The sequence below is a fragment of the Pongo abelii genome, chromosome 16 (genome assembly GCF_028885655.2).
Source record: "Pongo abelii isolate AG06213 chromosome 16, NHGRI_mPonAbe1-v2.0_pri, whole genome shotgun sequence".
NCBI classification, from domain to species: Eukaryota; Metazoa; Chordata; class Mammalia; order Primates; family Hominidae; genus Pongo; species Pongo abelii.
The window spans coordinates 20,473,382-20,617,560 of record NC_072001.2 but is presented as its reverse complement, the minus strand read 5'-3'; the positions used below and the strand labels follow the sequence as shown (position 1 = coordinate 20,617,560).

Here is a 144,179-nt window from a genome sequence, read left to right as displayed (position 1 = left end):
ACTCCGGAGGCTGAGGCAGGAGAATGGCGTGAACCCGGGAGGCGGAGCTTGCAGTGAGCCGAGATCGCGCCACTGCACTCCAGCCTGGGCAACAAAGCGAGACTCCATCTCAAAAAAAAAAAAAAAAAAGAATTGTCTGAAATTCATCTTCAGTGAGTCCATGGCATGTTTTGGAATTTACTCACTTGTTTGCCTCAGGAACAGTAGCTGTTCAGATTTGTTCTGTCTTTGATTTTGGAAATGAGGTTACCGTGCTCTGTAGTGTCGGGAAGATGACATGGCATAAGTAGGCAAACGGCTAGGCATTTTCTCAGCAGTAAATTACCAGTGCCCTTACTTGCCATGATACCCACAACAGGCAGAGGCAGTTTCCTGAGGCAATCCAGTCCACAAAGAACTGTACGTTTGGGGAAAACATATCTTCAAATATATATGTTAAAATCTAAAATATTGGTTAGTATGTATTACTTTTGTCGATATTTAAACATTCCCTATGCATAAAGACCTAGTTAAAGAGATGCAGGCTTTTGGCATGTTAAGTAACTCCTTGATGAGAAATCACACTACGAATAATAAATATGACTTAATAAAAATTAAAAATAATGAGATTAGTTACTATTGAACTATTCTTGCTTAGAATGCCCCTGAATTTCAGTCATAGAAGTTCACTTGTACCTGGGTAAGTTACAAGTTCTTATTTGTGCTGGTTTCTGTTCCATTGGCAATTAAAATTTTGGTAAGTTGAATAAAAGATCTTTCTAAAAAGGGAGTTCTTTTTTTTTTTTCTTTTTTGGGGGGGACGGAGTCTTGCTGTGTCACCCAGGCTCGAGTGCAGTGGCGCCATCTCGGCTCACCGCAAGCTCCTCCTCCCGGGTTCACGCCATTCTCCTGCCTCAGCCTCCCGAGTAGCTGGGACTACCGGCGCCCGCCACCACGCCCGGCTCATTTTTTTTTGTAATTTTAGTAGAAACGGGGTTTCACCGTGTTAGCCAGGATGGTCTCCATCTCCTGACCTCATGATCCGCTCTCCTCAGCCTCCCAAAGTGCTGGGATTACAGGCATGAGCCACCGCGCCCGGCCAAAAGGGAGTTCTTATATTGGCAATGTATCATGATTAAAGTTATCCTCCCTCTTTCTCTCCCTCCCACATATGTATTTTCGTGGAAGTATATGTACATGTGATTTGTGCCATTTGTGTGTGTGTAGGTAAATGAAAGTGGCATTGAGAAAATCTCACATTAAGAAAAATTTGAGATAGTACAATTCTTATGCATCATATGTTGCATAATGTTTGACTATTAAGAAATTTGCATCACACGTCTACTTATTTCATTAAACATGTTACAGGCAATTAATTTACTTATACCCTCCATTTCCTTTTTTCCCCTCTCTGGTTCTCCTGCTGCAGGGTCATTATACATTCCTACTCACAAAATGTCCTTGTTTTTTCCCTTACTCCTGTCATTGATCTTCTGAATCTTTCCGGTGAACTTAGCATGGATGTTTTGATAGAAAGCTCTGGCATTAACTCTGGAGTTGTTTTGCAAGGAAGGTTGTTCGCTTTTTCACCATTTTTTTTTTCAGGTCCTTGAAGTGTTTTCACATAGATATTTCACAAGGGCCATTTCAGAATTGAGAACATTTGGCGTGCACTCTTCCTCTTTTGGTCCCAGAGTTATTATGAGTCCTACTTGAAATTATGTTTGCTCCCCTGTTTCAATTGTAATATTGCACTTACTCATTAGTTTTTAGTTTGAACTCTCCTGGGAGGTCTAACGTAGAGTTTGGACAAGGACACAGATTCATAATAAACCTACCCAGTCAATTTGGTATAAAGGCTTAGAAGGTGGAACTGGCCACATTTTGAATTGGAGGTAAGGATCAGGAATGGTAATGGAGAGACATACAGGATTTTCTTATGGGAACAAGAAACAACCTCTGGACAGTATTAGAGCCCAGAGAGTGACAAGCCTCTTCTAACTTCAATATTCTATGTACAAATTCACGAGACTTTTTTTTTTTTGAGATGGAGTCTCACTCAGTATCCCAGGCCGGAGTGCAATGGTGCGATCTCGGCTCACTGCAAGCTGCACCTCCCGGGTTCATGCCATTCTCCTGCCTCAGCCTCGCGAGTAGCTGGGACTACAGGTGCCTGCCACACCGGACTAATTTGTGTATTTTTAGTAGAGACTGGATTTCACTGTGTTAGCCAGGATGGTCTCCCATCTCCTGACCTCGTGATCCGCCCGCCTCGGCCTCCCAAAGTGCTGGGATTACAGGCGTGAGCCACCGCGCCCAGTGGAGACTTTTAATTGCCAGACTGCATTGCATAAACCAAAGGCCAACAGAGAGGTGAAGTTTCAAATTACTGGCACAACAAGAGCCGAGATCAGAAAGCTCCAACTTAATGCAAACAGCAACAAGAAATCCGACAGAAATGACTTCTGTATCTGCTCAACTTAACATAACATGACATATTGTCAAGCGCATTTGGCTTTTTAGGTAGAATTGTCTAAAAAGGTTTAACTGCTTTAGAAAATATAAATGTGAAGATTTGTGGTATTCGGGTTTATATATAAGATATTTCTACATTTAAAAGAGACAGAGTGGAAAAGCTTGGTATAAGATTTGTAAAATATGTTTGTAATAATGCTAATGGAAGAGGTGAGAGTTGGGTGGGGTGGGGTGTAGATGGGAACATGGTTTGGGCATTGGGGAAAGGGAAGTCATGCTGTGAATGAAATAGTGAGGCATGTTATTAAAGTGTGTTTTATGTCTCAATTGAAATGTTATAGAGAGAAATTTAAAATAGATCATGATGGGTTTTGAATCTGACTTCTAATTTTAAAATGTTATGAGCTTTGTCGCTTTTCTATTTCATACACATTTCTTTATGGGTTTCACTTAGACTGCATGAAATTGCAGATGCCAATTGCCTTTTAACAAAATTAAATTCACATATATGTATAATTTGCATGTATATATTCATGGAATTTTTTATTCTACACATGATATATTATTTTAAAATGGTTTATCAATGACATAACGTATAATTTTTCTATACTTTCTGTTTCTGGTTTGGATTTTTTCTGGCAACACTAATTTTCACCTACCTATACTCATTGATAGTATAAAATTGTACAAGTGCATATTTTACCATGATTACATTTGAATAGATGACTGGAGGTACATCTATGATGACTAATACTTTCTAAACACATATGTACTTCTTATATATCTGTGTAAATGATTGTAAGAGGAAGGGGAAAATAGAGATGTATCATTATGTATACCGTCTTAAAGCACATTCAACTGCTCTCATGTTTGGAGAATTTTGAATGTGATGAATGTTTCTCTTTCACCGCTAACAGGTTGTATGTGTGAGCCAGATTTTATTGCAAGTGTTTGAAGGACTATTGCAAATATCGGATATTGCCAGACAGTTGGTAAAAAGCAAATTGAGTCTATTGAGAAATTAATTTACCAGCTGAAAGAAGTACATTTGCCTTAGAGTCATCAGATATTCTACCCACCAGACTCATCTCCAAGATAGCATCCCTAATGAGCTTCCTAAACCAACTAAACATAAGCAGGAAGCATCAGTCATCAAAAGTGACTATTTTCAGCCAATCAGCTGACTGCACAAACTGCATGGCATTGAGGAAAGGAAGAACATTCTGAAAGTTTTTTTCTTTTTTCATTCTGCCCTCACTTTGTTGGTTTCTCAGTTTTACGGATGCAATGTCATGCGCAGAACCCTGTAAATGAGCATAGTTCATTCAAGTATATAAAGTGCTTTCATGTATTATTATTCAGTGGAATAAAATGAATTTTAACAGGCTTAAGTGATTTTCCTGAAGGCACACAATTAATGTGTGGCTGGAATTCAAAATCGTGTCTTTTCCTCTGTTCTGATTGTTCTATAAATAGGGGTGTAGTGATTGATTTTCTACCCACCATGACAGGGAATAGGTTCAAAACTTAAAACCCTGTTCGTTTCATAATTAGGTAGACTCAGATGACAGGATCAAGGTAGGGAGGGGAGCCAGTCATTTTTACTCCCATATGGGTTTGCTCCTTCAAAGACAGGATTGGGGTAGCAGTGTCAGTTCCTACAGGTTATAACGATCTTAATGATAAAGTTAACTAACCATAACTGAATATTCATAATGTGCTAGCACTTTTCATAATGTATCCCAAATAATACTCACAAAACCTTCCAAATAAATATTGCCTTTTTGTTGTCTTTGTTCTATTTTGTTTGAGACAGGGTCTCACTGCTGCCCAGGCTTTAGTGCAGTGATACAATCGTGGTTCACTGCAGTGTCAAACTCCTGGGCTTAAGGAATCCTCCTACCTCAGCCTCCCAAGAAGCTGAGACTACAGGCATGCACCACCACTCCCAGCTGCAAATAAATATTCTTATCCCATTGTACTGATGCAGAAAAACGTATGGCCCGGAGAAGTAATGTTAAGTTTATTGGGGGATTTAACTTGTAAAAAATTATTTTATCGAACCGTAATGTAAACTGTGGACCCTGGGTGATAGTGATGTGTCAGTGTAGGTTCATCGATTATAACAAATGCATCATTCTGGTGCAGGATGTTGACAGTGGGGGAAGCTGTGTGTGTAAGGGGAGTAGGGAGTTTATGGGAACTCTTCTACTTTCCACTCAATTTTGCTGTGAGCCTAAAACTACTCTAAAAAAATTAAGTTTATTAATCAAGAAAAAAATTCTTATATTTTATGAATATATGGGACAGCTATTCATGTATGTGGTAAAAATGAGATTTGTTACAGTACTCAGCAGGAGTGTGTCTAATACGACTGATATTCATGTGTCACTTATAAAAACTGGCTTCATTATCAATCTATAGATTCATTTCATTTGTGTATGTTCGCTTAAGGGCGCACACATGGAAACCCTTTGGTGTTATTAGAGGTCTGTTGGGAGGGCTCCTTTTTGGTGGAAGCTATGTCTATTTCTCAAAAGTGATTTAAGAGTAAGATGTGAAATAGCACTTGCCCCCGAGGATGGAGCCAACAGAGCATAGGGGATTTATTTGATGCTATCTCTGAGAGACTGGAGAGAGGAATATAAAGAGCTTATCCCTTAAGAAAGAATAGGGGAGGACTTCCTTACCTGATATCTCAGATCATGAAGCTACAGTTCTCTCCCTGCTTTAGGGAAAAATAATAATAACAGACTTTTTGCAAAAATCAATTACTGAACACATTCCTATATTCTAGATTTATAATGAAGCATTTTTGTACATATTCATTAAAAAGAGTAATTAGAACATTTTTCTCTGGTTTATAGTAACTAGGATGGCAACACATATATCTTGGAAGTATTTTGTGGTATGATTCTTCAACATAAAATTATTCTTAAAAACTTCTTAGAAGTCTCCAGGTGCTCAGGAATAAGGTCATTTTAAATCATTCCTTATTGACCATAAGAAAAATAATTAGGCAAGACCACAAAACTAAATATTTAGACTGTTTCTCCTGTTTCCTGATTTTCAGGTTATTTTTTATCCCAATTTTATTTTGCTGTATAGTCATACATTTCATCTTTGAAATAAAGTATATAATAATCACTTTTTTTTCTTTTTTTTTTTTTGAGACGGAGTCTTGCTCTGTCACCCAGGCTGGAGTGCAGTGGCACGATCTCGGCTCACTGTAAGCTCCGCCTCCCAGGTTCACACCATTCTCCTGCCTCAGCCTCCCCAGTAGCTGGGACTACAGGCACCTGCCACCATGTCCCGCTAATTTTTTTTTTTTTTTTTTCAGTAGAGACGGGGTTTCACCGTGTTAGCCAGGTTGGCCTTGATCTCCTGACCTTGTGATTTTCAAAGCTGTTCGAGGGCATTTATCAGGCTTTTAACTCTAGGTACTCTTTCCCACAGTGTGAAGGCCAAGAGAAGGGATCCAGGGCTCTCTTCCCTGGCCCCAGGATGGGAATTCAGGGGGAAAAGTTCACCTACTCTTATCCCACAAAAGAAAACTTATTCATCAGTTGTCAAGCTAAGGAGCTTCAGAGTCCATAAACAGGGAAATTGCTAAGAGCTTATCAGTAGCGTCTACCCCTCATTCCACCTGGGGTCGCATGGAGAATGATGGTGGGGGCACCGATCTTGTCCTACTTCAAGTGAAAAGCAGGGGTGTGGGGGGGTTTCATTGTGAAGGGCTCCTTTGTTAAAATTCCTTCCAATTCCAGGAAAAACATGCACTCCAAAGCCATTATCTCTTTTACTTCTTACTAGGGGACTTCCAGGAAAGAGACAGAGAGAGGAGAAAGAAGAGGGCAAAACAGCTGCAGTGAATTTGGTCACCTCTCCAATTGCTTTTCTTGTTGCAGAATATTTCACATCCCAGGATTTTCCTTCTTGACCTCTGGACTGTTGATACACCCAAGATCTTAATATGCTTTCAATCACAGGTTAAAGACATCAAGTGCCAGAGCGGTTGGGCCTAGGAGTTCCAGACCGGCCTAGACAACATGGTGAAACCCAGTCACATTTTTTTTTTTTAAGGGGGAGATTTGCTTTTGTTGCCCAGGCTGGAGTGCAGTGGCGAGGTATCCGCTCCGGGACCTCTGCCTCCCGGGTTTGGGTGGCTCTCCTGCCACAGCCTCCCGAATGGCTGGGATTGCAGTGTAAGCCACCATGCCTGACTAATTCCCTAACTGTGCAACTACAAGGTCACTAAACAAATAAACTCAAGTCACAAAACATATTTTTCCTTAAATGGTAAAAAATAATATAATGTATGTTTCAATTAAATAAGTATCTTTGTTTCTCTATAATATGCTTCCCCCTGCACAGATCTGCCCCCTCGCCCCACATAATGCTTGAAAGATAACTCTTGGTTCAGTACTCAATCCTTTAAATGTTAATCCGACTGGGCCAGTGCACCTAAATAATTAATAATGTCCTCCTAAACCCCATGAGTCTATCTAATTCCTTAAAAATCCCGCTACAGGATTGCAGGTGTGAGCCACCGCGCCCAGCCCACTTTATTAATCAGAGAGGAATAGATGGGCCTGGCGTGGTGGCTCACCCTTGTGATCCAGGGACTTTGGATGGCGGAGCGCGGCGGATCGCTTGAGCCTAGGAGATCCAGACAGGCCTGGGCAACATGGTGAAACTCGGTCTCTTTTTTTTTTTTTTTTTTTTTTTGAGGCGGAGTTTAGCTCTTGTTGCCCAGGCTGGAGTGCAGTGGTGCAGTCTTGGCTCCCCGCCACCTCCACCTCTTGGGTTTGGGTGGTTCTTCTGCCTCAACCTCCCTAATGGCTGAGATTGCAGGTGTGAGCCACCATGCCCGGCTAATTTTTGTTTTTCTTTTTCTTTTTCTTTTTTTTTTTTTTTTGGTACACACAGGGTTTCTCCCTGTTGGTCAGGCTGGTCTCAAACTCAGGACCTCAGGTTATCCGCCCGCCTTGGCTTCCGGGGCTGCTGGGATTGCAGGCGTGAGCCAGCGTGCAAGGCCCAACTGATTAATCAGAAAGGAATAGAGCGGCCTGGCTGGTGGCTCACGCTTGTGATCCCAGGACGTCGGACGGCGGATTGCGGGGGATCACTTGAGCCTAGGAGTTCTACACCGGCCTGGGCAACATGGTGAAATCCGGTCTCTCTTCTTTTTTTTTTTTTTTTTTTTTGGTACAGACAGGGTTTCTCCATGTTCATCAGGCTGGTCTCAAACTCCCGACCTCAGGTTATCCGCCCGCCTCCTCGGCCTCCAGGGGTGCTGGGATTGCAGGCGTGCGCCAGCGCGCCCAGCCCAGTTTATTAATCAGAAAGGAATAGATCGGCCTGGCATGGTGGCTCAGGCTTGTGATCCCAGGAATTTGGATGGCTGAGCGCGGCGGATCGCTTGAGCCTAGGAGTTCCATACTTGCCTGGGCAACATGGTGAAACCCGGTCACTTTTTGTTTGTTTTGAGGCGGAGATTCGCTCTTGTTGCCCAGGCTGGAGTGCAGTGGTGAGGTCTTGGCTCAACCGGCCTCCGCCTCCCGGGTTTGGGTGGTTCTCCTGACACAGCCCCCCGAGTGGCTGGGATTGCACGCCTAAGCCACCATGCCCAGCTCATTTTGTTTTTTGTTTGTTTGTTTTTGTTGTTGTTGTTGGAGATGGGGTTTCTCCATGTTCATAAGGCTGGTCTCAAACTCCCGACCTCAGGTTATCCACCCACCTTGGGCATCCGGAGGTGCTGGGATTGCAGGCTTGAGCCAGCGCCCAAGGCCCAATTTATAAATCAGAAAGGAATAGTGCGGGGAATCCCTTGAGCCTAGGAGTTCCAGACAGGCCGGGGCAACATGGTGAAACCCGGTCCCTTTTGTTTTTTTGAGGCAGTTTCACTCTTGTTGCCCGGTTGGAGTGCAGTGGTGCGGTCTCAGCTCCCGGCGGCCTCCGCCTCTTGGGTTTGGATCGTTTTCCTGCCTCAGCCTCCGGAGCGGCTGGGATTGCAGGCGTGAGCCACCATGCCTGGCTAATTTTTTTTTTTTTTTTTGTACAGACGCGGTTTCTCCCTTCCTCAGGGTAGTCTCAAACTCCTGACCTCAGGTTAACCGCCTGCTTCGGCCTCCCGGGGTGCTGGGATTGCAGGTGTGAGCCACCATGCCCAGCTTTTTATTTTTTTTCTTTTTTGGTAGAGACGGGTTTCTCCATGTGGGTCAGGCTGGTCTCAAACTCCCGACCTCAGGTGATCTGCCCGCCTCGGCCTCCCAGGGTGCTGGGATTGCAGGAGTGAGGCACCGCGCCAGGCCCAATTTATTAATCAGAAAGGAACAGATGCGCCTGGTGTGGCGGCTCACCCTTGTGATTCCCAGGACTTCAGATGGCCCAGCGTGGCCGATCGCTTGAGCCTAGGAGTTCCAGGCCGGCTGGGGCAACATGCTGAAACCCAGTCTCTCTCTTTTTTTTTTTTTTTTTTTTTTTTGAGGGGGAGTTTCGCTCTTGTTGCCCAGGCTACAGTGCAGTGGCAGGGTCTGGCTCCCAGCAGCCTCGGCCTCCCAGGTTTGAGTGGTTCTCCTGCCTCAGCCTCTGGAGTGGCTGGGATTGCAGGCGTGAGCCACCATGCCCTGCTAATTTTGTATTTTGTATTATTATTTTTTTTTTTTGGTAGAGATGGAGTTTCTCCATGTTGGTCAGGCTGGCCTCAATCTGACCTCAGGTTATCCGCCGGCCTCGGCCTCCCGGGGTGCTAGGATCGCAGGCGTGAACCACCGCGCCGGGCCCAATTTTTAATCAGACAGGAATAGATCGGCCTGGCGTCATGGCTCACGCTTGTGATCCCAGGACTTTGGACGGCTGAGCATGGCAAATCGCTTGAGCCTAGGAGATCCAGACCCGCCTGGGCAACATGGTGAAACCTGGTTTTGTTCGTTTTTGTTTTGTTTTGTTTTTGAGGCGGAGTTTCCCTCTTGTTGCCCAGGCTGGAGAGCAGTGGCCTGATCTGGGTTCCCTGGGCCTCCGCCTCCCGGGCGAAGGGTGATTCTCCTGCTTCAGCCTCCTGAGTGGCTGGGATTGCAGGTGTGAACCACCATGCCTGGCTTTTTTATTTATTTATTTATTTTGGTTGAGATGGGGTTTCTCCATGTTAGTGGGGCTGGTTTCCAGCTCCTAACCTCGGGTGATCCGCCGGCCTTGGCCTTCCGGGGTGTTGCGATGGCAGGCGTGCGGCACTGCGCCTGGCCCGAAACCCAGACCCTTAACGGAAAAACAAAACAAAAATCACAAAGATTAGCCAGGCCTGGTGGACCCCGCAGGTAGTCCCAGCCACTCTGAAGGCTGATGGAGGAGGATTGCTTGAGCCGGAGAGGGGTGGGGGTGGAGGTGGCAGTGAGCCATCATGGCGCTGCTGCAGTCCAAACTGGGCAATAGAGCGGCACCGTGTCTCAGGAAAAGGGAAAGGAAAATAATAATAAAGAAAAAGAAAGTATACAAAATTGCTAAATCCAGGAACAGCTTCACAATATATTGAGAGAAATAGAGGCAAAGGTTAGCAGACACCAATGCTCACTTAGTGGAACTGCAGGTGTCCCCAAACAGAAGGCTGCTAGTTTTCCAAAAGAAATATATTATTGACAAAAAAAAAGTTGGTTTGCTACAATATACAAATAGCTAAACTTTATATAGCCACGACCCTCTTGTAGCACTGCTCTAAGCCTTTTCCTGCTCTGAAATAGCTACTATTGTTACCTTCATTGTAGAGAAAACAGATGCCAGAGGTTGTTGTGGAAGGACCACGAAAACTGACTAGGAAATTGACTTCTAAGTTTAGGACTTAAAGGTTCTTCCTGCTCTGCTCCTTACATTGCTACATTTTAGTTAACATACCTATTAAAATACTGGTCCTTTCTATATTTGGAGGGACTCGTCCTGCAGTTTGAAGTTTTTTCTTAGGCTAAGCATTTGGTCAGAAGATCATCTGCGTTTTATGTCAGTTTAAGTTTAGACATTGTTCAGTAAGGAATGTAAATATGAGCAAACAGTTATCTGATTAAATAGAAAACCTAGAAGAAAAATCACCTATGAGGAAGTCAAGAAAATGTGAACTCTGGATTTGTGGCTATTTTCAGAATACTAATTTTTTGGTATTTAATGGCATTGTGAATATATTTATTTTTAAAAATTCCTTGTCTTCTACAGATACATATAAGGTAATTAAAAAATGATATGATGTACGGATTTTACTTCAAAATAATTCAGAAGAAGAAGGACTGTATATAAATGAAGTGGGAATATAAATGAAACAAAACTGGCTGTGGCCAGGTGTGGTGACTCATGCCTGTAATCCCAGCACTTTGGGAGACGGAGGCAGGTGGATCACTTGAGGTCAGGAGTTCAAGACCAGCCTGGCCAACGTGGTGAAACATCATCTCTACTAAAAATACAACAGTTAGCCGGATGTGGTGCCGGGTGCCTGTAATCCCAGCTACTCGGGAGGCTGAGGCAGGAGAATAACTTGAACCTGGGAGGCAGAATTTGCAGTGAGCCAAGATCACGCCACTGCACTCCAGCCTGGGCAACCATAGCAAAATCCCACCTTTAAAAACAAACAAACAACACAAAAAATAACAAAAACAAAAAAACTGTCCATGCCATGAATGAAAAATTGTTGATGATGTGTATCTGTAGGGCAGTTATATTATTTTTCTCAACATTTTTTACGTCTGAAACTTTTTATTGAACACATGCACATGTCCCTTGTAACTGGGGCTGCTTCCCCATTATTCTCTCAGTAGCCCTTCTGATTTTCACTTCATCTTCATTCTTAGAGACTCTGGATTTTTTTTTTTTTTTTTTGGCAAGTTCAAATATGTCTTTGCAAGGACTATGCAGTATGTCTACCTACTCAGCCATATTATCAGAAACAGAAAAAGTGTCTAGATTCTTGTCTTGTCCTGTTAAGATTTTTTAAATTCCAAGAACAGTCACCTTCTACCAGACACTCTGATGTTGGAAGACAAAGCATATTTTGTAAGTGGCATGATTTCTGGGCTCAAATTTAGAACAAAGCCACAGATTTCAACAACCCAAAAATAACTTACTGTGACTCACCAAATTTAGAAAGATGGAAATTATTTAAAGAAAGAAAACCTTAATTTACTATGTGACCTCTAAGTATCTGGGCTGAAAATTGTAAAGGTAGAAAGGTAAATCAAAAGATATAGAGACTGTAATCATGCACTTAATGAAGTGCTAAATCAAAGTATTTTTGGCATACGTGGAAGAGTTTAATTTTATCACATTTTTTACTGGTACTATAGCTATTTGCAAGTACATATAAAACTACAGTGTTACATATAAACTACAAAAAAAACTTTTTAAAAAAATTTTATTATTATACTGTAAGTTTTAGGGTACATGTGCACAATGTGCAGGTTAGTTACATATGTATACATGAACCATGTTGGTGGGCTGCACCCATTAACTTGTTATTTACATTAGGCATATCTCCTCAGGCTATCTCTCCCCCCTCCCCCCACCCCGCAACAGGCCCCAGTGTGTGATGTTCCCCTTCATGTGTCCATGTGTTCTCATTGTTCAATTCCCACCTATGAGTGAGAACATGCGGCGTTTGGTTTTTCGTCCTTGCGATAGTTTGCTGAGAATAATGGTTTCCAGTTTCATCCATGTCCCTACAAAGGACATGAACTCATCCTTTTTATGGCTGCATAGTATCCCATGGTATATATGTGCCACATTTTCTTAATCCAGTCTATCATTGTTAGACATTTGGTTTGGTTCCAAGTCTTTGCTATTGTGAATAGTGCCGCAATAAACATACGTGTGCATGTGTCTTTATAGCAGCATGATTTATAGTCCTTTGGGTATATACCCAGTAATGGGATGGCTGGGTCACATGGTATTTCTAGTTCTAGATCCCTGAGGAATCACCACACTGACTTCCACAATGGTTGAACTAGTTTACAGTCCCAAGAACAGTGTAAAAGTGTTCCTATTTCTCCACATCCTCTCCAGCACCTGTTGTTTCCTGACTTTTTAATGATCACCATTCTAACTGGTGTGAGATGGTATCTCATTGAGGTTTTGATTTGCATTTCTCTGATGGCCAGTGATGGTGAGCATTTTTTCATGTGTTTTTTGACTGCATAAATGTCTTCTTCTGAGAAGTGTCTGTTCATATCCTTCACTCACTTTTTGATGGGGTTGTTTGTTTTTTTCTTGTAAATTTGTTTGAGTTCATTGTAGATTCTGGATATTAGCCCTTTGTCAGATGAGTAGGTTGTGAAAATTTTCTCCCATTTTGTCAAAAATCAACTTTTTAAGAAATGAGACTAATCTAGCAACTTTATTTAAAAGTTTATCTTAAGGAAATAATTAAGGATGGCTGTACAAAAGGATTTAGCCATGACATCAGAATGTTCTCCCTGGCAAATCAATGGAAATTATTAAATGTGCAAAAGGGAACTGTTGGAATAAATTGTAATACCTTCATATGATCATATGATCATATATCATAACCTTTTAAAATGATATTGAAGAGCTGCATAAATTGACTTAAACACATCTTCGCAACACATCACTGAATAGTAGAAATTTGGGCCAGCAAAGAACATAGAGTTGGTCCAATTTCTACAAAAAAAAAGAAGACTCTAATAGCATGACAGCAGGGAAGAGGGAATATGTCAACGTATGTGTGTATATGTATATATATGCATAGCAAGTATGAACTTGAAAGGATATATGTCAAATTGTTTACAGTGATTACCCCAGAGAGGTAAATAACTTTGGCCTTTGGTGTTCTATATTCCACATATTCTGAATTTTCTTTTTTTATTTAAATAGAGATGGGATCTTAGCCAGGAGCAGTGGCTCACCCCTGTAATCCCAGTACTTCGGGAGGCTGAAGAGGGCAGATTGCTTGAGGCAGGAGTTGGAGACCAATCTGGCCAACACGGCAAAACTCTGTTTCTACTAAAACTACAAAAATTAGCCAGGTGCAGTGGCTCATGCCCGTAACCCCAGGTACTTGGGAGGCTGAGACATGAGAATTGCTTGAACCAGGGGGTGGAGGTTGCAGTGAGCCGAGATCACACCACTGCACTCCAGCCTGGGCAACAGACCAAGACTCTGTCAAAAAACAAAATGAAACAAAATGAAACAACAACAACAAAACAGTAATAAAGAGAAAACCTCATGGACAGAAGCAATGTCTCATGCCTGTAATCCCAGTGCTTTGGGAGGCCAAGATGGGAGAATCGCTTGAGGCCAGGAGTTCAAGACCAGCATAGGCAACATAGCAAGACCTTTTCTCTACAAAAAAATTAAAAATTAGCCAGGCATAGTAGTGCATGCTTATACTCCCAGCTACCTGGGAGGCTGAGGCGGGAGGATCACTTGAGTCTGAGAGTTGGAGGTTGCAGTGATCTGTGATCATACCACTGGGAAGCCACGACCCCATCCCTGCCTCCTTCCTATGTCCAATGCTAGCAATAAATAAGTTTCCCAGCCACAAATAATTATTAGAACCTCCTTCCCAAGTGCCAGCTCCAACCTCTGCTAGGTAGGACACAGGGGCAGCCCTACCCTCTGGAATATACAAAATGTTACAGACACAATATGTACACTGGGGAAGGGGGGTCACCCCAGCAGCCCGTGCCCTCACCTGATCCACAGTTAGCCCCACTGTCCTACCTCAGCTACTTCTCTGAATAAGAAGATTGGAGCCCCCACTGAGGGAAAAGTTGCTATGGTGAGAGTAAGGAGACCACGAGGCCTCCTCCAAACAAACCAACTCCACCAGCCTCTGGCTCTTAAATAACAATCATCATCATCCAGAAATTTAAGGACTCAGCCCTGGTCAAGGTGGCAAAGGGTCTGTTTGTCTTTCCCCATTAGACAGAAGTCTTGTCTTGCTACCCTAATTGTAAAGGAGTGACTGGGAAGGGGTGGTAGGGACATGGTGGTGGTGGAGACTCCAGCCCCACTTCTCCAGGATTTGCTGATAGGGGCCTGCTTTTAATGTTTATTTTCATTCCATGACTTTTTTTTTTTTTTTTTTGAGACGGAGTCTCGCTCTGTTGCCCAGGCTGGAGTGCAGTGGTGCAATCTCGGCTCACTGCAAGCTCTGCCTCCCAGGTTCATGCCATTCTCCTGCCTCAGCCTCCCATGTAGCTGGAACTACAGGCACCCACCACCACGCCCGGCTAATTTTTTTTCTTTTTTTTTGTATTTTTAGTAGAGATGGGGCTTCACCATGTTAGCCAGGATGATCTCAATTTCCCGACCTCATGATCTGCCCGCCTTGGCCTCCCAGAGTGCTAGGATTACAGGCATGAGCCACAGCGCCTGGCCCCCATAACTTTTTTTTTAAATCGCATAACTTCTTTTTCATAACTTTTTTTTGTAACTTTTCATAAAACTTTTTTCTACTTTTTTGCCACAAGTTTTTTTGCCACAACTTTTTTACATTTTTTATCCTGTAACTTTTCCACCCCATAACTTTTTTATCCCATAACTTTTTTATTTTGTGTTCTTTTAATAAACACTTGCATAGTTACATTACAATTTTGTAAAAATGAAACAGATTATCTCATGCCAAGCATGCCCAGCATTTGCACAGTATCAATACCTTCAATACTATAGTTTTCAAGACATGCAAAATAAAATTTTAAGGCAAAAACAGCACTTTGCAACAACTTAATAATTTATTACATTACAGTAGCATCACACCAGCAGTCAATAATGCCACGTGAGGCAAAAGTCTTTCAGTATTTCCATTATACATTCTGTTTACAAGAATTCATAAATTGGAAAAATTCATTCCAAGAAAACTTGGCAAATAAAGCTTTGGACTAGAATTGGCATTTCTTTCTCTAGTTTTCCTTCCCACTGTTTCTTTCTTTTATACTACAGTATTCATATTTTAAAATGTTTTAACTTATTTCAGAACATTAAGATAACAGTTACATTTTTTAATAGTTACATTGTTTTAAAATGACTCTTTAAGGTAAAGTTTTAGAGAAACTATATTATGGATAGGGCAGATTTACATTTTCAAATTTTCTAAAAATCAGCTTTGGTATTAGAACTGATTTTTGTTCATTTCTGGAAAACGTATCAGATTTAATCCAATACTTTAAAAATGATTATTATATTTGCAATCTTTAAATAGGTGTTTTGATTCTTCCTACAGAAATTAAAATGTATTCAGTGGAACTCACATTTTAAAATTCTGTTTCTGATGAACTCTAACCTTCCAATGTTGCCTTCTAAGCAAATTGAAAGCTGCCTTATACTGAATGAGGAAGAGCACAAATACTCAGCTGAATGTGGTATCACAAAAGACTGCATACACTTTGAAGAAAGACTTAAGTTATTGTCATACGATTTCCATTGTTTTTAGCTTTTTCTTAAATGTATGACAAATACCTACACAAAGAGTGCTATTTCAGTTAATATAGTAAATTTATTTTCCAGACTGACGTTTAGCTTAAATATGCCAGTGTGTGATTTAATCCATAAGCACCTGATGAACACATTATTGTCAGATTGGTTACAGATGCTAAACACTATCTGAAGGTCATTCCTAGTCATTGACATTTATCAGGGTAAAAGTGAAGTGATTTCAATGATAAAAGTACCTTTGAAATACTTTATCAATGTATTAGATAAACCCAGTTTCAGAATGATAAAGAAAAAACATTAGACCAAATAATGTGGCTAATTAACAGTGGTCAAATTTCTAGCCTGAGGGTTTAAAATGGACTTAAAGTAACTGTCTTTAAACTGAGCCCAAAGAATGCAAAAGCGGCAAGTTCAGAAAATAAAAGGCAAGAACAGGACATTAAGTCCTGTCATGAGGATGCCAAATGCTAAAAATGGAGATGGCCTAGTAACTAGAAATCCCCACCCCAGGGAGCACATATACATATCTCCCTACATCCTAATAATATGATGTGTTTTGAAACACAGACATTAGAACTTCATGAAGTTTGAACTGTTGAGTCTTTCCCAAGCATCATCAAGTTATGATTTAGGCAATGTATGACTGAAATTCATTCATTCATCATGCATAGGCACAATCACATAAATACTGCACAAAATATGTCCCTAACTGAAACCAAGAGGTACAAAAACATATTTCACTCTTCGTAGTTTGTGAAGAAATATAACTCTGTGATTGTGTAGACGCATTTCCTAATACACTGACATTCACAAGTAGTAGATTGCACTGCAGTTTGTAAACATTTTAAATTGCATAAACTTCTCCTTGATTTTCAAATATAGAATAATACTGTTTACTAAAACTCCTTTTTGTTTCAACTAAGTACTCTCACATATATTAGTTTGTAATAATGTTTATTATTATTTTTTAAAGTGTTTTCCATTCCTTCTTTCTTATATCCATTAAGTCCAAATGAGCTCTCATTTTATTTCAATGGAAAAGAGAATGGAAAAGAGGGGAAGGTAACTTGGATAAAGTATGAGCACTTACTACCATATGTATTCTAGTTCTGTAGTTTTCAAACTTCAGGGAGAATCTCAAGGATTATTAAAGCACAGATAGCTGTCCCTCTTTTGCACTTTCTGATTCAGGAGGTGTGGGGCTGGCCCAGGAATTTGCATGTCTAACAAGTTCCCACGTGTTGCTGATGCTGAGGGTCTAAGGACTACGATGTGAGCATCAGTGGTTTAGTGGATATCTACCTAATGAATACATGTTGTATTTCCTTTAGCACCTGTGATTATAGAGGAAACATCTTTCAACTGGAAGATGTCATTAAACAGAGGATAAGAGATCAGGTCAGTAAGAATTAAATTTAAATTAATTGAAATATCACTGAAATGTTTAGAAATAATATGACAGGCCAGGCACAGTGGCTCATGCCTGTAACCCCAGCATTTTGGGAGGTCAAGGCAGATGGATCAGTTGAGGTCAGGAGTTCAAGACAAGCCTGTCCAAGATGGTAAAACTCCCTCTCTACTAAAAATAAAAAAATTAGCTGGGCATGGTGGTGCACACCTGTAGCCCCAGCTACTCGGGAGGCTGAGGCAGGGGAATTGCTTGAACTCGGGAGATGGAGGTTGCAGTGAGCTGAGATGCACCACTGCACTCCAGCCTGGGCAACAGAGCGAGACTCCATCTCAACATAAATAAGTAAATCAGTAAAGTAAAAATAAAAAATAAAGGGAAGATGGGACAGCTTTTTGTACTTCACGTCCTGAAAATGGGCTGATTTCCCTCAAGAGGCAGCAATTTAAGCTCTCTAGCCTACATGGGATACATACAGGAGAAAAAAGAAGAAAAAGAAAAGAAATATAAATATAAATAAATGAAAATAACACTTCTCTCTGATTATAAAGGAAATCACATTTTTTTCTAATAATTTGGAGGACAAAATATAAAGAAAAATCTTTAATTTTGCCACTCAAAACATTCCAGTTCGTTGCTTTTTACACTTTTTATGCATATAAACATTTTAAAAAGTAGAATCATAACATATGGTCTTTTGTCAATTCCTATATTTTAAGCATGTTTCTATGGCAGAAATTTATCTTGGCATCACCATTTTTAATAGCTGGATGTATTTTTTTTTTTTTTTGACACAGAGTCTAACTGTGTCACCCATGCTGAAGTGCAGTGGTGCCATCTTGGCTCACTGGAAGCTCCTCCTCCCAGGTTCATGCCATTCTCCTGCCTCAGCCTCCCGAGTAGCTGGGACTACAGGTGCCCATCACCACGCCTGGCTAATTTTTTGTCTTTTATTAGTAGAGACGGGGTTTCACCTGTTAGCCAGGATTGTCTCAATCTCCTAACCTCATGATCTGCCCACCTTGGCCTCCCAAAGTGCTGGGATTACAGGCGTGAGGCCCCACACCCAGCCTGTAGCTGGATGTATGTTAAGAGAATAGTTGCCACCCAGAGGTGAATTTCCTGGTATAAACATTTTAATGGACTCGAGTGAGGATTTTTACACTGAATTCATAGAAGTAGAATTCCTAGAGGAAAATAATATAAAACTGTTTTAGGATTTTTAAAAGAAATTTTCCAATTATCCTGTAGAAAAATTGGTTCAGTTTATGCTCCCACCAGCAAGGACAGAGCTCCAGGTTCCCTCTTCCATTTGTCATCTTTGCAGATCTTTAAGCAGAAAATCTCATTGTTTTCATTACATTTCTTTGATTTCTAGTGCTTTTGAATCTTTTTCATTTGCTCATTGGCCATTTTTATTCTTGTGGGAAGTGCTGGTTTCTCCATTGCCCATTTTCTGCTGGAAATCATTTTTTTTTCTGAGTAATTTTAAAGATTTCCTTATAGGCTAAGGATACAAACCTTTTACCTGTCAATGAGGTTACAAAGACCTTCTCCCAGTAAGTAATTTGTCATTTCACTTTATTTATTTTTTGCTAGCAAAGCACCAAAGTCAAATTTCACTTATTTTTTATCCTGCTGAATGAACGTATTTTAACAGTGATTTTAGTGGAAACAGGAGCAGGACAGAATGCAATACCTAGATCACACTCTGTCACCCCAACTGGAATACAGTGGCATGATCATAGCTACTGCAGCCTCAAACTCCTGGGCTCAAGCGATTTTCCCACCTCAGCCTCCCAAGTAGCTCTAGGCCTACAGGTGCGTGCCGCCATGCCCAGCTAATTTTTAAATTTTTTTGTAGAGAAGTGAATTTGCTATGCTGCCCAGGCTGGTCTTGAACTCCTGACTTACCCCACCTTGGCTTGCCAATATGCTGGGAGTAGAGGCGTGAACTACTGCTCCCGGCCAAGAGCTTACTTGTGTTTGCTAGCGAGGTTCTTGGTATCTTTTTATATTTGAGGCTTTCGTGCTAGTGCTGAAGTATTACACTCACCATCTGAGGTTTACAGGACTTTTGTTTTAATATTCAATAGAGGGAACTGTTTAGTTTTGCACCTTTGCAAGTATACAAAATGTGCCTACCAGGACTTTGCTTTATATCCATTGAAAAGCAAGAAGTAACACAGTAAAAGTATGCCTGGCTACAGGCTGTGGAAGAATGGAGTATTCTGGTTTAATTCTATTAACTTGGAAGGATGAAGGTGAAAAAAATTCAAAACTTTAATTTCCTGTTGAATGCAATTTGAAAATATAGCCAATGACTCCACTTTTCTTCTCTAGTAAGTTTGGACATTCAGATGTACGTTGTCTTTTATCATAGAATTCCTAGTGTGCCTGAGTCTTATAATGTGAAGATCCTTTTCTAAAACTTTAGATGTAAGAGGCTAGAAATGATATTGGATGAGATCAGGCTGGATGAGAACTGATACCTGTAAATATATTTTTTAGATGAAATCTCTGATTGCCACGCGTTTTCTTATTGAACTCATAAAAATAAAACACACTGGCTGGAGGGTGGAAATAGGAAGGAGATATATGTCTTTTAATTGCATGTCATTGTTTCATATTGAGACAGAACATATAGTATCCCTGGCTTTGGACCTATAGAAGGAAACACATTTTTCTACCTGCTGTATGGCAGAGGTTCCTGAACACCTGGACAGCTTATTGCAGCACGGATTGCTGGGCCGTACTCCAGAGTTTCTGATTCATCAGGTCTAGGGTGGGGCCTGAGAATTTACATTTATAAGAAGTTCCCAGGTGCTCCTGGTCCAGAGACTATATGTTTGAGAGCCACTCTTACATACTAACTGTAAATTGTAGAACTCTATAAAAAAGCTTAGTTTGGTCTGAGATAAGAAGCACACAGGTAATGGAGCAAATCATGAAAAAGTCAACGCTTGATCCCAGGTAACAAGCAATACACAGTGACATAACACAATTCTTGGTTTTCATGATTGCAAGTCATAGCCAAGTATCTAGTGAGAAATTCAGTTTCATTTTCAGGGCTTAGAGGCCAGGTGATTCTAGAAAAATAGGATTTAGTGATTAACCTCTTGAGAGTGGGAGTTATTTATGTCCTTTTTCTCTCCCCCATCACTTAGGATTTAGCCTTACTTTAGAAGGGTCCTGTATTTGCTTTAACCTTGTAAAGAACTTTGAGTGCTTATTAAATGGAAAGCTTTGTGTGTGTGTGTGTGTGTGTGTGTGTGTGTGTGTGTACGTATATATTTAGAGACAGAGTCTCATTCTGTAACCCAGGCTGAAGTGCAGTGGCATGATTTTGGCTCACTGCAACCTCTGCCTCACAGGTTCAAGGGATTCTCCTGCCTCAGCCTCCCAAGTAGCTGGCATTACAGGCACCTGCCACCATGCCCAGCTACTTTTGTATTTTTAGTAGAGACAGGGTTTCATCATGTTGGCCAGTCTGGTCTTGAACTCCTGAATTCGGGTGATCCACCCACCCCAGCCTCCCAAAGTGCTGGGATTACAGGCATGAGCCATCACGCCGGGATCAAAAGCTTTGTGTTTTTAAAGATATTAGACATGTTTCTTGTTTTTTGTTTTTTTTTTAACTTAACCCTAATGTAGGAGAATAAGAGAAAGTTTTTCCAAAAAAGAGAAAACATTGTGATTACTTTATCTTATTGGAATGTTGGATACTAAAGTCTGCTTTATCAATCCTCAAGCACACTATAAAATTTCCATTTTAATAGGATTTGTACCTCAACTGAGGTAATAAAGTTTTAAAGTTTTTCAAGTGAAAGTCAGCCCCGCCCCTCTCCTGGAGTGGATGGGGACAGCAGTTGCATGGGCAGCTTTCCTTGTGACAACACAGGTCCTTCATGACATGCTGCTGTCTGGCCACAACTCCTTTTCCTTTCATCTTTCTCATTGGCCAATGGGCTTCAAGCATTAAGGCCACGCCCCTATTCTGCATTCTAGTGCAGCCCTGGTTACGCCTCCTCTGGCTCAGTCACACAGTGACGTAGAGGTGACTGGAGGTGTATAGTTGTCCTCACCTGGATCGTGCTGATGTGGCCCCAACCCCACCTCCCTGACCATCCCCACCTCCCTACCCACCCCCTCCCCCCTACCCACCCCCACCTCCCTACCCACCCCCACCTCCCTACCCACCCCCACCTCCCTACCCACCCCCACCTCCCTACACACCCCCACCTCCCTACACACCCCCACCTCCCTACACACCCCCACCTCCCTACACACCCCCACTCATCTACCCATCCCCACCGCCCTACCCACCCCCACCCCCCCTACCCACCCCCACCCCCCCTACCCACCCCCAACCCCCTACCCATCCCCACCCCCCTACCCACCCCCACCTCCCTACCCACCCCCACCTCCCTACCCAACCCACGATGTCCAAAGAAACCCGACAGAACAAATTGGCCGAGGCTAAGGAAAAGGTAAACGCACAAGCACCCCAACCCAAGCTGAGGCCCCCTCTGACAGCTGAGCTGATGCCAGTCTGTGACACTCCCGAGGCACACCGGGCTGGGCCCCCCCAGTACCTCTGGGATCCCCACACCAAAATCTTGTCAGTCAGCCCAACCCCCACATGAGTCCTGCCCCTGCCCTGCCCGGCACCCCAGGGTGACTTTAAGCAGGTGACTCCCAGGGCTTCCAACTCCATACTCTGCCCTTACCTCCTGCTACCCCAAACCCGACCTCCCTGGGCTCTTTGGGCTCACATCTCCAAGGACCTGGGTGCCCCAGAACCTGCCCTCACCAGTTGCCACAGGGTGACTTTGGGGATGTGACTCCTGGGGCTCCTTGCTCCTTACTTGGCCCTCACCTCCTGCCGCCCCAAGCCTGACCTCCCGGGGCTCTTTGGGGTCACATCTCCAAGGACCTAAGTCCCAATTTTTGACCCCCCTCCCCAGTCTCAAAGTGGCAACTTGGGCATTGCGCTCATATGTCCCCCCCCCCGCCACTCCACCAAGGAGTGGAATGTAGTGATGTCACAGTCCCTCTACAAACTGTCATTACTACCACGAGACCGGCCTTTGGTCTTAGGACCCAGTCCCCTAAGTGTTCTTGCCCACTTCTGTTTCCTCTGGTTGCAGCACAGGTTTCCAGCTGGAAGGGGAATGGGGACCGTGGGACCTAGAAGAGAGAGTTTTCAGGCTGCCTGACTTCCTTACCACAGACGTTGACAGGGTGAAAAGCCTACACCTCCCCCATGAGCTCCACATGTTGACAGTGTCTCTGGGTGGCAATGGGAGAACGGGTTGGGTTGGGTTTTCTCCCAGGCTTCTACTCTCCAGAGAGACTTTAACATTTTTTCTGAGTTCTGCACCTCAGATTTGAATTCTCCATTGTTCTGGGACCAGAGTGCCCCTCAGTCACTGGTTTCTGGAGTGAGATCTGCTTATCTTCTGTGGAACAGATCTTGGGAAACTGGACTTGACAGCTTGAGTCTTCCTCATCTCATCTCAACCTGGGGTACTTTGAGTGCCACAGGATAAATATGGGGCATCTTTCTGAAGCATCAGTTTCCCTTGATTCTATTGAGAGATGAAACATTAATGTACTTAGGGATGAAAGTCACATAGATTTATAAGAGTATACAAGACTTCTCTCTGAAATGAGGCTTGGGTTGTCCTCTTTCTGCTAAATTCCCGGATTTAACAGAAAGGCTGCCTTCTGCCATGAGGATACATTGATGTAAAGGTTTGAGAGGTACTGGTGTACTTCTTAACACTAACAGACGTGTGAGGGTGAATAACTCTAAACCACAGAGTGTACAGTTCCTGCCTGCTTAATATTTGCTTTTCTACCTCTGCCTCTGGTTTTGGTCCCTGGCAGCTGCTGATTTGTGGCAAAATCCCAGAGCTCAGGGTCAGAAAACTGAGTTTAAGTTCCATTACTGCCTTTTTTTTCAGCCATGGTATCAATCTCTCTGAGTCACTAAGTGATTGTGACAACATTTCCTACAGTTGGTGGCATTAAATCAGATGGGCTATAAGAGTATTTAGTATAAACTGTAAAGCAGGATGTGACTGTAGGATCTTGTAGTTCTCATGAGTATCACTGCTCTTCCTTTCCACAGTTGAGAGACCATCATGCCCAGACCAGCCCTAGTGTTGGTGCAGGAGCAAGCGACGCCAAAAAGAAGAAAATAAATAATGGCACTAACCCTGAGACAACCACTTCTGATGGTTGCCACTCACCTGAGGATGTGAGTCTTGGCTGGCCAGGCTCCTTGGGGACAGAGGGCCCAAGGGGTGGTGGAGGGTAATTGTTAAGATTGTGGAAGAACTGCCAGGTACTGGTTAAGAGTTCTGGGTTTGAATCCTACCTCTCCATCTCCTAGGGATATGATTTAGGGCAAATAGCTTGAGCTCTTTGGGCCTCTCTTTTCACATCTGTAAAACAGGAGTGGTATTGTTTTACTTGTATTTGTGAAGTTTAAATGAGATTTATCATTGTGTTTTTATGTTAATCCCTAGTCCAGGGCCTGCTGTAAACTCTCCTTCTTGGGCTTGCATTTCCTGAGGTAGAGTTAGAGAGTATCAGAGGTTTCTGTTAGCTCTGAGAGCCCGACAGTTAAAGGCCCACTAGAATGGAAACCTCGGGGCCAAGGGCTCCTCTCTGCCTTTTCTGACCTCTATCCCTGCTGTGAGGAGCTGTCCCTGGCCCGTATGTGCTCAACGTTTGCTGAATGAATGCACCTTTCTAAATCACAAGCTGGCAGAAGGGTGGGCTTTTCTCACACTCCATCTCCGAAGGTTTCTGTTACTGTCTTTTCAAGAGAATCTAGTTTCAGACTTTGAGTTCCGTGGCTGTGGGCAAAAACCAACAAAGACCCAAATCCTTCTTCTTTGGGAGTTGAGGAGAGTTGACCAGTTCGTGTTCCCATTGGGTCTGAGAACTTTGCCCTTAAAATCCATTCCTGACCCCTGCCGACCGCTTCCTGGCCTGAGGAATAGAGTCGAGGGGGCCACCCTCAGTCACCTTCCTTTGACTCTCCCCACAGAAACAACAGAACCAAGCTCAGCTGAAAGAAGTAACATGGTTTCTTTCTTTGCTCATGACATGACTGCTGGGTTTGGGGGGCACTCAGATGTAGAGGCCCCAGTCTCATCTCGCCTACTCCCAGCCTGGGGAGGAAGGCTCACCTCCCAGATTCCACCCCAACCCCACAGGGTCCCTGATAACCTGGTCCCATGGGTGGGCCTGTCCTGGGGCAGGGGGCCATTCTGGGGGCATGTCTCTTGCTGTGGATCTCTGCCTCCCCCTAGTAGGAGCTCTTTCTTCCTCTTCCTATAGGAAAAGAAGGCGAGCCATCAACACCAGCAAGCCCTAAGGAGGCAGCTAGAGGTGAGTGGAGGGGGTGAAGTTCCCTCCTGTCCTCTGGATGAGGTTTCTTTGCTTCTCTTTCAGCACTTGCTTGTCTTTTCTCCCAAAGGCCCAGGATCATACCGTAGAAATCCTTATGTGTCAGAAAATTGAACTGGAGACAGTGCTCTATTACAGCCAGGATGCTGCCGGGAAATTTGAAGGTGGGAATCTGGGCACCCCATCATCCCTCAACCTCGCACTTTCACAGGCCTTTGGGGGAGTCCTTTGGGCCGCATCTCAACCTCTCTCATTCCAGGAGAGTCCCATTATCTGGCAGACCACCTGCATCATTCCTGGCACTTTGAAGGAGAGTTACAGCCGGCTCTCTCCTCTGTGTCCATACAGCACAAGAAGGCAGACAGGGTGAGTCCAATCACCTGCACGGTCCCATGGGAGCCCAGCTTTGCAGATAGAGGAATGAGCCTAAAGGTCCCTTCTGCAGGATGCAGTGTCCTGCCCAGAAGACAGCATGGGCCATTTCTTGCTGCTTTTGTGTGTGGTTGTTAGAGGCAGGTTAGGGCTGAGTCAGCTGCTGTGGGTGAGTTGTGGGGTGCTGTGGGGAGCAAGCACTGGACACAGAGCTCCAAGGCCAAGTGCCCACCCTGCCCATACTTGGCTGCACCCTTGGTCAAATCCTAGGTGGGTGTTAGGGTACTTGTACCATGAAAGTACAGAAGAGTATCTTTAGTATGTTACCATTTGTGTAGAGAGAGGGAACACACATACGTGTGTGTGTATGTATTATGGTAATATACATAAAACATGTTTGTAAGGATTCGTAAAAACTCAGGAGATAGGAACAGTGTTGGGGGGAGATATTTCCCTTCTGTACCTTCTGAGGTTTGGACTATGCCAATGTACCGTTCTTTCAAAAATGAACAAAGGATTAATTTCCTTCTCCTTATCTGTGTCCCTACCCCCAGCAAAAGAATGGGCTTAGAGAATCAGATATACCTGGGTGTTGAAATCCCAGCTCTAAGTGATCTTAGGCAGCACTTAACCTTTAATACCCCATGTTTTTCATCTACACAATAGAGACAATAATGGTAACCATCTCCTATGGAGGTTGTGAGGATTAAATGGGATTGTTAGCATAGTGCCTGGTGAAGCACTCAATAAAGGTTCCAACAGTGGTAGTAATAAGAGTAATAGCAATAGCAATATTATCTCATCTCTCTGGGCCCCTGTTAGCCAGCTATCAATTCAATCTCTTTCCGTGTCCCTTCCACCCTTACTGAGTTCTTTGAAAAACAAGTGAGAGCCAGGTGCGGTGGTGCATGCCTGTAATCCCAGTTACTTAGGAGGCTGAGGCAGAAGAATCACTTGAACCCAGGAGGCAGAGGTTGCGATGAGGTGAGATCGCGCCTGTGCACTCCAGCATGGGCAACAAGAGAGAAACTCCATCTCAAAAAAAAAAAAAAAAGAAAGAAAGAAAGGAAAACAAATGAGACCATGGGCTTGGAAATGTCTTGAGAACATGTCGGGTGTGATTGAGAGGGAGCAAGAGTTACTGTGGAGTAGTCACTGTAGCTGTCATTACTGGTTGGCCAGCTGCTCCTCTGCCTGCTCTATCCTGACTTGACCTTTCTCTATTTGCAGTACATCGAGGAGTTAACAAATGAGAGGGACACCATGAGTCTGGAGCTGTATAGGAACATGTAGGATGGGGGAAGTTGGGATGGGAGGTCTGGGAGCCCTTAGTGGGGGTGGTGTGCTGGGAGGTGGGGGGTACAGGTGAGCATGGTGAGTGGCTCATACAGGTTTTCATGTGTGTGCAGGGAAGCTCTAGTGCCGCCTGTGCCACTGACTCATGGGGTAGCCTCAGGCAACTCATGTCCTCTCTCTGGCCTGCCACCTGGGACTTTTAATTCCTGGGGTCCCTTCCAGTGCCATGATTCTGTGGTTGTGGGGTGAGGGTAGAGGGTCGATCACCAAAGCGGTCCTTTCTGTTCTTCATTCATTCCTTTCTCTACTGCCTCTGGCTATAGCATAACCAATGAGGAGCTGAAGGAGAAAAATGCCAAACTACAAGAAAAACTTTGACTCGTAGAATCTGAAAAGTCTGAGATCCAGCTCCACACCAAGGGGCTAAAGAGGAAGCTGGAGAAGGACAAAATCCTGCTGCCACAGGTGAGAGACTGCAGCCTCAGGGTTGTGGGAGCCCCATCCAGCTGGGACCATGGTCTAGGGATCATGCAGTTTATGGGGAGGGTCCAGCCAAGAGTTGGAAAATTTGGGTCCTTGTTCTGGTCCCACCATAGAATCCTCTAGAGTGTGCTAAAAATCTACAAAGTGGGGACCTGTCTGGGAAATCAGAACCTCAGGGTTAGGGCTTAAAATTTATTTTTAAAGAATCATAGATGAAAACTGTTATTTTATAGATTACATTTATATAGCTAGCTTATGAGTCTATTTCCTTTTCAGGTTCAAACCAACACTTTGCAGGAGGAGAAGATGTGGAGGCAGGAGGAGAAGCTACAGGATCAGAAGGAGAAGATACAGAAGAAGGAGGGGAAGCTACAGGATCAGGAGGAGAAGATACGGAAGCAGGAGGAAAAGATGCAGAGACAGGAGAGAAGCTGTGGGCACAGGAAAAGGAGCTGCGGGAGCAGCAGGAGCAGATGTGGGAGCAGGAAAAGGAGCTGCAGGATCAGGAAAAGAAGACGAAGGAGCAGGAGCAGCAGATGAGGGAGCAGGAGAAGAAGATGTGGGAGCAGGCAGAGAAGATTTGGGAGCAGGAGGAGAAGATGTGGAGACAGGAGGAGAGGCTGTGGCAGCAGGAGAAGCAGATGTGGGAGGAGGAGGAGAAGATGTGGGAGCAGGAGAAGAAGATGTGGAGACAGGAGGAGAAGCTGCAGAAGCAGGAGAAGGAGGTGCATGAGCTGGAGGAGCAGATGCGGAAGCAGGAGGTGCAGATGCGGAAGCAGGAGGTGCAGATGCGGAAGCAGGAGGAGCAGATGAGGAAGCAGGAGGAGCAGATGAGGAAGCAGGAGGAGCAGATGCGGAAGCAGGAGGAGCAGATGAGGAAGCAGGAGGTGCAGCTGTGGAAGCAGTAGAAGGAGCTGCGTGAGCTGGAGAAGCAGATGCGGAAGCAGGAGGAGCAGATGAGGAAGCAGGAGGAGCAGATGCAGAAGCAGGAGGAGCAGGCATGGAAGCAGGAAGAGCAGAGGCCCAAGCTGGAGGAGCAGATGCGGAAGAAGGAGGAGAAGATTTGGAAGCAGGAGGAGCAGATGCAGAAGCAGGAGGAGCAGATGAGGAAGCAGGAGGAGCAGATGCGGAAGCAGGAGAAGGAGCTGCGTGAGCTGGAGAAGCAGATGTGGAAGAAGGAGAAGCAGATGGGAGAGGTGGAGGAGCAGATGTGGAAGCAGGAGGAGCAGATGCACGAGCTGGAGGAGCAGATGCGGGAGCAGGATGAGAGGCTGCGATTGAAGGAGGAGAGGCTGTGGGATCAGGATGAGAAGATGCTCGAGGAGGAGGAGGAGATATGGATACAGGAGGAAAGGCTTCGGGAGCAGGAAAAGGAGCTGCGGGAGAAGGAAGAGGAGATGCAGAAGCAGGAGAAGATGTGGGGGCAGGAGGAGAAGATGCGGGAGGAGAAGAAGATGCGGGGGCAGGAGGAGAAGATGTGGGAGAAGGAGAGGATGGGAGAGCAGGAGGAGAAGATGCGGGAGAAGGAGAGGATGGGAGAGCAGGAGGAGAAGATGCAGGAGGAGCGGTGCTCAGAGCCCTGCCTCCCTCCCTCCAAAGACCTTTCTGATAGGAGCCACCCTGGCAGCGTGGAGCCTGCACGAGAGGCCGGGAAGGGTTATTCCCATGACAACTGCACTGCACAGCAGATCATGCAGCTGCTTGGTGGAAGGAAGAATGCCCAGGAGCGCCCAGTCTTAGGCAGCACCTCCTGCATCCCATTCTTCTACCGAGGAGATAAGAAAAAGATGAAGATCATCAGTATCTAAAAGCCGGCACTGTCAACAAGGCCTACAGAAGTGTAAGCCGCCGTGGAACTTTGTGAATATAGTCTGAGAACAAACTTGAAAAAAAGAAAAAAAAAAGAAAATTTATTCTAAATTGTGGCAAAATACTCACCTGGCATGGTCGCCCACACTTGTAATCGCAGCACTTTGGGAGGCCTAGGCGGGTGGATCACCTTAAGTCAGGAGTTCAAGACCAGCCTGGCCAACATGATGAAACCCCGTTAAAAAAGTTAGCTGGGCATGGTTGCACACACCTGTAATCCCGGCTACATGGGAGGCTGAGGTTGCAGTGAGTCTACATCACACCACTGCACTCCAGTCTGGGTGACAGAGTGAGACTACACCTCAAAAAAAAAAAAAAAGTTTCTACCTGAGGACTATAATATCTATGTACGTTTCTATTGTTTTTTTTCTTGGTCTTTCTCATTTAGTCCTGTGTTGTCTTGTCTTATGGCATGCCTAGTAAACTTTTATCTGCCTCCAGAGAGTAGTGACTTTGACTTTATGGCACACAATTGGAGTAAGAGCAGACCGCCTTCATCTGGTTTGGGACTAAGCTAGTTCAAAGCAGGTTTTAGGTTTCATGACATCTGGTCTATGTTTTATTCATTTGGACTCCTAGGGGTGGCCCTTCCAGGGTCCCCACCAAGGTCCCATCTCCTTCCTGGGACCCAAATTCTCATTAGGTCATTTCAGCCCTGTGAGAGTGCCAAACAGTCAGCTAGGCTCTCCAGCCTCTTAACTATCACTTCACACTCAGTTTCTTAGCCTCTTAGACCTCTACTGTTGAACAATCATCAAATGTGGGAAAAGCACTACAGACTGTCAGGGTCACTTCCTAGGCCTGATCACTCAAGTCCTGGCTGAAGTCTTCAGTTACCTTCCAACAACTGTTTTTGATGGTGGGGGGGGGGACACATTCTTTTGTGAGAGTCTAAATAGTTTCTGTGGCATAAATGCATGGTTTAATGGTGCCTGGGTTGTAACAGAAAAGTGTTTGGGCAAAAATCATAAGGGAAAAATGATTCATATTTTATGTCTGTCTACATTAGACCTGCTCAGGGAATAGAATTTGGGAATCACATAATAAGAAACTGCATGCTTGATTGAACATTTGCTTTCTTCACTATCAGGACATGGGGACATATATTTTAAGACTTTTAAAGGCATTTGGGAGAGATTTTATATAGGCCATAAAATGCATTACCCCTCAAAAATAAGAATCACTGAAGAATATAGTTGACTCACAGAAAAAAAAAAAAAATCCTCTCTAATTTTAAGCCGCTATTAGTTCTCTTTACAAAAAACTTGGGAAAGTTATTATTTTTTTTTTTTGGCAAACTTTAACCATGACCTTGCTTTACTTCCATGTATTTAATTTCACTGAAATGATATTTCAAAGAAAAGCCTTTCTGGAAATTGTTTTTCCTTTAATACCCAAAATTGGAACAACAGCACTCACAGGAGCGAGGCTCCAACCAGTGGATCAGCTGTTTGGCGTGGATGTCGAAGAAGGTGCATTGAAACTCAGTACAGCTGTGTTTAGCCTTAGGCAGGAAGTGTGTTTCTTCAAGTAAACCTAACATACTAAAGATACTCCTGGCAGATGTCTCGTTTCCAGCCCACGACAAGGTAGACAAGTCACACGGTTTTAAAGGCAAAGCCATCTTGTCTGTCTCATGGGGACATAAGAACAATCGATTGTTGAAGGAATCCTAGGGCTTTTGGCTTCCAGTACAGACAGACAGACAGATGTGCCTCTCTCGACCTTGCTGAAGCAGGCCCCAAATGTTCACACCTAGAACATGGAGACAAAGAGAGAAATTGAACTTTCCAATATATTCCAGTTTCTTCTAGATTCAAATATAGCTCTAAAATGAAGATGAGATTGTTTGCATTGTTGCATTGTTTTGAAATTTTATTATTAAACCCCACAATTTGAAGGCACGGAAATGTTTGCCTAGCATTCAGCACACCCCAAACATTTCCAGATGGGTTGCAAGAAGTCAACCTCATCCAGATTTTGTTTCTGTTGGAGAGGTCGTCCCTTGCCATATGTCCTTGCATATTTTTCCTGCCAGCTGTGGGAAGTGACAGGACATGGTTTAATTTGGGCTGCTGTTCTGTTTCTTTAAGCCTGCAGCAGACAGCCCTTTTGAAACTCACCCTTTGCCCCTCCTCCCTCCTATAATTCTTTTTTTTCCTCACTTTTTTTTCTGATAGTGCATATTACTTGAGATTTTCCTGGAAAGGTTATGATTATCTGGAATTGGATCTTCCGCCACCTTCAAAAGCTTGAATCCTTGTAGGCTAGCAGCTAACCTAGAGCTGGCAGACTCAAAGGAATCTTGATCTCTTCATATTTAAGGCTCAGAAAACTCAAAAGGGGTGCTTTGTAAAATACTTCTGTTTATATTATATGTATGATAATTAGCATGAGTACAAAATGGTTAGGCAAAATTTAGCTGGGCTCAGGTAGACTTTCCTGTGGATCAGATAAATGGAAATGAAAAAATGTATGAGGACACAGATTTGCTGATTGTTCTCCATCTTTTATATTTATTTCTTAACTTGTCTTGGTTTACTGTAGAATGTTCCAGAAATATCATTGGGTATAATGTCTGATTTAGCACTGACTTATTTGTGAGTTTGCTTGGAGTGTATTTTCCTTGGGCTTTGAGTATATGACTGCCACAAATTTTAATTACACTAATTAGACATAGGTGGATGGTTAAGCCCAGTTGGAGTCCTAGCCCTGTTCAGCTGCCTCTGTCATTAGTTTTTCTGGTGACATGGTTTGGCACCATCTTCCCACACATTTTCCGGAAATTAGTTTTAAGTTTGAAAATAACTTGTCTAATAAAGCTACTGACATTCAACTAGTGTCTTTACCTTGTTGAAGTGGACTTGAGTAAAATGCATACATTTAAACTGTAACTTGTGTACCCATTTCTTTCCTTAACTGTGGGCTTTCAGATTCGTTTGGTGGCTAGAGAAGGAGTCATGCCCGATCCTCATGAGTCCCTGTGCTCGTGTCTAGTTTAGGTGGAGCCTGACTTGGCTCAGGGCTCGGTGGCAGGTTTTAATGTGTGTGGCAATGCTAGTCAATTGGGGATGTCCACATTGCTCATAGTGTAGAGAAGGCTTCTGAGGTCTAGACCCAGCAGGTGGGAAGCCAGCCTTGATTAGTGCCATGGACCGCGGGCACAGGAGGAGTCAGTCTCAGGAGCACCTCTGCCCTGCATCTCCCTCGGAGGATATAGGGCCCTGTGTGCCTGCCACTTCCCTGTTCTCATAGCTCTTTGTGATGTCAGAGAAGCCTTTGGATTTTGTTTTTGGGAGAGTATGCCAAACTATGGCCTCCACAGCATGGGGTTCAGGTTGATTTTGCCATTCCTAGTTTCTCCCTGGAAACATATCCCTCCTCTTTAACCCTACTTAAAGGGTTTAAAACATTCTACTCTTACTTTTAAAGGATGCTTTAAAAATACAGGCCACATCTGTTTCACTTAATCTGCATTCAACAGCACCTCATGACACAAAAAGTAATGCAGTCTGTTTGCCAAGCAAGCACTTGGAAATTTCGAGGCACGGAAACTGATAGGAGCCTCCGTTTTTCCACCTTGAGGATTGTTGCACTTTGCATCCACCCAGGTCATCTCTCAGCAGCATCCACGCTCACAGGGCTGCCTCTCATCCTCTCACATATTTTCAGGCGTGTTTGTTCACTATTCAATGCACTCAGCTTTTGTCGAGTGCCCACTTGCTCTCTGCAAGGTGTTTTGAATTCACGTATGGCCAGGGGCTCTGGTGCAGGGAGGAGCACACAGAACCAGAAGACATGGAGCATGGGGCTTCGAAGGTCTTCCCTTCAGGAAGCCAGATGATGAGGGCATTTCTCCTTTGTTACTTTGCTAAAGCGGCTGACAGTAGTTAGACACAGCTGAGGAGGCGGGAGGCCCGCAGCGCTTCTGGGGGTCCAGCATGCTGTTTAGCTACTGATGAGGGTGGGCAGAAGAAACAAGCAGACTCCCTCCTGCTCTGGGACAGTTTCACGTAGGAAACCAGGAGTCTGAGCCGCCCAGAGTATGGGCATGTTGAGGGCTGCTGGCCTTTTTGTCAGGTCTTCGGAACAGGCACGATTGGGTTATTGTCATCTCGAATCTCAGGCTAAGGGAGCTTCAGGAAAAGATTTCTGCACCATTTTTTTAGGACATTGTTTCCAAATCCTTTAAAGTGTAAGGGTCACTTGGTGCAATCATTTCACTACTTATTTGGCAAAGGGAGTTTACAGAATCAGTGTGGAACGTGGAGACGATGTGAAGATGGCGTTTTCAGTCCACTGATGTCCTTGTTTCCTTCCTGTCTCTCTTGCAAAGTCACCAACATCCAGCAGCAGCTGGCCCAGCTTGACAATGAGTCCCGGCCAGACACCACCGAGGCTGACAGGGACCGGCTGCAGCTCATCAAGGAGAAGGAGGCCCTGCTGCAGGAGCTTCAGCTCATCATTGCACAGCGCCGCTCCGCGGGAGATGTGGCCCTGCTGGAGGAGGAGCGGGAGCGCCTGGAGGAGGAGCTGCGATGTGCACAGGCCACCTCCGCACAAAGCGCCATGGAGAGATGGGTCAGCGGGGACAGGACCTCCAGCGGAAAGCCTGCTGGAAAAACTCCACGGGGTGGCTTGTGTGTGGCTGAAGGGTGTTCCTGATGATCGCTCAGAGCTTCTCCTGCCTGGATGTTCCCTGGTCTAGGAGGGGCATGCAGTGGGGGACACTGCCTTCTGCTCCCTGGGTCTCTGGAGCCTCTGCTCTGAAGCAGGAGGTGATAAGGGGGAAGGAGTGAGGGAAGATGGGTGACCTCCACCTCCCACCATGCCCCACCCTTCCCGAAGTTTGTGCTTGGTGCTTTCACCTGCCTTTGTGGGACAGTGCCCTGAGCAGGCTGTGGTCCCACTCCGGCCCGGGCAGCTCTGTTGCATGGGGGGAAGAATTCCCTGTTCCTGACATGGTGAGCATGGTGGGAATCCACCTACTGCTTTCCTCTCCAACTTTGATTTCTAACCAGGAGAGCCTGCTCTTCTCTGGCATTGGGAAGCTGGCCACCTGTTGTGCATCTGTCCCGAGGCTCCTTCACCATGCAGGACAAGCAAAGCCAGCATGGTGGCTTTGGTATTCGGTGCCACTGGGTCGTTCAGCCTTTCCTCGTGTGCCATGTGTCCTGGTTTCCACTTGCTGTGTGAGATTGCAGATTGTGTCAAAGGCTGGGCCTGCCTTCCACGCTTAGCAGCAGTTTCTCTGTGGCTATCAGCTGGGCTTTGGAGAGCAGCCCCTCCCCCACGTGTTAAAGTCTCGCCCCCGGAGCTCACATGAGCAGCTCCACAGAGACTCTAATAGACGCTTGGATGATTGGATCTGTTCAGATGCTCTTACTCCTACTGTTTCACAATGGGTGTCTGTATTGTTGGCGTCCTTTATGCTTGGATGTTCATGGGTCATCTTCATAGGAGACAAGTCTGTGGCTTGGCACGAGGGGCTCACGGCAGCCTCAGGGAAGCAGTGGTGTCTGGAGAGTTGAGCTCAGAGCCCTGGGCAGGTGAATTTCATTTTGCCTGAGATGGTGGCATGCCCTGTCACCTCACCCGGAATCAACCACGAGGAGAATCTGAATGTGAAAGGGACTGTGCAGCTGAAGTTTTCTACTGTGCTCTTGCACGGCTGCATTTGTTTTCAGCTAAACATTTCCTTCTGTTCCACCCCTGATATTCTTGTATGTGTGTTCTGCATAGGAGGACCTGGGAGTTGCTGTTGCTTCTCTGTGAAGGGGGGAGGACTTGGCCCCACAAATGTCGCCTGCATCTCAGGGCCCCACACCCACGCTCCTTTGACTGTGGCTGCTGTCAACATGTGGAAATCCAGCACACACGTGCTGTGGCCCCTGAGTACAAGTCTGCAGCCCTCCATGGAGCCAGTGTTAGCCCCGATGCCTGGGTTCAAGGGTGGGGACAGCAAAGCCAGACCAGCTTTGACTCATGGGGGCCTCACATGAGACCAGCCCAGGTGCTGAGTCCTGGGACTCAGAGGCTTCAACCAGGACCTAATCGCCCCAAGCGTGTTTCCTGAATCTGCCGCTAAATGACCTTGGTGGGAGAAGCACATCCACATGTGCTAAGCACTGGCACGTACATCTCATGGGGGTGGGGCGCTTGTAGCTCTGGGCCTTCTGTGCCGGTACACACAGGGCCCATTTCTCCACGCCGCCTCCCTTCAATGGAGGGGTGCTTGCAGTGTGCAAGTATGGGGCCACATGGTAGGAGGCTTCCCCCAGCACAGGCTGGCAGCATTAGGAGACTGGCGTGGGCCAGGTGCAGAGAGAGTGAGGTTGGCGCCTTAAGGCTGAGCTGTGCCAGCTGTAGAGCTGGGCCCAGTCTTCCTGTCTCACCTGCAGTGTTATCAGCAGCAAATGGGAGGCGTTTGCCTGGCTGGGGTGTCATCCGGGGGGAGAAAGAGAGAGATGCTCACCTCCTTCAAGCCTCCCGCCCTGGCAGATGATACGTGCAGCGGCCTCCCAGCTGCTCAGAGCCGGCATCTCTGGAGGGAGCTGGTGCACATCTCCTGGGCTGAGGGAGCAGGCTGGAGATGAAGGACACATACCCTAGATAATCTCTCGGAAGGCTTGTGTCAATGCTTGTGATATCCTTTGTTATTTTAGCTTGCTCATGTTAGTGTGTGGCAGGCATTTATACAAGATGCTGATGTTCAACAGAGAACCCCACGTCTCTATTGCAAGATGCCTGTCATCCTGAGAAATCCTCTTTCCAAGGATGACTGCTTTTATTATAGGGGTGATTATAAAATGAAAGATCTATCAAAAAGCAAAAATTTGGTTCTGCGGAACCTGAAGTCACGTTTTCCTTTGTCATAATTTAATGGCATCTTTACAATAAAGTACTTTATGTAAAGTAAATGAAGACAGTAAATTAGACTTTATATTTTCTTAATCTGTTAGCTTACTTTTCTACTCCTTTTCATAGCAGTGGTAAATATTCTTTGAAGTTAGTTTCCTTTGAATTGGAGACACAAGGCTATGTGCTTTAGGAGTTGGGCCCTGGCCAGTTTTCTGCCAGGAAACTGTAACCCCTTTTCTTTTTGTTGAAAATATAAGTACAGAAGTCAGGCAAATGTCTAAGACTCTTATTCTAGCAGTTTATGTTCCAGCCAGTTTTTAGATGTCTCAGTTATTGCCAGCGTGGCCCCTGTTTGGTAAGGAAGTTACATTTTTAGTCATCTGCAACTTTCAGAATAACCAGCATAAAATTAGACTGCACATGTGGCACTCATGGGCACTTGTGTGTGATCTTGTATCCAGATGCACTGTCTCTTGCACACTCCAAAATGCACCTATTTGTATAATGACAAATGTGTTGTATTGGATAGAAGGGGGGAATTTGATCTAAAACTTTTTTCACTACAGATAAAACAATCTGAAAATAAGTCATGACTAAAGGCAGTCTAAAACCGAGCCATACATATGAGTGTATCTGTATGTCATCTGTGTGAAAACAGAGCTGGAATGTGCTGACGGATTTAGCGATGGGTTGGAAATTCTACCTGGTCACTCAAGAGTGGAGCCAGTTTTCAGTAGGAACTCAATTTAGATTCTATTAATTTGGGATTTGAGCTAATAGAATTCAGGTTGGGTTAGAATTTCTGAAAAGCATTAAGAAAAAAGTTAATAGCCTTGGACCAGGCTTGGGTAAATTCCCTACAACAAATCGCTTCCTGGGGCTGGTCACTGTTTGCCACTGGATACGCTCTGCTGGTGTCATCTCTGCCCCTGGGGTCCTCTGTGACTTAATAGTGTCCTGGTGCTTGTGAGAGTGGGTTCCAAGTTACAGCTCCAAAGCCCAATGAGGGATGTATTTTGAACTCACTTTTAAACTCCCTTTGAAAACTCTCAGCTCCCCATCTTCTGAAAAAGATGGGGTTTTTGAGGATATCACCCTTGATAAGCATCAGATAGGATGTGAGTATCACAGAAAATTGGGGAAATGTTTTTCAGTAATAAAGGAAATGTCTGTTTGTTGGTAATGTGCCTTGGCTTTAGGGTCAAGCCAGCCTGACCGAACTTTGAACTTGTGTAGCAGAGGCAAGCTACTTTATATGAGTTTCTTCATCTGAAAAGCAGGGATACAACCCAAAGACCGGTAAGGAATGAGGCAGTGCATACAAAGCAGTGTGCCTTTCTATAAGCCCCTCAGTGGAACTTCAGAATTGCTTTTTCTTTTCTTTTTTTTTTTTTTGAGACAGAGTCTCGCTCTGTCACCCAGGCTGGAGTGCAGTGGTGCGATCTCGGTTCACTGCAAGCTCCGACTCCCAGGTTCATGCCTTTCTCCTGCCTCAGCCTCCCAAGTAGCTGGGACTACAGGCACCCATGACCACGCCCAGCTAATTTTTTGTATTTTTGGTAGAGACAGGTTTCACTGTGTTAACCAGGATGGTCTCGATCTCCTGACCTTGTGATCCGCCCACCTCAGCCTCCCAAAGTGTTGGGATAACAGGTGTGAGCCACCACGCCTGGCCCCAGAATTGCTTTTTAAACATTACTTTCATCTGTACAAGCTATCAAAACATTTTCCTTAAAAATTAAAATATCATAGGTAAGTGGAATCTTAGAACATTCTACTCAAGAGTTTATTACACGTGTTCTCAAATATTTTGGTCTCAGAACCTCCTTCCAATGTTAAAATGCAGTGGATTCCAAAGAGCTTTTGTTTGTGTTGGTTTTTTTAAAGTTCTTTTTTCTAACTGTTTGGTTTTGTTTTTCATTTTTCCCCACCCAGGGACCTGTCAGTGTTTACGTGGATTTTTATCTGTCAGTATTTACTAATTTAGAAGTTAGCCCTGGGGAATTTTTAAAATATTTATTTATTAAAGATAACAATAGGCCAGGCACAGTGGCTCACGCCTGTAATCCCAGCACTTTGGGAGGCCAAGGCAGGAGGATTACTTTAGTTCAGGAGTTCGAGACCAGCCTAGGCAACACGACAAAACCTCTTCTTTACAAAAAATACAAAAGTTAGCTGGGTGTGGTGGCACGTGCCTGTGGTCCCAGCTACTTGGGAGCCTGAGGTGGGAAGATGGCTTGAGCCCGGGAGGTGGAGGTTGCAGTGAGCTCTGATCACACCACTGCACTTCAGCCTGCACAACAGAGCAAGGCCCCATCTCCACAAATAAAAAAAGACAATAAAAACCCTATTATGTGTTAATATTAGTAACATTTCTATGACTGATAACTTTTTTGAAACAAAAAACGATAGTGAGAAGAGTGGTATTATTTGCCCTTGCTGTCCATCTCTTTAGCATCTGGCTTGCTAGAAGGCAGCTGCTTTGGCCCTTGGTGCATTTGGCCTGTTGAGATGGGGTCATTTTGAGTGAACACATGAAGACCATCTGGCTGCCTACTGAATGCCATTGGGAAGGAGGGGACCTCATGGGACCCCTGAAGGCGTTTTAGGGATCCGCAGGGGTCTTTGGATCATGCTTTGGAAAGCATTGGTTTCAATATATGATATTGAACTTGAAAGTGGGTTGTGTCGTGGCTCCATGTAGGACGATGCTTGTACTCTCTCGCCAGCTGACCTCTGCATGGCACCATTTGGAATTTTGTTTGCATCAAGAGAAACAAAGGCTCATCAGAATTTCTGGCATGTGGTTGAAACTCATAAACAAACTCAGACTGGTTTGTCTCCTTATCCTAAGTTGGTGGCACATCTGTTTCCTTTATGGGTGATAGCAGCTCTTTGTCGATCACGTGTCATTTGATGTACATTATTTTATCTATGCAGCATCAGTTCCCTGAGCTGGAGATTGTGGACTCCATTTTTACAGGTAATGAAACTAAGGGCTCAGAGAGGGTGAGACATTTGCCTAAGGCCACACAGCTTGTGAGTGACCGGCCAGGTGGGATTCTCTGAATCCCAGGCTGCTGTCGGACACTGTGTCTGGTTTCCTCTCACTCCCACCTAGCCAAGCTCTTCAAACCCCTTCAGCATGTTCCGTTCCCTGTTGGTGGAAAGAGGAAGGTATTAAAGGGACCTACTGTGGCCACACGTCACAGTGTCATTTCCATTTGTAAACCAGGAGTGTTTCCTTCTAGAGGTGAACATATTTATTCATGGAGTTGTCCAACAACTGTTTATTGAGTGCCTATCCATGGTAGGCTCGATTCTAGGCGGTGGGCTTTATTGCAGTAGGAACAAATTTTATTCTAGAAAATTACTAAGTAGAAAAAAGTAGAAGGAAGGAAAACAAAAATACCTCCAACCCCGTAACCTGGAGATGGCAATGGCTGCTATTTTGTTTCATTTGCTTCTAATGTTTTAACTGTATACATTTAGAATGATATTTGTTCTTGTCTAGAAGGTGGCCTAGTATGAGGGAATCTGATTTGTTCCAAGGAATTTGAACAGATGACTGCGTGCTCTGCATTTGAGCTCATCTGCTAGTTATCTGTCCTTCTGCTCACTTACCCCTCTTCCCATCCATCCAAGCAGCCATCCCCAGACACCCGTCCAACCACCCACGAAGCCACCCACCAAGCCACCTACCCAGTCAGCCATCCACCCACCCAGCCACCCACCCACCCACCCAGCCACACATCCAGCCACCCACCCACCCAGCCACACATCCAGCCACCCATCCACCCACCCAGCCACCCATCCACCCATCCACCCACCCAGCCACCCACCCACCCATCCACCGATCTAGCCACCCAGCCACCCATCCAGCCACCCACCCACCCATCCACCCATCTAACCACACATCCAGCCACCCACCCATCCAGCCACCCACCCACCCAGCCACCCATCCAGCCACCCAGCCACCCAGCCACCCATCCAGCCACCCACCCACCCATCCACCCATCTAGCCACCCATCCAGCCACCCACCCATCTAGCTGCCCGCCCATCTGTCCACCTGTAGCTCACCCACCCAGCCACCCACCCACACATTGACCCATCCCCGTGCCCACTCCTCTTCTCACGCATCCCCTCCCCCGTGCACTGTGCCTGGCGCTTTCACAGAGTAGCAGGCCCTGCTCAGGGTGCCAGGGATGTGTGATCTTAGCCCTTGTGACCTGGGTGCTTTGAGAATAGGGGGTCATTGCAACCTGATTCAGCTAGAGGTAATTCATAGTGGAATGTCTTGTTATGAAAATATTCTCCCTGTCTTTGAAATGTACTAATCGACTGTTTTCTTACCTACAGGATTCTGCTTCAGGAAAAAAGGAATTGCCTACTTATGCAGCTGGAAGAAGGCACCCACTTAACATCCTCCCTCCAGTCCCAGTTAAAAAGGTAGGTTACTTTTAAAGAGAAAACTGTATTTGTTCATAGCATTCCAATGACTGGTTCGTGAACTCGTTTCTTGTAGCTTGTTTTTCTCCTACTGGAGCTCGACCTGAAATGTTGTTAACACAGAATGGATACATTATATGTGTAACATGCTACTGCTGTATGACTCAAGGAATATGGAGAGAACCACATTTGGCTTCAGGGTAAGTAAGAGGCCTAAAGTCAAATGTATTCAAGGATTTTGTAACCTAATTAACAGTTTCAGAAATGTACATCTATACACATGCACATTTTTCTTTTGAGTTTTTTTTAAAAAGCATATGAATTTTTTAAGCTAGTAAGATTTGGCTGCTCAAGAATGGCTCTGCGCACATTCTTCAGCCCTGACCATATGGTAGAGTGCAATGTCAAGGGCCTTACATGTGTCATTTTCTCAGATATTCCTCCTAACAATGCCCGAGGTGGGAACTGTTCTCACCCCAGCCCCAGTGAGCCCATGGGAGCCCAGAGGGCATGAATGGCTTGAGCAAGTGTACCTGGCTAGTAAGTGTTCCAGCCAGGACTGGGACTGGGACTTGGGCACGGGTCTCTGCTATTGCCCACTGCTCTCTGTCACCCTTTCCATGCTCACAGGGTGAGCAGGGGTGGCTGCCCTGCCATCTCAGATGGCCATGCTCTCTCATTCCAGCCAGTGTGCCAACACCCTGACGGTGTCCTCAGGGAGCAGCCATGGGTCTCTGGCCTCCAGCCAGGGCTCCCTGAGCTTGGTCAGCTTCACGGACATCTATGGCCTCCCTCAGTAGGAGAAGCCCGATGCTGAGGGTGGCCAGCTTCTACACTTCGACCTCATTCCCTTCGACTCGCTGGGGTGAGATGCCCCCTTTTCAGAGCCCCCAGGACCCTCGGGCTTCCACAAGCAGAGGCGGTCCCTGGACATGCCCCAGTCCCTGGCATCACTGTCCTCCTGCTCCTCCCTGTCCTCGCTGTCACCCCCAAGCTCGCCCCTGGACACACCCTTCCTCCCTGCCTGGAGGGACTCGCTGCTGGCACAGCTGGCGGACAGCTGGGAGGACCAGGCCTGGGTGCCCTGGACAGACTGTGGGCACATGCCTCGGCTTTGGGGGACGAAGACTTAACAGGTGTGGCGGCCCTTCAGCCACACGGGGTCCCCAGGGATGGGGAAGGGCTGCACGAGCGAGGACCCCCACCAGCCGGCACTCCTGTGTGTGGAAGTAAGTGTGGATGCAGCCTCCTGCGGGGCGAGGGTTATGTTCAGGGAGGAAACTGTGGGGTCCAGAGTGAGGACGGCTGGCTTTCCAGGTCCATGGTGAGCTCTACATTTAGGAATATTGATGTGATCGGGAAGAGCACACACCTGCTCTTTCTGATCTGTGTTGGGGAAAGATCATTGAAATAGACAAAGATGTCTTTCCTAGGTATTTGGCTTGTTTTTAAAAAATACTTAATTGTTGAAAACTAGGGTAAGAACCACACAGTCTTCCACATTCAGAGGCTGCTAGAGATGGATCAGGGCCTTCGTGACCTTTACAGCATGCATGCGGAGATGGAACCGTCAGTGTGTGCCCACCTGAGACCATTATGCCAACAGGTGTCTGCTTGTAGCTAGTGGAAATCTCGACTTCTTTTGTTGCTTTGACATCTCTTTATCTTTTATAGTTTTCAAGAACATAATTCTATCAAATGTGGAAGTGAAAATAATTGTGTAATTTCAAAAGACATGCCTGTAAGTATCAGTCATTTCTACTGAATTGGTTTCTCTGGTGGTTCTTCAAATGGAAAAACACGGAGCTCTGTGGAGCCTCATCCATTCAGATGGTGTTGGTTCAGCTCCTCCTTGGAGCTGGGGTCTTTCTGCTTGTAGCCTGCTTGGAAGACCAAACTGCTATGGAAGGGAATATTGATCCCATGTGCTTTTGTGAGCCACCCATGGCAACTTTATCTTCCTTTGGTTTTAAAGAGGATCAAGAACAAGGTCTCCCATTCCTGAAGTTCAGCCCATTTAATTGACTTTTATTTGCATAGCAAAAATGTTTTAAATGTTCCATTGAGGCAAACACTAGATAATTTGTGTAGCATAGTGGATCTCAGCCAGGGGTGTTTTTGCCTCCTGCCCCTGGGGAACACTTGGCGATGTCTGGAAACATTTTTGGTTGTCACAACTAGGGGATGGGAGATGTCCTGGCATCTGGCGAGTGTAGGCCAGGGATGCTGCTAAGCACCCTACCATGCACAAGGCAGCACCCCCTCCCCCTCGAGAATGGTCCAGCCCCAAATGTCAAGAGGGCTGAGGCTGAGAAACCCTAGTCACGTACTATGGAGTATTTATGCTTCAAAGGGTAGAAATAAAACTAGAGAGCAGAACCAGTGTGGTGTAGTGGAAACAGCTTCAAACTAGCACCTGGGAGACCAAGCTTTTGTTCCCTGCCCTGTCCACTTCTAGCTGTGTGACCTTGAACACATTCCTGGACTGAGTCTCACCTTTTCCACCCTTGAATGCAGTCATCTCTGTGACCCCCTCCATTCACCACCATTCTGTTACCCAAGAGATAGATGGATTGGTGGATCAATAGATAGGTTCATCACTCTATAAAATAGTAGTCTGTTGGCACTTATGTGCGTAACCAGAGGCCATCATGTCCTCAGACTGCCCCATGGCTTTTTGGCATCTCTATTTTGGTGTCTGCCCCTGTGTTTGCAAACACACTTTGGTATCCCCAGATACATTATTTCTGAAGTCCATACATGCAGGTATCCTTCATTAGCTTTGTTCCTCTTTATAACCACACGTTGATTGCTCCATGTTTATTCTGTTCAGTCAAAAAAGAAATATCCAATTAGGACTTTTTTCTTAGTCTCCCTCCTCTCTCCCACCACCTTCTCCTTAAGGGATTGAGATTCCAGAATGTCGGTCTAGTTAGGCATAAAATCTGCACAAGGCCCAGGGGCCACTTTGGGACAGAGGAGAGACAGAGTGGGAGAGAGAAGCGCTGACTTAATTTCACATCCTGATTTCTTTATTTTTTCCTTTGCTTTCCGTGGCAGATGCTATAATGGTTGAAACTTCTTAGACTGGGAAGTATTTGCTTAGGTGTGTAGACACTGCCATCTCCTGGTGGAGTCATAAGTCATTCGTGATTATTTCTTGTATGGCACTGCCATCTTGTGGCGGATTCGTATATGACATTGGTGATGAATTCTTGTATGGCACTGCCATCTGGTGGCAGATTCTTATATGACACTGCCAATAAATTCCTGAGTGACACTGCCATCTGGTGGTAGACTGGTATATGACATCGGTGGCGGTTTCTTGGGTGACACCGCCGCCTAGCTGTAGCTTTTTTTTATGATACTGCCATCTGGTGGTGGTTTTATATGTTACATCTATTACATTGTTTCAAGGACACAAGAACAAAATTTATTTGTGTCCTTAGAAACTTGAAATAGTTGACCCTGCTGGGTGTCCCCAGAGGGCCGGGTTGGGTAGCCAGCTTCAGGCATGGACACAGGGGGGCTCCTCGCCTCCCCTGCCCCATCATGTATCAGCTGTGCTGGGAAAATTGCGGTCTAAGTTTGGCCCCCAGCAAGTCTTAGTAAGACAAAATTTTTGTAAGATAAAAATCAAGGTTGTCCAAACTTGCAAACTAGCCTCTGAATGATTTTTTCCTTGTGTTTTCAATCAATTGGAGGAAACAGAAGGTAGGTAAGAGGAGTGGGGCAATACACTGTGATCTTTCGTGCTATTTACGTTTTTGTTACCGTTTTGTCTTCCCTGGATTTTAAAAGTCAAATGTGTTATGATTATGAAATACTTAGCTATTTTCATCTACCCATTAGTATTTGCTAATCAAAACCCATAAAAATCTTGACTTTGCTCATATGGATGTTTTTATGATATTGATACTCCGTTTAATGTTGTTGGCTTAAATTCTGCAGTGTCTTCACTTTGTGCCTTTTTTTTTTAAATCTGTTCTCATGTGGCTCGACAGAAGTGCTCACTGTAAGTGGCCTTGGGAATCCCCTTGCTCAGTGTTGTTGCTCAGGCCCCAGGCATACCTTTGTGCTGTGGATGGATGTGTTCAGGATGGCTGGGGTGTGGCCATTGAGGGTTATCTTATAGCTGCGCTTCAACACAACTTAGCAATTGGCCGTATCGTTATCTCATTGTTAATATTCATGGTGGCTACAAAAGCTGTTTAAGAACTTTCCTAGAAGCTTTCACTGTTCATTCCCTGTATGTGTTTTTTCTGGAACGTAATGGCGTTCATTACTGTCCTATGCCACCTGGCAGATTTGCTATGCTGTGGTTTTCACTATATTTTCTTCCTTTTTACCAAGCAGTGTTCACGTCCTTGGCTTTTAGTGTCTGTCTGTCTTGAATGATGAAAAGGGAGTAAAGAGATTTTCTCATGAACATGGGGAAGATTTGACCCTTGTCTCCCTGACACTGCTCGTGAGGGTCCACTTCTGTGCCTTGAAGCCTCAGGGCAGGCATCCTGGGTGTGGAGCGTGGAGTCTGTGCTTTTTCTCAGCTGGGGCAGTTGCCGATGGGACTTCCTCCTGGCAATTCCTACTTCCACCCACCCTGTGGGTCCAGTGACTCAGCCTGGGCTTCGAGGATTAGCTCCTTCATTTCTTTCCTCTCTGCATTGACTTCTATGGCGATGATGAGAGAGAAATGTGGCCAGACTTGTGCCTTGGGCTGGGGTGGTTGCAGTGCTTAGCCTCGTTACCTGGTGCTATTTCCTTTCAGGCATCTACAGCTGAGTCTGGGGACCACGCATGTCAGGGCTGGGAATGCAAATGGTAGTGGTGGTTTCCTTCGCTGGGGGTTGATGCAGTGGATGGGGAGTGAGGGCCAGGGGTTTGGGTCCTTCCACGTGGTGGGGATAAAGAGGAGAGCTGGCGTCTGGAGTCCTGATCTGTCTGAGAGGCAGTGCCTCCGGCCACCCCAGGATGGAGGCCAGCTTCCAGCCCTGGCTGATGGGGGAGAAGCAGTGAATTCCCCAGATGTGGCATGGCGGACCTTTGGAAGATTCACTCAGCCTCCACTTGACCTCGCGAGGCCAAAGGCCACAGCCCCATGTGCTCCGTGTGCTGTTGAACATGTTCGTATTTCATTGGCATGGATGATAGTTTGGTTGAAAGGAGAGACGGTCACCAGTGGAGTCAGTTTAGGAAGGCACAAAGTCAACCCTTTCCGTTTCTAGAACTTAGCCAAAGAAAAGTGCAGAGACGAAAGCGGGAGCTGGCTTTGAGTGACGGTGGAGTGCCCAGCTGGGGCTTCCAATTTGATTCCGTGTTCCAGCCGAGTGCGCCCCTCCAGAAAACAGACTCCTGGGCTCACAGGTGCATTTAGTGTGGGAAGATTATATACACGTTTGTATTGGTTTTGTTAAAAGGAACTTATTGCTATGAGGAAATGGGTAGAAATGGCTGATGAAATGTTAAAAGGAAACATTTCAATGGCTATTTTTGGCTCTTGAATAAAATAGATGTGAAAGATAAAAATAAGCGTGCCAGGAATAGCAGCGTGCTAACCCAGAAGGGCGGCTGGAAGGCTCCTGCCTGCGGTCACTGAGACGGCCAGGCTTGAGCCCCAGCTTCCTCCCCCGGGGCCGCAGGCCTCCCAGGTGGTGTTTTCAGAGGATGAGTGTGGGTTCAACTTTGTCCTCTGCTTTGAAGGTTGCTAATTTTTCTAGGGTTTATTTGGATGATTAAAATGTTTTTTTCTTGAGTATAAAAGCAGTATTTGTTGTATAAAACATGGGAAATATCCGACAGCATAAAGAAGGCAGTGAAAACCATGACCTCTTGGCGAGCGCCGCTGCTGTTCCCATCAGGCTAATGCTGCTTTCGTGTCTCGTGGGTGTGCGCGGCTTTCAGAAAGTGCCATTTGAGGGGCTTCTCATCATCATCTTATGTTCTGTGTGTTCATTAAGGGGGTGGAAATAGATTTGTGAATCCAAGAGGTAGCCAGAAGTTCATTTCTTCAATTTTCCAATGTGAAAAACAACTAGAGTGCAGCAAGTCTCCGTGTGTGTGTCCCATTGAGTCTCTGGAACACTCAGTGATGAAGTGTGTGCTCCAGCGTCAAGGACCCCGGTACCCGGTGCTGTCATTTCCTGACCCTGTGTGTGTCCCTTACTTGCAGCAGTGCAGTGACTCTTTGAGAAGACAGTGCCAAGAGGTTGGAGAGGAGGGTACGCTGCATCTCCACATGCCTGTCGGATTATTCACTAGCCAGCGACAGTGGGGTGTTTGAACCTCTAACCAAAAGGTCTGAAGCCAGTCTTACTATTTCGTTCTCCGTACGCAGAATCACCTGTGTTACTGCAATCACAAAAAGATTCCGTACTGAAACTTTCATGCATTGACACTTTGTTTATTTTTCCAGGGGTAAGATATTTTTCTAGTTTCTTTCACCTTTGGGTGATTGGGTTTTAGAAAGAAGTCTTTCTCTCTGGCCTTGGGGGCATAAGGATTGAGTCTGATGGAGCTCAAAAAGGAGAATCAATGTATGCATCTTTTTATATATTTTTTATTTTTTTGAGATGGACTCTTGCTCTGTCACCCAGGCTGGAGTGCAGTGGCACAATCTAGGCTCACTGCAACCTCCACTTCCCAGGTTCAAGCGATTCTCCTGCCTCAACCTACTGAGTAGCTGCGACTACAGGTATGCACCACCACACCTGGCTAATTTTTGTATTTTTAGTAGAGACGAGGCTTCACCATATTGGCCAGGCTGGTCTCGAACTCCCGACTTCAGGTGATCTGCCTGCTTTAGCCTCCTAAAAGTGCTGAGATTACAGGCATGAGCCACTGCATCCCACCCAGGAAGCATCTTTTTTAAATTCATTCAGTTGTCGCCAGACTGTTTCACCTACAATATGTTACTCTATTTTTTTTTTTTTAGACAAAGTCTCACTCTGTCGCCCAGGCTGAAGTGCAGTGGAGCTGCCTCGGCTCACTACAACCTCCGCCTCCTGGGTTCAAGCGATTCTCGTGCCTCAGCCTCAGTATGTTACTCTATTTTTTATTTAGGAAAAGAGTTGGTAAACTTTTCTTAAAGTGCCAGATAGTAAATATTTTAGGTTTTACGAGCCATAAGGTCTCTGTCACCTAATAGATGTACCCAGTACAGAATTTCTCACTTTAATTTCCAGTCCTTTGTGATATCTGCTGGTTTCATTGTGAGCTGCAAGGAAATAGAGAGCTGGAGGATTGAAGCCTAGTCTGAGAAGTTACTCTATGAGAGAAGCAAACCCCAAAGGTAGAGTGGAAACAACAATTATAAGAGGAAATGTGGCCAGGTGTGGTGGCTCAAGCCTATAATCTCAGCACTTTGGGAGGCTGAGGCGAGCAGATCACCTGAGGTCAGGAGTTTGAGACCAGCTGGGCCAACATGGTGAAACCCCGTCTCTACTAAAAATACAAAAAATTAGCCAGGTGTGGTGGCATGTGCCTGTAGTCCCAGCTACTTGGGAGACTGAGGCACAAGAATCACTTGAACCCAGGAGGTGGATGTTGCAGTGAGCCAAGATCACGCCATTACACTCCAGCCTGGGGGACAGAGCAAGACTCCGTCTCAAAAAAAAAAAAAGAGGAAATGCAACAAGACACAGCCTGTGGAACCTGCCAAGAAGAAGACAAAGGAAGGAGACTGTCTAGGATTGAGATCTGATTTGTGTGAGGAGGGTTCGTGATGGAGGGAGATAAGGGGCATGATGTGACAGCATAGGGACCTGTTTTAATGAACAGTGTTCATGGGGAGTTTTGAGAGATGTTGGGATGGAATTATGACCTTGCCACCTCAATAATTAACTAGTTTGTCGGGCGCGGTGGCTCACGCCTGTAATCCCAGCACTTTGGGAGGCTGAGACGGGCAGATCATGAGGTCAGAGATCGAGACCATCCTGGCTAACACAGTGAAACCCCGTCTCTACTAAAAATACAAAAAGATTAGCCAGGCGAAGTGGCGGGCACCTGTAGTCCCAGCTATTCGGGAGGCTGAGGCAGGAGAATGACATGAACCCAGGAGGCGGAGCTTGCAGTGAGCTGAGATCGCGCCACTGCACTCCAGCCTGGGTGACAGAGCAAGACTCCATCTCAAAACAAAACAAACAAAAAAACTTAACTAATTTGATGGGTTTGTGTAAGTCACCACCCTGCCCCCACTTTGGGACAGAGTTTTGTTCTGTTGTCCAGGCTGGAGTGCAGTGGCACAATCCTAGCTCATTGCAGCCTCGTACTCCTGGGCTCAAGTGATCCTCCCGCCTCAGCCTCCCAAATAGCTGGGTGGGACTACAGGCACTTGCCACCACACCTGGCTAATTTTTTAACTTTTTGTAGGGACAGGGTCTCGCCACGTTCCCCAGGCTTGTGTTGAACTCCTGGGCTCAAGTAATCCTCCTGCCTGTGCCTCCGAAAGTACTTGGATTACAGGCGTGGGCCACTTTGCCTAGCTGTTTTCATCATTACTTTGAAGAAAAATATATACTTTGATATTTTGATCATAAAACATGATAAGATTTTGTTATTTTTTTTTTGAGATGGAGGCTAAAGTTAAGTGGTGTGATCTCGAGGGGTTCAAGCAATCCTCCTACCTCACCCTCCTGAGTAGCTGGGCCTACAGGTGTGCGCCACTACACAATTTTTGTATTTTTAGTAGAGATGGGGTTTTTCCATATTGGCCAGGCTGGTCTCGAACTCCTGGCCTCAGGTGATCCGCCCACCTTGGCCTCCGAAAGTGCTGAGATTTCAGGCATGAGCCACTGTGCCCGACCTGTAACAAGATTTTTTAAAGGACATACCCAAAATTCCATTTTTAATCTTTCAATTTTTTTCTTTTCTTTTGATCCATAAAGCAATTGCGTATATATTAAATCTTATTCTCCTGCGTTTTGCCTACATGACATACACTTTTATCTTATTGAGATAATGACATATAATCAATTATATATATTATTATTATTTTGTTTTTACAGATAGGGTTTCGCTGTGTCATTCAGGCTTGAGTGCGGTGGCACTGTCTTGGCTCACTGCAGCCCCTATCTCCTGGGCTGAAGCCATCCTCCTGCTTCAGTCTCCCATGTAGCTGGGACCACAGGTGTGTGCCACCACAGGCAGCTATTTATTTATGTTCAGTAGAGGCACGGTCTCACTTTGTTGCCCAGGCTGTTCTTGAACTTCTGGGCTCAAACCATCTGCTCACCTTGGCCTCCCATGTCTTTTATATTTTTTGATAATTCTGTTTAGATGTACAGTTCTCAGTTTTTTAGCATGAGACAATAACACAACCATATGACACTAAATTGATGAAGTGTTTATAAAGTGGTTTTGAAATTCATGTGGTAGTGCCGATTATATAATATTCTGTTGAAATGTCATTCTGATATTCTACATAATCCACAGAGATGTTGTTTAAAATGCAGGTTGAGCATTCCTAATCTGAAAATCTAAAATGCTCCAAAATCAAAATCTTTTTGAATATTGACATAATGCCACAAGTGGAAAATTCCACAATTGACCTCATGCAATGGGTCAGTCAGAACACAGGAACACAGCACAGTTTATTCAACAACCTCCAGGGAAAAACTATCCTTCCAGCTCCCTTCAGCTTAGATGTATCTTTTACGTGCATGGCCGGGTTTTCCCATGCAATTATAGCCATAAAAGGTGATGAAATGGCACACATGCAGGCTGGATGCACCAACAGAAAGTTTTCCAAAATAACCCACATGGGGCAAAAGCCTCCTTGCATTATTCATTGTGTTTTGAAATTAAAAACAATTTTTTCCTGCTTTGTGGTATAAATCTTTTGTTGAACTTTTCAGAAAGCCTGCAGATATCCCCATGGATAAGAGTAATAAGAAAAGAGGAAGAATTTATGTTTATGTATAGTGCAGAAAGTAAGTCAGGCTCTTGGAGAAACTAGAGAGTGGTGTAAGTGTGAAATATCTTACAGAAGAGTATGGTGTTAGAATGACCACCATGTATGATATGAAGAAACAGGAGGGTAACTGTTGATGTTCTGTGCTGAAGGTGATTAACAGAAGTTAATGAAATATAGAAAAACACCACATGAAGCTAATAATGAAGATCTCCATTGTGTATTGAGAGTGGATCCATCAGCAATGCAGTGAACACATGCAACTTACTGTGCACTAATCATGAAATAAAGATATATCATGATGAACTGAAAATTGAAAGGAACTGTGAATATTCAACAGGCTGGTTGCAGAAATTTCTGAAAAATCATGATATTAACATTTTAAACATTTGTGGTGCTAGGGCCAGGCATGGTGGCCCATGCCTGCAATCCCAGCACTTTGGGATGCCAAGGCAGGGAGATCACCTGAGGTCCAGAGTTTGAGACCAGCTTGGCCAACGTGGTGAAACCCCGTCTCTACTAAAAATACAAAAATTAGCTGGGCGTGGTGGCGCGTGCCCGTGATCCCAGTTACTCGGGAGGGTGAGGCAGGAGAATCAGTTGAACCCAGGAGACGGAGGTTGCAGTGAGCTGAGATCATGTCATTGTACTCCAGCCTGGGCAACAAGAGTGAAAAAATCTCTCAAAAAAAAATAAAAAATAAAAAATAAAAATAAAAAAGATTTGTGGTGATAAAGCATCTCCTGATTTTTTTTTTTTTTTTTTTTTTTTTTTTTTTTTTGAGACAGGCTTTCACCATATTGGCCAGGCTGGTCTCGAACTCCTGAGCCACCGCACCTGCCCCAAAGGCATGAATTTCTTACCAGTTCATTATTATGCTAACAGAAAGGCATGGATATCTAGGGACATCTTTTCTGATTGGTTTCACAAACATTTTGTAGCAGTAGTTGGTGCTTATTTCAGGGAAGCTGGACTGGATGATGACTGTTCCTCCTTAAAACTCTTCAGCTCATCCTGCAGCTGCAATTTTCTCAAAAATAATGTTTATGCTGTGTGCTTTCCCTGAAGTGTGACTTCACTGCCATGTGACCAGGGAATCCCTAGATTGATGAAGAGCAAACATAAAAACACTTTCTTGAACAATACGCTCGCAGCTGTGAATAGATGTATGGGTGTGAAAGGGTTTCAAAAGGAGTAAAGGATGCCATATGTGCAGTTGTCAGGGCCTGCAACACAGTGACTAAAGGTACAGCTGTGCATGCCTGGCACAACTTCTGACCTTCAACTGTATTCACTGATGATAATGAACAAGGTGGTGATTTTGATGGTTTCTTCAGGAAAGTGAGAAAAATATGAAACATCCTTACATATGCAAAAAATATACCTTCAGTTTGTCAGTAAGCTGGAAGAAGCGGATAACAAGAAAGCTTTTAATATCGACAAAGAGGCTCCAGTTTCTTCGTTCACCCATGGTGATAGAGCTGACATTGATCTGAATCAGGGTGATTGTGATAATGACGACATTAACACTGCAGAAAAAGTACCTATAGATGACATGGTTAATGTATGTGACGGGTTTACTGAAGGACCAGAACAGTGTTCATTCATAACAGAAAAAGAAATCATGTCAGTTTATAAAATGAGAGCCTTGGGCTGGGCACAGTGTCTCACGCCTGTAATCCCAGCACTTTGGGAGGCCAAGGCGGGCAGATCACTTGAGGTCAGGAGTTCAAGAACAGCCTGGCCAACACAGTGAAACCCTGTCACTACTGAAAATACAAAATTAGCTGGGCCTGGTGGCAGGCACCTGTAATCTCAGCTACTCGGGAGGCTGAGGCAGGAGAATCATTTGATCCTGGGAGGCGAAGGTTGCAGTGAGCCGAGATCACACCACCGCACCCCAGCCTGGGTGACAGAGCGACACCCCATCTCAGAAAATAAATAAATAAATAAAACGAGATCATTCTAGACAATACTCGTTGTTAATGAGACAGATGACTTTAGAGGAAACACTTTAAAAAGCCATCCCTCAGAATGCCTCTTTATTCCGAGAGGACTCCCTGGAATTCTTCTCAACTGCTTCTGATGATGTTTCTGCTTACTTTTTTTTTTGAAGAAGGAGTCTCGCTCTGTCGCCCAGGCTGGAGTGCAGTGGCACGATCTCGGCTCACTGCAAGCTCTGCCTCCCGGGTTCACACCATTCTCCTGCCTCAGCCTCCTGAGTAGCTGGGACTACAGGTGCCTGCCACCATGCCTGGCTAATTTTTTGTGTTTTTAGTAGAGACGGGGTTTCACCGTGTTAGCCAGGATGGTCTCGATCTCCTGACCTCACAATCTGCCCACCTCGGCCTCCCAAAGTATTAATTTTTTTTTTTTTTGAGATGCAGTCTTGCTGTGTCACCCAGGCTGGAGTGCAGTGGCCTGATGTCTGCTCAATGCAAGCTCCGCCTCCCAGGTTCACGCCATTCTCCTGCCTCAGCCTCCCAAGTAGCTGGGACTACAGGCGCCTGCCACGATGCCCGGCTAATTTTTTGTAATTTTTTAGTAGAGATGGGGTTTCACCATGTTAGCCAGGATGGTCTTGATCTCCTGACTTTGTGATCCATCTGCCTCGGCCTCCCAAAATACTGGGATTACAGGGGTGAGCCACAACGCCCGGCCAAGTATTAAATTTTTTATTTGAAAAATCTCCTCTCTCCAAAGATCTCCCAGCGTTTCTGCAGAGGTCTCTACCTAGGTAAGGAGAAGAAACAATTCTTGGCCGGGTACAGTGGCTCACGCCTGTAATGCCAGCACTTTGGAAAGCAAGGTTGGTGGATTCCTTGATCCCAGAAGTTCAAGATCAGCCTGGCCAACATGGTGAAACCCCATCTTTACCAAAAATACAAAAATTAGGCGTGTGTGGTGGAGTGCACCTGTAGTCCCAGCTACTCGGGAGGCTGAGGTAGAAGGACCGCTTGGGCCTGGGAGGTCAAGGCTGCAGTGAACCAAGGTGGTGCCACTGCACTCCAGCCTGGGCAACGGAGTCAGATGCTGTCTAAAAAAAAAAAAAAATAGTCTGGGTGTGGTGGCTCATGCCTGTAATCCCAGCACTTTGGGAGGCCGAGGCGGGCAGATCACCTGAGGTCAGGAGTTCGAGACCAGCCTGACCAACATGGAGAAACCCCATCCCTACTCAAAGTACAAAATTAGCTGGGCGTGGTGTTGCATGACTGAAATCCCAGCTACTTGGGAGGCTGAGGCAGGAGAATCGCTTGATCTGGGAGGCGGAGGTTGTTGTGAGCTGAGATCATGCCATTGTACTCCAGCCTGGGCAACCAGAGCGAAACTCCGTCTCAAACAAAAAACAAAACAAAAACAAAAAACACAGTGTAACATGTTATTATAAAGTCACTGCTCAGGGACCAACTTGCCCACTCCTGTGCCTCTAGAGGGAAGCTCCCTCCTCCCACTGTTCTTTAGAGTTTTATATCTTAAGCACAGGAGTCAACAAACTAGGCCTATGCATCACATCTGGCACCCAGCCTTTATTTTTTTGAGATGGCATCTCACTGTCACCCAGGCTGCAGTGTGGTAGCACAATCTCAGTTCACTGCAACCTCCGCCTCCCAGATTCAAGCAATTCTCCTGCCTCAGCCTCCTGAGTAGCTGTGATTACAGGTACGGGCCATCATGCCCGGCTAATTTTTGTATTTTTGGTAGAGACGGGGTTTCACTATGTTGGTCAGTCTGGTCTCGAACTCCTCATGTCAGGTGATCCACCTGCGTTGGCCTCTCAAAGTGCTGGGATTACAGGCATGAGCCATGATGCCTGACCCAGCCTTTTTTAAAATGAAGCTTTTGGCTGGCGTGGTGGCTCACGTCTGTAATCCCAGCACTTTGGGAGGCCAAGCCAGGTGGATCACCTGAGCTCAGGAGTTCGAGACCAGCCTGGGCAACATGGTGAAACTCCATCTGTACCAAAATACAAAAATTAGCTGGGCATGATGGCAGGCACATGTAATGCCAGCTACTCAGGAGCCTGAGGCACGAGAATCACTTGAACCTGGGAGGCGGAGGTTGCAGTGAGCCAAGATCGCACGATTGCACGCCAGCCTGGGCAACAAGAGCAAAACTCCATCTCAAAAAAAAAAAAAAAAAAAAGGATGTCCTTTTTTGTCTCTCAACCCCATTTTTGATTTTTTTTATTTTCAGACGGGGTCTCACTCTGTTGCCGAGAGTGGAGTGCAGGGGCCCGATCTTAGCTCACTGCAGCCTCAATTTCTCTGGCTCACATGATCCTCCCACCTCAGCCTCCCAAATAGCTGGGACCACAGGTGGGTACCACCATGCCCGCCTAATTTTTGTATTTTTTGTAGAGATGGGATTATGCCATGTTGCTCAGGCTGATCTCCACCTTCTGGGCTCAAGTATCTCTCTGCCTCCACCTTCCAAAGTGCTGGGATTATAGGCGTAAGCTACCATGCCCAGCCCTGCTTTAATTTAAAGTGTATTACATTTGATATTAGTACAGCCCCTTCAGCTCTTTTTTGGTTACTATTTTAATTGTATCTTTGTATCCTTTGACTTTCAATCCGTTTCTGTATTTAAAATATTTATCTTGTAGATAGCACATTGGTGGATCATATTTTGTTTTTTAATCCTTTCAGCCAGTCTGCTTTTCTTTCTTTCTTTTTTTTTGAGACAGAGCTTTGCTTTTGTTACCCAGGCTAGAGTGCTATGGTGCGATCTCAGCTCACTGCAACCTCTGCCTCCTGGGTTCAAGGGATTCTCCAGCCTCAGCCTCCTGAGTAGCTGGGATTACAGGTGCGTGCCACCAGGCCTGGCTAATTTTGTAATTTTAGTAGAGACAGGGGTTTCTTCATGTTGGTCAGGCTGGTCTTGAACTCCTGACCTCAGGTGATCCACTGCCTCAGCCTCCCAAAGTGCTGGGATTACAGGCGTAAACCACCACGCCCGGCCAAAGTGGTGGATTTTTTTTCTCGGGAAATCTATTCCATTCTTTTTCCAGAAACCAAATTTGTACAAGTTAACTAAAATAAATATTTATACTCTAATTTTTTTGTTCTGAGGTCTTATTGAGTTTTTAGAATTTTATCTTTACATGTTTAGAAAAATTAGGAAATATAGATAAAACATAACCAACAAAATAATAACATCTTTCCTTCTGTTCAAAGTTCATTACTATTAGCCGAGTGCAGCGACTCACACCTGTAAGCCCAGCATTTTGGGAGACTGAGGCGGGCGGATCACTTGAGCCCAGGAATTCGAGACCAGCCTCGGCAACATGGCAAAACCCTGTCTACAAAAAATACAAAAATTAGCCAGGCGTGGCTGCATGTGCCTGCAGTCCCAGCTACTGGCAAGGCTGAGGTGGAGAACCACCTGAACTCGGTAAGTCAAGGCTGCAGTGGTGCAGCCTCTGTCCCCCAGGCTGGAGTGCAGTGGTGCAATCTCGGCTCACTGCAACCTCCGTCTCCCGGGTTCAAGCGATTCTCCTGCCTCAGCCTCCCAAGTAGCTGGGATTACAGGCACGCGCCACCACACCCAGCTAATCTTCGTATTTTTAGTAGAGAAGCGGGTCTCATCATGTTGGCCAGGCTGGTTTTGAACTCCTGACCTCAAATAATCCACCTGCCGCGGCCTCCCAAAGTGCTGGGATTACAGGCATAAGAAACCACACCCGGCCGGTATTTTTCTTTCTTAGAGGCAGGATCTTACTCCCAGGCTGGAGTGCGGTGGCACGATCTCAGCTCACTGTAGCATTGACTTCCCAGGCTCCGGCGATTCTCCTGTCTCAGCCTCCCGAGCAGCTGGGATCACAGGTGTGTGCCACCACACCTGGCCAATTGTTAAATTTTTTTATTTTTATTTTTTAGAGATGGGGTCTTGCTATGTTGCCCAGTCTGGCAACATGGGATCCTCCAACTCCTGACTTCGAGGGATCCTCCCTCTTCGGCCTCCCAAAGGCTGAAAATTACAGACGTGAGCCAGCATGCCCAGCCTATATTGTTTTATATTTCTTCAATTTTGTTTTCTGGTCGCTGGAGGTCTGTTTCCTTCTTGGATTCCCTGCAGTGCTTCCACAGCTGTTCCGTGTAATCCGCCCAAGACTTTTGCTGTGTTCAGTTGAACACACAGGAGGAAGCTCTGCAGGCCCAAGCGAGCCGACCTCACAAAGATCTGTTCTCATACCCAGGGGAGCTGGTCTCCCCACTCGACCCGCGTCCTGGATAGCTCCAGTTTGTGTGAGCGCGACCACCTGCCGCCGCGTGATTAAGAGCGCTCTGGGCCAAGCAGTCTCCCGTGGGAGTGCTGGCTTGCGGAAATCCCGCCTTCCGGCGCCCGCTGTTGGCCTTGGCGCGGCCAGGGCGCTCCAAATAGGAAGATACGCGGGATTGCTGGAAGCGGGAAAGGCCGGAGGAGCGGCGAAGGGCTCCTCTTCCCCATTGGCTGCGCCCGCGGAGCAGCCTCGTTGCAATTGGTCATACGCAGGGGGGCGGCAGTCCCGCGTCGGCCCGCCCCTCGGGCCGCCAGAGGCGCCGGGATCGCGGGCGCCGGCTGAGCCAGCGGCTCCTGGGAGGCTGCGTCCGCACGTCGGCGGGGCGAGGCCACTGGGCCCTGCGCGTCAGGTCCTGGCCTGGGGCACCTGGGCGGCCGGTGGCGGGGGCGGTGCGGGCGCGGGGCTGGTGGGCGGCGGAGCCCGGGAGGCGGGCGTGGACGCGCTGACCGCCGGCGGCGCAGCCTCGGGCCTCTCTCCATCTCTCAAGTGGTGGCGGCTGTGGGTTTTTCTGCAGGCGATCCTTTTGAGTGATTTGTTTCACGCACGCGCCCTGCTGTGGGGTAAAGCGGCAGATTCATGCTGCTGTCATTTGTCGTTAAAACGATGGGCTTGTGTGTACCTTTTGGATTTGAGGGCAGGGAGATGACATTGTGACTTGGCTTCCTGTGACCGTCCATTCTCAAGGTCTTGTCAGCATGGTGCAGAAACTCGGCACACCCTGCCTACCTTGGAAGCTTTCCCTTCCCCACCTCCCTCTCCATCTCTTCCCTCTTTCCCTCTCTCCCTTTCACTCCCCTCCCCAGCTCTTCTCGCCCCCCTTTCTGTTCTCTCTCTCTCTCTCTTTCCTTTTCTGCATTAAACCTTTCGGGAGTGTCTTTGTAAACTATTAAAAAGCGTTAGGTCTTCAACATGTATGTTTACTTGCAGGTCTGAGACCTGGGAGGAAGCTGGAGAAAAGATGCCCTCTGAATCTTTCTGTTTGGCTGCCCAGGCTCGCCTTGACTCCAGATGGTTGAAAACAGATACACAGGTGGGGTTTGACATGTGTTTTTGTTGGTGTGTTTCTGCTCCCATGTTTAAATTTCTCATGTAAGGCTTTTTTTAGGGTATGTAAGGGGAAGTCAGTTGTATCTTGCTATATTGAGGAGCAGGTTTGTTTCCTTTAACTTAAAATGTTAACAGTCTTTATGGCTGTTTTTGTAGATCGTGCACGGCTGCCTTTTAATTAGTTTCTTGCAAGTGCACGAAACTTGAGATCTATTAATAGGCAAAATTTTTTTCCTATTATTACTGGTTAAGAAATCTGCCACACTCCTAACCATATCATGGTGACTGCTGTTTGTTACTGATAGTTTTTGAGCTGTTGAGTTAACTGTGGAGGGGAAAATTGGAGAAGTAAGTTGCAGTAATTATGGCCGCTAGGAACTCACTCGTTTTATGAGGTCTTGTGTTTGTGTTTCTGGAGAGAGAAGAGTTAGTTCAGTTGAGCTGTTTGTTTTGTATTTGTAACTCCTTATTGAGAGGAGTGCTCAGATTTTCACATCAAGAATATGAGGAAACAGTGTTGGCCTTAGATCCTAATTTTTTATTTAACGTGGTAATTGCAAGCTTGTCAGGACATTATTAAATAAATACTAACAGTAATATTTCGATAGACAATTCTTTACACCCAATCTACTTTTATTTGGAAATGGCTTGGAAAAACTACTTTTGGAACTCCTTATCAGCAGCAAAAAGAAGTGTTTGAAATATCTTGTGTGTGTCTGTGTATTTTCCTACTCCCTAAGGTTAACCATTTTAAGTATTAAGTAATCTGCCTTGACTGTTCATCAAAAGTCGTGTAGGCTGTTAAGCAGTAGTTGATCATGGATACTTACACTGAAATGTTATTGCCCCTTCCTAATTTTTCTTTTTCTTTTTAAACAGGTATTGAGTGTTGGTAGATATGAGAGTCCAGTGTTTAGAACTGTGTTGTGTGGCCGGGCGCAGTGGCTCACGCCTGTAATCCCAGCAGTTTGGGAGGCCGAGGTGGGTGGATCCCCTGAGGTCAGGAGTTGGAGACCAGCCTGACCAACATGGTGAGACCCCATCTCTACTAAAAATACAAAATTAGCCAGGGGTGGTGGTGTATGCCTGTGATCCCAGCTACTTGGAAGGCTGAGGCAGGAGAATCGCTTGAACCCAGGAGGCGGAGGTTGCAGTGAGTCAAGATCACGCCATTGCACTCCAGCCTGGGCAATGAGAGCAAAACTGTTTCCAAAAAAAAGCTGTAGTGGATGATGGGATTGTTATTCATAGTGTAATGTTACATAAGACAGAGCACAGAGAATTGGGTCAAGAATTGGTGTAGTTACTCTTTGGGTTTGTTTCTCTTTAAACATTTCCTTTGATTTAGCTATAATGGTCTGTTTTTGTCATTTTAAGCCGATGGGAGAGGTGAGAGATGAGTACTTTCATATTTCTGAAATCCTGAGATTCTGGCAAAGTTGTTTTAATAATTGTTTTTATATTAGTGTTTATGTATTTAGAGAAACTTTTTGGAGTAAAGGACTTTACCTAATGAAGTTTTTTTCTTAATAATTGTAATTTAATAACTGCTAAACATGAGTTCTAGTGTCTTGATCTAAAACCAGTTTAATACTGAATTGAGTTCCTGTGATGGGTTAGGCAGATAAACATACAGTGAAGCACCATTTATGTCTTAGAGGGCCTGTTGTTTTGATTTATTAAGTTTAATACACAGTACTTGGCCCTTGTTACACATTTACAATATGATTAGAAAGTCTTTTTTTTTTTTTTTTGAGACACAGTCTCACTCTGTCGCCCAGGCTGGAGTGCAGTGGCATGGTCTCGGCTCACTGCAAGCTCCGCCTCCCGGGTTCACACCATTCTCCTGCCTCAGCCTCCGGAGTAGCTGGGACTACAGGCGCCTGCCACCATGCCTGGCTAATTTTTTGTGTTTTTAGTAGAGATGGGGTTTCACCGTGTTATCCAGGACGGTCTCGATCTCCCGACCTTGTGATCTGCCTGCCTCGGCCTCCCAAAGTACTGGGGACAGGTGTTAGCCACTGGGTCTGGCCTCTGCTTACCTTATCAAATAAAACAGTTTACAGTAACCTTACAATCAAAACACAGCATCATAGATGGAGACGCAAAGCCCGACGTTGTTATTACTGTTTTTTTATCAGCCGGTACAAGTATTCTAGTGATGGTACTGTGCTGCGTAGCTACCCTGAACACACTACTTTCTCACTGTGTTAAGGGTATGTCATATTTTTACTGTTAAGTACTTATGTGTCAATAAGTGTAAGGAAATGTTTACCTATCAGTAGCATATAAATTCAGAGGCAGGAATGATGGTAATGCCAAACAACCACAGATATTCCACGTGGGTGGCTGAGATAATGACAGTTTTGCTTTCTTACGGTTCACTGTACACAAACTTTGTGTAATGTAGAAAATAAATGTTTTGTAAAATTACCTTCAGGCTATGTGTATAAAAGATGTATATAATACGTAAATGAGTTTGCTGTTTCAACTTGGGTCCCATCCCCAAGATAACTTATTATGTGTATGCAAATATTCCAAAATATGAAAAATTCTGAATCACTTCTGATCCCAAGCATTTCAGATAAGCCATACTTAACCTGTAACTCAAGATGTATTTTACCCGTTTACCTGATCTAGATGCTATATTTTTATTAGGTATATATTAGCTTTATATGTACAGGTGTCAGTGACTATAAGACCTGGCTTTAAATTTAACCTTTTCCTTAATATTGGATGGGCCACATATATTCTGTTGTATGTGTATATAAGGTAACACAAGTCCTTTTGTCTCCCCCAGTTCCTTTTGCATATGAGAAAACATAAGCCATTTTGTGCCTCTTGCATCTTAAGCCATAGTCTATTTTACTGTGTGGTTTCCTATCTGGTTACTTTTGGGAGTACCAGATGGTCTCATAAAAACAGTGGGTTTTCCTGAAACTTTTTGATTAATATTGAACTTGTTTATCATCTTTTATAATATTGAACTTGTTTATCATCTTTTAGCTGTGTGGTCAGAGAAGAAACGCCTTAGGAAGCCAAGCAAGTGGCTTTTGGAATATACAGAAGAATATGATCCAATATTTACTCCTAAGAAAAAACAAAAGAAGGTACAGGAGCAGGTGCACAAGGTGTGTTGCAAAATTTCGGCAAACTTTCACTGGTCCTTAGGAAACTGCAATTTTATCTTCAGTGTCATACTTTAGCTTCATGAAACAGTAATTTCCTTAACTGGGATCTTGTTTTTTATTCTCAGCTTCTAGCACAGTACTTAGGATTTAGTGGTTATTCAGGAAATATATAAATGAGTCTACATATTATATTTCCTTATGTATATATTTTTCCCTCTTTGCTTTCAAAGAATATTTAATGACTTAGGAATATTGTTATGATTTAATCTTAAGTAAAAATATGGGCTATAAAGTGAAATATATATAATCTGACCCTAATTTCAAAAATAAATACATCTTATTTGTCTTATTTTTTAATTCAGTTGTTTTAAAATGAAGTATTTAAAGTAGAGACAGTTTGACATTCTACGCCTACATAGGTTAATATGTAGTTAAAAAATGGAACATTTTCCTTTATAATCAATTTAACAGACTTACATCTTATATAAGATCTGTTTATCTGACATCAACTGTCTTTCAGATTTCACCAATTATCCCCTAACCTTTACCTTTGGATTATTCATACCAGGTCTCAGTCTAGGACTACTCATTGTAACTGGTTGTTATGGTTCTCAAATCCCTTTGAATTCAGAGCAATCTCTTTTTCCTGATCAAGATCATGTCTTTAAGAGAGTGACATGTAAAGTTATCTACTTCTCTATATTTGTGTAATTGCTTCCCCATAGGTGTCACTTAGATTGTTTTCTCTATCTCCTGTTCTCTGTGAAGTGGAAGATAGAACCTGTCAGTTTGATAGATTGAAGTTGAACATTTTTAGCTAGACTATACCAGAGATGATAATGTGTAACATATTGCATATGGAGGGTTACAAAAAGGAATATTTTATTCCCATCAGCCATTCCCTGACAGTTTGTTTTTTCTTTTTTTAAAATGGAGACAGGGTCTTGCCCAAGCTGGAGTGCAGAGATACATGAACACGGTTCACTGCAGCCTTGACCTCCTGGGTTTAAGCAATCCTTCCATCTCAGCCTCCTGAGTAGTTGGGACCACAGGTGCACACTACCACACCTGGCTAATTTTTAACAACAAGTTTTTTGTAGTGGCAATGTCCCACTGTGTTGCCCTGGCTGGTCTGGAATTCCTGGGCTCCAGTGATCTTTCTGCCTCAGCCTCCCAGAGTGTTGGGGTTATAGGTGTGAGCCACCACGCCCAGCTTCCCTGATGGTTTCTTGAAAATGCCAGTTGAAGATCTTTACCTATATTAATAATTTTATTAGAGGTTACAAAATGCAGACTTTCAGGTTTTATTATTTTCTCTATTTTTATTAAGTGATAGTCTCTTTCATTAACTGGACTCTATTATTGTCCTGAAATACTTGAAAGGCAGAATAAGTGCTTCTTTCTTTCCCATTAATTACCAATTGTAACATTAAGGAGTTCATTAGTAGTTGTTTTAATTGGAGACATTAGAGCAGTCTTTTCCCCTGCCTTTGAATTACTGTTGTGGACTTATCAATATTATAGCTTCAGTGTATGTCAGTCAACTTCATTGTTTTCTTTATTTAATTTTGGTTAAAATATATATATTTATATGTTATATATATATGTTATATGTATATGTTATATATATATGTTATATGTATATGTTATATATATGTTATATGTATATGTTATATATATGTTATATGTATATGTTATATATGTATGTTATATATGTTATATATAGATATGTATATATTTATATGTTATATATAGTTATATATATTTGTATATATATGTTATGTATATGCTATATATATATATAAATATATATATATAACATTTTATTATTTTATCCCTTTTTTTTTTTTTTGGAGAGAGAGTCTCGCTCTGTTGCCCAGGCTGCAGTGCAGTGGCATGATCTCGGCTCACTGCAAGCTCCATCTCCCGGGTTCACACTGTTCTCCTGCCTCAGCCTCCCAAGTAGCTGGGACTACAGGTGCCCACCACCATGCCTGGCTAATTTTTTGCATTTTTAGTAGAGATGGGGTCTCACTGTGTTAGCCAGGATAGTCTCCATCTCCTGACCTCGTGATCCGCCCGCCTTGGCCTCCCATAGTGCTCGGATTATAGGCGTGAGCCACAGCGCTGGGCCTGTTTTATCCATTTGTAAGTGTACAGTTCAGTGGCATGAAGCACAGTTACATTGTTGTGCAACCATCTCCACCATCCATCTCAATAATTTTTTTCATCTTTCCAAACTAAAAGTCAATACCCATTAACCAATAACTCCCTTTTCTGCTCAGGCCCTGGCAATTGCCATTCTGTTTTCTATCTTAAGAATTTTCTTATTCTGGATACCTCATATACTTGAAATCATATGATATTTGTTCTTTGTGTCTAAGTAATTTCCCTTAGCATACATAATGTCTTCAAGGTTCATCCACTTTTTGTAGCCTTTGTCAGAATTTCATTCCTTTTAAAGGGCGTTATTCTTTTTGACACTTAAATTGCAACAATTTTGGCCTGTGGACTCTTATTTTTATTTTTTGTTCTTAGGTAAGTTCCCGCTGTGAAGAGGAAAGCCTTCTAGCCCGAGGTCGATCTAGTGCTCAGAACAAGCAGGTGGACGAGAATTCTTTGATTTCAACCAAGGAAGAGCCTCCGGTTCTTGAAAGGGAGGTTCCGTTGGCCAAGCATGGTGGCTCAAGCTGGTAATCCCAGCACTTTGGGAGGCTGAGGCAGGTGGATCACGAGGTGAGGAGATTGAGACCATCCTGGCTAACATGGTGAAACCCCGTCTCTACTAAAAATACAAAAAATTAGCCGGGCGTGTTGGCAGGTGCCTGTAGTCCCAACTACCCGGGAGGCTGAGGCAGGAGAATGGCATGAACCTAGGAGACAGAGGTTGCAGTGAGCCGAGATCCTGCGACTGCACTCCAGCCTGGGTGACAGAGTGAGACTCCATCTCAAAAAAAAAAAGGAAGTTCCATTTTTGGAAGGCCCCTTGGCTCAGTCAGAACTTGGAGGTGGACATGCTGAGTTGCCGCAGCTGACCTTGTCTGTACCTGTGGCTCCGGAAGTCTCTCCACGGCCTGCCCTTGAGTCTGAGGAATTGCTGGTTAAAATGCCAGGTAAGGTGGGGTTGGGGTCTCAGTATTTGAGCAGGTATGATTAGAGGAAGCAGGAGATTTTAGTATGTTTTGATGTAAAGCCAACATAGTATCTATATACGATAAACTACTCCCTTTTGTCCTGGGAAATACTTACAATGATGGCTAATTAGATATAGTTACTAACTATGAATTGTGGCACGCTATCAAGAAGACATATTTTTGATAACTATGCTCCTTGCTCCAGTGTTGCTCTTCATGATTGTTGATCAGCCACTGTGTAAATTACAACCAGGATAACAGGGCTTCAAGAGGGGCACCGCACATTAGTGGAATAAGCACTGTGCTTCAAGTGCTGGCTCCACCAGTCCTTGTGTTACTTGGGAAGTTGTTTAGTCTCTGAACTTGTTTCCTCATCTATAAAATGGAGATCATAATGTATTAACGTATGATGTTATATACCTGACCACATAGTAATTACCAGTTCATTAGAAGTTAATTACCAGTTACTTCTCACTTGATCATTCTTTATAAATCACCTGGGGAGAGTTGGATCTAAACACATTGTCTCTAATTCACCTTGTAACTATTGAATATTCTAGTCAGTCAAGGAATGGAAAGAATCCTCTTTTCTGTACCCCTTTAAATTTTGGATGTAACTTTTTTACATTATCAACAGGAGCTTTTGATGTTGTTCCTTAAAGAAATGATTCCAATTGTGCTTAAACTAGTTGGGTATAATAAAAAAGATTTTTGAAAGAATAGTAAAGATAGTTGTTGTTTCAGTACCTATTATGTGCCAAACTCGATTTATTAAGTCAGCTCTTTTATATAATTCTTGAGTGATCCTATGAATTATCTTTTACCTATTGAATTTTATTTACTTAGGGGCAGAGCAGAAAGTGTAAGTTTGGTCCATTTATGACCATTATTCAAGCTCTGTTTCACTCCTTTTCTCCTTATTTTGTCCTCCCAAAAATCAGTTGTTATAAAGATAGTTCTGTCCCTTTGATTTCTCCCTTAGTTATTTTGTGATTTAAAGTCAACACACACATCCCTCACATTAGTTTGTGCTTGCATTGAGAACTATTTACTTGTTTTGTTTACTAATATTTTATAATCAAATTACCATCCTGCCTCTTCCCATAAGATGATGGAGAAAACATCAAAAAACATTGACATTCATTTTGTGTGGTATACAGATTTTTAAAAAATTAACTTGTGCTCAGTTTCTAAATCATTTAATGTAAAGATACATGCATTTCAGGACTTTATGAAAGTAAATGTCAAAGAAAACCAACTAAGAAACTTCTTGAATCCAAAGATTTAGACCCTGGATTTATGCCCAAGAAGGGGGACCTTGGCCTTTCTAAAAAGGTATGTTATTTTTGTAAGTTCTAAAAGAAATAAACTCAGGAAATGAGGAATTTTAAAAATGACATTTTGAGTAGTAGTTATTGATGTACATACATATAGAAATTAGTGTGTGTGTCAGCAGGCATACATGATCTGAGATTTCCTACAGGAAAGGCTGTTTTGCAGTTGTGTGACCATGTATGTGTATAAACTGGTTTCAGGTGTCCTTTCCAAGTGAAAAAAATGTTTCAATGCTTTTAAGATTAAGTTTGTGTTTGTTATAATTTCTTTTCTGGGTTCAAATCCCCTTACCTGTTTTCTGCTAAACTACTCTCTCAAACATCACTAGTCTATTCTATCCTATTGCCATGTTGTCGTAGCCCTTTTGTTTTTTTTTTTTTTTGAGACAGGGTCTGATTCTGTCACCCAGGCTGGGGTGCAGTGGCATAATTTTGGCTCACTGTAATCTCTGCCTCCCAGGCTCCCCAGAGAATTTTTTGTATTTTTTTGGTAGAGACGGGGTATCAATTTTTTTATGTGATTCATACTTTTTGTGTTTTATTCAAGAAATCTAGTGTGATGGCTCAAGCCTGTCATCCCAGGACTCAGGGAACCTGAGGCGGTAGGATTGCTTAAGCTCAGGAGTTTGAGACAAGCCTGGGCAATAAAGGAGACCTTGTCTCTACACAACAAAAAAGAATGCCAAAAAACTCCAGGAAACGGGTGTGGTGTTGTGTGTCTGGTCCCAGCTACTCAGAAGGCTGAAGTGGTAGGATGTCTTGAGCCCTGGAGGTCAAGGCTGCAGTGAGCTATGAGTGCGCTATTGCACTCCACCCTGGGTGACAGAGCAAGACCCTGTCTCAGTCAATCAATCAGTCAATGAAATCTCTGTGTACCCCATGGACACAAAGATGTTCTTCCTGTGTTTTCTTTTAGGAGCTTTTTGGTTCTGATTTCACATATAGATGTTTGTTCCATTTTGAATTTTTGAGACGGAGTTTTGTTCTCCCCCATGTTGATGTCCAGTTGTTTTACCACCATTTACCAAAAAATTCCTGATATTGGCTGGGCGCGGTGGTTCACACCTGTAAATCCCAACACTTTGGGAGGCCGAGTCAGGCAGATCACTTGAGGTCAGGAGTTGGAGACCAGCCTGGCCAACATGGTGAACCCCATCTCTACTAATAATACAAAAAATATATATATAGCTAGGTGTCATGGTGTCTGCCTGTAATCTCAGCTACTTGGGAGGCTGAGACAAGAGAATTGCTGGAACCTGGGAGGCAGAGGTTGTAGTGAGCCGAGGTCATGCCGCTGCACTCCAGCCTAGGCGACAGAGCGAGACGCGCTCTCTCAAAAAAAAAAAAAAAATCCCTGATATTTATCCTCACCATCTCTCAGACTCCTAATCTCTTTTAAGTATTAATTATGCTTAATAACTCTTTGTCACTGTTGAATTTTTACTTTTGGGGAGAGGGAATTGCCATTAAATTTGGGATCAGAGCAAGAGAAAATCAGAATTATTGGTTATGGCTAGCACCAGACTCTGGAGAAAAGTGCCTTCTTGTCTGTTTGGGAGTCTGTCCTGCCATCTGACCTGGCCTACTTCATTGTTGAAGTCCTGGTTACCCTGAGGTATATTTTGTCATAAGGCTAAACCCATGATTCAGTTCCATTTTAGTTTACCAGGCACACCACCACCCTGTCTGCAGGTGGATTAATCAGTAACAGAATGAGAGATGATCTGTTCTGGTAGTGCTTTAAGGGTACTCTGGCTGAATGTATATCCACACTAGACTATATATACACAGTAAGTCACTGGCATCTTAGTCACATCCTCTAAGAAGTTCTTTGGTCTTTTTCATTCTAAACAGAACAGTTTGATTTTTATTCATATGGTATGATTCTTGTGTGTGTGCATGGGTGTGGGTGTGTGTGGGTGTGTGTGTGTGTGCTCTTAATTTTTATTTTAATTTATAAAATTGATCAGAATAGAAATGAGAATATTTCCTGCATTATTCTCTGACTGTAGTTTGGGGAGCATTGTAATTATTTTGTTCCACAGTTTTTGGGTAACTGTTAAACAGTGAACTAATTTGTTATCTAAATAAAATGATTGGTATTTTAAAAAAAATACGGAAATGTATTTTGTGGATTTGTCTAGGAGTCTCGTTTTGTTGAATTGGATACCTAACATTTGCCCATTCATTTTACTTCACGTGGTTAGACTTCTGATATATACTGAACATGAGGAGAATTGCAGTCTTATGATTTATTAATATGATAAAATGAGCATTGAGAAATTCACAGCTGTATTTTATTTTGTTTTAGTCCCAAACATTAGGAACTCTACAGCAAGAATGGCCTTTATTTTTTATTTATTGATTTATTTGAAATGGAGTTTTGCTCTTGTTGCCCAGGCTGGATGCAATGGCATGATCTTGGCTCACCACAACCTCCGCCTCCCAGGTTCAAGCAATTCTCCTACCCCAGCCTCCCGAGTAGCTGGGATTACAGGGATGTGCCACCATGCCCGGCTAATTTTTTGTATTTTTAGAAAAGATGGGGTTTCTCCATGGTAGTCAGGCTGGTCTCGAACTCCCGACCTCAGGTGATCCACCCTCCCAACATGCTGGGATTACAGTCGTGAGCCACCATGCCCGGACAGAAGGGCCTTTATTGTATTGACTTTTTGTGACCACTAAATGTTGTTTTACAGTTATGATGAGGAATATTATCATTCTTGTAGGAAAAGACATTTGCTTGGGTTGAACTAATTCATACAAGTACAAGTATTAGTAGTGGGTGAATCAAATGTTTGGCCCTTGATTAGACTCCTGATGTTGAGTATTTGTTTTGAGTTTTAATGTTGCTTTAATTTGGATTAATCTGAAGTCATTTTAAGTTGGAATGCCATTCAGTATTTCAGAACTGTTTAATGTACAGTTCACCAAGTATACAGGTCTGTGTCAAATCTAATAGCTGTGAATACAATTGTAGGAAGATGGATTATTTTTCTTTTTTTTTTTTTTTTTTTTTTTTTTGAGACTTGCTCTGTCTCCCAGGCTGGAGCACAGTGGCACAATCTTGGCTCAACGCAACCTCCGCTTCCTGGGTTCAAACAATTCTGCCTCAGCCTCCCGAGTAGCTGGGATTACAGGCGTGTGCCACTGCACTTAGCTAATTTTTGTATTTTTAGTAGAAACGGGGTTTCACCATGTTGGCCATGGTTGGCCAAGCTGGATTCAAACTCCTGACCTCAGATGATCTGCCCCCTCTTGGCCTCCCAAAGTGCTGAGATTACAGGCATGAACCACCATGCCTGGCCAGGAAGTTGGATTTTAAGTACAGGGTGGAGTGCAATAACATTGAACCTGTGGGTCTCTGGGTACATATCCCTTCTCTTTCTCTACTTCAGTCACAGAAAGCATTGTGTATCTGGTCTATATAGTCTATATGTTGGAAATCTCTGGCCAGTCTTTATTGTGGTGTTCACAGGTCTGTTGGAGTTTTTTGTTGTTGTTGTTGTTTTTTGTTTTTTTGAGATGGAGTCTCTCTCGTTGCCCAGGCTGGAGTGCAATGGTGTGATCTCGGCTCACTGCAACCTCCTCCCTCCGGGTTCAAGCAATTCTCCTGCCTCAGTCTTCCAAGTAGCTGGGATTACAGGCATGTGCCATCATGCCCAGTTAACTTTGTATTTTTAGTAGTGACGGGGTTTCTCCATGTTGGTCAGGCTGGTCTTGAACTCCCAACCTCAGGTGATCCACCCGCCTCAGCCTCCCAAAGTGCTAGGATGACAGATGTGAGCCACTGTGCCTGGTCTGTTGGAGCATTTTTAAATCTGCTTCCTTTTCCCCCTGAAGTTTCTGTTCAACCCCTTACTGTGGTCATGTTGATTTTTTTAATTGCTAAAAGAAGTCAAAAGTGTATATCCATGGCGGCTGATGATTCAGACTTTGGCATATAAGGTAACGGGTTTATTTTTTTCATTCCTCTGTAAATGGTGTTGTTTTCACTTATTTGTAGTGCTTATGAAGCTGGTCACCTGGAGAATGGACTAACTGAATCTTGTGCCACATCTTATTAAAAGATTTTGGTGGAGGTGAGTATTTTTGAGATTTAAAAAATGTAATACAGTAGTAAGTTTGAAGCACTTTGTCCGTTAACCACAAAAATTGTTTCATGTGTAAGCCAGACCAGTGAGGTACAAGTTTTCAAACTGGTTTGCACGAAATCTGCTTCCTGAAATAGATAAAACATTCATAAATTGAACATCTACTCTACTAGGACTTTTAGTAGGAATGCTACCTGTAATCTCTCTAAAGCATTACAGAGAGTTCGGTTATTATCTATAGTATTCCTGTTTTTTAGAAGAAATGTGAAGATGAACAAGGTAGCAAGATCAGGGAACTAAATCCACATCTGACCAATTTCATGGTCATATTCCTGTCTTCTTATCCACCCCAGGTTTTCTCCATGCCACTTCTGTCTTCCACTCTTCATTTGTCTGCCAAAGCCATTTATTGATTAGTGTCATTTTTGAAATATTATTCCAAATTTGAGCACACTGCAGCAGACATGGTGTGCTAGCAGAGTATCATGGGAAGATGATATTTCATATGACCTATGATTATTAAATTTTCTAACAAGTAAATCTAGCAATATGTTAGCTTATTTAGCCGTGTGGCAATTGTAATCCCATAGGTTGGTCAATTTGCTTGTAAGATTTAAAAATAGGCTGCTTTCAAAATAATATCAGGTCAGTCGATCATGGTGGCCCACAACTGCAATGCCAGCGCTTTGGGAGGCTGAGATAAGAGGATCACTTGAGGCCAGGTGTTCTATCCAGAACAGGCTTGGCACTTAGTGAGACCCTGTCTCTATCTACAATTTAAAAAACATTAGCTAGGGATGGTGGTGTATGTCTGTAGTCACAGCTGCTTGTTAAGCTGATGTGGGAGGATCCCTTGAGCCGGAGAGGTTGAGGCTGCAGTGAGCTGTTGCTCACACCGGGCACTGTAGCCTGGGCAACAGTAAGAGGCAATGTCTCTTAAGATAATAGTAGTAATAATAATAACATCAGCTCTTTTCCTGTATTTTTATATTTCGTTTTTAAAATAAAACCTACAACATGAACTTTATCCATTATAAATTTTGTGGAAGTGTTCCAGCTTATGAGAATTTCGAACCTTTCTGTTGTGCTCATATTAAGTTGTCTTATAGTGTTAGGCTGTGAGCAGTTTTGATGGCAGAGCTTCTCCAACTCAATCAGGCAGTCAAAAAAAGAGCTCACTGAGGCAGTCTTCAAAACTCCAGCTTTCATATTGTTAACTAGCAGAAATATCCTAGAATGTTTAATGAAATATCTCTTAGATTCCTCTTTGTGTTTCTATAACACAGTTGAAATGTGTTTAATGGAAAGTGCGGGAGGGACTAGAAGAATTTCTTTTTTTCTTTTGGTTTGAGACAGAGTCTGGCTCTGTCAACCAGGCTGCAGTACAGTGGCGTGATCTTGGCTCACTGCAGCCTCCGCCTCCCAGGTTCAAGCGATTCTCCTGCCTCAGCATCCTGAGTAGCTGGGACTACTGGTGTACTCCACCACACCCGCCTAATTTGTTTCGTATTTTTAGTAGAGATAGGGTTTCACCATGTTGGCCAGGATGGTCTCGATCTCCTGACCTCGTGATCTGTCTGCCTCAGCCTCCCAAAGTGATGGGATTACAGGCGTGAGCCACTGTGCCTGGCCTGGTGTTTTAAAGAACTAACTTTTAACTTTGGTTCTTGGAAAAGACTAGTAATACTAGTTTTTTTTTTTTTTTTTTTTTTTTTTTTTTTTTTTTTTTAAGGAAAAGGGTTTAGTCATAGGACTTTGATGACAATTCCTTTTTTTTTTGAGACAGAGTCTCACTCTGTTGCCCAGGTTAGAGTACAGTGGCACAATCTCAGCGCACTGCAACCTCCACCTCCCAGGTTCAAGCCATTCTTGTGCCTCAGCCTCCTAAGTGGTTGGAATTACAGGCATGCACCACCACACCCAGATAATTTTTTATATTTTTAGTAGAGACAGGGTTTCACCATGTTGCCCAGGCTGGTCTTGAACTCCTGAGCTCGGGCAGTCCACCCGCCTTGGCCTCCCAGAGTGCTGGGATTACAGCAGTGAGCCACTGAGCCCAGCAGATGACAATTCTTTATGAAGAAGAAATTGAGTAACCTGTTTAAGACACTCAAGAAAAGAAAATGTGAGTAAAGCATTTTTTGTTCTAGCAAAACCAACTTTTCAGATGAAAAACATGTAAACTTCTCAATGAGCTGTAACTTTGGAAGTATTGTTCTCATGAGCCCTTCCTTAGGAATGGAGTGGAGAAAGATCTTTGGACAACTGGATGACTGTAGATCAACCTGCAACTGATGATGGGCGTGAAACAGTTATTTGTTAAACCTAGACTGCATGAGTGTTAAGGGAGAGAGCATGGCATAGCTATGTGCTTAGACATTGTAGATTATGGTTGTAACTGTTATGCAGTGTTTCTTCTGTTAATATCATCCATCACAATTTTCACTTTTGTATTTTCATTTCTAGAGATTCCATTTGAGTCCTTTTTATATCTTCTGTTTCACTCTTTATAACATTCATGCTTTCCTTCTATTAGCACAGGGAGCATTTCTGTAAGAGGTTTTAATGTCCTTCTCTGTGAATTCCTTAATCTCTGATCACTTCTAGATCCATCTCTGTTGATTGATTCTGTCATTTCTATTGATTGATTGCCCTAGTTATGGGAGCATGGTTGTATGCCTGCTAATTTTTGATTGAATGCTAGACGTTAATTTTATGTTCTGTGCAGGATTTTGTTTTATTTTTTTAAAGAGCCTTAGTTTTGTTCTGCCATACATGTAAGTTACATGGGGTCAGTTTGATGTTTTCAAAGCTTGATTCTGAGGTTTGTTAGGGCTGATCCACACAGCCTTTACCCTTGGGCTCATTTATCCATACTACGAAGGCAATACTCTTCTCAGGACTCCACCTGATGCTTGGTGTATGAGAAGATCTTTCTGTCCTTCTTTGTGGAAACACAGGCTTTTCCCAGACTGTGCATCATGGTGATGCTGCTTATTACTTTCTAGTGCTTCTTTCCCCAGTATTCTGTAGTTTTCTTAACCTATGCTCAGAGCAGTACTCAGACAGATACTCAAGGGGCCCCTCGACTCATCTCTGGAGCTTGCTGTATTCTTGTCATTTGGCCTACGTATAGCTGATCTGTCTCCTGAGCTCAGCAAGTTCTTTGGGCTCTATTTGGGTTCCCCTTTCCTGTGCTGCAGCCTGGAAGCTGCTTCTGGGCAGTGTTTTGCTTCTCTGAGGGATCCCAGCTCTGGGCTTTCTGTTGTCCAGTTTTTGGTAACAGCTTTTTGGTATATTCTGTCCCGTTTTCTAGTTGATTATAGCAAGGAAGTAATTTCTACAAAATTAATCCTTTATAGGTGGAGGAAGCACAGGCCTTCCCAATCTGTTTTTAATCAAATCCATTGAGTTTTAAATTTTATTATTGTATTTTTCTATTCCAGAATTTCCATTTTTAAAAAATATCAACTTTATTGAGGTATAATTATATTAAACACATCCCTTTAAAATGTTTAGTTTGAAATGTTTGACAGTTTCTTTAACTGCCACTTTAGGTACTTTTTTCTAGTTGAAACTTCTGTGTTGGAATTGTTAATATGATTTTTTTTTTTTTTTTTTTTGAGAAGGAGTCTTGCTCTGTTGCTCAGGCTGAAGTGCAGTGGCACAATCTCGGCTCACTGCAACCTCCACCTCCTGGGTTCAAGTAATTCTCCTGCCTCAGCCTCCTGAGTAGCTGGGACTGCAGGTGCCTGTCACCACACCTGGCTATTTTTTGTATTTTTAGTAGAGATGGGGTTTCACCAGATTGGCCAGGCTGGTCTTGAACTCCTGACCTCATGATTCGCCTGCCTTGGCCTCCCAAAGTGCTGGGATTGCAAGCGTGAACCATGCCTGGCTGTTAATAGGATCTTTTAATTGCTTGACCCTATTAAAGGTAGTTATTTTAAAAGTGTATTTATAAACCTCGTCCAACCCCATAGATTCCTTAGCTGCCTCTCTGTGTCCCTCTTGGTTGACTCATGCCTGTGAGCTGCCCTTCGGCTCCAGTCTCCGCTGTGATGTCACACAAGAGAGTTGGAGTATGGCTTCCTGACTGCCTACCAAGGAGTCAGTGACACAGCCTGGAAGGTGTGGCGAGTGTGGGTGTGAATTCCCTGTGGTATGAACATTCACCACTTTACAAGGAGACATGAGGGAACTGAGTGTTTTTATTCCTCCCTTTTTCTTTCCTCCTTGGACTATTTTATGGTGTAGTTTCTTCTTGCAAACCTTCTGGAAAAGCTACATATGCCTAGTGAATGTGCTGGCTGAACAGTTGGTTGTATTTGCAGCTCATTGAGAAGAGGGGGCACTAACATAGGGGTCAGCACATTTTTTCTGTAAAGCACCAGCTAGTAAATGTTTATGTGGACCATACGTGCTCTTTTATAACAACTCACCTTGGCCATTGTCCTGTGAGAAGCCGCCAAATGTGTGTGTGGCTATATTCCAGGAAAACTTTGTGGATACCAGAATTTGAATGTCATATAATTTTCATGTGTTGACATATGATTTTTTTTTTTTTCCTGAGAGGGAGTCTTGCTCTGTTGCCCAGGCTGGAGTGCAGTGGCGCGATCTTGGCTCACTGCAACCTCCACCTCCTGGGTTTAAGCAATTCTCCTGCCTCAGACTCCGGAGTAACTGGGATTACAGGCATGTATCCATGTCCGGCTAATTTTTTTTTTGTATTTTTAGTAGAGACGGGGTTTCACCATGTTGGCTGGGCTGGTCTTGAACTCCTGACCTCATGATCCAGCCATCTCGGCCTCCCAAAGTCTGAGATTACAAGTGTGAGCCACTGTGCTTGGCTGACATATGATTCTTTTAAGTATGTTTCAACCATTGAAAAATATAAAATCACTCTTTTTTAATATATATTTTTCTTTTTTTAGGAAATTAAAGGAAATAAGAATGGCTCCTACATAGAGTAGGCTAAAATCACGCTTAGCTGACTGTGAAGTCATATACCACATACCATTGCTTCATTGATCTTGTCTTGCTTTCCCACTTCCCTCACCCCATTGCCCCGAGCTGGCATCTGCTGAGCAGAGTGTCAACACTTCAGTTCATTCCTCAGGCTCTTCTTTCGTGACAGAAGTCTTTATATTTCTGTTTTCAGGATCCACTTTTGGTCTGTTCTATTGACTTCTATTTTTTTTTCATTTTTCAATGATGCGGTCTTGTATCTTTGTCATTATTATTTTTGCCTGACTTCCAGATATTGTATATGCAATATTGTAGCAATAAATCGAGGAGCAATATCTTCCTCTAGAGAGGATGTTCTAGGCAATCCTAGGTCACTGCAGTCCTGCTGGAAATTGAGAGAATGCGGAACTGGGCTGGTTTTCTGTGAAGGCTGGTCTACTTCTAACTCACCTATATTTCTGGTGTGTGGCCCTTTGAGGTTCCAGCTCAGAGCATGGGGTCTTCCAGGCCTCTTTCTCTTGTATGAGGGCCCTGGGAGTCTCTCAGAAGCTCCGTTTTGCTTCTCAGTCTCATCCCTGCTTGCTTAGGTTCTCTGGGCCTCTTTCTTCCTCTCGTGGGTCTTAGGCTATAGGAAGACGTCACTCCCTTGCTGCTTCTCAGATGTCTTCAAATCGACGTACTTAATGTTCCTGTCTGACCTTTCTAATTGTTCCAGGAATCTGTTCTTAACATTTTTTCATATGTTGTCCTGTGTTCAGTAGGTGTTTAGTATTTTTCTGTAGATTTCAGAAAAAAAGCCATATACCTCTACTCATCTGCAAATATTTGAAGATATTACTTTTCTGTCAAATTGTAAGGACATGAAAAAGAAACATTTTCTAACCTATACATTAATCAGATATTCATTTGTTATATTATTCAGTTTTGGATTTTACTGCCTGACTCTATTGTTCTGAAGGCACTTTAATAAATGCCTTAACGGGCCGGGTGCGGTGGCTTACGCCTGTAATCCCAGCACTTTGGGAGGCCAAGGCGGGCAGATCACGAGATCAAGAGATCAAGACCATCCTGGCTAACACGGTGAAACCCCATCTCTACTAAAAATACACAAAAAATTAGCCAGGTCTGGTGGCGGGTGCCTGTAGTCCCAGCTACTTGGGAGGCTGAGGCAGGAGAATGGCATGAACCCAGGAGGTGGAGCTTGCAGTGAGCCAAGATGGCACCACTGCACTCTAGCCTGGGCGACAGAGCGAGACTCCGTCTCAAAAAAAAAAAAAAAAAAAAAAAATGCCTTAACGGTTTGCTTGCCTAGTCCTGATTGGTATTAAAGTATTGGTGGCCTACGTATGGGAGCGTGAAGGCTTGCCCTGGCTGCCGTGCTGCAGGTGTGGGTGCATGTTATGGTGTTGGTAGGAAGCGAATAAGCCTTGGAGTTGGGCCTCTTCCCAAATCCCACCTCTCACAGCCTCAGTGTTGTGTGGCCTTTGGTCAAGTCATTGAACCTCTGAGCTTCAGTTTACTAACTTACAAAAAGTGAGCCTGTTACTGCCTCTTTTGCTGGGGTCTTTTGATGATGAAAGTGCCTTTACTTGGCATGTCATTTCAGAGGTGTGAGATAGGAATGTGAGATTGGAAAAAATTGGAAAAGAGTTCTCAGCCCAAATAACCTAATTAGAAGCATCTGGGATCTGAACCAAAAAAGTCAAAAGTTGAAAACCTACTGGGCACGTTTAGGTAAGTCAGCTACTAATAAAAAGCTAATTGGAGACAGTTGTAGAAATAAATACTCTCACTTTACAAATGGAAAGTCTCATTCTTTTTTTTCTTTTTCTTTCTTTCTTTTTTTTTTTTTTTTTAATGAATAGGGTCTCTGTCACCCAGGTTGGAGTGCTGTGGTGTGATCAGAGTCAAACACCTGGGCGCAGGTGACCCTCCTGCTGTAGCCTCCCCAGTAGCTGGGATTATAGGCGTGTGCCATGTACTTGGCTAATTTTTATATTTCTGTAGAGACACGGTCTTACCATGTTGCCCAGGCTGCTCTTGAACTCTTGGACTCAAGCAGTTCTTCTGCCTTGGCCTCCCAAATCTCTGGGATTACGGCGTGAGCCACCACGCCCTGCTTGTAGTCCCTGTTCTTATCAGTGCCATGGCTGTCTTCCAGTTGTTCCCAGGCTGCTGCTTCCTCAGTCAGGATCCTGTACTGTGTGTCATCTGGAGAGCTCTTCTCCTGGGCTTCACTTTTGCTTGTTCACAGTCTGACTCTCTGGAGACTTCCTCCAGTGAGGCTTGCTTTATTGCCTTAGTAATGTTCCACCTTTAAGGTGCCCAAATTGTTTTTTGAATGGTGCTTACCATTTATTTCGGTCATCAGTTCCTAGGAGGCTTCCATAGTGCTTGTCCCTCCAGGAGTCCAGTCTCCACCTTCCAAAAAAGAATTCCTTGTCACTCAGAAGGACAAGGTCTGGCCTATCCTCTTCCTTCCCAGGTAATAATCGAAAGGTGGTGGTAATTATTCTTGTTTCCATGTAAACTGGGCTTCCTCCTTGGCTTAGTCTTTAAATGTTTCATCTTTTGGCTTTTTTTTTTTTAAATGGTACCTCTGTAACACCAATGTTTCTCAATCTAGGCTGTACCGCAGAACACTGGTGTGTGGATCCCAGCCAGTCTGGGGCGATCTCAGAGTGCTTTCAGGGCTGGGCAGGGGTCTCCCCTCTCTGCTTGGGTGTTGGCATCTTCTCCAGGACATCACCTACAGTCCATTTGTTGACTACTCCCAGATTTGAGTCTCTAGCCCTGAACACTCTGCTAAGATCTGGATCTATATTTACTGAGGGTTGGTGGAGTGGGGAGGAGCTCCATGTTTATGTTCAGTAGTTAGTGCAAATCTTAGTGGTTAAAACAGAACTAATTCTCATTCCTCTTCTGTTCCCTCCCTTATTTTCTCTTTCACATTTGATTTAACTGATGTGATTTGAAATAGTTTCTTTTTAAGTCAGGGTCTCACTCTGTTGCCCAGGCTGGAATGCAGTGGCACCGTCACGGCTCACTGCAGCCTTAACCTCCCCAGGCTCAGGTGATCCTCCCACCTCAGTCCCCTGAGTAGTGAGACTACAGGTGCGTACCACCACGCCTGGTTAATTTTTGTATTTTTTGTAGAGACTGGGTTTCACCATGTTGCTCCGGCTGGTCTCGAACTCTGGGGCTCAAGCAGTCTGCCCACCTTGGCCTCCCAAAGTGCTGGGATTACAGATGTGAGCCACCGTGCCCTGCCTGAAATAATCTTAAAGACTGTACCTCCCTGTCTTGACTTCGACTCTCATCCTTTCTTTTTTGGACCCTTGGTAATAGCCTTTTTTGTTTTGTTTTGTTTGAGATGCTGTCTCACTGTGTCACCCAGGCTGGAGTGCAGTGGTGGGATCTCTGCTCACCGCAATGTCCGCCTCCCAAGTTCAAGCAATTCCCTTGCCTCAGCCTCCCACGTAGCTGGGACTATAGGCGCATGCCACCACACCCAGCTAATTTTTTGTATTTTTAGTAGAGATGGGGTTTTGTCGTGTTAGCTAGGATGGTCTTGATCTCCTGACCTCATGATCCGTCCGCTTCGGACTCCCAAAGTGCTGGGATTACAGGTGTCAGCCACCGCGCCCAGCCAGTAATAGCTTCTTAATTCATCTTCTCTGTTTCTGTTTTCTGAAACACTTTAAGACGCAGATCAAGTGTCATATTCCCTTGAGTGCCTAAAGATAGTCTGTAACTCCTGCAGCACGGCCCACATGGGGCTGTGAGTTCTGGCCACTGTTAGCCTCTTATCATGTGCACTGTGGTAGGGTTTGGACTGAACCCCAGTGCACGTATTCACTGCCCTCCTCTGACTGAATGAGTAGAAGAGTCAAACCTTTCCATTCACTGGTTAAACTTCAGGGGCCCTGAATGCTTTTGGCTTCCTTTTTAATTTTATTTTTTATATTATTTTAATTTTTTAAATTTAAATTAAAAAAATTTATTGATAGGGTCTTGCTCTATTGCCCAGGCTGGAGTACAGTGGAGTGATCTCAACTCATTGCAGCCTCTACCTCCTGATCTCAAGCAGTTCTCCCACCTCAGCCTTCCAAGTAGCTGGGAGTACACGTGCGCCACCACCCCTGGCTAATTTTTTGTATTTTTGGTAGAGATGGGGTTTTGCCATGTTGCCAGGGCTGGTCTTGTACTCCTGAGCTCAAACAGTTCACCTGCCTTGGCCTCCCAAGTGCTGGGATTACAGGTGTGAGCCACCATGCCCAGCCTTCTGGCTAATTTTACAATTTTTTTGTAGAGACAGGGTCTTGCTATGTTGCCTAGATTGGTTTTGAACTCCTGGGCACAAGTGATTCTCTTGCCTCAGTCTTCCAAGGTGCTGGGATTAGAGATGTGAGTCACTATACCTGGCCAGGGCTCACTTTTTAGGAAGGAGTTTACCTCTCCCCCACCAGCTGATATTTTTACCAAAAGTCATATGTTTTGGTTTCAAGTATGTTTATGGCAGTTATCCTGTTAGTGATGTGAACAGAAAAAATAAGAGTGCTGAGAGAAAGCTGTTCCTTCTACAAAAACTGAAGGATGCTGGCTTGCTTTCTGTCGCTACAGAACAAGTTACCAACCACAAATTTGGCAGCTTGTAACAACAAGCATTTACACTCTCACAGTTTCTGTGGGTCAGCAGTCTGGCCATAGCTTAGTTCTGTCCTCTACTTCAGGTGTCACAAGGCTGTAGTCAAGGTGTTGGCTAGGGCATGCTGTCACCTGGAGCTCAGGTCCTCGTTGGTAGAATTGGATCCATTGTGGTTGTGGGACTGAAACCCTGGGTCCTTGGAGGCTGCCCCTCCCCACAGGCAGTTCATTGGCTGCTTGCTTCTTCAAATTGGAGACCACCTCTTCAGGACGGTGCAGGGGGATGGAAAAAGGGAGAGGCAAATGGAAATCAAAGAAAAGCATAGTGGTTATATCAGACCAAATAGATTTCAAGACCAAAACTATAAAAGGAGACCAAAAAAGTCATTATGTAATGATAAAGGGGCCAATTCAGCAAGAGGCTGTAACTATTATAAATATACGTGTATATGCACTCAACACTAGATCACCCAGATACATAAAACAAATATTACAGCTAAAGAGAGAGATAGGCCTTAATACATTAATAGACGGAGGCTTCAACACTCCACTTTCAGCATTGGACAGATCATCCAGACAAAATTAACAAAGAAACATCAAACTTAATCTGCACTGTAGACCAAATGGATTTAATAGATATTTCTAGAACATTTCATCTGATGGCTGCAGAATGTACATTGTTCTCTTTAGCACATGGATCATCCTCAAGGTTAGACCATATGTTAGGCCACAAAATAAGTCATTAAAAATTCAAACCTTGATACTAAAAGCAGACAAAGACACATCAAAGAAAGAATACTACAGGCCAGTGTCTCTGATGAATATTGATGTAAATATCCTCAACAAAATACTAGCAAACCAAATTCAGCAATACATTAGAAAGATCATTCATTGTGACCAAGTGGGGTTTATCCCTGGGGTACAAGGATGGTTCAGCATATGCAAATTAATTGATGTGATACATCGTGTCAACAGAAGGATAAAAACCATGTGATTATTTCAATTGATGCTGAAAAGGCATTTGATAAAATTCAACATCCTTTCATGATAAAATCTCTTAAAACTGGTTATGGAAGAAACATATCTCAACATAATAAAAGCCATATATGACAGACGCACAGCTAGTATCATACTGAATGGTGAAAAACTGAAAGCCTTTCCTCTAAGATCTGGAACATGACAAGGATGCTCAGTGTGGCCACCGTTATTCAACATAGTACTGGAAGTTCTTGCTAGAGCAGTCAGACAAGAGAAAGAAATAAAAGGCCTTCACATTGGAAAGGAAGAAGTCAAATTATCCTTGTTTGCAGATGATATGATCTTATATTTGGAAAAACCTAAAGACTCCAGAAGAAAATGATTAGATCTGATAAATTCAGTACAGTTGCAGTATACAAAATCAACATAAAAAATCAGTAGCATTTCTATGTGCCAACAGTAAACAATATGAAAAAGAAATTAGAAAAGTAATCCCATTTACGGTAGCCACACATGAAATTAAATGCCTAGGAAGTAACCAAAGAAGATCGTTACAAAGATCTCTGTAATGAAAACTCTAAAACGCTGATGAAAGACATTAAAGAGGACACAAAAAATGGAAAAATATTTCATCTTCAGGGATTGGAAGAATCAATATTGTTAAAATGTCCATACTACCCAAAGCAATCTACCAATTCAGTGCAATCCCTAGTGAAATACCAATGACATTCTTCACAGAAACAGAAAAAAAAAAATCCTAAAATTCATGTTGAACCACAAAAGACCCATAATAGCCGAAGCTCTCATAATTAAAAAGAAACAAACTGGAGGAATCAGATTACCTGAATTCAAATTATGCTACAGAGCTATAGTAACCAAAACAGCATAGTACTAGCATAAAAACAAACACATAGACCAACGGAACAGAATAGAAAATCCAGAAACAAATCCGCACATTTACGGTGAACTCATTTTTAACAAAGGTACCAAGAACATACACTGGGGAAAAGACAGACTCTTCAATAAATGGTGCTGGGAAAACCTGATATTCATATGCAGAAGAATGAAGGTAGATTCCTGTCTTTTGCCATATATAAGTTAAAAAAATTATGTTAAGTATCTTCTCTGATCACAATGGACTATAACTAAAAATCGATAGCAAGGAATTTTGGAAACTCCACCAACACATGGGAATTAAACAATATGCTCCTGAATGACCAACAGGTCAGTGAAGAAATTAAGAATGAAATTAAACAATTTCTTGAAACAAATGGCAATGGCAATACAGCATACGAAACCTGTAGGATATAGTGAAAGCAGTACTAAGAGGAAAATGAAAAAAGTAGAAAAACTTCAAATAAATAACCTAATGATACATCTTAAAGAACTAGAAAAGAAGGAGCTAACCAAACCCATAATTAGAAGGACAGAAATAATAAAGATCAGAGCAGAAATAAAATGGAGTTGAAATGAAGAAAATAATACAAAAGATCAGTGAAATGAAAAGTTGGTTTTTCTAAAAGACAAATGAAATTGACAAGCCTTCAGGCAGGCTAAGAGAAAAAGAAGACCCAAATAAATCAGAGGTGAAAAAGTAGGTATTACAACTGATATTGCAGAAATTCAAAGGGTCATTAGAGGCTGTGAACAGCTATATGTCAATAACTTGGAAAACCTGGAAGAAATGCATAAGTTTGCAGGCTGGGCGCGGTGGCTCATGCCTGTAATCACAGCACTTTGGGAGGCTGCGGCGGGTGGATCACTTGAGGTCAGGAGTTCGAGACCAGTCTGGCCAACATGGTGAAACTCCATCTCTACTAAAAATACAAAAATTAACCAGGCATGGTGTTGCATGCCTGTAATTCCAGCCACTTGGAAGGCTGAGGCACGAGAATCACTTGAGCCTGGGAGATGGAGTTTGCAGTGAGCTGAGATCATGTTACTGCACTCCAGCCTGGGTGACAGAGTGAGACTGTGTCTAAAAAAAAAAAAAGAAAAAAAGAAATGGATAATTTCACAGGCACATCCAGCCTTCCAAGTTTGAACCATGAAGAAATCCAGAACCTGAACGTACCAGTAACAGGTAGTGAGATTGAAACTGTAATAATAAAGTCTTCCAGCAAAGAAAAGCCCGGGACCCAATAACTTCACTGCTGAATTTTACCAAACATTGAAAGAAGAACTATTACCAATCCTAGTGAAACTATTCTGAAAAATAGAGGAGGAGGGAATACTTCCAAACGTATTCTAAAAGGCCAGTATTACCCTGATATCAAAACCAGACAAAAACATAATCAAAAAAAAGAAAACAGGCCAGTATCCCAGATGAACATTCAGGCAGAAATACCCAAGAAAATACCTGCAAACCGAATTCAACAACACATTAAAAGATCATTCATCATGACCAAAGTGGGGTTTATCCCAGGGATGCCAGGATGTTTCACCATATCCAAATCAATCAGTTTGATACATCATATCAGTAGAATGAAGGATAAAAAACCATATGATCATTTAAATTCATGCTGAAAAGGCATTTGATAAAATTCAACATCCTTTCATGATAAAAACTCGAAAAAAACTGGTTATAGAAGGAACACACCTCAACGCAATAAAAGTCATATACAACTGACGCACAGCTAGTATCATACTGAAAGGTGAAAAACTGAAAGCCTTTCCTCTAAGATCCATAACAAGACAAGGATGCCCACTGTCACCACTATTATTCAGTATAATACTGGAAGCCCTTGCTAGAGGAGTCAGATAAGAGACAGAAAGGCCGGGTGCAGTGGCTCACACCTGTAATCCCAGCCCTTTGGGAGGCTGAGGTGAGTGGATCACTTGAGGTCAGGAGTTTGAGACCAGACTGGCCAACATGGTGATATGCTATCTCTACTAAAAATATAAAAATTAGCTAGGCGTGGTGGCGGGTGTCTGTTGTCCCAGCTACTTGGGAGGCTGAGGCAGGGAAATCACTTGAACCCCGGAAGTGGAGATTGCAGTGAGCTGAGATTGTGCCGCTATATTCCAGACTGGGCTACAGAGCAAGACTCCATCTCAGAAAAAAAAAAAAAAAAAAAAAAAAAAAGAAGAAATAAAGGGCATCCAAATTGGAAATGAAGAAGCCAAGTTATTCTTGTTTGCAGATGATTGTTATAATTGGAAAAACCTAAAAACTCCACTAAAAAATGATTAGAACTGATAAATTCAGTAAAATTGCAGGATACTAAATTAACATACTAAAATCAGTAGCATTTCTCTCTCTCTCTCTTTTTTTTTTTTTTTTGAGATGGAGTCTCACTCTGTGGCCCAGGCTGGAAAGCAATGGCGCAGTCTCGGCGCAGTCTCGGCTCACTGCAACCTCTGCCTCTTGGGTTCAAGCGATCCTCCTGCCTTAGCCACCTGAGTAGCTGGGATTACAGGCGCCTGCCATCAGGCCTGGCTAATTTTTGTATTTTTAGTAGAGACGGTTTCACCACATTGGCCAGGCTGCTCTTGAACTCCTGACCTCAGGTGATCTGCCTGCCTTGGCCTCCCAAAGTGCTGGGATTACAGGTATGAGCCACTGTGCCTGGCCAAATCAGTAGCATTTCTATATGTCAACAGTGAACAATATGAAAAATAAATCAAGAAAAATCATTCCATTTATAATAGCTACAAATAAAGTAAAATATGTCGGAATAATCCTAACCCAAGAAGTGAAAAGATCTCTACCACGAAAACTGTAAAACATTGATGCAGAAAATTGAAGGAGACACACAAAAAAGGAAAAGATACTCCGTGTTCATGGATTGGAAGAATCAATATTGTTAAAATGTCTGTACTACCCAAAGCAATCTACACGTTCAATGTAATCCCTTTCGAAATACCAATGACATTCTTCACAGAAATAGAAAAAAAAATCCTGAAATTTACATGGAATCACAAAAGAGACAGAATAGCCAAAGCCATCCTGAGCAAAAAACAAAACTGGAGAAATTGCATTACCTGACTTAAAGTTATACTACAATCACTTCCTAGTCTTTTTTGGCTTAGATCAAGTGCAAAGTTTACTAGAAAGGTATACCAAAACAGCATGGTACTGGTATAAAAACAGACACGTAGACCAATGGAACAGAATAGAGAACCCAGAGACAGATCCATACATCTACAGTGAACTCACCTTTGACAGAGGTGCCCGGAGGATATATGAGGGAAAGGATAGCCTCATTGATAAAGGGTGCTGGGAAAATGGGACACCCATATGCAGAAAAATGAAACTGGACCGCTATCTCTCACCATATACAGAAATCACATCAAAATGGAGTAAAGACTTAAACCTAAGACTTCAGACTATGAAAGTGCTAAAAGAAAACATTGGGGAGGCTCTCCAGGACATTGCACTGGGTAATGATTTCTTGAGCAATACTTCGTAAACACAGGCAACCAGAGCTAAAATGGACAAGTGGGATCACATTGAGTTAAAAAGCTGCACAGCAAAGGAAACAATCAACAAAATGAAGAGACAACCCACAGAATGGGAGAAAATGTTTGCAAACTATCCATCTGACAAGGGATTAATAACCAGAATATATAATTAGCTCAAGCAACTCTGTAGGAAAAAAATCTAATAATCCAATGAAAATGGGCGAAATATTTGAACAGACATTTCTCAAAAGAAGATATACAAATGACAAACAGGCAATATGAACAGGTGCTGAACATGGTTGATCGTTAGAGAAATGCAAATCAAAACTACAACGAGATATTGTCTCTCCCTAATTAAAATGACTTATATCCAAAAGACAAGAACAAATGCTGGCAAGAATATAGAGAAAAGGGAACCCTTGTGCACTGTTGGTGGGAATGTAAATTAGCACAGCCATTATGGAGATTAGCTTGGAGGTTCCTCAAAAAACTAAAAATAGGACTATCATATGATTCAGCAATCCCACTGCTGGTAGGTATATACCCAGAGGAAAGAATATCAGTATGTTGAAGAAATATGTACACTCTCATGTTTACTGCAGCGCTATTCTCAATAGCCAACATTTGGAAGCAACCTAAGTGTTCCCAGCAGATGAATGGATGAAGAAAATGTGGCATATATACTCAATGGAGTACTATTTAGCCATAAAAAAGAATGGGATACTGTCGTTTGCAACAACATGGATAAAACTGGAGGTCATTATGCTAAGTCAGGAACAGAATGTCATGAGCCAGACCCAGAAAAACAAACTTTGCATGTTCTCACTTATTTGTAGGAGCTAAGCAAATGAAAGTAATTGAACTCATGGAGATAGAGTAGAATGATGGTTATCAGAGACTGGGAAGGATAAAGTGGGGGTGAAGTGCAGATGGTTAATGGGTATAAAAATGGAGTTAGATAGGGCTGGGCACAGTGGTTTACACCTGTGATCCCAGCTCTTTGGGAGGCCGAGGCAGGTGGATCATGAGGTCAGGAGACCCAGACCATCCTGGCCAACATGGTGGACCCCATCTCTACCAAAAATACAAAAATTAGCTGGGTGTGGTGGTGTGAGCCTGTAGTCCCAGCTACTCGGGAGGCTGAGGCAGGAGAATCCCTTGAACCCGGAAGGCAAAGGTTGCAGTGAGCCAAGATCGTGCCACTGCACTCCAGCCTAGTGCCAGAACGAGATCCGTCTCAAAAAAAAAAAAAAAGAGTTAGATAGAATATGTAAAATCTAGTACTTGACAGCATTACATGGTGACTACAGTCAATTTATTGTCCATTTAAAAATAACAGTATAATTGGATTATTTGTAATGCAACGGATAAATGCTTTAGGTATTGAGTACTCCATTTACTGTGATGTGATTATTACGCATAGTATGCCTGTGTGAAAATAGCTCATGTAACCCATTTGTATATATACATACAACTAGTGTGTATCCACAGAAGTTAAAAAAAAAAAAAGATGGGCAAACATCTGTGCCTCTTTTGATTAAAAATGGCTTTTTTTTTTTTTTTTTGCCAGACAAGGGAGCTTCTGTCACATACGCAGTTTTCAGAATGGATGCCTTCCCCCAGTGTCTGAAATGCTCCCTTTTCCTGTTGTGGGAAGCCTTTTCTGACTCACAGATGTTAGCAAGCAAAGGCGTTTTTGATTTTGATGCTCACAGATATTATAATTATTATAAATTTAGCCAGGAGTCCCTATCAGTCTTTGAGCAGCTGCTTTTTTTTTTTTTTTTTTTTTTTGAGATAAAGTCTTGCTCTGTCACCCAGGCTAGAGTGCAGTGGCATAGGCTCGGCTCACTGCAACCTCCACCTCCTGGGTTCAGGCTCTTCTCCTGCCTCAGCCTCCTGAGTAGCTGGGATTATGGGCACCTGCCACCATGCCCAACTACTTTTTGTATTTTTAGAAGAGGCAGGGTTTCACCATGTTGGCTAGGTTGGTCTCAAACTCCTGACCTCAAGTGATCTGCCCACCTCAGCCTCCCAAAGTGCTAGGATTATAGGCATGAGCAACCGCACCTGGACATTAACAGCTTTTTCTTTGAGGAAACAAGATATTCCAGGCTCATCTTTGTCTGCCCTAGCCCTTGAATCTATTTATTTTCCCAAGAGCCCTAGCATCTTTTATTGGGAAATGGTTCTGAGAAACCAAAATCTGGGTGCGTGCTGTCCGATTGCCTTTGATTCTAGTCCTTTCAAAAAACAGAGTAAGCAAATATATTCAAAAATAAAGTTCATAGCTTTCCAATTTAACTTGTTTTTCAAAATTTCTATGATTTTTTTCCTCTTTTCCACTGGAAACCTTAATTTTTTTTTTTTTTTTTTTTTTTTTTGAGATGGAGTCTCACTCTGTTTACCCAGGCTGGAGTGCAGTGACATAATCTCGGCTCACTGAAACCTCTGCCTCCTGGGTTCATGCTAGTATTCTGCTTCCGCTTCCTGAGTGACTGGGATTACAGGCATGCACCAGCACACCCGGCTAATTTTTTATACTTTTAGTAGAGATGGGGTTTCACCGTGTTGGCCTGGCTGGTCATGAACTCCTGACCTCAAGTAATTTACCTGCCTTGGCCTCCCAAATGCTGGGATTACGGGTGTGAGCCACCATGTCCAGCCTAAAGTCTTAATTTCTAATAACATTTAATACTTTATCATAAACATGTTTTGTTGTATTTACATTGCTTTATTGTGCAACATGAAGTAGTTCTAAAATTGTGACAATATTATCAATACCAATAAATAAAAGATTTTATTTTTCATTATAGTATATTCTATTAATGATATATAGTTCAAAAGTCCCTTGACCTACTTTTCTTTGTATATGCATGGGTTAATTTGCTTGTTGCCAGTTGTAGGTTTTGCTTTTTTATGATTTAATTTTAATTTTTGAGGATGAAAGTCATGTATGTTTCGGAAGTAAAGACTTATAAAGTATACTCACAATGTTGTTGCTTTTTCTGGTCCTGCTGCCTTTGTCCATGTCCCCTCCCCATTTCCCCAAAGGTAGTCATTGGTACTTGCTTTTGGTTTATCTTTTCAGAGCACATGCACGTGTGTGTGTTTGTGTGTCTGTCTTTTTTTTCTTTTTTCTTTTTTTTTTTTGAGACTGAGTCTCGCTCTTGTCACTCAGGCTGAGTGCAGTGGCGCGATCTCAGCTCACTGCAACCTATGCCTCCTGGGTTCAAGCGATTCTCTTGCCTCAACTTCCTGAGTAGCTGGGATTACAGGCACCTGCCACCACGCCTAGCTAATTTTTTTATATTTTTAGTTGGGACGGGGTTTCACCATGTTGGCCAGGCTGGTCTCAAATTCCTGATCCCAGGTGATGTGCCCTGCTCAGCCTCCCAAAGTGCTGGGACTACAAGCATGAGCCACCTCGCCCGACCATGTGTCTTTTTTCTTGTATGTTACATAAGAGGTAGCATAGTATTTACACTATTATGCACCTTTTCATTTATATTTCTTGAATGACTTCCATGAAATGTAAAATGATTAAGTCACTAATTCAGTAAATCATTGATTTTATTACCGAATGATTGAATACATAAGGGGGATTGAGATTTTTTTTCCATATCATTCTTTAAAAATTGCAATGTGAGTGTGAGCACTCTGTAAGCTTATCTCGTTTATCATTGCCAGCTTGTATTCTCAAGAAATGAGCTGTGTGGTCTGTGGAATGAAATGGTTAAAGATGGAGAAATTGTATACACTGGAACTGAATCAACCCAGAATGGAGAGCTCCCTCCTAGAAAAGGTAAGGGACTTTAACTAGTGTTTTTTATTTTGTAAAGACCATTATAAAATGCATTTTATAGAAATTTTGTAATGTCCTATAGGAACAAAAGCTTTGAGCTTAACTCTTTGAAGTTTTGCTTTTTACTTTGGAGATTGTTGTCTAAAATGGTAGTTAATACAAGCTGCCTGGATTTTATTGTTTTATGTGATTTGAAGGCATTTTTATTGCAAAACCATCTTGCTGCATTTGTGGTGTTCTTTGGGAGTGTATTAAACACTTTTTGGAAGCCTTTGGCCTGCAAGGAAATGCCATTGAACAATGTTATTTAGCATTGTAATTTTGAATGCTCAATAATACTATCATTAGGTTGTTCATAACAGTGGCTGTGTTTCAGAGTCCCCATTGAGGTTTAAAAGAAATGGGTGCTTGTATACACCCTAAACTTGTTGAATCTGAAAAGATCCTTGGTTGAGAACCGTTGTTGAAGTTTGTTGGTCCCCCTACTTGAGAGTCATCAATGTGGATAAAGCTACCAGTTTAGAAAGTATTTATTCTAAGTTGAAATAGCTCAGTTGGGAGAGCGTTAGACTGAAGAAAGTATTTCTTCTTCTTTTTTTTTTTTTTGAGATGGAGTCTTGCTCTGTCACCCAGGCTGGAGTGCAGTGGCACGATTTCGGCTCACTTCAAGTTCCGCCTCCCAGGTTCATGCCATTCTCCTGCCTCAGCCTCCTGAGTAGCTGGAACTACAGGCGCCCGCCACCACGCCTGGCTAATTTTTTGTGTATTTTAGTAGAGATGGGGTTTCACTGTATTAGCCAGGATGGTCTCGATCTCCTGACCTCGTGATCCACCCGCCTCAGCCTCCCAAAGTACTGGGATTACAGGCATGATCCACCGCACCCGGCAAGTATTTCTTCTTTTGTGGAATGAATTGGAATGGTGTCCACTTGAAAATACATGGGGACCAGGTGCGGTGGATCATGCCTGTAATTCTAGCACTTTGGGAAGGCTGAGGTGGGCAGATCATTTGAGGTTGGGAGTTTGAGACAAGCCTGGCCAACATGGTGAAACCCCATCTCTACTACAAAATACAAAAATTAGCCAGGCATAGTGGTGGGCGCCTGTAATCCCAGCTACTTGGGAGGGCAAGGCAGGAGAATTGCTTGAAGCCAGGAGGTGGAGGTTGCAGTGAGCAGAGATTGTGCAACTGCACTCCAGGCTGGGCGACAGAGTGACACTCCATCTCAAAAAAAAAAAAAAACAAAAAACACAAAACAAACCATGGGAAAAAGTATTAGTCTCTCTTTTCAGTTTCAGTGTCAAGCAGAGTTACCCGTGTTTTTTTTTAATTTATTTTTTATATTTGTTTGAAAACATTCATACACACACAATAACTGACGTGTACAATGAGTGGCTGCAGACCCACCTCCATGTTCTGCCACTGTATTTGGCTCCACATCCTGCTGTCTGTCCATCTGCTGTTTGTCTCACCTAGCTCCTTAGACACTCATGTATGTAATTGATTCTAGTTTAACTTTGTTTTTGACTTTCAGGTAAAATTTATGTATAATGAAACGCATCTATTTTGAGTTTACCATTTCACAAGTTTTGACAAATGTAACCTGTGTAACCCACATCTTTATCATGACTCTTGCTCAGAAAGTTCTCTGGTGTCCTGCCCCTTCTTCCCAGAGGCAATAGCTGGCCTGATGTTTCTCCAGCATTGACAAATTGTGCCTGTTCTAGAACTCCATAAATGGAATCATGTAGTTAGGTTCTTCTGTGTCTGGCTTCTTTCATTCTGCATAGTGCTTTTGATTTTCATCTTTTTTTTTTTTAAACAACATATTGGGTTTATATTTAATATAGCACTTCTCATCAGGAGGTGTTACTCAGTTAATATAAAGTTTTTTTTTTTAACATTAAATCTCTTTTCTATGTCAATGTCTATAGTGTTTTTTTTTCCCTTTAACATTAAGTCTTTTCTCCATTTCAGTATTAGATACACTGAATACATTTTTCTAAATGATTTTTTTTCTTCCCAGAGATAAATGTTTCCCTTTTTAGCTGACTATTGGATATCTAAATACAATATTAACTTGGGAGATGACAGAAGTCTAATAAAATACAGAGAACAGACTCACTGATTTAGGAGGCAGTGATTACAACTGAACAGTGGTGATTTCCTAGGATTCTGGGCAAAATCCATTTGTGTACCAATTTGTTCCCATTTCATGGAGTCAACTCAGAAAGTAAAACTCTCTTACTTACTAATTCTTGGAAATTTTCAGACACCAAAGCTTACATTTAGTTTCAGTAGCACAAAGGTTCTCGGAGTGAGGTTTCATTCATTAGGCCCTTCAAAGTCACATCTGTTCAGTTTTTTCTTTTGTGCATATACCCGCAAGCAAGTACAAATGCCTGTAATACTGAGAACCACACCTTTTAACGAGAGAGCAGTTGCATCACTGGCTTCCACTGCCTTGACAACAGGCAGCACCAAAAGCAGTGACATGAGGACTAAGGACAATTGTGTTGAAACTGAGGTCATGGTGTTGGGATCTTGAGGGCTGAATGTTCCAAATAAATGGTATATATATAGAGAATTCTCTCTGACTTGAAATTTTCCCTTTCTGGACCTGTGGATGCTGAGGCTAAGAGTGTCCACATGACAGTGTCTTCCAAGACAGGAATCAGCAACCTTTTTTTTTTTTATTGTATCAGTAATTCATTCTGTATATTTTTAAAAGTTTTAACCTCTTCTTCCTAGCCCTCCAGTATTTGTTTATAAATTAAAACATTTCCCAAAGTGTTTTCTGTGAAACAATAGTTCTAAAAGGTGCTCTAAGAAAAAAAGCTAAGTACATGGCAAAATCCAAAGTATATGTTTTATTCATTATATTTGATGAATTTTTTTGTTTTTTCCTCTTCAGAGGGAGTCTTGCTCTGTCGCTCAGGCTGGAGTGCAGTGGCATGATTTTGGCTCACTGCAACCACTGCCTCCTGGGTTCAAGCAGTTCTCTGCCTCAGCCTCCTGAGTAGCTAGGATTATAGGCACCCTCCACCATGCCCAGCTAATTGTTGTATTTTTAATAAAGATGGAGTTTCACCATCTTGGTCAGGTTGGTCTTGAACTCCTGACCTCATGATCTGCCCACCTTGGCCTCCCAAAGCGCTGGGATTACAGGCATGAGCCACCATGGCTGGCTCACATTTCATGAATTTTTTTGTCCTTTGTTCTTTTAAAAATCATGGTTAGAAAGCAGAGCGTAATTGTTCTTTATGTAGATCCCAACTGATTCGGGGTGTTAGGGAGATGTTTTGACATTCAATAAATGTTTTTGTTTTCCATTATTAAGACTATGAATATTTTATCTTATTTTCTGAGACAGGGTCTCAGAATTTGTCAAATGTGTAAAATTTATAGCCAGATGTAGGGTAGGGGTGGCCTACTTTCTCTAAAGGGCCAGATAGTAAATATTTTAAGGTCTCAATGGACCCTATGGTCTCTGTCATAGCCATGGGACCTTGCAGCTGTAGTGCCAAAGTAGCCACAGACAATACTGCGTCAGCGGGCAGGGGACGTTCATTCTGTAAAGTTTATTTATGGACACAAAAGATGAAGTCCTCAGAATGTTTGCAAGTCACAAAACACTGTTTTCCTTTTGATTGTTTTTCAATTATTAAAAAATATAAAATACGGTGGCCGGGCATGGTGGCTCACACCTGTAATCCCAGCACTTTTAGAGGCCGAGGCAGGCGGATCACCTGAGGTCAGGAGTTCAAGACCAGCCTGGCCAACATGGTGAAACCCCATCTCTACTAAAAACAAAAAATTAGCCGGGCATGGTGATGCATGCCTGTAATCCCAGCTCCTCGGAGGCTGAGGCACGAGAATCACTTGAACCTGGGAGAATCGCTTGAACCTGGGAGGCAGAGGTTGTGGTGAGCCAAGACTCTGTCTCAAAACAACAACAAAAGTAAAATACTTTCTCTGCATTCAGACCATACACAAAGAGGCTGTGGGCTGGGTTTGGCCAGTGGACTGTGGTTAGTGACCACACACACACAACACACACACACACACACACACATAGGGCAGAGTGTGGCATTTAGAGCCAGCACCTGTGTTCTCACCTGAGCTGTGTTCCTGGCTGGGTTCTACTCTGTATTCTGTGACATGAGGTGTCTACCTTGGTAAACTGGAGGCTGTTTTAGCTTGCATTCCCACTGGCAATCTGTCACGTTTCTGTTGCTCTGTGTCTTTGTTAGCACTTGATGTTACCAGTGTTTTTCAATTGAGCCATTCTAACAAGTCTAGTGGGATCTCATTGCGGTTTTAATTGCACTTCCGTAATGGCTAACGATGCTGAATATCATGTTCTTCTTTGCCACTCTTGTATCCTCTGTGAAGTTCCTGTTCAGATCTTTTGCACAGAAAAAGCTGTATCATGGAACCAGTGAAATAACCAAGGAGAGGTTGATTAAAGTTCTGTTTATAACCCTAGAAGATGCCTGCCCTAGGGATATGGGATGGCTGAACATAGGACACCGACACTGCACAGATGAAATAGCAGTTTATTAGTCACACATGCTCACAGCCCTGGGGGTGGGGGAGACCGCATGCCACATGGGGGCTGCACTTGGGAACAGAGTGAACCACCAGGGGCTGTGGGAGACATATTTTGTAGTAACAGGAGGGTGATGTGATTGGCTTGTTTGAATATCTCTGGGCCGGCAGGGATGAGCAGGCTGGGGTCGGGTCTCCAATGATAAGGAGGTTGTTTGGCTTTGGGATCTTATACCTGAGAGCAGAGCTCCAGGGAGACCTTGTGGTTAGGCTATTGAGGCCTTCTTGATTTTACCGATCTCAAGGCAGCACATAATATTTGGTCTTAATTTCAGGCCACAAAAGACATTCTTCTATATCTACTTTCTGTGGCACTTTTCAAAAGGTTTTGTCCTTAGTGTTTAGCAGCTGATTATGATGTGCCTCGTCATGGCTTCCTTTAGGATTTATCTTGTGTGGGCTTTGCACAGATTCTTCAATCTGCCTAGGTTTATGTCATTTGCCGAACCTAGGAAGTTTTCAGCCATTAGTTCTTTGGATATTTTTTTCAGCATTCACCTTTTCTCTGCTGTTATTAACCTGTGGGGTCTGTGCTAATTCTAGGTAGTTAGTTTCAGAATTGAATTGCACTGTGGGACACACAGCTGGGTGTCGCAGAGAACTGGAGAATTGCTTGGTGCAAAATTCCATACATTTGGTGTCAGAAATGTTGTAAACAGAGGAACTGTTTCCTTCGAGATTTTTAGATACTCATTATTTGTAATCTGGATGGGATATCATGTCTTTCACCGACTGAGATACATTTTTCTAATTATGTTGTTTAGATGTTTAGTCACAGCCTTCTGTGATGGAAGGTGTTTAGACTTCAAGGTTCAGGTTATTTCTCTCTTCTCTTCGCTTACTATGTAAGGAGTTTTATGACAGTTGTTTTTGACTGAAACTTTACATTCAGTGGCCTAAAGTCATTTTTCTCAGCTTTTCCTTTTTGTCCCAGTGCTCTTGAATGATGCTATCAGTGACAGTGCCCCTGCATAGCAGTGCTTCCCAGTTGGCAGTGGAGTAGGGCCTTGTAAAGAGTTAAAAGATTTTTGAATTGTACTCCTTTTCTACACCCTCCATTTTCCCATGGGTACGCAAGCACTGGGACTCACTGGATAAAAGCAATTGGTGTGAAATTGAAGTAGGTAAATATCAAAAACTAAGTTTCTCAGTTGTGAAATCTACTAGGAAGTTAATGAAATATCATTTTGGAAGACACACTTTAAATAATTTGATATATTGGTTTCTTTTTTTTTTTTTTTTTTTTTTTTTCCCAGATGGAGTCTTGCTCTGTTGCCCAGGCTGGAGTGCAGTGGTGCCATCTCAGCTCACTGCAAGCTCTGCCTCCCAGGTTCACGCCATGGTCCTGCCTCAGCCTCCCGAGTAGCTGGAACTATAGGCGTCCACCATCATACCTGGCCATTTTTTTGTATTTTTAGTAGAGACAGGGTTTCATCGTGTTAACCAACATGGTCTCCATCTTCTGACCTCGTGATCCACCCGCCTCGGCCTCTTAGAGTGCTGGGATCACAGGCGTAAGCCACCACTCCTGGCTGATATATTGGTTTGTTTATGAAAATTATACTGGATCTGTTAGAGGTATGATTCATGTATTTTATTTTTAAGTTGTCAAACATTCAGTTAATGATGTGTGTTGTAACTTTTCGGGGAGGGACATTTGCAGAGACTAATGGTATGGCATTCTGAAAAGCGATTACAGATTAAAAAAATTTTAATTCTGCAGATGATAGTGTCGAATCAAGTGGAACAAAGAAAGAAGATCTGGATGACAAAGAGAAAAAAGATGAAACTCCTGCACCTGTATATAGGGCCAAGTCAATTCTGGAGAGCTGGGTATGGAGTAAGCAACCAGGTAATCTTTGATCAGAGATAGAAATTAGTGTAGACATTTTGCCTCCAGATCCTCAGGTGGTTTTAGAAATTGGTTCTCTAATTCTGTAGGAGGAGGTTGATACTGGTATAGTCTTACACATCATTGAAACTGGAAAAGATAGCTATTCTTCTGCTTATGTTTTGGATAATGAGATAAATTATTTCATGCTTCACACACTTGGAGTATGTCATCTACTGTAATATAGTATCTGAATGAACACTTTAAATAAAATACATTTCTGTAAGTTAATTGTATACTTTAAAAATCTCTGAAAAATTTGAGTAGCAAGTCTCAGAAACTTGATTCTAAATATTAAAAATATATCCTTCCTTGGGAGGGAGTGTGTAGTAAACATGTTAAGTGTGATTGTAAGCATACTGTCTTTCTGGAGGTCGCTTTGTTCCTGCATCCACTGCTTTCATTTCAGGGATGTTCATGGAACACCAGGCACGAAAGGGCCAGAAGCATCCCCCTGCAGGACCAGCACTTGGCCCTGGCCATCCTGCTGGAGCTGGCTGTGCAGAGAGGCACGTTGAGGTGAGGGCTGCCGCAGACTGGAAATGCTTTGGGGAAGCACCTCTGTGTCCAAATACCTGTTGCGTTGTGTGCATTTCACTAAATCGTGTGTGACTGCAGCAGATGTGGTGCTCTGTAACCAGAGAACCATGTCCCAGAGCTCGCTCTCTCTTTACCTTTTCTTCTCTTCCTCTTTTATGCTCAGTTTTCTAGCCTGGGAACTGTTCTTTTTTTTTCTTTCAGTTTTTCTCATTTAATTATTTTTATTCCATGAATTTAAGATCCTAGAAGTTCCATGTAAACGTGCTCTTTGAGCTTCTTGACTGGTCTTTCCTATCAGCAGAAGGCAATGTCTTATGCTAAAGTCTCGGTGTCAATTCAGTGATTTAATTACCACGGCTTTACTTTCATTTCCTTTAATATCCCAAGTATTGCTTCACTTCTATCTAGCTGTTTGCTTTTATTTTTGATCAACCATGAAGAAAAGAAGTTAATCTGTTTTTACAAGGAATAAATATGTTTTCTCCTTTAGCCAAATGTTGTCTGCCATCCTGTTGTTGCTTCAGCTGTGGGACAGCGGGGCACAGGAGACTGACAATGAGCGTTCTGCCCAGGGCACCAGTGCCCCACTTTTGCCCTTGCTGCAAAGGTTCCAGAGCATCATTTGCAGGAAGGATATGCCTCACTCCAATGGCGACATGTACGTGAGTGTCATGATGGAACTTTGTGTGTAGGTGGCACTTGAGTCTACTTATTTTTCACGCAAGACCAGCGTGTGTGTCCGCGGCAGTGTTTTTCTCTGGCATGTGTGTGTTTGGTGGTAACAGCAGTGAGTCAGGTTAGACAGGTATAGGAGGTCACTTGTTTGTGGAGAAGACTCGGATCAGTGAGCACCGACTTCCTTGTCAGCACAGAACCAAGCTTGAAACACGCACTTTTAAATCAATACCAGAAAAGAATGACGAAAAGAGCGGCCTGCTTTGTTGGTCCTTCCTATGTACTGGGCTCTGTGCAGGGCATGTCACCTGAGCTATCACTCTGTTTAGTACCAGCTCCCCCCTTAACAGGTGTGGACGCCGAGCTGGGGGAGGAGCAGGCGTGTGGGGCCCTGGGCGTAAACCTCCAGGACTGCTGGTCTTTACAGGTCAAGTACAAGTTGGATTTTGCATCTTTTTGGGAAAGTCTTAGGCATTTCAATATCATGCTTTGGTTTAATTTTTCTATTATTTGGCAGTCTTTAAGCTAATGATAATAGGACTCTTCTGCCTTTAGAAGAATTAGAACTATGATTTAATTTGCAAATGAAAGTCGGCGTTCTCCAGAGTGGGCAATGTTTAGATTAAAATAAAGGTTTTGGTTTTAGATTTCGAGGCCAGCTTGAGATGCTGTGCTGGGTTCCCACAGAGGTGCTTCTGCCTTTCTCCAGGGCTCCTAGGCCTGTAGGGTGGTTTGCTCATGTTAGTAATCTGTGTGGATTCAACTTACCTGTGGTATCATAAATGTATACACGCACAGTCAATGTTGTGTACATGTATACCGCAAATTTAGACATTTACACAGTTTATATGCTGCACAAATACGTAGCTGTATAGTATAACTATATCATCAGCATTGTCATTTGATGGGTCAAATGAGTCAATACCAACATACAAAGAGTGGGTAAAGGCTAACTGTGTTACTTTAATTTTTCCCACCATTTCTGAATGTTTGTTTACTTTTCCTTTCTAGCTTTTGTCTGGCCCTCTGAGCCCCAGTGAGAGTTTCCTGAGGTACCTCACCCTTCCACAAGACAATGAGCTTGCCATTGATCTGCAACAAATGGCGGTTGTTGTCACGGCCCTTTTAGACCGTCTGGCTACACCCTGTAGATGCCTTTGCCGTATAGCTCTCCAACATCTCATAAGGTGTGTGTGCAAGAACCCTGTTCTCCATGTGTTTTGTAGCTAGTACCACTTGTAGGTTCTCATCCTGGGCCTGTGTGGAGACTTGCTTTTTCTGGTATTGGTAGGGGGAGCTGGCCTGTGCTTTTTAAACATGTTTGCAGTTGAAGGTGTTATCCGTGTTGAGAGTGAATGATGAGCAAGCTGAGGCACACAGGCCTGGGGACCCAACCTGGGGGCCCAGGTTCCAGGTTCAGGTGGCACAGTCCCAAAGAGCTCCCCTTTATCCACAGTCCCAGGCCCTCCCACCTTCTGCAGGGGGTTCCACAGCCTTCTTTATACTCTGAATGTGGGCTGTGTTAGTATGTAATGCTGGTTATAGCAGTGACAGTATAATTATATATTATATCTGTTATGTAATAGTAATGGTAATAGTAGTGATTTGCACGTGTGGAGCACCTGTAGGGTGCAGGCCTGCTGAGGACCTCATGCACGCTGTTGTATCTCATTATGTCAATGAGAAAACTGCTTTTGCTAATGGTAGTGAACTTTGTCAGTGTAGAACAGTAATCCTAGTTTTGAATGCAGATTTTGCTAACATTTTATTTCTAGTATGAAGAGCATTTATTTTGTTTTACAGTCATTAAAAAAAAAAGGAATACAGTCACGTGGTTCAAAAATCAAACCTAGGCAGAGACACACTGTCGCTTCCCCGCCCACGCCTTCCACCCATTTCCCACCTGCTGCCTCTGACTTTTCAGTCTCCTCTGTAACCTCCTTGTTCTCTGGAATGAGTACGCTAGTGGTAGCATGTTGCATTACTTCTGTTGCTTGTTTTTTTTTTTACTAACCATATATATTGGAGTATTTTATCAGAGTGTCGCTCTTTGTGTTTATAAAGCAGCTTAGTCTTCAGTGTGTGGATGTGTCTTTTATGTATCTTTCTTTAGTGAGTCTCTTATTGGTGGACACTTGGGCTTATTGCCACAGTGTTGCTATACAAATAGTGTTGAGGGTCGGGTGTGGTGGCTCACGCCTGTAATCCCAGCACTTTGGGAGGCCAAGGTGGGTGGATCACCTGAGGTTGGGAGTTTGAGATCAGCCGGGCCAACTTGGAGAAACCCCGTCTCTACTAAAAAATACAAAAGTTAGCGGGGCATGGTGGCACATGCCTGTAATCCCAGCTACTCGGGAGGGTGAGGCAGGAGAATCGCTTGAACCTGGGAGGCAGAGGTTGCAGTGAGCCGAGATCGTGCCACTGCACTCCAGGCTGGGCAACGAAAGTGAAACTCCATCTCAAACAAAAACAACAAAAACAAAAAACACAAATAGTTCTGCAAGGCCTGACCTGGGACATGTGTCCTCCATGTGTGCACGCCTGTGTGCCTGTGCACATGCACAGGTGGGGATGCATCTAGTGTGGGCTGGTTGTCACCAGATTGCTCCTGTACGTCTTGATTTCTCTCACCACCAATAGGGCTGCTGGCCTCCCAGCCTTGTGTGTGGGCTTTTGGGATTTTGCCTGCTTAGGCAGAAAGTGGTGACTTCGATATAGTTTGAGCGTTTTAAAATATATTAGTATTTAAGGGCCATTTATACTACTTTTTAGTGGGCTCTGTTGAAATGCAATGGAAATGGAAAAATAGCCTGTTCAGTTGCTTCATCATATCTGTTAAATGAGGTAATACGGTGTGGTACGAGATGGGGTTTCACTGTGTTAGCCAGGATGGTCTCGATCTGCTGACTTCATGATCTGCCCGCCTCGGCCTCCCAAAGTGCTGGGATTACAGGTGTGAGCCACCGCACCTGCCTGATTGGATTATTTTAAAGCATAACTCTGTCTTTAAAATATTTTAAGGCATTTTACCTCTTAATGATAAGGATTTAAAAAAAAAACCCTACAATATCATTATCCTGTTTTATAAGATTAACAGTGATTCCTTAATCTAACCTGCAGTCCATGTTACATTTTCCTGGACTATCTCAAAAATGCCTTTTTTAGATGGTAATTTTGAATTAGGACCTGAGCATGTTCTGCATATTGGCATTGCTTAATATATGCTTCCAGTCTCTTTCCCCAAACAGCATGGCTCCAGGCCCTCCTCTCCCTGTCTCTGATCATACCATTTTCTTTTTCAAAGAAGCAGGTTGGTTATTTTGGAGAACTTCACATTTTCTGAATTTGGTTGATTGCTTTCTCTTATTCTAGACCAACATGTTCTTCTGTTAGTTCCATTAATCTGCTGGTTAGATCTAGAGGTTTGGTTGGATTTGAATTCAGGCTCATTAGGGCGGTGTTATGTCTGGAGTCATGCTGCATGCTTTCTGTTGGCTCAGGAGGCCTGTAGTGCTGGGTGGCTCCCGCTTTAGTTCTGTGAACTAGACCAGGGAATTCATGTGTTGCGTGTCCTCTATAAAATCCCCACCAACCTTGCCCTCTGCTGTCTGGTTAGCAGGAGGTACAATGTGTACAGGAAGGACATAGTCTAAGCTTGACTTCTTGAACTGCCACCTCCCTTTAACTATTTTTCGTAATATTGAGTTGGTATCCTAGCACTTGCATAGGTGACCACCACTCAGGTTTTCTTTTTTTGAGTATTTTTATGAACTAATAGACTTTTATTGATTTGGTGTTTCTTTTCTTTTTTAGCTTTTTCCCTCTAATATACACATTTAAAGGCAGAAATGCCCTCAAGCATGCATTTAGTTGTATGTCACCAATTTTGATCTGCAGTATTTTGATTATTAATTGAACACATTTTCTAATTTTCATAGTCATTTTTTCTTAGAATTTTGGGTTACTTATGAGTGTATTTTATAATTTTCAAATATGTGGAGGAATATTTTTATTTTCTGTATATACAGTCATTTTTATTTTATTTTGAATGAATTTTTGAAAACCTATTTCTAATTTAACTGCATTGTAGTCAGCACACATGCTCTGTAACTTTATTTCTTTGAAATCTGTTGAGATTTGCTCTGTGGCCTGGCATGGCCCGATTTGATATTCGTGCTGCCTAGATTTTTTTTTAAAGCATTCTATATTTAATAGAATTTGTATATGTGGTATTAGTTTCAGAGCTAGATATGTATTTCTCCCATTGTGATTGTGGATTTTTTTATTTCTGCTGTAGTTCTTTCACACAGTTCTTTTCATTTTACCTGTTGATTGATCGATGGACTGATTCTGGTTTCTGTATATACAGAGTCATTTTTTACAGGTCAGAACTGTAGAAATAATGAGGAAGTGACACTTATATGCAAAGCTGATTTGGAGAACCATAATAAAGATGGAGGTTTCTGGACTGTGATTGACGGGAAAGTATATGATATAAAGGACTTCCAGACACAGTCGTTAACAGGAAATAGTATTCTTGGTAAGATTACACTTCTTATTTCCTGGTTAAAAGTTACAGCCTGTATCATTCTAAGCAGAGTATTTGGCTTATAAATGATTTCTTTAGTTTTGTGCCAGCCCCCGCATACTTTAATGTATCGGTGGCTTTGGTGTCTGTCTTATCAACAAATTGAGCACATTTGAAGAATTTCCTCTCATTATGCATTTTTGTTTTAATACTTGGAACTCATTTCAAGTTCTGAGTCGGCCCAGGCAACCCTGGGAGACAGTGGGAGGTCATTATACTCTGGTAACCCTCACTTTTGAGTTAAGCACCTAACTTATTTCCTACTCACTATTTCTCCTATAGCTCTCCAGGCAAGCTGAATTGAACTCACGTTGCTTTTTCCCTTTTTGTTTCAGCTCAGTTTGCAGGAGAAGACCCAGTGGTAGCTTTGGAAGCTGCTTTGCAGTTTGAAGACACTCGGGAATCCATGCACGCGTTTTGTGTTGGCCAATATTTGGAGGTGAGGCTGTATGCCTTGAGTGATGCAGAGGATAGCAGGGGATACCCTCTGTGTGTTTGTGATAGGAATATTTGGATCTAGAAGTACTGATATCTGAGTCTTTTGGGGGGCATTAGAGATAAATATAAAGATCCTTTAGAAGTTTTGTCATAAATGAATTTACATTTATTCTTGTTGAGATCTGTGATGTACTGGTCTTGAAAGATTGTTTTTTAAATGATCAATTGTGAGAAATATAGACAGTGTTCCACAAGAAAAGAGGTTAAACTTTGGTCTTATGTAGAAATTTGGAATGGCTTATTATCTTGAGGTATGTATTTTTTGGGAAGAACTATGTACAGGTGTAATTCTTTACAATAGAAATTTGTCCTTACTATGTATTCACGAACACATAGAATTTATATATTGGGATTAGCTTTCTAGGTATCCACAAGTAATAAAATGTATTAAATGCCATTAGGGCAGGGCTTAAAGCATTTTATGAAGGGGAGAATTAACTTTGCTGTAAATATCTTCTGTGACTGGAAAAGTTGAACTCTTGCTTTTTTCAGATTTTTGTTAGAATAAATTTCATTTCCTCTACATGTGTGGTCACAGTCCACTAATACTTGTCATCGAATACTTGTCATAGTTTTGTTGCCCAGTGTGTTCTTTGTGCATGTAACAATTCATTATACTTTCTGAAGCGTGGTGTACAGTCACTTTGGAAACTGATTCCTAAGGAATATTCTAGCCAAATCACGTATCTGTGCTTTAGTTTTTCTGCAGTTGGGCTGTGTGGTTGCTGCCTGCTTTATTGGGCATGTGGGTTTATGTGGTATCTGCTGTTACTTGGGCACAGAAATCTCGCTTATTTTTCCAAGCAATCAGACAATGAGGCAGTTTAGGAATTGAGTGTGGTATGATTTGATTACTAGTAAATTGATGTTGAAAATGTAAATAATCTTTACTAAATTGATGGGAACAAGGAAGTGTTTTTATTTTATTAGTTATCCTGGTAATGAGATATAATGGGAACATTTAAACTTATTGCCATTCTTCTAAAGAAATGTTTTTTGTTTGGAAATATTGAGTATTCTGATACATGGAGAATTATAAAGGGAAGCTAAAAGAGTTACTGACATTTTCCTGGAAGTAGCTGTGTAAGGGTACAGAAAAATCTTTTTGCATTAAATCCAAATTTGAATAAAAATGCTTAGAATTTAGTCACTTGTGATTATAAATAAACTACAGAAATTTCTGATTATATCCTTTTTTTTTTCTTTGAGACGGAGTCTTGCTCTATCGCCAGGCTGAAGTGCAGTGGCGCGATCTCAGCTCACTGCAACCTCCGCCTCACAGGTTCAAACGATTCCCCTGCCTCAGCCTTCCAAGTAGCTGGGGTTACAGGCACGTGCCACCACGCCTGGCTAATTTTTGTATTTTAGTAGAGACGGGGTTTCACCATGTTGGCCAAGATGGTCTTGATCTCCTGACCTCGTGATCTGCCTGCCTCGGCCTCCCAAAGTGCTGGGATTACAGGCGTGAGCCACCGCGCCTGGCCTCTGATCATATTCTTAAGACTTATACTGATTTACTCACAAACCTGCTTATTGAACAGTATTAATTACTGAGTTTCTGATGGGTGTTTTGAACAATAAGCTTATGAAAGACTAAAGTGTGATAGAAGCCATCCTAATTTGATTGTTCCTGAACAAACCCTACACCATAACAGCCTGTCTGAATCCGAGGGGTGCTCTGGATCAGGAAGTCACAGCAGTCACACTTCTGTGATTCCTTTAACCCAGGCACGCAGGAACTCAGCCCGGGCCCAGGAGACAGGCTGTCTCAGCATGAGGGAGAGAGACTCCACCATTTGCCATCTCATATCCGTGGGTGCTGAGCTCACACTGTCACTTTCAGAGTTTCTTGTGGGTTTATAGATTTATTGTGTGCTGTTTCAAGCTGGTTTTCTTTTTTTTGGAAATTAAGTAACTTGAAAAGATTAAGTGATTAATATTCCTGTTGCTGTGTCAGGGATCCCCGAGCCTTCTCTCAGGCTTGATGATTCACTAAAACGACTCAGAAGAGCTGTTATACTCACAGCTGTGTTTTTTTACCGCAAAAAGGATACAGATTAAAATTAGCAAAGGGAAGGGTGCATGGAGGGAAGTCCAGAGGAAACTAGGCACAAGCTTTGGTGTCTCTCCCCAGTGGCGTCACGTGGATGTGCTTAGCTCTCCCAGCAAGTGTGTCACATCATGTGTGAAGAAATGTTAACCGGGCCAGCGCACCTGAGCCTCGAGTCTAGAGTTTTTGTTGGGGGCCAGTCACATATGCAGGCAGTGCCCATGTGACTGACCTCAATTACTCAGACTCCAGTGCCCCAGTGCAAAAACAAGTGGTCCCTCGCAAGTCACATCATTAGCATAAACTACCTGGCCAGACCACTGCCACAAGGTCCTGGGTGTCAGGTATACCAAAAAACTTATCAGGCAGGGTGTTCCAAGGGCTCAGAGCTCAGCTCCTAGAAGAAGGACCAATCATGAAGGGACAGACCTTCCTTGGGAATTTGCAGGGTCTGAGCAACCCCGGCCTGCTATGTTAGCTCTTTACTGCCCAGGTGTATTATCATGTTGCTTATTTTTTATATTATATGCTGAGGAGATTTAGACCAAAAATTTTAAAAGAGATAAAATATAGGGAGGAAATTCCACATATCACAGTGAATTCAATTGATTCAGTTACACACTAACAGAACCACTGAACTGGACCAGGGCGGACAAGCCAGGAACTGTGGGCCAAATTCCACCTCTTGCTTGCTTTGTGTTGCCCATGGACTAAGACCTTTTTTTTTTTTTTCCAGTTTGAAATCGTTTTTTAACAATTAAAAGAAGTATATTATTTTTGACACATGAAAACTACATGAAGCTAAAATTGTAGCACCATAAATAGAGTTTTACGGGAGCACGGCCACACCTATTGCTTTATCTGTGGTTACTTTTTGTGCTGCAGCAGCAGAGTTGAGTATTTGCAACAGACTGTATGGCCTGAAAGACTCAAATGTTCACTCTCTGGCACTTGAGGAAGAGCTTGCTGGCTGCCGGGCTTCCCCTGCTTCGGGGCTTCTCCCCTCGTCGCACTCTCACTTTGTCTTTTTGTTCTGCCAGGGTGATCATTTCACTCTTGTTGTTGAGCATTGCAATTTATAATGTTGTTCAGATGTTTATTTGAATGAAATATTTGTCCTTCATGTAAATCTAAGTATTTCTTAATTTAAAATTAATATTTAAGTATATGATTTTTATAGTGAATGATGTTTTAAAACACAGTTCCTAAGAAGCCAGAATCTATAGATGATGAAGAAAAAATTGGAAATGGAGTGATTTAGAAGAAGCTTGCATTTTGCCTCACAGTCCAATAAATGTGGACAAGAGACCCATTGCAATTAAATCACCCAAGGTGCAGTATTTTCTGTGATTCTGAGGTTGGCTGAATAGAATCATAGCACATAGCAAAGGAATCCACAGTCTCGTACCTCTGTACCTGAGCATCCAGAGGGAGGGACGGGCGATTGTTAGAAATATGGCCCCAGTGATGCTTCATGAACTTGACTTATGATGTCTTGGTCAGAGCTGTAGCTGGAGAAGGGTTTCCTTTTATTTTTGGTACTAGATTATATCATTAATTATTCACCATTCCTTCCTTAAATATATTCTTTGTTCCAGAAACAGTGCTGGGCCCTGTGGCCATTAAAATGAACCATAACTTAACTTTGTATGCCAAGCTAGCCTGTTCCAACATATATTAGTATAGAGATTATAAATTCACTTATATTTATAGCATAGTTTTAAAACCATGTATTAATGACTAAATTTAACATTTTAACCAATTTAAACCTATGAGCATTATTTATATTTTACTTGAATAACTTTTAGAGCACAGTTTAATATTAAATAGGGTAGACAAATGATGAAAATGGTTTTCCTTTGTTAGGACAAATGGCAGCTGCTGTTGAGTACTGTTACAGGTGTTCACAAATACAAGTGGTTGAAGCAGAATGTGCAGGGTCTTTATCCGCAGTCTCCACTCCTCAGTACAATTGCTGAATTTGCCCTTAAGGTGGAACCGGTGGATGTGGAAAAAATGAGAAAGTGTCTACTAAAACAGGTAACATTTGATGAGAAATGCATGTCTGCATTGGGTAATATACATAACACTTAACTGTATGCATTGATATTTTGCAGTTGGAGAGAGCAGAGATTCGCCTGGAAGGGATAGATACAATTTTAAAACTGGTGAGCAAGAATTTCTTACTTCTATCTGTGCAGTACGTGATGTTTTGTGGATGGCAAAGACTTATTCCTGAGGGGATCGATATAGGGTAAAACGTTAGCATATTTTTTTCTTAATTAAGGAAGCTGTGGCAACGAAATGTTGTTCTGTAACAGTTAGAAGTCTGGCAGTGTCCCGAGTCAAATTCTTTATCTTTATTTGAAAGGGAACCTCTTACTGATTGTTTAAAGGATGTTGATTTGATCCCACCTTTTAATCGGATGCTGCTGGAAGTCACCTTTGGCAAGCTGTATGCTTGGGCTGTTCAGAACATTCGAAATGTTTTGATGGATGCCAGTGCCAAATTTAAAGAGTTTGGTGAGTCAACAGTTGCATCAATGTTATTTTATAGTTTGCCTTTAATTATATGTTGTGGAAACTTGCAAATGCCAATTTTTGCTTTTGAGAAGACTGTGTTTGTACTTTGTACTTGTATAATCTATGCTGCTGTCAGCTTTCTCAGATTTTAAACAAAACTTTAAAATTTAGCAGAAGACACAATGTTGAAGTACTCTAGTATAACATTTTTACATTTTTACATTTTTATGTGTATCACCACATATCCTAAAGTGTCTGTGTCCTATATTAATATTTATTTTCTGTATAGTTTGAGCATCTACAGAGAGTTGATTGGATTGGTTTTGTGGAGGAAAAGTGAGACATAACTTTTACATTTGAAATGGAAGGAATGGAATAGGGCACCAGTGTATTCAGAGAGCAACATGCTAAGTCCTGTAGACAGATGGAACGACCTGTGCACAGAATACAGGGGGTAGACCCATCGTGCAGCATGACAGAGCTGCCCACTCTGTGGAAACCACTGAAAAATAGTCAGAAGTTTAGAGTAATCACCCGTGCCTTCTGCGTTACGTTTATTCTTGTATCCACGCACAAGAAATGTCAGTGGGTGTCAATGCCTATTAGTCAGATGTTTAAAGTAATAGCCCGTGCTTTCTGCGTTACGTTTATTCTTCTATCCATCACAAGAAATGTCAGTGGGTGTCAATGCTTATTAGGTATCCAGCCGGTTCCCCTGCAAACCATCACCAATGAGAACGTGTCAGGACCGAGCCTGGGGACCATCCCGCAAGCCCGCTTCCTCCTGGTGATGCTCAGCATGCTCACCCTGCAGCACGGCACAAACAACGTCGACCTCCTGCTCAATTCCAGCACGCTGGCCCTCGCTCAGATGGCACTGCGCCTGATTGGTAGGTCTGCACCGGCTTGAGAGCCTTTGGGAAAACGTCAAGATTTTGCTTTGATTTCTTTTTTTTTTTTTTTTTTAAGCTTTTTGTAAATTATGGTAAGACACAAATAGCAGAAAATGTAGCGTTTTAACATCGCAATTCAGCGGTATTAAGTATATTCACAATTTTCTAGAGTCATCACCACTGTCTAGTTGTAGAACTTTTTCATCACTATAAATACACCCCATTTAGCCATCAGTCCTGACTCACCCTGCTCTCCAGCCCCGATAGTCACAAATCTGCTTTCTCTGTCTATGGATTTGCATATCCTGGATATTTCATATAAATGGAATCATCCCATTTGTGGCCTTTGTGTCTGGGTTATTTCATTTGGTATATATCAGTACTTTATTTTTATGGCTGAAAAAGATTTCATTGTATGAATATATAACATTTTGTTTATTCATTTATCTGTTGATGGACATTTGGGTTGGTTTTGCCTTTTGACTTTTGTGAATAGTGCTGCTAGGAACATTTATATACAAATACTTGTTTGAACACTTGTTTCTAGTTCTTTTGATTATACACCTAGGACTGGAATTACAGGGTCATATGGTACAACTGTGTGTAACTTACTAAGAAACTACCAAACTTTTCCACAGTGCCGTATCATTTTTACATTCCCACCACCAGTGGGCAGGATTGCAGAGTTCCAGTTTCTCTACTTCCCTGCCAACACTATTTTTTGTGGTTTTCTTTTTTTGTTTGTTTTTTTGGATTAAGGCCATCCTAGTGGGTGTGAAGTGGCATCTCATTGTGATTTTGATTTGCATTTCACTAATGACGAATGACATTGAGCTTCTTTACATGTTTGTGCTTGTTGGCCATTTGTATATCTTCTTTGGAGAAGTGTCTATTCAAATCCCTTTCTCTTTATTTTTTATTTTATTTTTTTGAGACAGAGTCTCACTCTGTCGCCCAGGCTGAAGCACAGTGGCACGATCTCAGCTCACTGCAACCTCTGCCTCCTGGGTTCAAGTGCTCCTCGTGTCTCAGCCTCCCGAGTAGCTGGGATTACAGTCACACACCGCCACACCTGGCTAATTTTTGTATTTTTGGTAGAGATGGGGTTTCGCCATGTTGGCCGGGCTGGTCTGGAACTTCTGACTTCAGGTGATCTGCCTGCCTTGGTCTCCCAAAGTGCTGGGATAACAGGCATGAGCCACTGCACCCAGCCCCTTTCTCCTTTTTAAATAGGGTTATTTGTCATCATCTTGTTGTTGTACCAATAAATGCACTATAGAAGTGTACCAAACATTTAAAGAAGAATTAACACCAGTCCTCAGACTCTTTAAAAATTTCATGTATACTAGACCTTCACAGATCTGTAGACCTTTATCAGATATATAATTTGAGGGTATTTTTTCCTGTTCTCTGGATTGTATTTCCTTTGATAGAGTTTTTTATTTTGATGAAGTTCAATTTATCTGTTTCTCTTTTGTCATCTATGCTTTTGATAACATATCCAAAAAGCCATTTCCAAATACAAGGTTGATGAAGATTATCTTCATATTTTCTTCTGTAAGTTTTATAGTTTTAGCTCTTATATTTAGATCTTTGGTCCATTTTTAGGTAATTTCTTTTACGCAGTGTGAGGTAGGAGTCCAGCCTTTTTCTTTTGATTATCTGATTGTTTCAATACCACTTGTTGAGGACTGTTCTTTCCCTGAAGTTCTCGGTACCCTTGGCAAAAATCAGTTGGCTGTAGATATTTAGGTTTATTTCTGGACTCTCAATTACATTATCACATTCTATATGTTGATAATTATGCAGGTACCACACTGTTTTAAACATTGTAGTTTTGTACTGTTTTAAAATTGAGAAGTGTGTTTTCTTAAGATTATTTTGGCTACTTTGAGTCCCTTGCATTTTCACATGAACTTCAAGGCTGGCTTTTCCATATCTGCAAAAAAGACCATTGGGATTTTTGCTAGGGATTGAATCTGTAGATTGTTTTGGGGAATAGTGCCATCTTAACAATATTAACATCCATTCTCTGAATGTGGAATGTCTTTCCATTTATTTCTGTCCTCTTTAATTTCTTTCAGCAGTATTTTATTGTTTTACAGTTATCAGGGTAATAATGGCCTCATAGAATGAACTAGGTAGTGTTCCCATATATTCTGTTTTTAGAAGAGTTTGAGGATTGGTGTCAATTCTGCTTTAAATGTTTGTTAGAGTTGACCAGCTAAGCTTTTCTTTGTTGAAAGTTTTTTTTTTTTTTTTTTGAGACGGAATCTCACACTGTTGGCCAGGCTGGACTGCAGTGGCACGATCTCAGCTCACTGCAAGCTCCACCTCCCAGGTTCATGCCATTCTCCTGCCTCAGCCTCCCGAGTAGCTGGGACTACAGGCACCCACCACCACGCCCAGCCAATTTCTTGTATTTTTGGTAGAGATGGGGTTTCACCATGTTAGCCAGGATGGTCTCGATCTCCTGACCTCGTGATCCACCCGCCTCGGCCTCCCAAAGTGCTGGGATTACAGGCATGAGCCACCGGGCCCAGCCAACTCATTTCTTCTTTTACTATTTATCATCTCTTCATCTTCATGGGTGCCTGAGCATAGGTCATTCCTAATAGCAGAGTGATTCAATGTCAATGGAAGATGGGGAAAGGGATTATTGGATAGGCAACTGATAATCCTTATGACAGTGTCTTGCTTTTCAAAATATTGACTTGGAATCTGAGGTCTCTGGATCATGTGTATTCCTACCTCATCCGGATATTGTTTTTCTGAAGAGAAGGAACATAGAAACTGCAAAGCAGCCCACATAGCTTTATCTGAGTTCATCTTCTCGCAGGACTTTGCTAAAAGTAGCGATAAGAGCCACTTATTACTGCATGTCATGTTTTCAACATTTTCTGCCATTTTCTTTAGTTTTACAGTCTCATTAGGCATATAGTTCATTTTTAAATATACATCAAATGATGGTTTAACCAAATGGTTATTATTTCTTAATGCCAGCTCTGTCTTGTACCATATGAAACTTATCCAACTGCTTTCTGACTACCTTGTTCAGCCACATTTTAGTTTGCATTACTATCAACACCTCACTTCTAAATGATGCCTCTTTCAAGAATTGTGTTTAGTAAACACATAAAAAAGTATAACCTTAAAACATATCTGGAGGAAGACAGTTCATGGCCGCTTCTGGTGGCTTCATACTCATTAAACAAATGATGATTGTCTTCCATTCTTAGGATACCAGAAATAGAAGATTGCTGGTTGGACTTCAGCCTACTCTTCCTCATTCTAAAGAAGTCAACAGAAGAATGGTTGACTTTTATCTCTTGATTTACTGCTTACAGACAATGAATCATGCCTATTCTCACTGGCCAAAGCTATTGCAAGAGTGGCTATGACAATTAGTTTTTTTTAGCTGGAAATATTGGCACACTTCAGTAATACAAGGATCATTCAATAATTAGGAAGGGGAGACAACATACTGAAAACACAACATGTTCCCATCACATACCCATGTGTACTCACACACTGTGCTTCATCTTCTGCTATTATGAATGAATGTTTAGGCTTCTATATTATGCTAAAACTTCCCCTTTTATACTATATCCCATACCCACATTCACATTTGGTCTACATGGATATAGCTCCTGTGATTCTGTCCTCTTTTGGATAATTCAGGTCTGCTTCTCCACTAGGTTATATAAATCAGCTTAAAAATAAACAACCATTATAGTACAAATCCTGCATCAAAACATGTTTATTATATAAATATCCTCTATCAGCTCATGTTTAATTTCTTTTTTATTTTGAGATGTCTAATAAGGTGGGCATTAGACATATGGCTGTTTATATTTAAATTAATTAAATATAATTAAATATTCATTTTCTCAGTTGCACATTTTAAGTGCTCAGTAGCCACTAGTGACTATCATACTGGATAGTGCAGATTATGTAATATTTTCATTTTGTAGAAAAATCAATTATACGACCATATATAATGAAAATATGCAAGTTTCTTAACACCTGAAGATAATTAAATAGTACACATCAAGACGTGGGAGACACAACAAATGTTCAATGCAGAGGAAAAATTACAGCCTTAAAAGCATAAATTAGAAAAGAAGAAAGTTGAACTCTAATGAGTTTAGAAAATCAGCAAAAGAATAAACACAATGATTGTAGGTAAATAATAAGAAAATACATTCATAAAATGAAAACTAGGCCAACAAAGAGGATCACCAAAGCCAAAAATTGGTTTTCTAAAATTAGTGATAACATTTATCAACCTCTTCAGGCTTATCAAGGAACAACAAATGTTACACAGAAAATAAATATTAAGAATAAAAATGTGTTTAATGGCATACTTAGTGATTAGAAAGAAAACGAGGGCACACTATTAATTACTTTGAGTAAATTTAAAGCATAAGCAGAAATACACAACTATCTAGAAAAATATTACTTACCAGCATTTAATCAAGAATAAATAAACATCCTGAATAATCATTTAAGTATTAAGTAATTGGTGTAGTAGCAAATAAAAAAGCAAGTAGCACTAGCCGGTTTTATAGATTATAAAATTTTCAGTAAGATCATTCCAAAACTATAGAAAAGTAGATGACAGAGATGAAGAGTATTCTGCAAATCATTCTGCTAATTCATTAAACTTAATGCTATACCTGACAAGAGTACAAGAATATACAGAACAATAAACAAACATGAAAAAAATTTTTAAATATATTACAATTAGTATTAAATTATGTAGCACATAAAAGTGTAAATATGAACAAATCTAATTTGCCTTAAAAATACCAGTTGATTAAACAATAGAAATATAATTTACCACAATAACAGATTAAAAGGAAAATTATATAAACATTTCTATTATGCATCATATAAGCTTTTAAACATAAACTTAAAACACAACACTTTTAAAACATAAACATTCAGTAACCTTAAAAACTATTCTTAGCGTACTAAAAATGGAAGGTAACTCATTTAAATTAACATAGGGTATCTACAAAAATAACCCTACTTCAATATTAAAGGAGAAATATTTGAATCATTCTCTGTGAAGTCAGAAGTAAAATATGAGTATCTATTATTGCCATTTCTGTTCAATATTGAAATGGTAGTATGAACCAATGCATTAAGACTAAATAAATAAATAACAAAAGATTCTGTAAAAAGAATGCAGAAAAAACATTCATTATCAGCCAGGCACGGTGGCTCACGCCTGTAATCCTAGCACTTTGGGAGGCCGAGGCAGGCGGATCACGAGGTCAGATGATCAAGACCATCCTGGCTAACACGGTGAAACCCCGTCTCTACTAAAAATACAAAAAATTAGCCGGGCGTGGTGGCAGGTGCCTGTAGTCCCAGCTACTTAGGAGGCTGGGCCAGGAGAATTGCTTGAACCCGGGAGGCGGAGGTGGCAGTGAGCTGAGATCACATCACTGCACTACAGCCTGAGTGACAAAGCGAGCCTCCATCTCAAAAAGAAAACAAAACAAACAAAAAGCCCACAAAACATTTGTCGCCTTGATTTGTGGTGCTATACTGTGTCCTTAAACTTGATCTGTTTCTGGACTTTTTTTTTTTTTTTCCATTTTAATAGGTCCATTTGTTTATTGCTGTGCCAATTCTCTATTCTTAATTGAAACAATTTTCCTCTCATTTTACTTATTTTAGAGTTCTTTTAATTGTGTTTAAAAAGCTTGTAACATGAGATCTACTGTTTTAATAAATTTTGAAGCATATAGTACAGTATTGGTAATTATAAGTACAATGTTGAAAAGCGGATCTCTAGAACTTTTTAATTCTGCATGGTTGAAACTTTATACCCATTGGACAGTAACTCTTGATTTCCTCATCACCCCAGTTCCTGGCAACCACTATCGTACTTTCTGCTTCAATGAGTTGGTCTATGTTAGATAGCTCATATAAATGGAACCATGCAGTATTTGTCTTTTGTGACTGGCTTGTTTCACATAGCCTAATGTCCCCAAGATTCATCCATATTGTGGCGTGTGATAGGCTTTCCTTCTTTTTAACGGCTCCATAGCATTTCATTGTGTGTATACCACATGTTGTTTATCCATTCATCTGTTGATGGACATTTGGGTCGCTTCCATGTCTTGGCTATTGCAAACAATAAGTGTGCAAATATCTCTTTGAGATCCTGATTTCAATTCTTTTGGATAAATACAAAGAAGTTGGATTGCTGGATCATATAGTAATTCTATCTTCCTTCACAATTTTTTAGCTATTTTTTTTTGAGACAGTCTCGCTCTGTCACCCAGCCTGGAGTGCAGTGGCATGATCTCAGCTGTCACCTCTGTCTTCTGGGTTCAAGCAATGCTGGTGCCTCAGCTTCCCGAGTACCTGGGACTACAGGCATATGACACCATGCCCAGCTAGTTTTTTGTATTTTAGTAGAGATGGGGTCTTGCCATGTTGCCCAGGCTGGTCTTGAACTCCTGAGCTCAGGAAATCTACCCACCTTGGCCTCCCAAAGTGCTAGGATTATAGACATGAGCCACCAAGCCCGGCCTCCCTTGGCTCTTATAGATATTTATGCCACTAGATGAACTTTAGAATCATTCGTTATGTTTCAAAAAATTTTTCTTTGGGGACTTTGATGGGACTTGCTGTAAACTTACAGATAAACTTGGAGAGAAGTAGCATTTTACTGTATTGAGTCTACTCATTCAGGACTACGGTTGTTTCTTCATTTATTCAAGTATATTTTAGACCCCTTAGTAAAGTTTTGTAACTTAATAATGAGCTTTATTTCTTTTCAGGTCTATACCTACATCTATCTATGTACTTTTTACTTGTAATTCCCCCTCTTCTCTATAATATTCTGAATTAAGTCAATGGTGGAAAGTCTAGGAGACCAGTTAAACCAAACTGTACTCATAATTGACTCTTCCCTATTTTCTTGGATTCAAAACCTTTATAACTTGGCCAACTATGTTCATATGACTTTGTTTTCTAGGAATGGAGATTCTCTCAGGAGGTTCCACAAATCCTGATGTGAGGTTTCTTAGGAGTTACTGCCAGTCTGCCTGACGCACAAGCAAGCAAGTCAGAATTTCACTCATGAGCACTTCTTTTTTTTTTTTTTTTCCTGGGACAGGGTCTTGCTCTGTTGCCCAGGCTGGAGTGCAGTGGCACAATCTTGGCTTACTTCAACCTCTGCCTCCTGGGTTCAGGTGATTCTCCTGCTTTAGCCTCATGAGTAGCTGGGATTACAGGCACACACCATCACACCCGGCTAATTTTTGTATTTTTAGTAGACGGGGTTTAGGCTCAAGCAGGTTCCCTGCTATGTAAGTTAGAAAACAGAATAATATAATTGATATTTAGCCAGTTTATTTAAATTTAGGAATGATAAAATTTCAGATATGATGCTGAGCTTAAAAGCCATCTTGACAAAACCTTCTTAAGGTGGAAAGGCATGCGTGTGTCAACTGATTTTCATATAAACCTGTCTTTTTTTTATGCGGTCATTCCAAAGCAAAGCATTTTTGGGTAACATTGGTCTTTGTGAAGACCTTAGATGACTCTGGCTTTGGGAGCCCAAGGTGGGCAGATCACCTGAGGTTAGGAGTTCAAGACCAACCTGGCCAACATAGCAAAACCCTGTCTCTACTAAAAATACAAAAGTTAGTCAGGTGTGGTGGTGGGCACCTGTAATCCCAGCTACTCAGGAGGCTGAGGCAGGAGAATTGCTTGAACCCAGAAGGAGGAGGTTGCGGCAAGCCGAGATTGTGCCATTGCACTCCTGGGCAATAAGATCAAAACTCTGTCTCAATTAAAAAAAAAGGTGACTCTAGAATAACTGGGGAAGCTTTGGGCTATTTCTACCACATTTGCTTATAATTTATTGTGTGGTTTTTTTTTGTTTGTTTGCTTTTTAATATCTAGACCTCAAGAAACACTCATTCAGATGAAGACAAAGATGGCAACTGGGATGCTTGGGGCAACTGGAGTGATTGCTTCCGGACCTGTGGGGGAGGAGTGTCATATTCTCTGCGGAGATGTTTGACCGGAAGGTCAGTGGTGGCTTCACTTGCTCCTGCATGTGGAATGTGGCAGTGCCTCTGGATGGGTGGAGAGAAGAGATAACTTTATTTGGCTTTGGAATGTACTGTGATGATGGTGTAACATTTGCTTTGTCTAAATGTTAGTCAACCTAGGTTAACATATTTAAGCAGCAATGGTCCAGTTTTCGTGGGTATCGCCATGTTGCACACAGGACCCAGGAGCACTGGACGCTTTGGGCTTTGAGGAAAGGAAATCCTGGCACTTTAAGTCACTGGTTTAAAGTTGTCAAGAGTTGGGGCAAGAGGTCAAGTCTTCTGAGTTCTGCCCTTGGGTTGCTGCAATTTAATCCAGTTCTTGTTCATCTATTCTGAGCAACCCATTGATTAAGAACATGATGCAAGTTCTGTTTTCACATTTTAGATATATTTATGTTAAATAATATTTGCAAAAATGTAAAATCAGCTTATTTTTTAAAAATCTGTAAATTTGTAATAAGCCTGTGCTTATCACTGTTTTTGAGACACTTTAAGGTAATTCTTTATGGGACAGTTTAATTCCCAGTCAATGATTTTGCATCAGCTCCTAGGTAAGACAGAGCCCCAGATTGATGGAATCTGGCATGCTAGTCTTGTACAAAAGAAGATTCCAAGATTATGTCAGTCATCTTCAGATTTGGGATATTGTTAGGCAAAAGAATAAATTGGCCTTTGCCAATTAGCTTCAAGATATAGAGTAGAAATGCAGGGAGAGTACATTTTGGCTGGAGTTTGGATTTCGTTGAGGTCACTGTTCTACCATACATTAAACAGTGACCAAGTATGTCCTCCAGTTTCCTTGAGACAATGCAGAGCAGGGCAGATGAGAGACTGTACATGTGGCCTTTGAGAAGAAAGACTCACTGGTCTACTCCAGGAAGGCCTGGGAAGGTTGCTGGAGGTACTATAGTAGCATTCCCCCAGGGTGAGTTCTAACTCAGAGCATGGAAACTTCAGTAAAGCATTGGTGAACTAAATCCAGGGATTATTCTTGCAAAGAGAAAGTGTTATGCCTGCTTCCCCATATTTCCACCTTGGTGAGCAGATATAGGCCCTGGTATTCTGTGTCATGCTGTGTGGAAGAATGATGAGGTATCATGCTGTATTGAGATATATTTATTCTGCCAAGGAGGCTGCAATAGGAGAGCTACACCCTGTGGGCAAGGGGAGGAGGCTTTTTTTTTTTTTTGGAGATGGAGTCTCACTCTTTCCCAGACTGGGGTGCAGTGGCGGTATCTGGGCTCACTGAAACCTCCGCCTCCCAGGTTCATGCAATTCTCCTGCCTCAGCCTCCCAAGTAGCTGGGATTACAGGTGCCTGCCACCATGCCAGGCTAATTTTTGTATTTTTAATAGAGATGGGGTTTCACCATATTGGCCAGGCTGGTCTTGAACTCCTGACCTGAATGATCCATCTGCCTCGGCCTCCCAAAGTGCTGGGATTCTGTAATGAGCCACCATGCCCGGCCAGGGGGCTTCTTATGTAAAGGGTGAGTTCTTTCCCACTGCTGGCCAGCCACATGGGAGAGAAGTTTCCAGTCTGGGAATGAGTAGGGAAGGGAGAACTTTGGCATCTCTTTCTAAACTTCAAGTCTGAGAAGTCTGAATAATTTGCAATTAGTGGTAGGGTTAGAGTGGGAAAGGAGTGGGATTTATTTGCATTGGTCTTTTTTTATTTTTTCTAGTATGTACTTGCATTTGTTAAAAAGAATTTAGAGGAATATATTAAGGACCATGAATAACCCCTTTCATCCTATTGTCATACAACTAAAATGTTCACATATTTATTTATTATTTGGTTCATTTTTAAAATTTCTTTGATTTTGCTTGGAACATAATTTTGCCAAGTGATATATCTCCATAAGGCTGAAGGTAGGGAAGGGCAGTTGCTCAACTTCTTCCATCTTTTCTACTCATACTCAGAAGGGGAGACTTGGGCAAGAGGAGAGGAAAGGGAGGCAGGAGAGTTCTTGGCTTTATTGTTGAGAGCAGGTATTGGTGTTCTCTGTTTGGCAAGTGTCTTAAGCTGACTGTTGTGAGCACTTTGATGGATTTTTTGAGAAATTGCCTTTGCCCTCCCAAATTCCTTGGGATTTCTTGCCTCCAATTCCCTTGAAATGTGCTATTCACAACACTTTGGCTTGGTAATATTGCTCTTTCCTCAGCTCTGAGACTGCTAGACGTGCCCCCAGCTTCTCCCTATTTACATGTGCTAACCCCTCTGTGGCCATCCTGGTAAGTTCTTAAGACAACCACATGCTGGAACTCACGCACATGCCCACATCTGGTTCACAGGAAACCCTCATGTAAACTTTGCTAAACAAACTCTTCAAGTCCAGGGAGCCAGTGCTGCAACACCTACTCTGCTTACATGGGCTGCTGTAGCTGTTCTCTCAGCCCTTAAATTTCTCAGGTGTGAATTAAACACCAACCAACTGTTGGTGACACATATTGAACTCTTCAAGTGCTGTCCTTAAAATTTCTTCCTCTTGATTTGGGGCTAGCAGACTGAAACCCTCATCCCTTCTCCTTGATGGAGCAGAATGAGAGGTAGGCTCACAGCACACCTTTCTCAGTGAAATCCTCAGAAGTTCTTCCTGTAAGTCTCTGGCTCCAGATCCTTTTAATTCCCTTGATGTGAGTAAGGAGTTTAACTCCAGTGAATTAAGCTAACACATATCCTGCCTTCAAAGTTCTTACATCTAAGGAGACAAACAACAAACAAGTAAACAATCAAATTATATATAATTAAAAATTGTGTCACTGGCCAGGCGCAGTGGCTCACACCTGTAATCCCAGCACTTTGGGAGGCTGAGGCGGGTGGATCATCTGAGGTCAGGAGTTCGAGACCAGCCTGACCAACATGGAGAAAGCCCATCTCTACTAAAAATAGAAAATTAGCTGGGCATGGTGGCACATGCCTATAATTCCAGCTACTCAGGAGGCTGAGGCAGGAGAATTGCTTGAACTCGGGAGGTGGAGGTTTCCGTGAGCTGAGATTGCACCATTGCACTCCAGCCCGGGCAATAAGAGTGAAACTCCGTCTCAAAAAAAAAAAATTGTGTTAAGAAAATCCATAAAATGGTCAGGGAAGCCCTCTGTCCTGGGGCATGTATATGCTGAGATATTACTGCTAAGAAGAAATCAATTATGTGATGGGAAGGGTTATGAGACCAAAAAATTTCAGATAGTGGGAGCAGCATATGTAAATATCCTGAAGCAGGAAATGAAAACAGCCTTTTAGGCCTGGAGAGCAATTAGATGAGAGTAAGCAGAATGGGCAGTCCCCTGCTGACTGCCACTGCAGACAGAGCCTTGGTGGGCACAGAGTCAGCCAGCATCCCACCCTGGGCTAACACTGTGCAGAGAACAGTGGATCCTGCCCCACCCTGAGCAACCACTCCTACTTGTGGGGCACACAGAAGGCACTCAGACCTGCACCTGCCAGTGCCCCACCCCTGAGCCAACACCACCTCCAGCATGACTGAACACACAGTCACCAACAGGGGCCTCCTGCCCACCCCCAGCTGCACTGCCTCTGCCACTGTGGTGAATGCCCACAGAGAGGCAGGACCCCCGGCACCTGCTAGCACTCCACCATAGCTGCCACTACCACTGCTGCTGATATGTGCAAATGAGGATGGATCCCTCTGTCATCGTGCTATGAAATGCTTTGGCTGACATCAGCCATCAGAGTGTAATGACCGGCAGTCCAAAAGCATTTGGCCCCCGCAGTGCAGTGGATTCCTAACATCAAGGATCCAGAGAACAAAGTTGAGACCCAATACAAGTACCCCAGAATTAGAACATCCAATCCGGGTATTGGGAGCTGAGTGTTGGCCCCCTAAAATCTTTCATAAATGAAGCCAGTTGGCTGGATCCACCTTATACTAGAATCAAGCCCTCAAGGTCATTAAAAAATAGTATAAAAGAAACAAAATTATGCAAAAAGTCAGCAACCTCAAGGATTAAAGGAAGATAAGCCCACAAAGATAAGAAAGAATCAGCACAAGAACCCTGACAACTCAAAAAGCCAGAGCGCCTTCTTTCCAACAGATGACCACCTTGCCTCTCCAGCAAGGGTTCTGAACCAGGTTGAGGTGGATGAAGTCACAGAAACAGAGTTCAGAATACGGACAGAAATGAAGATCCTTAGGCTATAGCAGTATGTTGAAACCCAGTCCACGGAAGCTAAAAACCATTATAAAACAATAGTGGAACTGGCAGACCAAATAACCAGTATAGAAGAGTATGTAACTGAACTGAGAGAGCTGAAAAACACCCTACAAGAATTTCATAATGCAATCACAAGTATTAATAGCAGAATAGACCAAGTGGAGGAAAGACTCTCAGAGCTTAAGACTGGCTTTCTGAAATGAGACAGTCAGACAAGAATAGAGAAGAAAGAATGAAAGGAATGAACAAAACCTCTGAGAAATATGAGATCATGTAAAGAGACCAAATCTACAACTTATTGGTGTCCCTGAAAAAGAGGGGAATAATGGAACCAACTTGGAAAACATATTTCAGGATATCGTCCATGAGAACTTCATGGATGAACCCAGCTAGCTATACAGGCCAACATTCAAATTCAGGAAATGCAGAGAATCCCAGCAAAATACTTCCCAAGAAGATCATCCCAAGAGACATAGCCATTAGATCCTCCAAGGTTGAAACGAGAGAAAAAATGTTAAAGACAGAGAGAAAGGTCAGGTCACCTACAAAGGGAAGTTCATTGACTAACAGCAGACTTCTCAGCTGAAACCTTACAAGCAAGAAGAGATTCTGGGCCAGTATTCAACATTCTTAAAATAAATTCCAACCCAGAATTTCATATCCAGCCAAATTAAGCTTCATAAGTGAATAATAAATATGATCCTTTTCAGACAAGCAGATGCTGAGATAATTTGTTACCATCAGATCTGCCTTATAAGAGCTCCTGAAGGAAGCACTAAATATGGAAAGGAAAGACCATTACCAGCCACTACAAAAACATACTGAAGAACACAGACCAGTGACATTATAAAGCAACCACATAAACAAGTCTGCAAAATAACCAGCTAACATCATAATGACAGGATCAAATCCATACATATCAATACTAACCTTGAATGTAAGTGGGCTAAATGCCCTAATTAAAAGATACAGAGTAGCAAGCTGGATAAAGAACCAAGACCCACTGGTATGCTTGTCTTCAAGAGACTCATTTCACATTCAGTGACACACATAGGCTCAAATAAACGGATGGAGAAAAATCTACCAGAAAAATGGAAAACAGAAAAAAAGCAGAGGTTGCAATCTTAGTTTCACACAAAACAGACTTCAAACCAGAAAAATTTAAAAAGACGAAGGGTATTACTTAATGGTAAAGTGTTCAATTCAACAAGAAGACTGAACTATCCTAAATATATAGGCACCCAACACAGCAGCACCCAGATTCATAAAGCAAGTTCTTAGAGACCTTCAAAGAGATTTAGACTCCCTCACAGTAATAATAAAAGACTCTAACACCCCACTGACAATACTAGACAGATCATCAAGACAGAAAATTAACAAAGATATTCAGTACCTGAACTCAGCACTGGATCAAATGAACCTGATAGACATCTACAGAACTCTCTACCCCAAAACAACAGAATATACATTCTTCTCATCACCACATGGCACTTACTCAAAAATTGATCACATAATTGAAAGTAAAACGCTCCTTAGCAGATGCAAAAGAACTGAAATCACAAAAAACAATCTTGGCTGGGCATGGTGGCTCATGCCTGTAATCCCAGCACTTTGGGAGGCCGAGGCAGGAGGATCACAAGGTCAGGAGATCGAGACCATCCTGGCTAACACAATGAAACCCCGTCTCTACTAAAAATACAAAAAATTAGCCAGGTGTGGCAGCGGGCGCCTGTAGTCCCAGCTACTTGGGAGGCTGAGGCAGGAGAATGGTGTGAACCCAGGAGGCAGAGCTTGCAGTGAGCCGAGATCGCACCACTGCACTCCAGCCTGGGCGACAGAGTGAGACTCCATCTCAAAAAAAAAAAAAAAAACAAAAACAAAAAAAACTCTCAGACCACAGCACAATCAAATTAGAAAAAAAGACTAAAAAAATCACTTAAAACCATGCAATCACATGGAAATTGAATAACCTGCTTCTGAATGACTTTGGGGTAAATAATGAATTTAGGGCAGAAATCAAGAAGTTATTTGAAACTAATGAGAACAAAGATACAACATGCCAGAATTTCTGGGACACAGCTAAGGTGAATGTTAAGAGGGATATTTATAGCACTAAATGCCCACATTGAAAAGTTAGAAAGATCTCAATTTAACAACCTAACATCACAACTGAAAGAACTAGAGAACCAAGAGCAAACCAATCCCAAAGCTAGCAGAAGACAAGAAATAAATCAGAGCTGAACTGAAGGAGATTGAGACCCAAAAAACCATTCAAAAGATCAGTGAGCCAGGTGTGGTGGCTCACGCCTGTAATCCTAGCACTTTGGGAGGCTGAGGCGGGTGGATCCCCTGAGGTCAGGAATTCAAGACCAGCCTGACCAACATGGTGAAACCATGTCTCTATTAAAAATAGAAAAATTAGCTGGGCATGGTGGCGGGCACCTGTAATCCCAGCTACTTGGGAGGCTGAGGCAGGAGAATCACTTGAACCCAGGAGGCAGAGGTTGCAGTGAGCCGAGATCCTGCCATTGCACTGTAGCGTGGGCAACAAGAGTGAAACTCCATTTCAAAAAAAAAAAAAAAAAACTTCTTAATGAAGTAGGTATTCAAGGAACATATATCAAAATAATAAGAGCCATCTATGACAAACCCACAGTCAACATCATACCGAATGGGTGAAAGCTGGAAGCATTCTCCTTGAAAACCAGCACAAGACAAGGATGCCATCTCTCACTACTCCTATTCAACATAGTGCTAGAAGTTTTGGATGAGGCAGTCAGACAAGAGAAAGAAATAAAGAGCATTTAAATAGGAAGAGAGGAAGTTAAACTATCCCTGTTGGCAGATGACATATCCTATATCTGGAAAACTCCATAGTCTCAGGCCAAAACCTCCCTAAGCTGATAACTTCAGCGAAGTCTCAGGATACAAAATCAGTGTGCAAAAATCATTAACATTCTTATACACCAACAGTCAAGCCAAGAGCCAAATCAGGAACACAATCCCATTGACAGTTGTCACACACACAAAACAAAATACCTAGGAATACAGCTAACCAGGGAGGTAGAATATTTCTACAAGGATAACTACAAAACACCACTTGAAGAAATAAGATGACAGAAACAAATGGAAAAACATCCTATGCTCATGGATAGAAAGAATCAATATTGTTAAAATGGCCATACTGCCCAAAGCAATTTATAGATTCGATGCTATTTCTATTCAAGTCATTGAAATTCTTTACAGAACTAGAAAAAAAAACTATTGTAACATCCATATGGAACCAAAAAACAGCCTGAATAGCCAAAGCAATCCTAAACAAAAAGAGCGAAGCCGGAGGCATCATGCCACCTGACTTACAACTGTATTTCAGGTCTACCATAACCAAAACATCATGATACTGGTGCAAAAATGGACACATAGACTAATGGAACAAAATAGAGACCCTAGAAATAAGGCCACACACCTACAACTTCTGATCTTGACAAATCTGACAAAAACAAGCAATGGAGAACGGATTTCTTATTCAACAATTGGTGCCGAGATAAATGGGTAGCCATATGCAGAAGATTGAAAATGGATCAATTCTATACATGATATACAAAAATTAACTCAAGATGGATTAAAGGCTTAAATGTAAAACCCAATACTATACAAACCCTGGAAGACAACCTAGGCAATACCATTATGGACATTGGAATAGGCAAAGATTACATGATGAAGACACCAAAAGCAGTTGCAATAAAAGCAGAAATTCAAAAATGAGATCTAATTAAACTAGTAAGTTTCTGCACAGCAAAGGAAACCATCAGTAGAGTGAACAGACAGCCTACAGAATGGGAGAAAAATTTTGTAAACTATGTATCTGACAAAGGAACTTAAATTTACAAGAAAAAAACAACTCCATTAAAAAGTGGGCAAAGGACATGAACAGACATTTTTCAAGAGAAGACATGTGGCCAAAAGTCACACGAACAAAAAGCTCATCATTGATCATTAGAGAAATAAAAATCAAAACCACAATGTGATAACATGTCACACCATTCAGACTGGCTGTTACTAAAAAGTCAATAAGTAACAGATGCTGGTGAGATTGTGGAGAAAAAGAAACATTTATACACTGTTGATGGGAGTGTAAATTAGTTCAATCTTTGTGGAAGACAGTGTGATGACTGCTCAGAGACCTAAAAACAGAAATACCGTTAGACCCAAAAATCCCATTACTGGGTATATATGCAAAGTAATATAAATCATTTGATTATAAAGACACTTGCATGTATGTGTTCACTGTAGCACTATTCACAATAGCAAAGACATGGAATCAACTTAAATTCCCATCACTTGTAGACTGGGGCCAGGCGTGGTGGCTCATGCCTGTAATCCCAGCATTTTGGGAGGCTGAGGCGGGTGGATCCCCTGAGGTCAGGAATTCAAGACCAGCCTGGCCAACATGGTGAAACCCCATCTCTACTAAAAATACAAAAATTAGCCGGGCATGGTGGCGGGTGCCTGTAATTCCAGCTACTCAGGAGGCTGAAGCAAGAGAATCTCTTGAACACGGGAGGTGGAGGTTGCAGTGAGTGGAGATCATGCCACTGTACTCCAGCCTTGGCAACAGAGTGAGACTTCTCCTCCTCAAAAAAAAAAAATTGTAAACTAGATAAAGAAAATGTGGTACATATGCACCATGGAATATTATGCAGCCATAAAAAGAATGAGCTCATGTCTTGTGCAGGAATGAAGCTGGAGGAAGCTTCATTCCTCCAGCTGGAGGCCATTATCTTTAGCAAACCAATGTGGGAACGGAAAACCAAATACCACATGTTATCACTTAAAAGTGGAAGCTAAACTATGAAAACACATGGACACATACAGGGGAACAACATTCACTGGGACATATTGGAGGGTGGAAGGTGAGAGGAGGTAGAGGATCAGGAAAAATAACTAATGAGTACTAGACTTAATACTTGGGTGACAAAATAATCTGTCCAACAAACCCCCATGGCAAAAGTTTACCTATATAACAAAGCTGCACACATACCTCTGAACTTAAAATAAAAGTTAAATTATAAAAGAGCAATGGATAGCATGCATATATATATATATATATATATATATATACACACACACACACACACACACACTGTTTAGTGCAATAATGTTTTCTGGAGTTTAAATATAAGTAGAAACTTTAAAAACATGGAAACAATAATATAAAATTCAGAAGAGAGTAAAATGAATTTAAAGTGTTCAAATGTCATTGAATTCTTCAGAAAAATGTAAACATAGACAATTTACCTTCAACTTTTAAAAGTCTGGGATGCATGTTAAATTTCTAAGGTTACCATTAAAAGCAAAATAAAAAAATGTGTAGCTATTCAGATATCACAAGGGTAAACAGAATCATGCTAAAATACTTGATTGATCCAAAAGGGTTCAAGAAAGGAGAGAAAAAAGAACATAGTGCAATTGTGACAAATTGTAAAATGGTAGATTTGAACCCCAGAATATATATTTTACATTAGATGTAAATGGACTAATTACTTCGGTTAAAAGACGAAAGATTGTTAGACTATAAAACAAAATTTATGTGGTTTACTAGAGTCAAACCTTAAATACAAGGATACCGAAAGACTGAAAATAAAAGGATGGAAAAAAGCTATAATGTGAACCAAAATGAAAAGAAAATTGATGTACTTGTACTAATATCAGACAAAGTAGAATTTAAAGGAAGAAGCATTAGCAGAAATAGAGGAATCATGAAAATATAATATATTAAAACATGGGGATACATCTAAATTCACCCTTATACGGAAGTTTAATAGCCCTGAATACACATATTAGAAAAGAAAAATTGGTTGAAAAAAAAAACAGTGGTGCAAGCTGTCATTTAAGAAGTTAAAAAAAAAAAGGAAGAGCAAATTTTAAAAGTATCTGCATATATACTCTGTGTGTGTGTGTGTGTGTGTGTGTGTGTGTGTGACCACATTCCTTTACTTCAAATACTGGGTGTGTTTGTGTGTGTGTCCACATTCCTTTACTTCAAATATCAGGGATCTGGATTAGAGTCAAAGTTTGATCAAGTCCCTTGTTAATTCAGTTATGGCTGCCTGTGGGAAAAATGCCCTTCTTCTGCCTAAAGAGTTGCTGCTTTAGACCTGTTGCAGCTTTATGTTATTATGGCTGCTGCAGCTGAAGGCATTCACAAGAAGAAACATTGCCTTTGTGTCAGTGAATCTCATTTTTTATTATTTTGTGGCTTTCCTTCATTTGGAGATAGTTTCTGGAGTGTCTGCATTTTATTTCATCGCTCCAGAATACCATATCCCATGTAGGCACTGAGTGTTTTACAGGGGCCCTCACTGAGTGAGACCTTATGGGCCCTTACACTTTTGTCTTAGACTAACTGCCCCCATGCCATTGATTGGCAGGAATTGGCTATATCACCTGCCACTCTAATGTAGTGGGAATTGGTGGATTCTCTTGTAGATCTCTTCTTTACTTCAAAGGCAGACTTCTCCTTTATGTACAGTGAATAGTTTATGTGCTGTCTTTTAATTCAGTCTTACTTACCCTATGTATAGCAATAATCACCTAAAGTTTCTGCCTTGTGTATAACTTCTGTGAATTTCCAGGTATGATACAGAGTTATTCACTTATTAACATAGTCATTTCAATGGGAATTTGTAAGGGGGAAGTTCAATATATATGCTCCGATTACCATCTCTGTTTAAAATCTTTCCTCCTCTCTTCATTTTCCCTAAAATTTTCCCTGAAATTTTACCTCTGCTAATTTGGAAATTATACACATATCTTGTTTTTATTTTACTGATGATTAAATATATACTTAAAAACCACATTTTAATAATTATTTTATAACTATCTCTGTCATTAGTAATTTCTTTTGATTTCTCCTTATGTAAAATGATGACTACTTAGGCTTTTTTTTCTTTATTCCCATTTCTTGAGTTTATTAGAATTTGGGATTTTATCTTCAGTTTATTGGCAGTTTTTTTCTTTATATCTTTTCTTTCATAGTAATACATCAAAGCATGGTTGAAACTTAATTGTGTGTGTGTACACATTATTTCAACACTCACTGTCTATCTTAATTGTGTGTGCATGCAGACAAGCAGCATTATTTCAATGCTGATTGTCAATTGCTGCTTTGAGTCCCCATTTCTTCCTTTGAGCATTCAGTTCTTCAGGTTGAATGATAGCTTTGTTGGCAGAGATATATTTTGAGCTTTGCTTCTGGAATTTTAGTGTGCATATGAATCACCTAGGGATCTTGTTAAAATCTAAACTTTGATTCAGTAGATCTGGAATGAGGCCCAAGAGCTTTCATTTCTAACAGATTCCCAGGTGATGTCAGTGCTGTCTGTCCATGGACCACACTTCAAGCAGCAAAATTTTATAGACTTTTTAATTTCAGGAAAAAGTTGTAGGTCTTATACTTTGAGTTCTTATATATCTGAAAATGACTTTTTCTTGCTTTCACACATAAACAGTGAATGGCTTATTTGAGTATAAAATTCCTAAGATACAACCTTTTCCTTTTAAGACTTGATAGTTCCTTTTCCATAAAGCTTGGTATATGGTGTTGCTTATAGACCTCCCAGGCCAGCTGGGTTTTTTGTAGATAACCTATTTTTTAGATAACCTGTCTGCCCATAGGAGTCTATTTTTTCCCTTAAGTTCAAGAGTTTTATAAGGCCATGTCTAGATGTCAGTGTCATATTATTTATTTTACCCTGGCACATGGTGACCAACTTTTTGGTACAGATTTAGATCCTTCTCTGTGGTAGGAAGATTTTTCTTCTATTATATTATTCACTGTTGGTTCTTACCCATTTGTTCTGGATTTTTCTTCATTAATACCAGTAACTTCTGTCTGTCTTCCACATTTATCATGTTCTCTTTAATTACTTGCCTCTTTTTTTTTCTTTTTCTGTGCACGTAGGGGTGATTTTCAAGCTGTAACTTGAACTTTTTTCTTTTTTTTGAGACAGTCTCACTCTGTCACCCAGGCTTGAGTACAGTGGTACGATCTCAGCTCACTGCAACCTCTGCCTCCTAGGTTCAAGTGATTCTTCTGCCTCAGCCTCCCACGTAACTGGAGTTACAGACATGTGCCACCACACCCAGCTAATTTTTGTATTTTTAGTAGAGATGGGGTTTCACCATGTTAGCCAGGCTGGTCTCAAACTCCTGACCTCAAGTGATTTGCCCGCCTCGGCCTCCCAGAGTGCTGAGAGTACAGGTGTGCACCACCACGCCCACCTAATTTTTGTATTTTTAGCAGAGATGGGGTTTCACTGTGTTGACCAGGCTGGTCTCAAATTCCTGACCTCCAGTGATCCACAGTCCTTGGACTCCCGAAGTGTTGGGATTACAAGCGTGAGCCACCACGCCTGGCCTGAACTTTTTTTCTGATCTATTAACTTCTAGTGAAGTTCTTTGTTTATTTTTATTTTTTATTTTGATGGGTACATAGGTGTATATATTTATGCGGAATGTGAGATATTTTGATGCAGTAATACAATGCATAATAATCACAGCAGGGTAAATGGGGTATTCGTCCCTTTAAGGATTTATCATTTCTTTGTGTTATACACATTCCAATTATACTCTTTTAGTTATTTTAAAACATACAATAAATGGTTGTTGACTGTAATCACTCTATTGTGCTATCAAATACTAGATCTTATTCATTCTATTGAACTATATTTTTGTACCCAACCTAGTGACGTTTTAAATACTGCTATGGCATTATTTATTACCTAATATTCTTTCCTTCACTTCAAACCTGCCCCTTTTATGTGTCTGTTGTTTTAACCACCTGCATCTTATCCTGTATTTTTTTGTCTATTTTTATGTGATATCTGGCTAATTCTTACTTATTCTTCAAGGTCATGCTCTTTTAGGAAGCCTATCTTGACTGGTTAAACTTTGGTCTTCCTGTTTTGTGCTTCCTTGCATCCATTATAGTACTAAAATTGTTGGCAAATTCGGACCTCTTTTTGAGAAAGGAGGACTTCATCATTCCAAGATCTTACATGGTTTCTCACATGTGATGAGGACCCAAATAGCATTTATTGAAGGAGTAAATAAATGAGTGCGTGCTCACGATCGCCTTGCATCTTTTTTGCCAATGCTCTTCTTTCCGCCTAAATCATGCTTTTCTCCTTGTTCTGGTTGACACATGGTTGATCACAAAAATGCCTTTTGAGTCCTCATTTCCTCCTTTTGCATTCATTGGCAATTCTCACTCTTTACTAGGACAGGGGCGATTCTTCTAGTGTTTCCGTAGGATCTCATGAATACCGTTGTGAGAGTGTTTATTCCACTGTATTGTTTTATTTTTCTGTTTCCACAATTGAGACAAAATTTTAGGTGGCATAGATGGTGTCATTCATCTCTTTATGCTGCACCCACATTATTATTGCTGTATGGTATAAATTGAATACATTTTATTCCATAAATTAATAGAGAAATGAAGTAATGAGTTTCTGGGTTGATAAAAAAAACTGCATGACTATAGTATGGGTCTGTGGGATAGGTAAGGATGGGTAATTCTATGAAGAATATTGAAAGCTATGTTGGGGAGTATGGACTTTTAACAAATATTTAAAAACATCATTTTTTTCAACAATGCACATGTATATAGTTTAAAGAGCCAAATGACTCATGTAGGCTTGAGGTGAAAAACAACAGCCTCATGATTCCCTTCCTCCCATTTCCTCACCCAGCCGGGGCAACTACTGTTAACAATTCTATCTGATTCTCTTGGTGTTTTATCTATATTTCTAAATAACATGTTTATATTACTGCTTCTTGATCTTTCAGTTGTAGGCACTACTCATTAGAGTCATACTATAGAAGATGAAGATTTAACAATTTTTCACACCTCCTGCTCCTTTCTCTTCCTTTCTCTCTCCCACTCCCCCTCCTCTTTCTCCTTTCTCAACCTCTCCCTCCAGTCTGTCTTCCAGTCCCATACCCCAGAGTTTTATATAACTTTGACTGGGCCAATATGCAGTGTTTAAATTATTATGAAGGCATATTATTATTAATGCCTTCATTAAACTATTATGAAGGTATATTATTATCATAAAGACATATTATTAAATTATGCCTCTATACTATTCACAGCTATGTCATGTAATATACTGCAATTATTTTTCCTTTCCTGAGTTTTTTTTCCACTAGAGTCAATAATTACGTTGCTTTTTTATTTGCTTGTTTTCTTAGTTTTTACATGCTTATCACTAATTCAGAAAAATGTCATCATTCTAATTTTCACTTAACTAATTTCATTCACTTTTCTAATTTTCATTCACTTTAATTTTCTTTTAGACCCTTCTTCTGGAGAATTCTTAACCTTTAGCTGAGCTACTTGCTGTCTAACAAGAAATTCAGGAGGCGTCTTGGAATCTCATTTTTCTGTCATCCTGGGAGGGTCATTTACCTCTCTCCTGTGTTAGATCTCCTGTTTCCTAATCACCTTCCTTCTTCCTCCTCATTTTTGTGGATACATTCTCCAGAAGCTTCCTGCTTATCTGAAAAGATCTTTATTTTCTTCTCAAACTTGAATCATGATTTTTCCCTGTAAATAGTTATGTAGAAATGATTTTCCCTCAGAAATTTGAAGACTTTGCTCCATATTCTAACATCAAGTAATGTTACTGAGAAATCTAAAGGCATCTGGATTTCCTGCTCTTTTTCCCTCCTCTCTGGATGCATGTAGAAACATACATTTTCCCCCAATGTTCTGAAATTTCCTAACGTTATGCCTTGGTGTGGGTCTATTTTCATTTGTTGTATTTGACAGAGCGTCCTTCACTATAAAAACTCATTCTCTTCAGTCCTAAAATATTTCCTTGATGATTTCTTCTATTCATTTTCCTCTATTTTCTTTTCTTTCTTTCTTTTTGTTTTTTTGAGATGGAGTCTTGCTCTTGTCACCCACGTTGGAGTGCAGTGGCTTGATCTCGGCTCACTGCAGCCTCCGCCTCCTGGGTTGAAGCAACTCTCCTGCCTCAGCCTGCTAAATAGCTGTGACTACAGGCACATGCCACCATGCCTGGCTAATTTTTGTATTTGTTAGTAGAGATGGAGTTTCACCATGTTGGCCAGGCTGGTCTCAAACTCCTGACCTCAGGTGATCTGCCGGCCTCAGCCTCCCAAAGTGTTGGTATTACAGGCATGAGCCACTGCACCCAGCCATTTTCCTCTATTTTCTCATGTTGAAACTCCCATTATTCAGGTATTAGATCTTCCAGTTTTCTCTTTATTCATTTGCCCTGCCTTCCAGGAGATTTGTCTAAATTTATTTTTTCACTCTCTTTACTAAGTATTTTATTTCTTTCTATACATATATTTTTTTCCTGAGTTATTTTTTGTTCCTTGAATTTTTAGAAATAGAATTCTGTCCCTGATTCCCAGATGCAATATCTTCTGTTTCATCTCTGAGAGTATGAATAGACGTTTGGGAGGAAAATTTTCTTCACCTTGCATAGTCTCAGTTCCTCCCAAATCGCTGTTTTCTTCTTCTTTTTTTTTTTTTTTTAGTGACATATAACTTTTTATTGAAATCATAATACCATACATATTAGAGACTTTTCCAGGGCAAAAAATGGCTGGATAGGTCTTTCTTTTTTTTTAATTTATTATTATTATACTTTAGGTTTTAGGGTACATGTGCGCAATGTGCAGGTTAGTTACATATGTATACATGTGCCATGCTGGTGCGCTGCACCCACTAACTTGTCATCTAGCATTAGGTATATCTCCCAGTGCTATCCCTCCCCCCCTCCCCCCACCCCACAACAGTCCTTTTCTTAAAAAATTTTTTTTTTGTCACTGTATTTAAGGTTAGAGGTCTTTCTAAGATTTCTGGTGATCCTTGTTTGTTTATTCAAGTTTAACGAAAGGAGCTATGAGCTTAACTGGAGGACGATGTGGCCAGTACATCTCATTGCCTGATGATGCCTTTAGGTGTTCTATTTTGAAATGCTTTGATTTCCCAGTGAAGGCCATTCTGAGTCCAATATTTTAGGAATGAAGTGAGGCAGAAAGCTGGGATATCAGCATTAAATACATTAATTTGTATTTAATCCCTGTTTTCAGTATAGTACTCTTGCCCTTAATTTCACTATAGTACTCTTGCCCGGTTATCTCTTGGTCCAGAAAATTGCTGTTTTACCCTCTTTAGATAATAACATGCAGTCATGCCAAAGTAAGGGAGGTCAGCTGGAAATTTAATCTCTTTTTAAACAGACTCAATCAGTCATACTGTTTTGACCCCAACTTTATCCTGCTTTCAAAAGTATCTGATTTACCACCTCTGAAGTCTTTTGTGACTTCTGCAGAGCTAATTGAGTTGCTTCTAGGAATTCCCTACTGCCATCTTAGGATTTACCTTTTTTGGGGGCTGAGAAATCAAAAGATATCCTTAATATGAAATAAGTAATTTAAATAACACCATAATTATTATGGAAAATTGAATTTATAATATAAAAACTCTCCCCTCAGTCTTAAGGCCTAGATGGTTTCACTGGCAAATTCTACCAAGCATTTAAAGGAGAATTTACACCAATTCCATATAATTTCTTCCAGAAAACAGAAGGGAAGGAATACTTTCCAATTCATTTTATGAATCTAGTATGACTTTGATACAAAACCATACAAAGACTATACAAAGAAGCACACAACAAACCAATATATCTCATGAATATAGAAGTAAAAATTATTAATACAATCCTGTCAAAAGTATTAAGAAATATATAAAAGGAATTATACACCATAACCAAATGGGGTTTATTAGAGGAACGTAAGGCTGTTTCAGTATTTGAAAGTCAATCAATGTAATCCAGCTAATTAATAGACTAAGGAAGAAAAAATGTATAGGATCTTATCAATCGATACAGAAAAAATATTTGACAAAGTCACCAATTCATGAAGAGCTCTCAGAAAAATAGAAACAGATATCAAATTGATAAAAAATTTAAGAACCTTGAACTAATATTGTATATTATAATTGGCAGTGAAAGACTGAATGCTTTCCCCCTAAGGTATAGAATAAGGTGGGGGTGTCTGTCTCACCACTCTTACCATAGGAGAAGAAAAATAAAACTGTCTTTGTTTGCAGATGACATTTTTGTCCACGTAGAAAATTCCAAGGAATCTACAAGGTAACTTCTAAAACTAAAAAGTGAGTCTGGCAAGGTCCTGGATACAAAATAAAAATACAGAAATTGATTGTATTTCTCTTACTAGTGATGAGCACATAGATAACAAAATTTAAAAATACAGTGCCATTAATAATCATTCAAAAAAGTTAAATGCTAAGGTGTAAATCTAACAGAACATGTATAGGACTTGTATGCCTAATACTGCAATGTGCTAATGAAAGAGAAACCCTAATAAAATACCTAGGAATACATTTAGCCAAGGAGATGAAAGATCTCTACAATGAAAACTATAAAACACCGATGAAAGAAATGGAAGAAGACACAAATAAATGGAACGATATTCCATATTCATAGATTGGAAAAAACAATATTAAAATGTTGATACTACCCAAAGTGATCTACAGATTCAGTGTAATCTCTGTCAAAATCTCAATGACATTCTTCACAGAAATAGAAAAAACAATCCTGAAATTTGTATGGAACCATAAAAGACCCCAAATAAATTAAGCAATCTTGATCAAAAAGAACAAATCTGGAGGCATTATACTACCTGACTTCAAAATATGCTACAAAGCTGTAGTAAGCAAAACACAATGGCAATGGCATAAAAACAGACAAGTTGTCCGATGGAACAGAATACAGAGCTCCGAAATAAGTCTACACATTTACAGCCCACTGACTTTTTACAAAGCTGTCAAGAACACGGGGAAAAGACAGTCGTCTCTTCAATAAATAGTGTTGGGAAAACTAGATATCCACATGAAGAAGAATGAAATTATTTCATACCATATAGAAAAATCAACTAAGTCCAGGCGCAGTGGCTCACACCTGTAATCCCAACACTTTGGGAGGCCAAGGCGGCAGATCACGAGGTCAGGATATCGAGACCATCCTGGCTAACATGGTGAAACCCCGTCTCTAGTAAAAAAATACAAAAAATTAGCTGGGCTTGGTAGCAGGCCCCTGTAGTCCTAGCTACTCGGGAGGCTGAGGCAGGAGAATGGCGTGAACCCGGGAGGCGGAGCTTACAGTGAGCCGAGATGCGCCACTGCACTCCAGCCTGGGTGACAGAGTGAGTGAGACACTCCGTCTCAAAAAAAAAAAAAAAAAAAAAGAAAAAAAATCAACTAAAAATAGATTAAAGATTAAAATGTAAGAAATTTAACATCCAGAAGAAACGTAGGAGAAAAGCTCTATGACATTTGTCTGGGAAATGATTATTTTACACATGACCCCAAAAGCACAGAAAAATGTGGACAAATGGGATTACATCAAACTAAAATGCTTCTGTACAACAAAGGAAACAGTCAACAGAGTGAAGAGATAACCTACAGAATGGGAGAAAGTATTTGCAAGCTATGCATCTGCCATGGGGTTAATATCCAAAATATATGACAAACTCAGTAGCAAGAAAAAAATAACCTGATTAAAAAATGGGCAAAGGACCCAAACAGACATTTCTTAAAATATATACAATGGCCAAAAGATATATGAAAAAATGCTCAACATCAGTAATTATCAGGGAAATGCAACCTAAACCACAATGAGATATCATCTCACACCTGTTAAGATGGCTATTAAAAAGACAAAAGACAACAAGTATTGGCAAGGATGCAGAGAAAAGGGAACCCTTGCACCCTGTTGGCGAGAATGTAAATTGGTACAGCTGCTATGAAAAACAGTATAAGGGTTCCTCAAGATATTAAAAATAGAGATATCAGCTGGGCTTATGCCTGTAATCCCAGCACTTTGGGAGGTCAAGACGGGTGGAGCAACTGAGGTCAGGAGTTCGAGACCAGCCTGGCTAACATGGCAAAACCCTGTCTCTACTAAAGATACAAAATTAGCCAGGTGAGGTGGCGCATGCCTGTAATCCCAGCTACTCAGAAGGCTGAGGCAGGAGAATCGCTTGAACCTGGGAGGCAGAGGTTGCAGTGAGTCGAGATTGTGCCACTGCACACCATGCACACCAGCCTGGGCAGTGGAGTGAGACTCTGTCTCAAAAAAAAAAAAAAAAAGATACCATATGATCCAGCGGTCTCACTACTGGATATATATCCAAAGGAAATGAAATCAAGATATCAAAGAGATATCGCACTTCCATGTTTGTTGCAGTGTTTTCACAATAGCCAAGGTATGGAAACAACTAAGTGTCTATCAGTGAATGAATGGTTAAAGAAAATGGTATATATACACAATATAATACCGTTCAGCCATGAAAAATGAAGGAAGTCCTATTATTCATGACAGTGTGGATGAACATGGAAGACAGTATTTAAGTGATGTAAGTTAGGCACAGGAAGGCAAATACCACATAATCTCACTCATATATAGACGCTAAAATAGTTGATCTCATAGAAAAAGAGTAGAAAGGCAGTTGCTAGGGGTTAGGGTGATTGAGGAGGGGAGTTGGGGACGTGTTGGTGGAAGGATACAAAATTTCAGTTAGGGAAGAGGAATAAGTTTAACAGATCTATTGTGCAACAGTGTCATTGTAGTTAATATATTGTATTATTGAAAATTGCTGAGACTGGATGTTAAGTATTATCACCACAAAAATAACTCTGTGAGATAATGGATACGTCAGTTTGATTTAGTCATTCCACAATGTATAGATACTTTAAAACATCACATATTATACACGATAAATACATACAATTTTATCTGTTGGTGTTTTGTTGTTGTTGTTTGAGACGAAGTCTCGCTTTGTTGCCCAGGCTGGGGTGCAGTGGTGCGATCTCTTCTCACTGCAACCTCTGCCTTCCAGGTTCAAGGGATTCTCCTGCCTCTACCTCCCGAGTAGCTGGGATTACAGGCATGTGCCACTATGTCCGGCTAATTTTTGTACTTTTAGTAGAGACGGGGTTTCACCATGTTGGACGGACTGGTCTTGAATTCCTGACCTCAAGTGATCTGCCTGCCTCGGCCTCCCAAAGTGCTGGGATTATGGGTGTGTATCTGTTGATTTTTCAAAGACATTTTAAAAGAATAGAGTGGGAGGAATCAGCTTACTTAATATCAAGATTTACTATATGGCTGCAGTAATGAGAGCAGTGGTATTGGCAGAGGAATAAACAAATGAGATCAACAGGAGAAAATATTTGAAAATCACCTAACAAAGGACTAGTATCTCTATTAAGAACCCTCAAATATCAACAATTAAAAATCAAACATTCTAATTCGAAAATGAACAAAGGACACGAATGGATATTTTACCCAAGAGAATACATAGATGGCAAATAAGCACATAAAAATATGTTCAACACTACTGGCTATTAAGGAAATGCAAATTAAAACTGCAATAAGATATCATTACCTACCTATCAGAATAGCTTTCAAAAGGTCCACAACATGAAATACTGGCAAGGATGCAGAGAAAGAGTGTTACTCATACATTGGTTCTGAGAATGTAAAATCATATAGCCATCCTGGAGAATAGGCAGTTTCTTTTAAAAAATAAGCATGCAACTACCATACAACTGAGCAATTGCACTCCTGGGCATTTTTCTCAGATAAATGAAGACTTAGGTTCACAATAAAACCTGTACATGAATGTTTATGCCAGTTTTACTCACAGTGGCCAAAAGGTGGAAACAATCCCAATGCACTTTAGTGGGAGAATCATTAAACAAATGGTGTTACATCCATACCAGGTAATGCTACACAGCAGTAAATGGAAATGAACCATTGATAGACACAACAATCTGGGTGAATCTCCAGAGAATTACAATGAAGTTATAAAAATCCAGTCTCTAAAGCTTACATACTGTATTTAACTTATGTAATATTCTTGAAATGACAGAAAATATAGAAAAGGAGAACAGTAGTTGCTAGGTGTTAAGGACGGGAGGAGAGGAGATGCAGCTATAAAAGGCTACTTGCAGAATTCTTGTGATGATAGAAATGTTGTGTACATTACCTGTATTAATATCAGTCTCCTAGCTGTATTCTTGTAGTAGAGTTTTGCAAGATGTTACCTTTGAGGGATTCATGGGGTCTCTTTTTATTATTTTCCAACAAATGTATGTGATTTACAATTATTATTATTATTATTTGAGATGGAGTCTCGCTCTGTTGTCCAGGCTTGAGTGCAGTGGCACAATCTCAGCTCACTGCAACCTCTGCCTCCTGGATTCAAGCAATTCTCCCACCTCAGCCTCCCAAGTAGCTGGGATTACAGGCGCATGCCACCATGCCCGGCTAATTTTTTGTATTTTTACTGGAGACTGGGTCTCACCGTGTTGGCCAGGCTGGTCTTCAACTCCTGACCTCAAGTGATCCACCTGCCTTGTCCTCCCAAAGTGCTGGGATTACAGGCATGAACCACCGTGCCCAGCCGATTTACAATTATTTTAAATAGAAGATTTAATTTAATTAAAAATAAAACTAGAAATGCCAGGCAAAATAGGACATACATTTAAAGCAACAACAACAACAACAACACTAAAGTTGAACCTACAAGAAATTAAGGGAAATCCATGGGGCCAACAGCAAAGGGTAAACTGAATGCCAAACTAGTAAGAGCATAACTGATTCTGTGCCTGCCCTGGTATATATCCCAGAGAAATGTGTAAATATGCCTAACATGGTGGTGTAAGATTGCTCATTGCAGAACTGTGGGTGCAGTTTAAAATTTGAAACCAACTTCCAAATGAAGATTTGGAACAATCTTCATCAACATTTAGGAAAATTGATCAATGAAGAATAAAGGGAATTGATAAATAAATTTTGGTATATTTATAAAACGGGATTCCTACAGATCTCTAAAAGTGAATGAATTAGAGTTACATCTGTTAACATGGATACCCTCAAAAACAGTTTTCAGAGAAAGAGAAAAACTGCAGAAGATTTTTTGTACAATATGATTCCATGTACTCAGTTACCTCTCCTATTTCTGATGTAGTATTTGCTTAACTTTTTCATTTCTTAGGACTAATATAGCATTCTTTAGTCTATTTCTACACAAACCTTAGCCTACATTCTGAAATTTGCTTTTAGGCCTGAGAATCTCCAAATTTGCCTGCTCCCTGAGCTCATCTAATTTAAACAGGTATCTGAGGGTAGAAAACATCCTAAATCAAATGTGTATATATGTATTTGCGTATATGTGCATAAATTGAGAGAATAATAGTTTCTGTGGTATTTCAGAAGTAAGATAAGTGTATGTCATTGCATGTGCTCTCCCAGCTTGGTTCCTGGCGTGGGGTCAGACCTGTGGCACACCCACTTTTTCCGTGTCTAAGAAACAGGGACAGGCCAGGAGCGGTGGCTCATGCCTGTAATCCCAGCACTTTGGGAGGCTGAGGCAGGCGGATCACGAGGTCAGGAGTTCGAGACCATCCTGACCAACATAGTGAAACCCCGTCTCTACTAAAAATACAAAAATTAGCCGGGCGTGGTAGTGCGCGCCTGTAATCTCAGCTACTCAGGAGGCTAAGGCAGGAGAATCACTTGAACCTGGGAGGTGGAGTTTGCAGTGAGCCAAGATTGCGCCATTGCACTCCAGCCTGGGCGACAGAGTGGGACTCTGTTTCAAAAAATAAATAAATAAAAACAAAAAAGAAACAGGGACAATAACACCACTTTTTGGCTGTAGTGAAATTAGATTAATTCAAAAGCATGGTAGCAGGTTCTTTAATAATTCACTCATTCCTGCTCCCCACATTTTAGGCAGCTGCAAATCTTGATCATTCCTGACCCATTCCCATATTAAGAACTTTCACTGTCGTTTTGGAAGTACTCTGAGATTTTTTAAGAAGGAAACCTACTTCCCTTGGAATGCTTATCAGGTCTCTTTATCCTTGAACTGCCTTAGAGACTATTAAGTCTTCATAAATATTGAATGCTTGTGGTCAGTCTTTCTTGGAAGAGGAATATGGAGGTGATTACATATAAAACCAAACTGAAAGCCATCCCAAAGCTTTAGAAAGCATTTTAGTGCCTTCCCTTTTCATCAGTGTGCTCCTTCAAATTCATGATTTAGGGTATTCATGATTTAGGAAAATAGCAAATGTAGCTATTTTCCTCATATATTTCTTGTGGATAAAGTTATTTCAGAATTTGATTACTTTAAATAATCAGTTCTTTTGCACTGCAAACCACAGGCCAGCCAGAATGTCTCTTTCTCTTGCAGAAGTGTGTAACTTGATATTCTAGTTAAGTGCCAATCATGGGAAACACAGGTTTAAGTTAACTACTATTTTAAAAATTAAAATATTTTTATTCTTCAAAACACATACTTCTCAGGCTTTATGACACCATTATTTGAGCCAATATACCATCAAATGAATATAATAAATTATAGTGCTATGAACTCCAGGGAAATTTTATTAATGTTTTTAATATATCCTCATGTGGAATCAACATGTTTTTTATATATTCATAAATTTATGACTTCAAAACTCTTCAATACAGGATGTTACGAATGTTGTAATGGATAGAAAATACATAATTGTGAAATGATGTTCTTGAATTTTCAAACACTCCTGATAATCATTAGCTCTTGCATATACTAATTACAATGAAATTAAAAACTTTTAAGTAATATTTCTGCAACTTAGTTGCTTTGGCCCAAAGGAATTATTCCAGAATAAGCTGGCAGGTTCCTGCTTGGGGAATTAGGATTCCAATGTCCTTAACTTTAAAATAACTTGCATTTCATTTAATGCCTGTTTCATAAAGTAGTCATTCATTTTCATACTAAATTGTAACCGAAGCAAGCCACATCAATAGAGGCCAGTCACTGGGTTTACTGTGTATTAGGTTGGACAAAGTAAAATAGAATGTTAAAAATGGTCACCAGGTGGTTGGGTTTAAAAATAAAAACCTTGCTACTGACTTACAAAGGAAACTGAGAAGTAATCTCCCTGAATCTTTACATCCATATCCTGGTACATAGTAGGTTCACCATAAGACATTGTTGAAGGAAGAATGAGTCCAAAATGGTGCATTATGTTTTGAAAATTCGTGACATAAAATGCTCTGTTTTTCATATCACCATGCTGCAATTGTAGTGGGATTTGTAGTAGAGTTGTACATGCTTTTCAGGTTTATATTTTCAGGCTCAACACTCAAGATGCAAATTAGTGACTCCTGGAAACTCAGCTTACAATTAGGACACAGCAGGTGGCAATGGAGTGTAGACCATTGCCATACACATGGTCTACACTGAAGGCCTGAGACACAGCCATAAGACACCTTTCATATATTCTTTCCTTACCTTTTAGTTTTAAGTTTGTTTTTACAAGAACAGTTTTTAATATAAATAGCTAAAATTAAGCAGCTACTAAAAATGCATCTGAAAAATTATTTCTGAAAATGTTTAAAGAAAATGCCATTTTTATTGTTTCAACAATTTTTGTATTCCAGTATTCCCGTCAATTCAAATATATATTTTTTAACCTGTGACTCTCTAATTTGCTTGTTCCCTTGAAATTAGCATCAAAAGCTTTTTATAGCTGCAAGTCAGCATGGTACAAAAAGCTTTTTGGTTATCACTTCCCTAACCTGTTAGCAACTTCCCTCAACTTTGGGGCTTTTCCAAAATAAGAGAGTAATTTCAATTACTTCTTCACTTTTCCTATTATTTATTTTCTTCTTTTGTTCATACATAAAAAGCAAAATGAAGTAGGCCATGTAAGCGAATGACCTTTTCCATAGGCATAGCTGTTGTTTCCCAGTAGAATGGAGTCATTTCTCCTTGACCAAGAGAAAGACTTCTCCACACCAATATATTTTTTTCTACCAGCCTCCCAGTTTGATGTTGCTTGAATGTTTAAAATTTGATGTACTCTTAGCAAGATTTTAATAAATTTAAGAATCAAATACCTATAACAAAATTTTAAAAACAGAAATATGCATTGTTACAAAATATTAAGACACAGCCAACCCATTGTGATAATCTGGGAAGATGTTCTGAACCACAAATCAAGAAAGCGCATCTACCTAAATACGATTTAACTACAAATTAGGTAACGTTTTTGGAGGCAGCTATAATGCTGTTCTTTTCACTCCAAAATGTCCTTCTCCCAAAGCCTTCTAAATCTAATTAGGGATTGAACCACCTCAAAAACACAAGATGTGAGGAGATAAGGGGTACAAGTTGCAGCTGGAACAGAAAGTTTCAGGTGAAGATGGTATGAAATGGAAATGGAGGAGGGAGAGTTTGAGAAAAACTGCAAAGGAAAAAGAGTGGAAGTTAATATTAAAAATGTACCGGACACAATAAAATACAGAATAAGCACTACAGAAAATTAAAATCAGTAGTGTGGAGGAATATCTGTAGAAGATTTCTTATAAGCACAAGAAAAGGTCAACGAAATGAGATATATATATTTATAAGAGGAAGTCATAGATGGACCAATGAAGAAATAATAGATGCAGAGAGAGGGAGCTCCAGCATCAGAATTACAGGCATTTATGGAACAAGAGCAGTAATCAAAATCATAATCTGAGAATAATCAGCAGCATTGTAAATAAAGACCTTGAGTATTCCATTCAAAAAGGCTCACCATTTTCGGTAAAGACTGATGAAACACATGACTGGATACATCCTGATTATAACTTAAATTTTATATCAAATACTAACACAACAAAACCAAAGTACTATAAGCTTTCAGGCAGAAACATAAAACACACAAGCAAAGGAATAATCAGATTTCTCCTCTGCAGGTCTCAATGTCAAGGGTCAATGAAGTGTGTTTACAGCTTTGAGGAAAAAGAAGTAGTACCATATCATGCAGCATTGCCTTTCCTGTATGAAATGCAAAGATTGAATCATATGCCAGCCATGCATCCAACTAATAATACTTAGCCAGACAAGAGTTAAAAACTCATACATGAAAAATTGATATTATGAAAGGACTGGGATTTGTTTTAAAATACTTCTAAATATGTATTGTATGTGTGGACAAAAATGAAAACCTAAAGATGTTTAGCAAATAATTTTTATATCATATAAAAAAGAGCAGACTCAGAAATCCCACTTCTAGGTATTTACCCAAGAGAAATGAAAAACTTTGTTAACATAAATCCTGCATGTGAATGTGTATAGCATTTTTTCATACTTACCCAAAACTAAAAGCAACTCAAATATCTAGCTGGTGAATGAATAAACAAACAGTTGTACGTATGTGCAATAGAATGCCAGTCAGCAATTAAAAAGGTGCAAACTATAGATACCTGCAACCACAAGAATGATTTTCAAATATATTATGCTAAAAAGAGTCAGTCTCAAAAAGCTACATATGGTGTGATTCCATTTATGTAACATTTTGGAAATGGCAAATTGTAGGGACAAAACCAACCAGTGGTTGCCAGGAGCTGAGGGTAGGGGAAGAGGCTGACTATACAGGGGCAACCTGAGAGCATTTTTGGGGTGATGGAATTGTTCCAAATATTGGTTGTGGTAGTGGTTACACAACTGTATGGGTTTGTCAAAACTTAAAATTGTATACATCCCAAATAGAATTTTAATATATGTGAGTTTTTAAGTAGGGAAAAAGAGAAGCAGTGTAATCACGAAAGGTAATATCGACATAGCAATGTGAACATACTTAAACACTGAACCACACACTTCAAAGTGGTTAGGATGGTAAATTTTATGTTATGTGTATTTTGTCACAATTTTTAAAATTTTAAATTTAAAGCTACCAAAATAATGTTTGTATAATGGACTATGATGTAATCATTAAAGTAATTTTTCCAAAGAATTATCAGTGAAATGAGAAAATGCTTATAATATTAGATTAAAACAAATACTAGGGTGAATTAACAGTATGATTTTCAATCCTGTAAATGGCAGAAACAATGGAGGATTAAATGACAAAAGAATAAAGTTCTTGGTGACAGGATTTTGAGTGTCTACCTCTGTACTTCTTGGCACATTACTGGTTTGCACTTATTCCTTTTGTAATCAAGAAAAATGGAAGCATCAGAAAGCATATGCAATGAGTGTTACATTGCTGACTCTATCAATCATTTCATATAGGCTCATATTTAAATCATACTGGCAAAAAAAATGACCTCCTATCCACTTTAAAATTATTTGTTCCCATAGAAATAAATATTTTAATAACAATTGAAATAGTATCTATTGACTTTTAATTCAAAATGATTAAGCCTGTGTTTAGCTCTCCTGGCTCCAAATTTGCCGTTGAATTCACCAGGAAATCATAAAGGGAAAAAATATGTAACTCCATTGAAAAACTGGGAAAAGTGCCATGAAGAGATCAGATATTTTTAAGGAGTTTATGTAAAATATAGAAGACAAGCACTGGACTGAGGAAAGTACCCGTTGGATGGAATTCCAGTCTCCCAAAGGAAAACTCTGCCTGGAAAATGAGTGGCAGGGTCCCAGAGCTAGTGGCTGTTGGGGAAGATAGGTTATGTGGTGGTGATCCCTGGAAAATTCTCAAACTTACCAGTATTAGCATCCCAAGAATGCTGTTCCAGTATGACTTTGTAGAATCCCATTTGGTAAGGTCAATGGTTGAAATAAAATAGGCTGGCTGCAGTAGCTCACGCCTGAAATCCCAGCACTTTGGGAGGCCGGGGCGGGTGGATTGCTTGAGGCCAGGAGTTCGAAACCAGCCTAGCCAACATGATGTAACCCCATCTCTACTAAAAATACAAAAATTAGCTGGGCGTGGGGGTGTGCGCCTGCAATCCCAGCTACTCTGGAGGCTGAAGCTGGAGAATTGCTTGAACCTGGGAGACGGAGGTTGCAGTGAGCCGAGATCAAGCCATTGCACTCCAGCCTGGGTGACAGAGTGAGACTCTGTCTCAAAAAAAAAGGAAGCGTTACTTCAAGCAAATTTCTAACAGAGACTGTTGTACTAATTAAAGGAAGACAGCGAGTGCCCTGCTAACTTGAGTTGCTTCAGTAACGGAAGAGAAATGTCCTAGTGGAGACATGCTACACAAATGCTCCTACATGTACCTTTTCCCCTTTTCATTATAGAAAAGAATACATGTATTCACACATGAGACACACACGTATTGTACATTAATTGTAGTGGTTATATGGACCCTTGGGTAAGAATTGCATGTGAGTACTACTATTAACTAAAGAATTCATTCTTATTTAATATGACACTTCCACAAGACTTTTTGGCCCCCGAACCTTGAAAATTAGTTTCTTAGAATTAAACTTTGAATCTTTGGGGTAATGTGCACTAGTAAAAGTTTTACAGGGAACCAATGCCTTGTATTTGCTTTTTTTTTTTTTAATGCTTGCCTCTTCTATGAAATCATTATTTCTTCTTTCTTTTTTCCTTTAGGAATTGTGAAGGGCAGAACATTCGGTACAAGACATGCAGCAATCACGTAAGTCCTAAAATAAAATTATTTTATCCAATACAATATGTTCTTAAGTTAAAATATTCCAATGTGTACTCTAAAACTAATGGTCTCTTAATACCCTTTGTGGAAAACTTAAGTATTTCTTTAATTGACAACAGATTTTGTATATCAAATATCTTCCATTTATACTACCTTTTTAGGCCATATCACATTCATGATCTAATTTGGTAAGTATTTAATAATTTCTGAAGTCATAGAAACAATATAATATCAGCAAGCTCCTTCAAAGTTCAGAATGCTTTTATGTTCATTATCTTACCTGACTTTCACCCTGTCTCTGGGCAGCTGAGGTGCGGCTATTTCTCTTTTGCGAGTGAGAGGACTGAGGCTGAGCGAGGTAAAATTATTTTTCGAAGGTCACATAGGAAGAGTAGACTTACTTGAACTGGTCTGTTGTTATTTCTACCTCAGTGTCATGGAATACTATAGGTGACCCATCAGCAAATCACACAGAAATATACAAAACCCTACTCTTATTTTACATCAGTCAACACTAAAAATAAAAATTCAAATATCTTGCTTTAGAAATTTGAAAATAAGGCCAGGCGCATTGGCTCATGCCTGTAATCCTAGCACTTTGGGAGGCTGAGGCAGGCGGATCACTTTAGGGTAAAAGTTCAAGACCAACCTGGCCAATGTGGTGAAACCCCGTCTCTAGAAAAATACAAACTTAGCTGGGCTTGGTGATGCATACCTGTAGTCCCAGCTACTTTGGAGGATGAGGCAGGAGAACTGCTTGAGTCGGAGGTTGCAATGAGCCAGGATCACGCCACTGCACTCCAGCCTGGGTGACAGAGTGAGACTCTGTCCCAAAAAAAAAAAAAAAATGACAAAAAATAAACACTAGAAAGAATCCATTCTATTTTCCATTCAAAACATTTCCTAGTTATCAGTAAGAAGCTAACTAGAGGTACTTGGCACTTGCCTCCTCATACACAAAAAGACCAAAACAACAAATAAACAACTACAATTAGACTAGAGTGTCTGAGGGAGAGCACTGGAGTATAGCAAGGGAATAGCAGAATGCCTGTGGCACACAGTAACTCAAGATGGCAGCATAGGGAGGAGGGCGAAGTACTCTGCCTCTAATACTCCATCTCCCCTGTCGGGTAAGCAGGGAGCCCCCAGTAGCCCCTATTACCACTGCAGACACATGTAGTCCTTGCTACAGGAGAATGCGGCAGTCCTCACAGGCCCTGAGCCCTGTTTCAGGGAGCTGCCTGGAGTTCCCACAGCTGCATTGCTTCATAGTAGGAGCTCACATTGTGCACTGCCCACCTGCCATGACCCAGGCTGTTATGGCACAGTGCCACCC

At 41.8% G+C, this 144,179-nt stretch overlaps 2 protein-coding genes, 1 long non-coding RNA gene and 1 pseudogene across 6 annotated transcripts; all 4 read left to right on the top strand.

Annotated features, from left to right (window-relative positions):
* The first annotated feature begins 21,698 nt into the window (after positions 1-21,698).
* Positions 21,699-29,283, top strand: LOC129047369 (golgin subfamily A member 6-like protein 7; annotated as a pseudogene).
* A 17,947-nt stretch (positions 29,284-47,230) lies between these two features.
* Positions 47,231-50,285, top strand: LOC129050400 (uncharacterized). Of its 2 annotated transcripts, none has more exons than XR_008513990.2 (3): positions 47,231-47,331; positions 49,046-49,167; positions 50,103-50,285. It is a non-coding gene; the product is annotated as an uncharacterized LOC129050400 (long non-coding RNA). The 2 variants fall into 2 exon arrangements; XR_008513989.2 differs by lacking the exon at positions 50,103-50,285 and adding an exon at positions 49,895-49,980.
* Positions 50,286-58,173: 7,888 nt separating this feature from the next.
* On the top strand, positions 58,174-96,633 carry LOC129050367 (E3 ubiquitin-protein ligase HERC2-like). Its single transcript, XM_063716509.1, has 10 exons — positions 58,174-58,311; positions 60,287-60,411; positions 62,950-63,147; positions 64,771-64,880; positions 68,886-68,961; positions 87,661-87,775; positions 94,111-94,220; positions 94,688-94,797; positions 95,309-95,476; positions 96,505-96,633. The coding sequence occupies exons 6-10, from the start codon at positions 87,703-87,705 to the stop codon at positions 96,521-96,523; spliced, it is 480 nt and encodes a 159-aa protein (XP_063572579.1). The 5' UTR covers positions 58,174-58,311; positions 60,287-60,411; positions 62,950-63,147; positions 64,771-64,880; positions 68,886-68,961; positions 87,661-87,702; the 3' UTR covers positions 96,524-96,633.
* A 3,290-nt stretch (positions 96,634-99,923) lies between these two features.
* On the top strand, positions 99,924-142,827 carry LOC134759383 (putative HERC2-like protein 3). 3 transcript variants are annotated; one of them, XR_010137333.1, is made up of 8 exons: positions 99,924-100,033; positions 100,417-100,520; positions 103,832-103,961; positions 104,747-104,797; positions 105,001-105,152; positions 105,851-106,042; positions 113,978-114,105; positions 142,783-142,827. XR_010137333.1 is itself a non-coding variant. In XM_063716512.1 (7 exons), exons 5-7 carry the CDS (start codon positions 105,056-105,058, stop codon positions 113,117-113,119), a joined length of 363 nt encoding a protein of 120 aa, XP_063572582.1. In that variant the 5' UTR covers positions 99,924-100,033; positions 100,417-100,520; positions 103,832-103,961; positions 104,747-104,797; positions 105,001-105,055; the 3' UTR covers positions 113,120-113,130. The 3 variants fall into 3 exon arrangements, 1 of the variants encoding a protein (XP_063572582.1); XR_010137334.1 differs by lacking the exon at positions 103,832-103,961; XM_063716512.1 differs by lacking the exons at positions 113,978-114,105; positions 142,783-142,827 and adding an exon at positions 113,046-113,130.
* Positions 142,828-144,179: the final 1,352 nt, after the last annotated feature.

Coding starts and splice junctions, on each gene's coding strand:
- LOC134759383 (XM_063716512.1), top strand. CDS start 105,056: ATGCTGCTGGAAGTCACCTTTGGCAAGCTGTATGCTTGGGCTGTTCAG. Junction 105,153..105,850: donor TGCCAAATTTAAAGAGTTTG/GTGAGTCAACAG, acceptor AATGCTTATTAG/GTATCCAGCCGGTTCCCCTG. Junction 106,043..113,045: donor GATGGCACTGCGCCTGATTG/GTAGGTCTGCAC, acceptor TTTGTTTTCTAG/GAATGGAGATTCTCTCAGGA.
- LOC129050367 (XM_063716509.1), top strand. CDS start 87,703: ATGGTTAAAGATGGAGAAATTGTATACACTGGAACTGAATCAACCCAG. Junction 87,776..94,110: donor AGAGCTCCCTCCTAGAAAAG/GTAAGGGACTTT, acceptor TTAATTCTGCAG/ATGATAGTGTCGAATCAAGT. Junction 94,221..94,687: donor AGTCAATTCTGGAGAGCTGG/GTATGGAGTAAG, acceptor CTTTCATTTCAG/GGATGTTCATGGAACACCAG.